A 121,896-nucleotide genomic window follows, 5' to 3' on the forward strand; every position below is an offset into this window, starting at 1 on the left:
AAAAGATACCTGTGTCCCTACTGCCACCTAATGGTTCTTTGAGCATTAAGGTCTCCATTGCGTAGTTCTTTTTTTCCCAACTGCTGACACTATACCAATAAAGTGGCTAAATGTGACCATATCAAACTATGGACCACTAGTCTTACTGTGGCAAAACTCTGGGGCTCATTCTGGCTTCTGCAAAAAGTCATGTTAACTGTCTCCTTTTTCCTCTTTACATTTGGGAATATATATCCCCCTACTCCCCATGGTTGTTTGTTATAATATGTATTCTTCTAAAAAAAGATTGTTTTATTATCTATCCACTGCGCAATAAAAGTGATGTGGAATATACCAGGCTTTTCCTGCTTTTTATGCAATAAGCTTTTTCTAAGATAAATAAACAGGCAACATGAATATGGGAGGTGGGAAACACAGATAAGGAGGGTACTTTCAGGGGCTATGATGCAGATGAATTCAATTAACTCTGGGTGTAAAAGACCATCTTAAGACTACTGATGGAGGCTGTTATACAAGAAAGCCAAACAGAACCAAAAAATGAAAAATGCTCCTGTCACCACATCAGAGGGCAAGGCCCACTGCACTCTCTCTTGCATGTGGGGAAGTCAAAGTAATTTTTTCTCATGCTTTCCTTCCTGGCCTTCAAAGAGCTCCTGTGACTACTTCAACCTCCACTGCCCACATCTTCCTGCTAAGCCTTGACCCATCTGGCTTTCTGTGGCTTTTTGTTTCTGACAATCACATAAGTTTTATAATCTCCTATATTACTTTGAGCTTGTTAAACTACTGCTAGCTCCTAGATTTCTCCTCAACTATCTGCTGCCTTTCCTCACCATTCCCCGCCAACGTGCACAACACCAGCCAAAACTATTCTAACTAGTCTATGAACACTTTTCTCCATCTTTTTCCTTTGAAAATTCCGAGACATAATTTTTCAACAAAAAGTTGAAAGATTAGTACAATGAGCAAACACATGCATCCTCCACAATGACTGTTAAATATTTTGCCACGTTTTAATTCTTTCTCTCTCCATATGTGTGTGTGTGTGTACATACACACAACGAATTTAGCAAAATTTTATATAATTTTTTGGCAGAACTATTTGAAGGTTAAGTCATAGATGTAATGGCACTTCATCCCTAAATACCTGAATAGGACATTCTCCCAAGTAAGTTAAGAAAGTTTCACACCTAATAAAACTAACCATGATTCAGTATCATCAGATATCCAGTCCATATTGATATTTCCCAAAGTGTCCTCAAATTTTCTTTTATAGCTTTATTTTTCCAAACCAAAACCCAATTAAGATTTTCCCATTGCATTCAATTGTTATATCTTTTACCCCACTCTTTTTAATGACACTGACCTTCTGAAGAATTTAGGCCAGTTTTCTTATGTCCCACATTAAGGGCTGGATCTGATTCTACCCTCAGGGTCATTTTACTTGTTCCTCTACCCCTGTATTTCCTATAAACTGGAAGTTGGGTCAAAAGGCTTGATTATATTTAAGTTAAGCATCTTTGGCAAGGTTCCTTCATAGATAATGTTGTTACTTCACGTTGCATCAAATCAAGAGGCCTCTAAAGTCAGGTTATTCTACCATTAGTGGTGCTAAGTATGAGCACTAGGCTAAGTTGGTGACTGCTGAATTTCTTCATTGTAAGGTATATTTTCCCCTTTATAATTATTAATATATGGAGTGATACTCTGACACTGTGCGAACATCCTCCTTTTCGCTACCTCCTTTTCCAAGATGGATTTTAGCTTCTCTTGATGACCTTTGCCTGAATTATTGGGGACTGCACAAGGTGATTTTTCCAATTCCATAATTCCATCTATGTTTATCGGCTGGCATTCATCTATAAAGAAAAAAAATCCCTTCCCCAACCCTTGATTTTGAGTATCACTCTGGACTTATGGATTTTTAAAATGTATTTAATGATTTGACAATCTATCACAGTCATTATTCTTTTTGGTGCCGTGATTGACTCATATTTAGCCAGTGGAGTCCCCTCAAGCTGGGTTATGTGAACTTTTGACTTGATCCTGTTAGTTTTGGGGCACTTCCTTGTTTTCTGGCAAGATGTTCCAGGCTCACCTTTGTACTATTGTACTTTCTGGGCCTAAGACCCAAAAGCAACCATTTCCCTCAAGAAATACTGTTTCTTTTGTGGAGAATTATATTTAAATATCAAGATATGGGCACCCTCCACTGGGTAACATTACTTCTAAGATATATGTGTATATATAGATTTCTTTTCCAAAATTCAAATTTAACATCAGAGAGCTTTTCCCCAAAACCTTCTTTTCTAAATTTTTTCTTTCCTCTTATTAGAGTTTTAACTAACAAAATTTATTAATAATTCACTTTATCTAGAGTAAACATAAAATTTTAAAATTACATTACTAATAGTACTATTAGAAATAAATCTGTGATGTTTGAGATTTTTTGTTTTTGTTCTTTCTGCCCTCAGAATACATCTCACTAAGAATGTAGGAGTACTATTAAACACCACTTTCAAACAGATCTAAAGAACTTTGATGACTCTGTCATTTCTGATCCTTGTAGAGCCTAGATTATCATTTTTTCAAACTAATCCTTTTTTCTTTTTTTAGTGGTACACGTGAAACATACAATAGCTGAAAATGTGCATCCTAAGACTAGAAAGGCAATGCAGATTTCAGTGAACAAATCAGGATTGCTATGACTGGTGAGCACCTGCATCGGTCAGCATTCATTCAAGGTTGTTTTTCCATCAAACTTAAGTGGATGATATAACCTAAGAGTCATCTCAGGATATATTTTCAAGGTACTGTACCCCAAAACACTCAATAGGCAGAAAAAGCCAGTAGCTTGCCCTGCACCAAATCTCCATGCAGACATTCAGAACACCTATTATGACTAAAAAGGTCAAAAGGCATAGATAGTTATTTTGACTATGTACACATCTCTAATTCATTGCCTTAGGCATTTGTACAGATAGCCAAAAAGGTAGGCAAATCTGGGGCTACTTTTAGTCAAGAAGGAATACAGTAAAAGCTAAGCTAAAGAATGCAATCTCCCATTTAACCAACATGTACTAGTTTATTCTATACTTTTATGCTCTGCAGTGAGTTGGTACATTTCCAAAGGCAGTGGCTATACTTTAATTATCTTTAGTAGTGAAAGGAAATAGCTGCATATATGACAATGTGGAGTCTTTAAATTTTATGTACTTACTGAGTTCAATAAAATAAATACCAGCTTTAAAGAACTAGAGGTTTTAGATACTGTTCTTTTTGAACATAAACTCGATTAAATTTGAGTGAGAATATTTTAAGATTTTGACACTTCAAAGGAAGTGGTAAGTCAGAACGCCTATTTGAAGGAACACTCTTAGTCAAAGCTTGTACTTGCTCCAGCTTTGTCTTTAAAAGCACACAGAATCACAGTGAAAAATAAATGAATACATGTAGTGTTTATAATGGTGTCTGGTACACACAACTGTTATCTCTTTGTGAGAACTAATAATATTCAGTATAACTTTTCTTTCCAAATATAATCTATGTTGCACACAGGGAGAGATTAAAAGCAATCCTGAAAACAAAAGCTATCAGAAAACTATACTGAAGCTTAAAAATATTTTCCTATTTTCTGATCTTGGGGGTTCATTAAGAGTTCTTATTTGAGAAATTTTTAAACAGCTGTAAAGTTTACTTTATATTCATGGAAGATCCTCCTGGCATTAGTTCTTAAAATACACAATTGAAATAAGAGTTGTCAAATACTACATTGTGTTTTTAATAGATTTCTACTATATTAAAGAAAAGTACATCCTCTCTGGTTTGTCTTCCCTCTTAATTCTAGCTACACACTGCTGCCCTCTGCAGCATTTTCCATTCTTGCAAGCTGACTGCCACTCTTAATCATCACAAACCCACCTTAGAGGAGGGCTTTCTTAAGGGTCCAGCTACAGACCCCAATCCTCCAGGGAACGTTCTTTCCTGGCATTCACATAGCCTCTTCGTGTCTCAGGCCTTTATCTTTTTTTTAAACTAGTTTTTTTTAATTGGAAAAAATATATACGTATGGTTAAAAGGATAAAAAGGATTATTAGTGAAAACATGTGGCTTCCACTCCAAATCTCTACATAGATTTGTGCATCCGTCCATAAATGATATATATTATTACAAACATACACACAACACGCATTTCTTTTTAAACGTAAGTGGATGTATTCACACCACTGTTTATCATTCACGATTGTAACTTGGAGATTGTCCCCTTTCAGGCGGTATTAACCTATATAACTTAATTAAAACCAGTAAGTGCTAACAAAATAGGTTTTTCTTTTCTTTTTCACGGTACGCATGGCCTTTATTGGTTGCTACAGGAAGTGGAAGAGGCGGGGATGCGACAGCTCCGGCTCCTGGGGCGACTCCACAGATTGGGTCATCGCCCTCGAAAAGTCCAATTAATCTACTCTCGAATAGGTTCTGCCACAATCTAATCAGCTTTTTGTTGCCACTAAGACTTTTATTATTCTGTGAATCGGTGGTTCTCAAACTTGACCAGACATTGGTATCACCTACAAGCCTTGTTGAAACAGGTTGCTGAGGCCATCCTCAGAGTTTCTGACTCAAAGGTGTGAGGTGGGTGTTGAGAAACCGTATTTATAGTAAATTATTTTTGCAATAAATTACAAATTACTGTAAAAAAAATAAATACCACGCAAGGCTGATGCTACCGGGACCACACTCAGAGAACCAACCGGTAGTATGAATGCTGTATTAAACCCCGTTCCTCCCACCACCCAGCACCCTGGGAACCTCAATAAGTGCCCAACGGCACCGAGCCCTGAAGTAACTACCCAACTGACCCCCACTCCGAGGCGGAACTAAGATAAAACGAACCTACATCCGGCGCCTGGCGCATACCAGTACGTCATTTCCTTCCTACGAAACCCCGCCCACTTTACTTCCCTAACGTGATTAAGGGCCGGCGGCCTAGAGGGAGGTGGGAATCACGTGAGTCGAGCGACGTCTTGCGAGGATTTTTAACCTCTCGCGAGACTTCACCCGCCTCCTCTATTCCTCCTTCCAGTGCCCGGCTTTAGTCCTCTCCCGCTCGCCGCTGAGCGAGATATTCTTTCCCAGACCAAGTCGCCTAGTTGTCGCCGCGGAGCTTTTGCTTGCTGCTGCCGCTGTCGCAACCACCACTGGGCTGCTTTGCCGCGACCCCGTCCCGCCGGCACGCCCCCAGCCCCACACAAGGTAACAAACGCGATGAGGGAGAGAGTAAGGCCTCGCCGGGCTTCGGCCTCCCCCTAGTTGAAGCGGAGGCCTGAGGCCGAGGAGCGGGCCGCGCTGGAGAGGCCCGGGCGCCGGCCGGAGTGTCAGGAGCGCCGGCCTCCTCTTCCACCCAGAGTTGAGCCCTGAGCGGCCTCGGACGGGGTTGGGCTAGCCGCGGGAACCCAGCGGGTGGGGTTGGCATTTTAAGGACGCTCCGGGCCCTTCCGAGCCTGTTTGCGGGTGGGGCTCCGGCTCCGGGGGCCTCCGCTGGGTTCGTGTTTTCGGTTTCCCTGGAAGCTGTTTGAATTTCGAGGTCTGAAATGGTCGAGCAAGTTGTGGCGGACTTTGAGGTGTTGAGTGACCGAGGGGGAGCAGCCTGGCTTGCTCTAACCCTTTGGAGTCCTTCCAGGCTGTGGTTGGACGGGGATTGTAAAACAGACGGGTCCTCGGAAAATCCGTATGTTTGCTAATAAAGCGAGAAAGAATTCTCTCTTATCTTACTTTCGGGAGAAGAATGAGCCAGATTTGGTGAAAGCCACGTTCCTTAGATTGCCTAAATAGGAGAGTATCAGTGCTGTTTCTTTCATTGCAGAAAATGCATCGTCAGTATTTAAGTGACTGGGTTTTTGCTCTGGATAAGAGTTTCTAAACGCATTCATACTAATTGAATAGCTCTTGTGGAGAGCTATTTGTGTAGTTAATCCAAAATCAGTTGGAATTGGTTTTGGAAGTATTTTTTAGTGCTTAAAAATCAGAAGCCTCAACACTTTCAACAGTTTAGTGCCCTTTTTTTTTTTTTTTGTGACAATATAACGATCCTATTAATTGAGCCTAACACAGTGCCTTCCCTGTTACAGGACTTTAAAGAAAATTAGAAGTTCTTCTTTTTCCTCTTACCTCTTGCTTTCTGTTCCTATATGGAATTTGTCGGACATGTTTATAATCATCAGAATACTTGAAGTTTGTGTTTGGCTCACAGCTTTTTTCTGAATTGAAAGTAAAGGTAGTAGTGATAAATTACGCTGCAGCGAATTATAATAATGAGTTGGGAGCAAAATTGGTTAGGGTTGATTCAGGCAGACAGGGAAAATTATTTTTTATGGTTTGTTTTTTTTTTGTTCCGTTTTCATGACCTTACTCTTTTTATTTTCTTCAGATGTCAGAGGATCTAGCAAAGCAACTGGCAAGCTACAAAGCTCAACTCCAGCAAGTTGAAGCTGCGCTGTCTGGAAATGGAGAAAACGAAGATTTGCTAAAATTAAAGAAAGATTTGCAAGTAAGTATGAGGGGACACTTACAGTTACATTGCTTGAAAAGAATATTTTTGTGTTTTACAAATGATCTATTGTTAAGAATCTGTGGGTATCCAGAACACCATTTGGAGGGAGTGTTTCACCCCTTGTGCGTACAAGTGTGTACGTACATAGGTATACATGGCTTCTAGGAGTAGGGTTGCTTCCTCAGTTTGTGTACATCAAAATGATTGAAGCATTGTTCTTTGTTAACGTCAACCTTGTATGCTCATATAATTTTAAAAAATAAGAGTTAACGTTAGAAGTCATTGTCAAACTTTCTAGAGAAAGAGGTACATACAATTTTACAAGGAATAGCACTTCTGTTTTTAAAGACCTGGAAAAGGAATTTTAGTTCAAAGGGTAACTAAAGGGAGGAAAATATAACCTGATTAAGATTCTTTTTAATGCCAAAAGATTCTTTGAAAATGAAATAGAGCACGCATGCCGGAGATCCTGTGTGTGTGTAACAGAGCTAGCTCTAGTGCCTTGTGTTGAAAACACATTATAAAAATACCTAAAGAGATGCTTGTTTTCTGCATAAATGTTATATAATGTTTGAACTTAAGGCTAGGTTTTACATCTAGTTTTTGACACTTGTTAGCAACTTAAAATTAAACCAAATCTATGTGAGAAGGAGATCTTAATTTGTTCTTTTTGTTGTGGAGGGGCAGTAAGTATGAAACCTGCTTTTTAAAACTTGCTCTGGGGTTTCGAGACAAACATAAAGCCATGATAGTAAATATCTGTTATTTCTCAGAACAATAGGTTGATTAATAAAAATACCATATATAATACTTGTAAATATGTATGAGTTTTCATCTTAACAAATTTGTGAACTTAAAATTCTGAACCTGAGTTTTTGGAAAGTTTTAAAAGATGATTAGATGATCTATGTTCACTGATTCAAAACAAAACTTGAATCATCTTCATCCTATCTAAGTAATCCTTTCCCTCCCTTTATATCATCCTCTTGCCCATTAAAATTATTAAATTTTAGGGATATTAGAACTGCAAACAAATGAAACTTACGTGAAATGGGGTCCAGATTCAGGATTCTGAAAGCGCTTACCTGGGCATAATTAAGATGAGTTAAATATTTTTGGGTTCAAATTCTGGATTTAGGATAGACTTTCATGAAGTTGCAATAGTATGTTATTTTTCTAAAAACACAGAAACCAGGGCCTCTCTTCAATACGTAGAAATCAGGCCAGTGGATTTCAAGGAGCCAGTCAATAAGAAAAAGATGTTTTGGGAGCAGTTTCTCCCACTCTCAGGCCAACTTTCTTCTTGCCTCAAGGAGAGAGCCTGGTATGCCCCCATCTCTCTGTCTCTCTCTATCTTTTTTTTTTTTAAATCCAACTTAAAAGCAGTGCTTTTTTCTTTGAAGAAAAAACGTCATGTGCTAGTGTTGTATATATTGCTTCCTGGGCAGTAGGAGGGAGGGGTATATGTGGAACTGGTGGAGGGGGGAGTTGGGAGTGAAGACTGAGAACGTTATTATGAGGTAATAATGTTACAGAGTAAATTGTCAGAGCCTGGGCAGAATTGTCTTATTAGGACATGATCCATAGTGGAAATACTATTGGGAGACAGACCATTGTAGTAGGCATTGTAGTAACCAGATAAATGGCTTACTTAGGGTTCAGTTAATAATGACCTGGGGGCCATTTTTCTGTAAAATGTCCTGTTTTCTGTAACCATTTTGAAAAGCATTGTCCAATAGAAGTTTCTGTGGTGATGGAGATGTTCTGTATCTGCTGTGTAATATTATAGCCACTACCCACATGTGGCTGTCGAATATTTGGAATAAGACTAGGATGGCCGAAGAGCTGAATTTTTAATTTTATTTAAGTAGCCATATGTGGCTACCATATCAGATGGCACAGATTTAGAAGCATAAGTTCTAACACTTCAGTTAGAAATAATAGAGAATGTTTTTCCTGACCAGTCTTGACTTTGGATTCTTTTCCTCTTATTCTGTCATGGAAAAAAAAATCATTTTGGTTACTAGAAATAGGTCTGTTTTGAATTGAAAACTTCTCAAAGGTGGAAGGCATCATTTAGGATTACATAAAATTCTGGAAAGTTTTGTGCTGTCTGCTTCCATCTAGTAATTGTTATCTCCATTGACTACAGCTACAGCTTCTATTTTGTCATAGGTTTTTTGTTTTTGTTTTTGCGGTACGCGGGCCTCTCACTGTTGTGGCCTCTCCCGTTGCGGAGCACAGGCTCCGGACGCGCAGGCTCAGCGGCCATGGCTCACGGGCCCAGCCGCTCCGCGGCATGTGGGATCTTCCTGGACCAGGGCACGAACCTGCGTCCCCTGCATCGGCAGGCGGACTCTCAACCACTGCGCCACCAGGGAAGCCCAGGTTTTTTGTGTGTCTGTTTGTTTTTTTTTTAAATCCTTTTCCTTCTCTGCATTCTGGGATATACCTTGTGCCATTGATATTTAATCCTGCCTTTTCTATTTGCTGAAGAATCTGTTCAGACTGATGACTTGAGTTTGTGGCCTCCTTTATTTTCTTGTGTTCCTTTTATGGAATATCCTTAACTCTGGTTAAAAATTTGTTTGCCCTTTCATTTATGCAAAATGTTCTTTCTGCATTTTTTTCAGTGACCCTCATTTGCCAGTAAGGCTTCTATGTTTATTTCTTTATGTACTATCTTTCATATAAAGTTACTCAACAGGCAGCAGATTAATTTACTAAAGTCCTAATTGCCTTTCTTTTTTCACTTAAAAGAAGTGGGTTTAGTAAAATCCAGGCTAGCTAGTTGGCTAGCTCCCCAGGCAGTCTCTGATAATCACAAAAAATAGTCAGTTTATTAGGCTGTTTGCTGAATACACTGGTTCTAAAGGAGGCAGGGGTCAAGTCACTTGTCTCATATGTTACAGTGGCTCTGCATCCCCGAAACGCCTTCCTTCAGTAAGCAGAGTGCTTGAGTGCACCCCCTTTGACCTGCTGATATGTAGATCACAACATCTGATGCGTCCTGGGATTGCCGATTACTGTAACTGCTGCCCATCTGTCAATGAAGGAGCAGTTTCAGAACTCAGACTTGGGGGAGGAAAAGTAATTAATGGTATGTACCTTTAAGAACTCCCTCATACATAAAATAGTTTCTCTAATACTTTGGTCCATATACACATGTGAAGAAAAAAAAACCATTTAGAAGGGTCTTTATAGTTGTTGGGAGGGGTATGTAAAACACGGCAAAGTAAAAAGAGAACTAGAGATAAATGCTCCAGATTTTTTAAAGTGTCATTTCAGTGCAGGGCTCTGGAAATTATAACATGCACAGCTTTTCAGGACCCTTTTCTTTGGTGAAAATGTATTTCCTTATGAAAATATAGTGGGGAGATGTTTTATCCCAAGACACGTAGAGTTCTAAATCTTGAGACCTACAAACACAGACTTTATGTTTGTGCTTTAGTAGTTAAATGATCCCTAGTTAAATGGAATTATTTAATGATAGGGATTGTATGGGCTCTTGAGTCAGGCTTATTGGATTACATTCTTGGCCCTAAAAGTGGTTAATTAAAAACAAGACTGGATGATTTACTCTCCTTCTTTGTGTAGTACATGATCTGTTTATTTGGAAGTTCTTTGCTTATTTGCAAAAGTTATTTGCAAAAGATTGTCTTATTAAAAAGTATTTGAATGGATATTTGGCACCTAATAAAACTTTCATTAAAGATGTTAATCTACTGAATTTTTAACTTAAATCTGAGTCTTCTAGTTTTTTCATTCATAAAATTTTTTAATTACTAAAACTGATCTTTCTCCAAGGGCTTTAATAATCCTTTTTTTTAAGGCTCAAATATAAGTTTTTAAGAAATAGCCAGGAAGATTTAAAATCTTTAGGAGAGAAGTAACATTAAACTTTCTTGTCTATTGAACCAGAGCTACTATTATAAAACCTCAGTGGGAACCAGAAGAAACTCAATACAGAGTGCAACTTTGCTAATTTTTCTCCCAGAACAAAATAATGTGATGTTTAAGATATTTTATTTGCAACAGCAGAGGAACAGGTATGCAAGTTCTTAAAATAAATCAGATAAGGTGATGCATAATATGAGTCTTCATCAGAGTAAAAATATAGCAGATTGGTAGCAGAATCTATCAATTTGTTCTATTTCTTAAGTTTTTTAACCAGCCCTACTAAACACCTTTAAAGTCAGTAAGTGTAAGCCTGAGTTAGAAAATATATTTGCCACACAGAAAGGTTTTGCCTACCTGTGTGTGTTACATTTATTTTATTTTTTTTCTTTTAAACGAAGCTGTGCTAATGTGCTTAACATTAAGGTATTGGGATATTTTAAATCTGACTTGGTAATTTGCTTACCCAAATGGGATAGGTTTTATAATAAATGAATAGAGACACTCCTGTTTTTAAAATATATCTACAGTACTTTGGTAGAAATATGTATGAGCAGGAACATTTTTATTACTAATAAGTCTGCTTCAAGTGTTTGGGGGTTTTTGAGGGGGAGCTCACCTGTTGGCAGGCAGTTAATACGACTGCCAAGCAGTGCCCTGTAAAAAGTGCAGTTGCGCGACGTACACCTGACAGTGATGTGAGAGAAAAGTGATCTTGAATCTAGGTCAGTGCCTTACAGTTGACTGTTTCTCATCTTTAGGGAGGTCTATTCAGCTAAAATAGGTGCTTAAAAATAATGTACAGTGTAAATTCAAGTCTACCCTATTTCTGTTAGTATTTGAGGTTAATTAAATTGAAAGGCAACTGCCTGGGTTTAAATCCCAGCACCAGTGTATAAAATACTGTATCTCAGTTTCTACATGGGGATAATCACAATATCTACATCATAGTATTGTTATGAACTGCAAATAAATATGTGTAGAGTACTTAATGAGTGCTATGTGGTATGAGAGCTGTTATCAAAAACTGAAAGAACTTGCTTGTTGAAAGTAGTTGACAATGTGAATTATAAAAATAATGTTAATGGTTTTTGTTTTTTCTTTTTAGGAAGTTATAGAACTAACCAAAGACCTTCTGTCAACTCAACCTTCTGAAACGCTGGCAAGTTCAGACAATTTTGCTTCTACTCAGCCCACTCATTCATGGAAAGTAGGAGACAAGTGTATGGCAATCTGGAGTGAAGATGGACAGTAAGTGTAGAAAAAAACTGTAACTATAACATGAAATAGTAAAGTACAATGGTAAGGTGATTTTAATCAGCTTGAACTACCCTATTTTAATCTTTCTATAATAGCCAGTATGACTTATAGAACGAATTTGATTCTTGGGTGGTTACCATTAATACAGTTTAATTTTTAGCTTTAGGTTAAGTTTTAGGGCAGAAGAATGGCTTGGATCCTAGAGGAAATAAACATGAAAGTAGAGGAAAATGAATGGATATTAAAAAAAAAATAGTCTAAATTCTTTTTTCCTTGAATTGAAAATTGAGTAATGGTTGGTTATCTTAGACTTTTGTGAAGCACATATACTGAAATTATTCCTATAAGAAGTATCTTTTCTCAAAAGAGATTGACTAAAGCACATATAGTAGACATGTAAGAGACTTCCTTGGCAATATTTTGGTTAGGACTTCCTTTTTAAAAAGCAGATGGCTAACTCCAGCCACTATTATCTTTGCCAAAGGGACATTTGATTATAGGAGTTTCATTTTAGACACATTGAATAGTTGAATCACTGCAGTATAAGTCTTGTAGGCTGAGTGCTAAACCTTTACTCACCTGCTTACAGCCATGATATCTTTACAGGTGTTATGAAGCGGAGATTGAGGAGATAGATGAAGAAAACGGCACTGCTGCAATCACTTTTGCTGGCTATGGCAATGCTGAAGTGACTCCACTGTTGAACCTCAAGCCTGTAGAAGAAGGAAGGAAGGCAAAGGAGGACAGTGGCAACAAACCCATGTCAAAGTAAGTGACTTTGACTTAAGCATTTTAAATGTAATCTTCCCCATTTGGGTACTTGAGATGTCTGCAGAATCTATACAGGCTAGACTAGAGTAAGAAACTTGTAATACTGTTTACCATTATTTTGAAGATTAGCAGTGTATGGTCAACATTGTCTTTATATGTATGCCTAGGTAAAGTGAAGACATTTTGGTTCCCACTTAGGCATTTAATGAATAATTATTAAGAGGATTCTATATATTGATACTTCTCACTAAACCAGGTTCTGGGTTCCATCACAGCAAAGAAGACCAAATTAGGCCTTGTCCTGAGTTTATAGTCTAAAGAACAAACACATAATTAAAGAAGAACTTTAATAATAAAGTGTAAAAGTAATGGAGGGAACATAATGGGTGCTTTTAGGGAACAAAGAAAAGGTACCTAAACTGCATTTTAGTCATCAGGGCAAATTTCTTTGAGGAAATGATGTGTAAACTGAGATTTGAAAAGAAGAGGTGTTAGCCAGTTAATGAACTAGAAGGTATGATCTTGGGCAAGCTGCTTAACTTCTATTTCCTCATCTGTGAAACAGGGACAATAGTATATGCGTTATGGGGTTGTAAGGATTAAATGACAGCATGAGTAAAACATGTAGCACAGTTCTTGACATGTAGTAAGATCTCACTCAGTAAATGTTTACATTTAAAGAAGAAAACCAGGGGCTTCCCTGGTGGCGCAGTGGTTGAGGGTCTGCCTGCCGATGCAGGGGACATGGGTTCGTGCCCCGGTTAGGGAAGATCCCACATGCCGCGGAGCGGGCTCGCTGAGCCTATGCTCTGCAATGGGAGAGGCCACAACAGTGAGAGGCCCACGTACTGCAAAAAAAAAAAAAAAAAAACAAAAAAAAAGAGAAGAAAACCAGGTGGGAACATAGAGGTAACAGAAAGAAATTCCTTTGATAAAAACTTGGGGCTCGAGGGTGGGTGGTTTGACAAGAGAAGAGATTAGAGAGTCAGAGGCCAGATCATAAAAAGCTTGAAAGCCACGGATGCATTTCAAGTAGAGAGGATCTGATGTGTTCAGATTGGAGCTTTCGAATGATTACTGGCAGCAGAGAGAAGGCAGCTACTGCTGTCATCCAGGTGTAAGATGATCGTGGACCTGAGCCCAGGGAGTAGCAGTTAAGGATGGACCCGTGTATAGTTTGAGAGGTGTTTAAGAGATAGAATGAACAATTTTCAGTTCTGCATATTTGCCACAATTGGCTATCTTTTGGATTTGTTAGGAGTTTTCAAAACTTAAGTTGCTATATAAATATATTTGAATTTGGGAAAATTGTATCATCTATTAAAATAAATTTGGTTTAAGCATCCCAATAAGAAAGATTGTAGAATAACATGACATTTCTATTTCTAGTCTTTGATATTTATTTAAAAACCACACTTCATAGTAGTGATTCTATGATACAGAGGAGTCTAGATCATATAGCCTTGTTTTTAAAGACCTCTTTCTTCGTCCTTCTTTTGGTGAGAAGTCAGTGTTAACAGACTGAGCAGAAATTGAGAGGGCTTTAGGCTCTGATTGGAAAACCCTAGTTGTTTTTGTTGTAAGAATTGTTAGCTATGATTTCCCTTTGTACTGCTGTGCTCTTCCAATCTACATGAAATAGTTTTATCTGCATTGAATCTCTTCATACAGTTTTTCCAAATGTGCAGCATATCACACTTGCTAACTGCCCATTTAACAATTGATACAGGTTTAGATAGCTTTTAATGTTGAAACTCCTCCTATTCCGAAAACACAACTGGCAAAAGCCATGTAAATGGCAAATTAAAAGTCATAGTTGCAATGTTTGATTAAATGGGTAATAGATTACTACACTTGCGTTCAAAAGCTTCCAAGGATACTGTATATTTCAAATAACATTTATTTCTTAGTAGTCCTGAGTGATCGGCATCGATGTTAGCTTTTATTTGTGGGGTGAAGAATGTGTAAGTTCATTAGGTTTTGGGGTTTTTTGGGGGGGGGGCAGTGGTTGCACTGCTAAATATCTCTAAGGAAGTCATCTTCTAAATTTTAAGAGTTGACATTTACCTGTTCTGTCCACACAGAAAAGAAATGATTGCCCAGCAGCGTGAATATAAAAAGAAGAAAGCTTTGAAAAAAGCACAGAGAATAAAAGAACTTGAACAAGAAAGAGAGGACCAGAAGGTGAAATGGCAGCAGTTCAACAACAGAGCCTATTCTAAAAACAAAAAAGGCCAGGTTAGTAAATCCTTTCATCATACTTTGTAAATTTGCAAAGTGCAACTGTCTTTAAAATAAAGCGAGCACAAAATAACTTTAAAATGAAAAAGGAGGTTCATAGATTTAACGAAATAGTAACTGGATCTTGAATTCAGAATCCTCTTTAATCTTTATTTTTGACTTACTGAAAAATATCTCCATTAGCCACTGTCTCTGCAGTGGAAGCACTATGAATGAGTTTATGCCAGGAATTACAAAAGATATAGGTTATTTCCTTTTATTTTATTTTAATTTTTTTTAAATTAATTTAATTTATTTATTTTTGGATGTGTTGGTTCTTCATCGCTGCACACGGGCTTTCTCTAGTTGCAGTGAATGGGGGCAGGCTTCTCGCTGCAGTGAATGGGGCAGGCTTCTCACTGCAGTGGCTTCTCTTGTTGCAGAGCATGGGCTCTAGGCGCGCGAGCTTCAGTAGTTGTGGCACGTGGGCTCAGTAGTTGTGGCTTGCAGGCTCTAGAGCGTGGGCTCAGTAGTTGTGGTGCATGGGCTTAGTTGCTTCGCGGCATGTAGGATCCTCCCGGACCAGGGCATGAACCTGTGTCCCCTGCATTGGCAGGCGGATTCCCAGCCACTGCCCCACCAGGGAAATCCCTGGCAGGGAAATTTCCGTTTATAAACTAAAATTTGAAAAATTATTTGTTATCTTACATACTGCTTAGAGTGTATTGAACCCTACCTGATTTGTTAACATGCCTTATTTTGGGTGTCACTAGTGGGTTTTATGAGCACTCAGGTTCCCTTGAGGTACTTTTCCTTATAGGTGTATTTTGGAATTTTATTTTTTTCCAAAACTAATCAAGAATTGTTTGTTTCATTTCTCCTAGGTAAAGAGGAGTATTTTTGCTTCACCTGAGAGTGTAACTGGCAAAGTTGGAGTAGGAACTTGTGGAATTGCTGATAAACCTATGACACAGTATCAAGATACCTCTAAATACAATGTTAGGCATTTGATGCCTCAATAATCAGAAAAACTGTTGGATTTCATCTCTGCAGGGCTTTACATTTACCTTTTTATCCTTATATTTTTCTAAAGGTAAATTATTTGTTAGACAAGTAAGGAAGATACCATTGTCGTCATTGTTTGACTTCAGTAGAATGAAACTTGAAGAAATTGTATTTGATAACTGCTATTCATTTAAACTTTTTTCATTACTACTACCAGTTTCCTCAAAGTTTGTTGGGTAAAGCAACTTTTCTAGATAGATGCTGAGTAAATACAGCACTTAGATTAATTATTGATCTTCCTAGTATCAGGCCCCCACTTAATGGATGGCATATACGTTTTGTAAGGTTCTAACTGGGAAGTTTCAGATGCTTTGAACTTGCCACATATTCTAGCAATTCACTGGAACATCAAGGCAAAATACCAACCTGCTAAAGAGAACTTCTCTTCATTTTTTTTTTTGTCTTCAGCTTAAACCTAGCTGTTGCCCAGTTAACCTAAAGGTAGGTTAATTTGTAAATGGCAGAGTTTTTTTTGAGGTTTTTCTCAACTCGTTTCCTAAGCCTATTAGGCCATCTCTAAAATTGATCCAGCTCTGTATTCTTTTCATTGAATTTTAGTTTTATGTAAGAAACCATGTTTAGGACCAGCTACCTTTTCTAATGTTTTTTTTTTGTTTTTTGTACGTTTGCTTTCCTCCTGTGTTGATTTTCACTTATGGTAGTGGTACCATTTTTTGGATGTGTAATGTTTATATGAGAAAACAAAAAGCTGATGTATAGCCCTGTATACAATGTAGATACTATTTTTGTAAAAAACCGAGGCTAAATTAATGAACAAGAGTACCGAATGTTTCATCGTTAAAAATTTACTGTATTTCTTGTGCATTAATCTGACCATAATTTCCCTGTATAATGTTCACGTAGCTGAGTTTGTAATTTTTGTTAACTAGATCAAGTTGTCAGCATTTGTTGGTAAGTGAGCATCACAATTATCCTGAGTTGAGTTTAAGCCAAATGTATGCGTAGAAAAGGGTCTTCCTATTAATGGAAGATGGTGATTTTTAAGATGTGTGTTAATTTCAGTTTTTGTATGTTTAACTTTTATTAAATAAAGTGTTTTTAAAATCTCCAGGGTGTGTTAACAGAAAGGTGAAGTTAGCTGCTAGCATTGATATAATGATTAAGCATACATCATTTCCACAGGAAAGAATATTGAGTGTGTAATAAATGTTTCGGTAAATCCTTATGTGCGCCTTATATTGGACATAAGAAATTGGAAAGGACAGACTAGTTTTATTTTAAGGGTTGTGCTTGCATAGGGGTGTTTGTAAATTTTTGGTAGAAGGGGAAAATAAAAATTTTTATTTCATTAAGAAAAAAAAATTTTTATTTCATGATTTTAATTTTTTTGGTAAATTGAAGCTTTTTAAAAAATCTTTTTGGCCACGCAGCACGGCATGTGGGATCTTAGTTCCTGGACCAGGGATCAAACCCGTCCCGCCTGCAGTGGAAGCTCAGAGTCTTAACCACTGGACCGCCAGGGAAGTCTGGTAAATTGAAACTTTCAGGAGGACAGTGATGAGAGAGAATTCCTCGTGTCTCCATCTCCCTCCCAACTCAGGAGATCACTGTTGTTTTGTTTTTTTGTTTCTCTCCCTGTAATTTACGGCCAAAGGGTAGAGCACATAGGACAGAATGAAAGGTGAAGTAGTTTTTCAATACAAGGCACAAATTACAGTAGAAAAGGAGCTACTTAGCCCGAAAAACTTTAAATATACTAATGTTCTTGTTACCAGTATAACAAACTTTAAATCAGTGGTATCCTTAAAGGATTGCAAGGGAACCCTAGTAATTAAAAAGCACTGGAAGGAAATTTGGTATAACTCTGTGGCCATACAAAGTGGTTTTTGGTGAGATTATCTTGGTATGTTTGCTGGAGTAATAGTTCACCTGGTGTTTGTGTAGGCAAGACTTGTGTTGAGACTCGTGCCTCCTTTGACTCTGGGCCTTCCTTTCTGCACATTAATTTTCCTGGAGGGCTTTGCAGTAGGAGAGAGAAGGGGGAAAAAAAAGTGACCGTGTTGTAGAAAACATTTTTTAACAAATAGGCATATAGCATGAAGTCAAGAGCCTGTGTGTCGAAGACCTAGATGTGGTCCTTTGTAAAGTCCTGTTGTCAGGATGATGATAGTGTCTCTGGACTAAACTTAAAAATTAGGAATCCTGGGGGGACCTGTCTCATAGTGGATGCTGAAGTTGAGAAAATCTTAATGAGGAGCATGATACCAATGGTATTTTACAAATGCAGGTGGTTAAGCTCTCAATATTCTAAAATCAAATATGATGCTTGGTCTATGAAGGTTTGTTATAAAATTTAATGTAGAGGTTACCCTCTTGTCAAGAAAGGAGACATGAAGCTCTGAAATGGACAGACTGAACCATACTTGATGGCCCCCACGTGGCTGTGGTTGCATTTGTCTTTTCTCAAAACTTGACATTTGACTTTGTTATTGGCTCTTTCAAGGAAAGTACAGTCCTAACACCCCCAAAACAATTTAAAATTTTAATATTAATCACAGATAACAGTGTTTTAATTAACATGTAGAAAAGTCATATTGGAAGAGCAAGGACTCTGGAGCCAGACTGCTGTGTTTGAATCCTGGCTCCCTCATTTATTATTTGTATGCATAATTCTCTGCCTCAGTTTTCTCAGCTGTAGAATTAAATTAATACGTTTCATTAGGTTGTAAGGATGAGTGAGTTAATATGTGTGAAGTGTTTAGTAGAGTACCTGGTATGTTGTAAGCACTATAGATAGAAGTGTTTGCTACTACTGTGCAGAGCTAATGATGACTATCTGATCTTTTTTCCTTAACTTGAATAACAATTCACATTATAATGGAAATAATACTATTGCTTATAAATGTGTTACTGAAATGTTACCAAATTACCAAAGTTCTAAGACATTAAGTAATCCTGGTAGAGGTTTAAATTTTTGTATTTAGGGTTTGTTTCTTAGTGGGAAGGGGGTTACACTCCTAATAAAATCACTTTTTTTTTTTTAATTTAATTTTTATTTTTGGCTGCGTTGGGTCTTGGTTGCTGCGTGGGGGCTACTCTTCGTTGTGGTGCACGGGCTTATTGCGGTGGCTTCTCTTGTTGTGGAGCATGGCCTCTAGGCGCGTGGGCTTCAGTAGTTGTGGCACATGGGCTCAGTAGTTGTGGCTCGCGGGCTCTAGAGCGCAGGCTCGGTAGTTGTGGTGCATGGGCTTAGCTGCTCCGCGGCACGTGGGATCTGCCCGGACCAGGGATCGAACCCGTGTCCCCTGCACTGGCAGGTGGATTCTCAACCACTGTGCCACCAGGGAAGCCCCACTCGTAATTCTTGATTAAGATTAATGAGGGATTCTTGGATCTGGGTCCTACCCCAGGCCTATCCAGGCCAAGGTATATCTTGTTTTTTTGACAGACACCACACAGGTGATTCTGATGTGCATCCCTGGCTGAGCACCATGTTTTAGGTTAAATGTGAAAACGGTTGGATTTTTGAAATGAAGGCAAAAATTTATAAGTGGCAATTTTCTGAGCCCAATTATGAAGACTTAGGCATCAAACCAAAGTGAAAATGCATCCATTTAACGTAACAACTCATTTTTTTAAATACTTGTTTTTTCACAACAAAGGATGTGCATGTGCATGCACGTGTGTTTCCATTACAATGCAGTTTTAATGCTCTGTATGCCTTTAAAATAGCAAGGGAAAACCATGAAGTGACAAAGGAAACTCAGTTTTGTAAGTTGTGTGGTGTCTGTAGATTGTGATTATATAAGGTGAAAAATACCACTTGCAAATTAAGCGAAGTATTAGAGTTTTGATTTGGCTTTTTGCCTCAACTGGGTATTAACTGAGATATAAAAGAAGGAAGAAAATGTATTAAACCCAACAAGGTTTTGTATTTGTTAAAATATTTAGAGAGTTCAATAAACATGTGCTGAATTGTATTAAGTATTTGTATTAAACTATGAAACAACCAGTTAGTATAAATGGTAATTTACAAGTTCAACAGTAAACGTAAACATTCTTTGTATCTAGGATTTTTGAGTTGCAAGTTAAACTGAATTTTTACTGCAGTGGAGAGGAAAAGCATAGCAGGTAAAATAACAGGTAATGCCATAGTTTAAACAAAACCAAAGCTATTGATTCCCCTTATACTATGATTTTTTTAAAAAAGCGTACCTGTATAGATGGGTATAGACGTATTCTTAAGAAACATCTCAAGAGGTTCAGAAACCCGTAATATTGACATTCTAAGAATTTGTTTTGGCCTAGCCAAAAGTAGTAAAACAAACAAACAAAAACAGATGAAGGTGTTATTCTGTGAGGGTCCTCGCTTGCCTTTTCTGCCATTCAGCTTAAGTATGTAAAGGTTCTTTTGTGGCCTTGAGTGGCGAAAAGCAGATCTGAGAATAATGCTGGGCTTGGGTTAGCTGACAGCTGAACTAACTAAAAATATCAAATTATGGCTACTTGTCATCTTTTAGTTCCCAGAAATAAAAACTGGCAATTTACTTCCACCAAGCACCTTACCAGTTCATTTTTACAAAACCAGTATGGACTTGTTACTGGAATTATTAAAATTGTAACTTGTTTCCCCAGTTAGTTTTTTTTAAGAGCACAGCTAAAGAAGCTATGGTTATTCTCATTGGGAGAAAAGGTTTGTTTTTTGTGTGAAGAGCTACTTCACACAAAAATCATGGTTATTATTTTGCTGGCTCATGATTTTCCTTTTTTGGTGAAACTGATGTGCTTTTGTTTTTTCTCCTTTCAAGTCCTGTACTCACTTTAGCAAGATGCAGTGAATTTCTGACCAGAGAAACAAAGAATTCAGGCTTGGAGGAAACACTTGACTCTACATCCTGGGAAAACTAGAGTTGAAGCCTGAGATCCGTAGCGAGGCTAGTCTTTAATAGATGGTAATTGTCCCAATTGTTAATTGCTCAGAAGTATGCAGGAAGGAGGAGTAAGTATCCCTTTGGTTCTTTTGCTCAGAATTTTTCCCTCCAAAAGCCCTGTCAGGTTTAGTTGACCTAGCTTTCAGAGTGAGTGTGATGAAGCTGCTAATTTAGAAACAACTGACTTCTTAAATTTTTATTTCTTACATACATTTTAGAGATATTTTATGGCTTTTATGTTTTTACAATGCTATTCTGTACCCTGGTGTGAAAATCTAAAATATCCCAGTTATTGTCCTACTAGTAAAGAGTAAAAGCATTTTTCCATAGCTAAGAGCTTGAAAAAATAGAAAATATTCCAAAATTATAGGAAGTTGGCAGTACTTTATAAGAGCTTCATTTAAGCCATTTCCCCTAATAATTACTATATAGAAAGGTAAAACAAACAACTGAAGCTGTCAGCCAGTACATCTATTTTGAACTACGCTTATTATTTCCAAGAATCAGATGTATTCCAAAAGAAAACTAGTTTCCTGTTGGATCTGGTACCTAGGCCAATAAGATTTTTCTTCATGGTGAGGCCAGCACTAAAATATTAACTAGGACACTCAATTTATTATGCAATGGTTACTATCAGTGTATAACATACTCAAGCTCAGGCCCTTTCCTTTTTTTAGGAAGACCAGGTAATCACTAAAACCAATGATACATAAATCTTATAAAGGCTTTATTTAAAAATTTCTATAGGATGTCAAAATTTACTTCTTACAATGTATAACCTGCCACAGAATTTTGTGAAAATGAACCATTTTATTAATAGTTTTATTCTGCAAGACCCAGAGTCAGAATAACTAAAATTCAAGATTAAGGATGAAGAGATTAGAAGGCTGCATTCATCGGAGGAAGTAGAGAAGTATAACACCTGTTAATTTCCTTCTGGCACTACATGCTCCTGGGCTGTGGTGGTGGCATGGATCCACATGTGTCCGCTTTTGTAAGTCTTTTTTTTTTCTTTTTTTATTCAAACAGAAAGTCAAAAATTATTATCATCCTCATCAGTTCACTCAGTCTATATATATCAGTTTTAATCCTTAACAGTCTTTCAAAATAGAGGTAGTATTTCTATCAACTTTCCAGGAGGAAACAAGTCTCCATGAAGAAATTTAGTATGTTGCCCAGGGTCCTTAGCGAATGTTAGAACTGCTATTTAAATGTAATCAAAATGCTTGTTCTTCCCCTATTATGCTCTTTTTGGAAGGGAGTGTGGAATTTTTGAGGTGGAAGGATAATAAAAGAAAAAGGGCAGCTAGTTGCTTCTTCAAGTGGAAGAAAACAAACCCTCAAAAAAACCCTTCCCCGAAAGGGTAGACCATTTCCTTGTGAGAAATGACCGGGGATGCAGTGTGGCTTTAGGTTAGAAGCCTTGCCTGAACAATCCTCATTGCCTTTTAAAATCGCTTCATAATGCTAAAAACTGTCATTGTTACGGCCCTAGAAAAGGCATTTCTGCTGGAGTTTCTCATACCTATTCTAATCAGAAACTAGAGTCGCAATGACTTCATCACAATCTTCTTTGGTAATAATATGCACAGAAATAGGATTTACCTGTACCTATTAATTTATCACTCAGACATTTTACATAGGGGGCAGTGTTAACTCAGGTTAGTAAGGACTAAATGGGAACTTCCAGATTGGTTTTCAATTTGAATAATAGTAGAGTCAAAGGGATTCCCTAAAAAGTTATTTGGAGAACAGATAATTAGAATGACAAATGGCTTTGTGTCCTACCTGAAGAAATTAAGATTATTGGGTACATTAAACCATCTGCAGTTAGGTTATGTGGAATTATCAGTCAAGAAGGCACCTGTTGTAAATTACTGAACAGGAAATGGCAATGATTAAACTGCCATTAATTCAGACCACTGAAGTGGTATAAACATAGACATTTAAGGAGCTAGTTGCCTCAAGATATGCTCATTCATATTTTTTCCTTCGTAGAGAAGGGCGGTACAAAAAGCACTCGTGTGTTCTTCATTCACAGTTTTTATTTCTTGCAGTTAACTTTTTGTATCTTCAAAGTCCATTTGTCTTTAAAAAAAATTAATACTTATTCATCATACAATCCATCCCCCTCCCCCAAGGAAAACAAATTCAGGGAAGGAGTAATTTAGGGGGCAGTTGAAATAGGTACTATAGGTTCGTGACAAAGGCTTCCCAGCCCACCATCCTGTATATATACAACAAAATTGCAGCACCTCAAGTTCACCTAAATGAAGTCCCAAATTCCAGCCCTCGGCAAGTGATGCAAGTGAATGCCATGGGAATTACAAAATGGAAGCTCTGTCACTGGCTTCCATTTATTTTCCATGGTAGTTAGCAGAGTCTTCAAACTGTCTCCTTTGGGAAAGTCAAAAATAAGCAAACATATAGAGCAACATTTTGACCTGGCCAGGAGTAATTATAAATGAAACCAGAAATAATTTACCTGGGCCACAGAAATGAATTTCTTTTATCATGTTTTTCATTAAGTCCCCAGCACCTGAAGTAGCAAGTTCTAATAATGGGCTTCTAAAGGCATGCAGTTTTTCACACATCTACTTCAAAGAACTTCTTCCACTCAAACATACCACAGTCAAGGACAAAATATTTTTGGAGGCACGGGAAGAGCACAAGAACAAGTAAGTATATGATGAGGCCTTGTGTATGACCAAGATGGTTAACTTCATATATAGAAGCAGTGAGAGCTGTTAAAAGTGCTACTTACAAAGGATGGTCTAACATTACACACACAACTGCACTGCTAAATATGGTTGTCTTTATTTTCTTTTTCCTTGCCCAGCCCTATCTAAACAAAATAAAACTACAGGACTGAAATTAACCCATTAAAATCAGCAATAAGTTATGAAAATCATAAAGCTTTTTTTTTTCTTTTTTAAGTAATTAAGGGTAGTTAAATTATTTAAAGTATACAAAGTCCAAAGAGCCAGGGTAAGGTCTCCAAGGCTTCCTGGGGTAAGGGAGAGGGCCAGGGGAGAACCTGGGAGTTTGAAAGACAAAAAGGGAACACGTGACATCAAAGTGCAGGCTAGAATTTCACTTAAAATAACATTTCTGAAAATATTGACAAGAGCAACAATAGCACCTGCACAATGGGATTGTGAGGGAGAGAGACTGCCTGTAGGAAAACAGAAGCAAATCTTTACATTAAAATGAGACAAGTGCCGAACTTAACTATGTTAACTATGATAGTATGTCTACTATAGATATCAGATGGTTAAAAGATGGTAAAAGGTAATGATTCTAAAAGAAAACAAAAACAGCATTGACCTTTTTTCTACTTAGCCCAGACCTCATTCATTTTGTGCACTATAAAGAGTGAGGTGTGAGGTGTTTGTTTTATCATTATCAAATGCTGCATCAAAATAGATGATTTTTTCCCATGTGTTTTTCACTATAAAAGACGTCTATGTTTTTTATGGACAAGCTTTAAAAAGATGTCATTTTGGTTTTCAACACATACAAACAGTTATCAAAATCTGAAATAAAAATGCTGCCATGGCTCAGACCTTGGCCTGCTAATCTGTGTGCACAACTCTTCTGGCCACGCAGACACAGAGGCACATGGAGCTTTTTCCTTCTGGCCCCTCTATCCGAACTCAGGCCCTGTGTGGTAGAAGGTGTCATGCACACAGACCCAAGGGCCTAAGGGCAGCTGACTGTAGAGCTGGCGGTTGGGTGCCCTAGTGCTAACAATGCTGGATAAGGTTAGTTTGCTTAGCATGGAATCCAACAGAAAGCTGAGCTGCATGATGATCCCTTTCAAAAGGCTTCATGGGAGTCTCTCCTTTTGCAGAGCATGAAATGAGCTTTTTTTTTTTTTTAAAGAACTGATCATCCACAGGCTTCATGAGAAGCTGTCCCAGGCTTGAGTTTTAATAGTTCTTTAGCTATCCAAGATTAATGCCTGATTATCTTGTCTTGTCATTACTATAGGTTTGATTTTTGTTTTTAGGACCAAAAAAGCTCAGTAAGTGTTCATAATCCCATCCTTAAATGTGTCTACTCAATCAATGTAGTATGAGCAAACTTGAAAAGAAAAAGAGGATGGAATCTCCAATGTCCTCTTTCAAGTCAACTAAATCAAATCGAGAAAATTTCACACGTTTTCTGCTGCCATTAGAAACTGATTTTCAGATATGAATATTAGAATATTTGTTCTGCTGAGGGAGCCTCTGCTCCACTTTTTGCTAAGTATTTGCTTAAACAGAGGTCTCTTGACCCTTCCATTCAAGTATAGTTTTGTTTAGCTTTAAAGAGGAGACTGCATCATGAACCCAATTTAAGAGATTGTTTGGATTGAACTGGCCCAGTGAATATTTTGCCCTGCACTGTTATGCCATGCTGGGTTCTAGGAAGTGAATGAAAGTTTGACACTGGCACTGGAGTAACCCTCGTCACTCCCAATACTCTGCAGGCTGCTGTGGTCATCAATGTCACTGATGCTGGTGGTACTGATATTGTCCACTTCTCCATGGGAGAACTCTGTGCTTTCAACATCCACTTCAATCTCCTCTGCCAAAGGGAAAAAAGGAAGAATGTTAGTAATCTAGTATACGTGTGCCTTCAAGAACGGGGGGCATGAGGAAAAGAAACTACTTTTTGTAGTATAAACTGTTATACAAACTATTATCAGTGATCTCTGAAGAACAGAAGGACCCAAAGATTAAGAGACACAGGGATATATTTTACAAGGGAAATGTCTGGTATACAGTGGTGGTCTCAATTTAAGCAGCAAGTTTACTAAAGCCTTTGACACCAGTCTGTCTAGACCTTCCACCAAAAGCACTTGACCTATTTGGGAATTAGTGCTTAATATTAAAAGATCCCAACCCCAAGTGGTTTAACAACATTTGTTTTGCATTAAACTAGAAACTAATTCTCAGTGATCTTTATTAAGCAGAGTTGCCTTAAAGGGGGAAAAAAGCATAAACTGAATACAGGTGAACTAGAAAAATGTATCCATCCGGGCCTTTGGTGGTATTATTTTACAGATAGTTCTAGGTATTATTTTACAGATAGACTTCTAGGATTCATCATAAAGATCTCTGACTATTCAGTAACCAAAATTAGCCAGTCATTATAAAGTGGACTCTGAGAGATTTGTCTTCAATTAAATTCTCTTGCATCAAATATAGCTTGAAATGAGGGCATGAGTCTTAAAAGTCTCTGGATTATAGTGAGATCTATAGTAAAGATTACAGTAAAGGCATTTTATTTAATACTGGTGGTATTTAACTTTACTTCAAAAGCCAAACATGATTAAAAAAAATCTAAATACATATATGACCCAGCTATGTATAGATATTTTAATTGTTAAATACTACATATACAATCACCAATAATATATAAAAAGCAATACACATTTTTTTTTTTAAAGGCAGTTGAAAGACCACTTCCTCCCATAACAGACAGGATGAACTCAATATTCTTCAATTCTCTTGAAACAAACTCAAAGCCTGATGTTTCACATTTGGCACTGATTTCAGCTATTCACACTGATCACACAATCACTTTAGGAAACACAGATTCTAGCTGAGCGCAAGAAGACAGAGTAAGTTATTTTAAAGAGCATAATTTTCAAAAGGGCTTGTTGCTTCTAAAAGTTTTAGCAATCTTTTTTTTTGTTTTTTTGGTTTTTTTTTTTTGCGGTACGCAGGCCTCTCACTGTTGTGGCCGCTCCGGACGCGCAGGCTCTGCGGCCATGGCTCACGGGCCCAGCCGCTCCGCAGCAAGTGGGATCTTCCCGGACCAGGGCACGAACCTGTGTCCCCTGCATCGGCAGGCGGACTCTCAACCACTGCGCCACCAGGGAAGCCCTAGCAATCTGTTTTTACAATGCAGGCAGTTGTCCAAACAGGCTGTACAAATAATCCTATGAATTCGTAACTATTTGTTTCATATCCATAATGCTTCGCAGGCTATTTAGTGTTTCCCAGGATCACAGAACACTCATCCAACCTACATTTGGGAAACAAAATCAAGACACCCTATCCAACAGAGCATGCTGAACTCAAAACAAAATAAAATGAGAGACTGTTCTGGCCAAATGGACTAGAGATGTTACTAAAAAAGTTCCTGTAACTCTGGGAAAGAGAGCTGCCAAAGAAGAACAAGAATGGTATTTGGTAAGGTACTTGCACTTTCGGAATACTAAAAAAATGAGAACATTTATAATGATGAAAACATACCCTCTCTCTGCAATTTGGAGGTGGGGTGGGTACAAGGAGGTACCCACTTTTTGGTTATTTGAGGGTAACCAAAAGAGTTGATGAGGAAATATTCTTCTTTAAAGAAGAAAAAGTTAATAAACACAAGAAGAATGATAGAATTAGAAAATCACTATTTTGTAACACCTAATGAAATATTGATTGAGCAACAATCATCAATGACCGTTAAAACTATTAAGTGAAAGGTTGATAAATCTGCATAAAACATGACATCACCTGAACCCACTGACCAATGTTATCACTATCATGGGACAATCAAAAATAACACTGATGCAACAGGAAGTACACAGCGCCATGAAGTATTCTTGCCTCAAAAAAGAACATGAATTTAATCAGGCCTCTAGATCTACCAACCAGTTTACAAGAAATATGAGGGACAGAACATGTTAAATGCCACCATGAGGATTCATTCAGCCAAATCTAGAATGTGGGAAACTCTATAAGAAAAATGGCCCAGTTTCCCAGGTTCTACAAGAAATAATTGGCACTGAAAAAAAAAGTGGGAAAGGGAAAACTATTATAGATTAGAAGTACAGTTGACCCTTGAACAACTCAGGGGGTTAGGGATGCCAACTCTCCACACAGTCAAAAATCTGAGTCTAGCCTTACAGTCAGCCCTCCCTATCTGCAGATTCAACCAATCATGGATCATGTAGGTGCTGTAGCACATATTTATTGAAATATATCGACACATAAGTGCACCTGTGCAGTTCAAACTTGTGTTGTTCAAGGGCCAACCGTACCTTAAAAAGTACAAACAAATGTAATGTAGACTTTGTTTGGGTTCTAATTCAAACATACCAGGGCTTGCCTGGTGGCACAGTGGTTGAGAGTCCGCCTGCCGATGCAGGGGACACGGGTTCGTGCCCCGGTATGGGGAGATCCCACATGCCGCGGAGCGGCTAGGCCCGTGAGCCATGGCTGCTGATCCTGCGCGTCCGGAGCCTGTGCTCCGCAACGGGAGAGGCCACACAGTGAGAGGCCCGCGTGCAAAAAAAAAAAAAAAAAATTAACATCACCAGTAATAAAACATATCAACATAATGTATCTTCCTGATACTATGAATTGAGAAGGGCACAACATCACTTCTGTGATATTTCTTCCCCCAAATGTATAATACCTCAATCATCAGACAAACCCAAATTGAGGAACGCTGCATAAAATAACTGACCAATATTCTTCAAATGTGTCATGGTCATGAAAGAAAGACTGAAGAAATATCTCATGCAATGTAGGATACTGCACTGGATCCTGGATCAGACAAAGGACATTATTGGGGAAAGTGGTGAAATTTGAATAAGGTTTATAGATTAATTAATAGTATTGCATGAATGTTAATTTCCTGGTTTCAGTAACTATTATGGTTACATGAGATATTAACATTAGGGGAACCTGGGTGAAGGGTATATGAGAACTCAATTTTCTACAGAAAACTTATAACTTTTAAGTCTAAAATTGTTTCAAAGTGGAAAATTTTCAATATACATATAATCAAGAAAAAAAATTCTATAATTCATACAGGCATTGCTAGACAATGTTGTGACTACATAAAATCTAGAATGCTACATTCAATGTTGGCAAAAAAGGAAGCAAATACAATGCCACCCAACCTCCCCTCTCTAAATTCAGTTACAGGGATGCTAGTGTTTCATTAGCAAAGAAGCTCACTGCCTACCTCGCTCTGAATCAGAACGATCTGAAGAAATAGTTGATCCAATGCTGTCCATTCGTATTCGTTCCATCTCTTGAGGACCCTGCAGCTGTTCCAGTCGCCGCTTTAAAAATCTCTGTTCTCGTTCCAAATTCTCTAGCTGGTGCTGGCTCTTCCTTTCAGCTTCTTCAAGTTTCTAAAATGATAAAGTGATATTTAAGTTTGTGTGAGGTACAGTACAAACAATAAAACTGATTCCTACCTAACATCTCAAAAGATTTCTTCTTTGACAGAGAAAACATGAATGACTATACATGTGTGTGTATACATAAAAACATACATAAGTATATATTTTTTAAACATGAAAAATAGTTATTTCTTCACTTTGTGTGTGTGTGTGTGTGTGTGTGTGTAATGAATGCTACATTACTAGAACAGTATAGAATTCTCAAAGTCTGTCAAGTTACCACCACAAAAGAGAAACTTGCTCTGCCATATAGTTTGATGGAAAATTACTGAGAGACACAGCCAAATGAAGTCATCTCCACCAGAGGGCACAACTGCCTTCCTTCAGGGTATCAGCAGAGTAATTGTTATTTTCCTAGTATTCTCAGCTCTTCAAATGACCACGCTGTCAAAACAATTTAATGTAATCAGGTTATGTTGCTCCCATCAGATTAGCTGATAAGTTTTCAGAAAATTTCTCTTGAGGTCAGTTATTAAAGGAGGTCACTGTGCTAGCTGATATATATGAATAGGAATCATTGCTAAAAAGAGAGCAGGACTGAGAATCATGTGAAAATATGACAAAAAATTCCTACCTTGATGTGTGCTTTGGCTTTGTTGAGCAAACCAAGTGTTGTGTGCCTGGTGCAATCTGGTCCTAGTGGAATCAGAACTTTTAAGCGTTCTAAACACAGGCGAAGATGAGCTCGTCTAAGAAAGACAAAAAAGTCCAATCAGTACAGCCTGAATATTCCACTAAAAACATCCTAAAGCCTATTTTAAGACAAATAAGAATTTGTACATTATTCAGTCTATAACCATGTTACGCCCCTAATTCTTCAGTTTCAACAAAGTATCTGCATGCAAGTGAAGGTGTGCCTACAGGTTTTCAGTTTCTGACATTTCTGTTGTACTCTGAAAACATCGGTCACTTCAGATTATTATCCCCAATGGTTATCTCTGTCAGAGGTGATTTAATTTTAACCTGCCCCATAAACTGTCTCAACTGTATTAATGTGGAAGTAGGAAAACATATTTGGGCAACTGTATTTGATTTTGAATGTGTAAAACCACAGGCTAGAATAGAGGTTTTCAGCTTCAGAGCACCCCAAAATGCTCACAAATTTCCATTTCTTCCCTTCCACCTTTCATTCACACACACACACCCCTCTCCACAACTGTAGCCATCCTACAGTGTTTATGTTATTATGTATTAGGCTGAACCATACAAAATTTCTGATATTCAACCATTTCTCACTTATAAAAATGGCAACTTCATATGATCCAACACAATAGAAACAGCAAAATTCTGTGGCCAGTGAGGATAGGGTTAGGCAAAATGTATGGCCCTGAGGTCAATTCTAGCCACTGAAACAACAACCCATAAAATAGTCCCCTGCTTCCTAATATCTAAGTGTACCAGCTATCATTAGCTTTTCATTTTTATTTCTGTCTCCCTCTTCCCTCTTACTACCCCTTACCCACCACCTCCAATTTTCTACACATGGAAAAAAGCCATGACAGAATTCTTCACTAAAAGTCACTGTATTCTTTAATACACCCATCCTATGGGCAAGTTAGGGAAATTTTCTCTGTAAATGCTAGTAGAGAGCCTCATGAATTTATATTCCCTATACCCTACAGGAACTATGATTACCATGATGAGAGTTCTGGGTACATAATTTCACCCTGAAACAATACTAGTTCGTATATCTGGTCCTGTGCTTCATAAAGTATAACATAATTAATCACTTAATAATATATCTGAAAAGAAAATCCACAGATGTGCTCATAGATTAGCTCTATTCTGTAAAGAGCCATAATTGAACATTTAGCAACTGTTTCAACTGTCCCACAAACAGAACACATCCTCCATTTTTTCCTCAAAGAGGGCCAAAACGGTCTACTAGCTCAACCACCGACCTATGCTTTCTTTGCCTTAATACATAAGAAATAATGTCAAGAGACATTCTCAAATGCTAGCAATTTCAAAGAGGGATATGATAAGGCAGCCAATTATGTCATTGACAAGTAAGGATGATTAAGGGTAGTGAGGTCAGAGATCTGGCAGATGAATTGTCAAGATTCTTCCAGTATCCACTAGCCCAGCTAGTTAAAGGTCTGCTAGCATTTCCATTCCAAATCTCTTATTGAGTTCAACAACTAAAATCTAGTAATTGGCTCCAGGCTGAAACGTGACATACCTAATGTGGATAAGGAAAAAATTTTTTTAAACTTGCCCTAAATTAAAGGATTATCAATGGATTCCCCTTAATGAGATTTAACAATTTTAAAGTCACTCTCCTCCCCTGCTATGCTTCCCAAAATCATAGAACCTTTAGTAGAATTTTCCTTTTTAATTGGAAAATCTCTTAGGTGAGGACTCTCACATGATCATAGAGTGCTCTTGCTGAACAGACTAAAACTAAACAAAATAAAGTCCACATTAAAAAGTGCCTTTGAGATTGGTTCAAGATGGCAGAGCAGAAGGACGTGCTGTCACTCCCTCTTGGGAGAGCACCGGAATCACAACTAACTGCTGAACAATCATCGACAGGAAGACACTAGAACTCACCAAAAAAGATACCCCACATCCAAAGATTAAGGAGAAGCCACAATGAGATGGTAGGAGGGGCACAATCACAATAAAATCAAATCCCATGACTGCTGGATGGGTGACTCCAAACTGGAGAACACTTATACCACAGAAGTCCACCCACTGGAGTGAAGGTTCTGAGCCCCACGTCAGGCTTCCCAGCCTGGGGGTCCAGCAATGGGAGGAGGAATTCCTAGAGAATCAGACTTTGAAGGCTAGCGGGATTTGATTGCAGGACTTTGACAGGACTGGGGGAAACAGAGACTCCACTCTTGGAGGGCACACACAAAGTAGTATGCACATTGGGACCCAGGGGAAGGAGCAGGGACCCCATAGGAGACTGAACCAGACCTACCTGCTAGTGTTGGAGGGTCTCCTGTAGAGGCAGGGGGTGGCTGTGTCTCACCATGAGGACAAGGACACTGGCAGAAGTTCTGGGAAGTACTCCTTGGCATGAGCCCTCCCAGAGTCCACCATTAGCCCCACCTAAGAGCCCAGGGAGGCTCCAGTGTTGGGTCACCTCAGGCCAAAGAACCAACAGGAAGGGAACCCAGCACCACCCACCAGCAGAAAAGTAGATTAAAGTTTTACTGAGCTCTGCCCACCAGATCAACAGCCAGCTCTACCCACCACCAGTCCCTCCCATCAGGAAACTTGCTCAAGCCTCTTAGATAGCCTCATCCACCAGAGGGCAGACAGCAGAAGCAAGAAGAAATACAATCCTGCAGCCTGTGGAACAAAAACCACATTCACAGAAAGACAGACAAGATGAAAAGGCAGAGGATTAGGTACCAGATGAAGGAACAAGATAAAACCCCTGAAAAACAACTAAATGAAGTGGAGCTAGGCAATCTTGCGGAAAAAGAATTCAGAATAATGATAGTGAAGATGATCCAGGACCTCAGAAAAAGAATGGAGGCAAAGATTGAGAAGATGCAAGAAATGTTTAACAAAGACCTAGAAGAATTAAAGAACAAACAAACAGAGATGAACAATACAATAACTGAAATGAAAAATACACTAAAAGGAATCAATAGCAGAATAACTGAGGCAGAAGAACGGATAAATGACCTGGAAGACAGAATGGTGGAATTCACTGCTGCGGAACAGAATAAAGAAAAAAGAATGAAAAGACATGAAGACAGCCTAAGAGACCTCTGGGACAACATGAAACATAACAACATTCGCATTATCGGGGTCCCAGAAGGAGAACAGAGAGAGAAAGGACCAGAGAAAATATCTGAAGAGATTATAGTCGAAAACTTCCCTAATATGGGAAAGGAAATAGCCACCCAAGTCCAGGAAGTGCAGAGAGTCCCATACAGGATAAACCCAAGGAGAAACACACTGAGACACACAGTAATCAAACTGGCAAAAATTTAAAGACAAAGAAAAATTATTGAAAGCAGCAAGGGAAAAACGACAAATAACATACAAGGGAACTCCCATAAGGTTAACAGCTGATTTCTCAGCAGAAACTCTACGAGCCAGAAGGGAGTAGCATGACATATTTAAAGTGATGAAAGGGAAGAACCTACAACCAAGATTACTCTACCCTGCAAGGATCTCATTCACATTTGATGGAGAAATCAAAAGCTTTACAGACAAGCAAAAGCTAAGAGAATTCAGCAACACCAAAATCAGCTTTACAACAAATGCTAAAGGAACTTCTCTAAGTGGGACACACAAGAGAAGAAAAGGACCTACAAAAATAAACCCAAAACAATTAATAAAATGGTAACAGGAACATACATATCGATAATTACCTTAAATGTGAATGGATTACATGCTCCAACCAAAAGACACAGGCTCGCTGAATGGATACAAAAATAAGACCCGTATATATGCTGTCTACAAGAGACCCACTTCAGACCTAGGGACACATACAGACTGAAAGTGAGGGGATGGAAAAAGATATTCCATGCAAATGGAAATCAAAATAAAGCCAGAGTAGCACTACTCATATCAGATAAAATAGACTAAAATAAAGAATGTTACAAGAGACAAGGTAGGACACTCAAGGGTTCAATTCAAGAAGAAGGTATAACAATTATAAATATATATGCTCCCAACATAGGAGCACCTCAATACATAAGGCAATTGCTAACAGCTATAAAAGAGGAAATCGACAGTAACACAATAATAGTGGGGGACTTTAACACCTCACTTACACCAATGGACAGATCATCCAAACAGAAAATTACTAAGGAAACACAAGCTTTAAATGACACAATAGACCAGACAGATTTAATTGATATTTATAGGACATTCCATCCAAAAAGAGCAGATTACACTTTCTTCTCAAGTGCACACACAACATTCTCCAGGATAGATCACATCTTGAATCACAAATCAAGGCTCAGTAAATTTAAGAAAATTGAAATCATATCAAGCATCTTTTCTGACCACAACGCTATGAGATTAGAAATCAATTACAGGGAAAAAAATGTAAAAAACACAAACACCTGGAGGCTAAACAATACATTACTAAATAACCGAGAGATCACTGAAGAAATCAAAGAGGAAATCAAAAAATACCTAGAGACAAATGACAATGAAAACATGATGATCCAAAACTGATGGGATGCAGAAAAAGCTGTTCTAAGAGGGAAGTTTATAGCAATACAAGCCTACCTCAAGAAACAAGAAAGATCTCAAATAAACAATCTAACGTTACACCTAAAGGAACTAGAGAAAGAAGAACAAACAAAACCCAAAGTTAGTACAAGGAAAGAAATCATAAAGAGCAGAAATAAATGAAATGGAAACAGAGGAAATAACAGCAAAGATCAATACAACTAAAAGCTGGTTCTTTGAGAAGATAAACAAAATTGATAAACCATTAGCCAGAATCATCAAGAAAAAGAGGGAGAGGACTCAAATCAATAAAATTAGAAATGAAAAAGGAGAAGTCGCCACTGACACCACAGAAATACAAAGCATCCTAAGAGACTACTACAAGCAACTCTATGGCAATAAAACCTGGAAGAGGGGGCTTCCCTGGTGGCGCAGTGGTTGGGAGTCTGCCTGCCGATGCAGGGCACATGGGTTCATGCCCTGGTCCAGGAAGATCCCACATGCCGCGGAGCGGCTGGCCCGTGAGCCATGGCCGCTGAGCCTGCGTGTCCGGAGCCTGTGCTCTGCAATGGCAGAGGCCACGACAGTGAGAGGCCCGTGTAATGCAAAAACAAACCAACAACAAAAAAAAAAACCTGGAAGACGTGAACAAATTCTTAGAAAGGTATAAGCTTCCAAGACTGAACCGGGAAGAAATAGAAGATATGAACAGACCAATAACAAGTAATGAAATTGAAACTGTGATTAAAAATCTTCCAACAAACAAAAGTCCAGGAACAGATGGCTTCACAGGTGAATTCTATCAAACATTTAGAGAATCGCTAACACCCATCCTTCTCAAACTCTTCCAGAAAATTACAGAGGAAGGAACACTCCCAAACTCATTCTATGAGGCCACCATCACCCTGATACCAAAACCAGACAAAGATACGACAAACACAGAAAATTATAGACCAATATAACTGATGAATACAGATGCAAAAATCCTCAATAAAATACTGGCAAGCAGAATCCAACAACATATTAAAAGGATCATACACCATGATCAAGTGGGATTTATCCCAGGGATGCAAGAATTCTTCAATATATGCAAATCAATCAATGTGATACACCATATTAACAAACTGAAGAAGAAAAACCCTATGATCATCTCAATAGATTCAGAAAAAGCTTTTGTCAAAATTCAACACCATTTATGACAAAAACTCTCCAGAAAGGGGGCACAGAGGGAACCTACCTCAACATAATAAAGGCCATATATGACAAACCCACAGCAAACATCATTCTCAATGGAGAAAAACTGAAAGCATTTCCTCTAAGATCAGGAACAAGACAAGGATGTCCACTCTCACCACTATTATTCAACATAGTTTTGGAAGTCCTAGCCACGGCAATCAGAGAAGAAAAAGAAATAGAAGGAATCCAAATCGGAAAAGAAGAAGTAAAACTGTCATTGTTCGCAGATGACATGATACTATATAGAGAATTCTAAAGATGCTACCAGAAAACTACTAGAGCTAATCAATGACTTTTGTAAAGTTGCAGGATACAAAATTAATGCACAGAAATCTCTGGCATTCTTATACACTAATGATGAAAAATCTGAAAGAGAAATTAAAGAAACACTCTCATTTACCACTGCAACAAAAAGAATAAAATACCTAGGAATAAACCTACCTATGGAGACAAAAGACCTGTATGCAGAAAATGCTAAGACACTGATGAAAGAAATTAAAGATGATACAAATAGATGGACAGATATATCATGTTCTTGGATTGGAAGAATCAATATTGTGAAAATGACTATATTACCCAAAGCAATCCACAGATTCAATGCAATCCCTATCAAATTACCAATGGCATTTTTTACAGAACTAGAACAAAAAATTTTAAAATTTATATGGAGACACAAAAGACCCCGAACAGCCAAAGCAGTCTTGAGGGAAAAAAACGGAGCTGGAGGAATCAGACTTCCTGACTTCGGACTATACTACAAAACTACAGTAATCAAGACAACATGGTACTGGCACAAAAACAGAGATATAGATCAATGGAACAGGCTAGAAAGCCCAAAGATAAACCCACGCACCTATGGTCAACCAATCTATGACAAAGGAGGCAAGGATATACAATGGAGAAAAAGCAGTCTCTTCAATAAGTGGTGCTGGGAAAACTGGACAGCTACATTAAAGAATGAAATTAGAACACTCCCTAACACCATATACAAAAATAAACTCAAAATGGATTAGAGACCTAAATGTAAGACCGGACACTATAAAACTCTTAGAGGAAAACACAGGAAGAACACTCTTTGACATAAATCACAGCCAGATCTTTTTTGATCCACCTCCTAGAGTAATGGAAATAAAAACAAAAATAAACGGGATCTAATGAAACTTAAAAGCTTTTGCAAAGCAAAGGAAACTACAAGCAAGACAAAAAGGCAACCCTCAGAATGGGAGAAAATATTTGCAAATGAAGCAACTGACAAAGGATTAATCTCCAAAATATATAAACAGCTCATGCAGCTCAATATTAAAAAAACAAACAACGCAATCCAAAAATGGGCAGAAGACCTAAATAGACATTTCTACAAAGAAGACATACAGATGGCCAAGAAGCTCATGAAAACCTGTTCAACATCACTAATTATTAGAGAAATGCAAATCAAAACTACAATGAGGTATCACCTCACAACAGTTACAATGGGCATTATCAGAAAATCTACAAACAACAAATGCTGGACAGGGTGTGGAGAAAAGGGAACCCTCTTGCACTGTTGGTGGGAATGTAAATTGATACAGCCACTATGGACAACAGTATGGAGGTTCCTTAAAAAACTAAAAATAGAGTTACCATATGACCCAGCAATCCCACTACTGGGCATATACCCAGAGAAAACCATAATTCAAAAAAACATGCACCCCAATGTTCACTGCAGCACTATTTACAATAGCCAGGTCATGGAAGCAACCTAAATGCCCACTGACAGACAAATGGATAAAGAAGATGTGGTACATATATACAATGGAATATTACTCAGCCATAAGAAGGAACGAAATCACGTCATTTGTAGAGACGTGGATGAATCTAGGGACTGTCATACAGAGTGAAGTAAGTCAGAAAGAGAAAAACAAACATCGTATATTAACGCATATATGTGGAACCTAGAAAAATGGCACAGATGAACTGGTTTTCAGGGCAGAAATTGAGACACAGATGTAAAGAACAAATGTATGGACACCAAGGGCGGAAAGTGGCGGGGGTGATGGTGGTGTGATGAATTGAGAGATTGGGACTGACATATATACACTAATAGGTATAAAATGGATAACTAATAAGAACCTGCTGTATAAAAAAATAAATAAAATTCAAAAAAAAAATAAAAAGTGCCTTTAAACTCTTCATTAGGATTATTATACCATATACCTAACAACTGAACTCATGTGAGATGACTGGAGGGTGGAGAGAGACTGGTGGTTCTCTTGTAATAATTAGAGGCTCCCAAGGGAGCTCTGAATTCAATCATCTAAAAAAGTTAACAAAGCAACTAACTAGTAAAGTTAACAAGTATTTTGCCACAGGAATAACTTGTCAATTTTGTTTAAATTATTTAACCCCAGAAATTCAGTGCATATATAGGAACTTTTACTTTTAGCTTAAGAAACTTCAAAATGACTCCTTACTATAGTTTCATATCAAGAAAAAAAATGGGTGGGTCATTCTGTTTTGTGAGATCTAAGTTAAAGTCATATTAACATCTAAGCAGAATTTGCAGCAACATGGATGCAACTAGAGATTATCATACTAAGTGAAGTTAAGTCAGACAGAGAAAGACAAATATCATATGATATCACTTATGTGTGGAATCTAAAATATGGCACAAATGAACATATCTACAAAACAGAAACAGACTCACAGACACAGAGGTCAAACTTGTGATTGCCAAAGGGGAGGTGGGAAGGGAGAGGGATGGACTGACAGTTTGGGGTTGGTAGATGCAAACTATTACATTTAGAATGGATAAACAACAAGGTCCTACTGTATAGCACAGGGAACTATATCCAATTTCCTGGGATAAACCATAATGGAAAAGAATATAAAAAAAGGAGTGTGTGTGTGTGTATACACACACATACATATATATATGGATAACTGAGTCACTTTGCTGTACAGCAGAGACTGGCACAACATTGTAAATCAACTATACTTCAATAAAAAAAAAGATGAAAAAATAAAACTATGCTTTAATGTGAAAAAAAAAACATACAATCTAGGCAGAAATCAATTAACAAGGGACTTCCCTGGTGGCACAGTGGTTAAGAGTCTGCCTGCCAATGCAGGGGACACGGGTTTGATCCCTCGTCCAGGAAGATCCCACGTGCCGTGGAGCAACTAGGCCCGAGTGCCACAACTGCTGAGCCTGTGCTCTAGAGCCTGCAAGCCATGACTGCTGAGCCCACCTGCCACAACTACTGAAACCCATGTGCCGCAACTGCTGAGCCTGCGTGCTGCAACTGCTGAGGCCTGTGTGCTGCAACTGCTGAAGCCCACACGCCTAGAGCCCGTGCTCCGCAACAAGAGAAGCCACCGCAATGAGAAGCCACTGCAATGAGAAGTCCATGCACTGCAACGAAGAGTAGTCCCCGCCTGCCTCAACTAGAGAGAGCCCATGCACAGCAATGAAGACCACCCCCCTCCCCAAAAAAAGCAGCCAAAAAAAAAAAGAGAAGAAATCAACTAACAATATTAAAATGTCTGTTTTCTCTGTTTAAAAAATCATTCAGTTGTATATTACATGACTTTGTGTACTCAGCAATGAAGTTCCAGACACTTGTTTGAGTGGGAGAAGTAAAAAAATGTATATTTTAAGAGTTTATAATCTAGACTACAGAACGAAACATTTTGTTTCATTTGGTTCACAATGAAATGAGTCATACAGGTATCAAGGGCAACAGAATCTGAATAAAAGGAGAGATTGTAATTGGAGAAGGCAGCCTTATAAAAGAGGTTGAAACTTGACTTTGAACTTGAGGGATGCTTAATTTGTTTATGAAAAAAGCAAGGATTTTCAAGGTAATTAAAAGAGTAAAGGATTCAAAGTTCAAATATTGGAACCAAGTTTAAACCAAAAATTAAAAATAGTTATTTTTGTTCAAGAGAAAACAACTGAATTGGAATTCTATAAGGAAATATCAGCCAAGTTCAGCAGTCTGGTGATCTACAATAGCACTGTCAAATCAGGAGCTACCCAGGCCAAAGGAGTCAAGGTGTAAGTAATGCCTAAATGAACAGGGAAGGCAGACTGCTCCTCTAAAATATTTTTTTTTATTGGCCACTACTGAACATTTCTTCAGTCAAGTCAATTTTTTTAACCATTTTTAAAAATTGAAGTATAGTTAATTTACAATGTGTTAGTTTCAGGTGTACAACAAAGTGATTTGGTTATACATACATTTTTTTTTTCAGATTCTTTTCCATTATAGGCTATTACAAGATACTGACTATAATTCCCTGTGCTATACCATAGGTCCTTGTTGTTTATTTTATATATAGTAGCATGTATATGTTAATCCCAAACTCCTAATTTATCTCCCCCACCCCTATCCTGCTATTCCCTTTGGTAAGCATAAGTTTGTTTTCTATGTCTGTGAATCTACTTCTGTTTTCTAAATAAGTTCATTTGTATCATTTTTTTAGATCCCACATATAAGTGATATCATATGATAGTTGTCTTTCTCTGTCTGACTTAACTTCACTTAATATGATAATCTCTAGGTCCATCCATGTTGCTGCAAATGGCATTATTTCATTCTTTTTTATGGCTGAGTAATATTCCACTGTATATATATATATATATATATATATATATATATATATATATATATACACACCACATCTTCTTTATACATTCATCTGTTTTTTTTGTAAACATCTTTATTGGAGTATAATTGCTTTACAATGGTGTGTTAGTTTCTGCTTTATAACAAAGTGAATCAGTTATACATATACATATGTTCCCGTATCTCTTCCCTCTTGAGTCTCCCTCCCTCCCACACTCTCTATCCCACCCCTCTAGGTGGTCACAAACCACCTAGCTGATCTCCCTGTGCTATGTGGCTGCTTCCCACTAGCTATCTATTTTACGTTTGGTAGTGTATCTATGCCCATGCCACACTTTGTCACAGCTTACCCTTCCCCCTCCCCATATCCTCAAGTCCATGCTCTAGTAGGTCTGTGTCTTTATTCCCGTCTTACCCCCAGGTTCTTCATGACATTTTTTTTCCTTTAGATTCCATATATATGTATTAGCATACGGTATTTGTTTTTCTCCTTCTGACTTACTTCACTCTGTATGACAGACTCTAGGTCTATCCACCTCGCCACAAATAACTCAATTTCGTTTCTTTTTATGGCTGAGTAATATTCCATTGTATATACGTGCCACATCTTCTTTATCCATTCATCTGTTGATGGACACTTAGGTTACTTCCATGTCCTGGCTATTGTAAATAGAGCTGCAATGAACATTTTGGTACATGACTCTTTTTGAATTATGGTTTTCTCAGGGTATATGCCCAGTAGTGGGATTGCTGGGTCGTATGGTAGTTCTATTTTTAGTTTTTTAAGGAACTTCCATACTGTTGTCCATAGTGGCTGTACCAATTTACATTCCCACCAACAGTGCAAGAGTGTTCCCTTTTCTCCACACCCTCTCCAGCATTTATTGTTCCTAGATTTTTTGATGATGGCCATTCTGACTGGTGTGAGATGATATCTCATTGTAGTTTTGATTTGCATTTCTCTAATGATTAATGATGTTGAGCATTCTTTCACGTGTTTGTTGGAAATCTGTATATCTTCTTTGGAGAAATGTCTATTTAGGTCTTCTGCCCATTTTTGGATTGGGTTGTCTGTTTTTTTGTTATTGAGCTGCATGAGCTGCTTGTAAATTTTGGAGATTAATCCTTTGTCAATTGCTTCATTTGCAAATATTTTCTCCCATTCTGAGGGTTGTCTTTTGGTCTTGTTTATAAGGTTTCCTTTGCTGTGCAAAAGCTTTTAAATCACATTAGGTCCCATTTATTTTTTTTTTATTTCCATTTCTCTAGGAGGTGGGTCAAAAAGGATCTTGCTGTGATTTATGTCATAGAGCGTTCTGCCTATGTTTTCCTCTAAGAGTTTGATAGTGTCTGGCCTTATATTTAGGTCTTTAATCCATTTTGAGTTTATTTTTGTGTATGGTGTTAGGGAGTGTTCTAATTTTATACTTTTACATGTACCTGTCCAGTTTTCCCAGCACCACTTATTGAAGAGGCTGTCTTTTCTCCACTGTATATTTTTGCCTCCTTTATCAAAGATAAGGTGACCATATGTGCGTGGGTTTATCTCTGGGCTTTCTATCTTGTTCCATTGATCTATATTTCTGTTTTTGTGCCAGTGCCATACCGTCTTGATTACTGTAGCTTTGTAGTATAGTCTGAAGCCAGGGAGCCTGATTCTTCCAGCTCCATTTTTCGTTCTCAAGATTGCTTTGGCTATTCGGGGTCTTTTGTGTTTCCATAAAAATTGTGAAATTTTTTGTTCTAGTTCTGTGAAAAATGCCAATGGTAGTTTGATAGGGATTGCATTGAATCTGTAGATTGCTTTGGGTAGTAGAGTCATTTTCCCAATGTTGATTCTTCCAATCTAAGAACATGGTATATCTGTCCATCTATTTGTATCATCTTTAATTTCTTTCATCAGTGTCTTCTAATTTTCTGCATACAGGTCTTTTGTCTCCTTAGGTAGGTTTATTCCTAGATATTTTATTCTTTTTGTTGCCATGCTTTATATGGCATGGGAGTGTTTTCTTAACTTCATTTTCAGATTTTTCATCATTAGTGTATAAGAATGTCAGAGATTTCTGTGCATTAATTTTGTATCCTGCTACTTTACCAAATTCATTGATTAGCTCTAGTAGTTTTCTCTTAGCATCTTTAGGATTCTCTATGTTGATGGACATTTAGGTTGCTTCCAGGTCTTGGCTATTGTAAATAGTGCTGCAATGAACATCGGGGTGCATGTATTTTTTTGAATTTTTATTGAGTTATAATTTACATACCATATAATTCACTTGCTTTACTTGTACAATTCAATGATTTTTGGGTATATTTAGAGAGTTGTGTAACCATCACCACAGGCATGGAGTTTATTTATTTATTTTTTGGCCACACTGCATGTAGGATCTTAGTTCCTCAACCAGGGATCGAACCTGTGCCCCCGGCATTGGAAGTGTGAAGTCTTACCCACTGGACCACCAGGTACATCCCGCCTGTATCTTTTTTTTTTTTTTTTTTTTTTTTTGGCGGTACGCGGGCCTCTCACTGTTGTGGCCTCTCCCGTTGCGGAGCACAGGCTCCGGACATGCAGGCTCAGCGGCCATGGCTCACGGGCCCAGCCGCTCCGTGGCATGTGGGATCCTCCCGGACCGGGGCACGAACCCGTGTCCCTTGCATTGGCAGGCGGACTCTCAACCACTGCGCCACCAGGGAAGCCCCCGCCTGTATCTTTTTGAATTAGAGTTTTCTCTGGATATATGCCAAAGAGTAGGATTGCAGGATCATATGGTACTCTGTTTTTAGTTTATTAAGGAACATCTATACTGTTATCCATAATGCCTGCACCAATTTACATGCACACCAACAGTGTAGGAGGGTTCCACTACTAAGCATTTCTTCAGTCAAGTAATTTTAAATGTGCTCCAAGATGCAATTTATATTAAGAAAACATATCCTGAGATAACATGTCTCACAAAGGCCAGTGATGCCATTTTCCATGTTTTGTAAATAGGGTCCTTCAAAACAGATAATATTATGAAGGATGAGTGGTGAATGATGTCCTCTGCTCTTCTGTGGGGACAAGTGTATGTGTGGGAGCCAAATATCATTTTCTCCAGTTTTTGTACTTGTAAGTGAATCGGGCATTTGGAGAATAGAATAACAAAGGGTTAATGGAAGTTGAACGATAGCAGCTGACCAAGGTGGAGCCACACTTTTCAAAGTTGGCATTCAAATACTGCATATAGTTTTTCACATGTGCTTATACACCACTTTTAAGTAAATGCAATGGACTCTCTGTGACTGTAAACTGGAAAGTTCAATCAGAAAATCCATTCTCTTACATGTGTAAGTATTTTCTCTCCAGCAAATTATGAAACGAACTGTATGGCAAAATTCTTCTTCCCTTACAATGGTGCTGTGCTGCTCTCCACCCTTTCCCCCATAGTCGCCCTGCTGGTAACCAGATTGCAAACTTAACCACCAATGACCTAGAAAGGCATGTCTTTTGATGCCATCTGGTCCTTTCTTTTCTTGCCTTCATTCTCATGTGACTGGTGGCTCAGGAGTCTCCTGTACAGAGCTGCCAAATCATGAACTGTAAGACAATGGGGGAAAAAGAGGACAAGAGACAGAGAAGAAAAAAAGCTTGGTTTGATTTGAAAATCCTTATGTACTGAGAAAAAATTTGCAACTATCATGAGATGATGTTTTTCAAGTCTTCAAGGAGTGGAAGAACTGACATAAAGAAGGATTCATGAAAGGCATGGTTCTGTACCTTTAGTCAAAGTAGGGTAAGAAGGTTGGGGAAAGTTAAGGCTGCTGTTCTGAATATTCTGGTGAACATTAGACTAACAATCAATAGGAAAAAACCTCACATTGTAAAATTAACGTAATCAGACTTGATGGAAAAAACGTAGCACCCTGGTTAGCAGTTACTTAACTTTTCACAACACATCAATAGCTCAATAAAAACTATACAACTAAAATCTTTCCTAATTTAGCGTGAGTGACTATAAAGCAAAGTTAAGATTAGACACTGCAGCAAGAGGTGCCTTGTGAGAAAACTGGAGTCTTGCAGAGAGGGAGGGGGCAAGACAATGGAGAGATGGCAAAGTACTTTTATTTTCAAAGACACTTTGAGGTTTGTTTTAAAATGAGATTTAAAAGTGGGTTTTACCCAGGGGAAGAGGCAATTCCCAGTGACTAACCCTGTTGGAGAGAAGGTCCTATCAGAATTACCCACACCTTCAAAAAGGGCAAGCCCCTTGTGGGAGAAGGAACAATTAGAGTCTGTTTGGCTTTTATTTTGGTAGATTGGGATCATTTTTCCCTGAAAGAACCAGTGCTGCTTTTGATTTCAAACCTTGTAAACTCTACTGCCAAAGTGAAATAACACAGAACATGAGGGGAAATGATTTTGCCATAAAATGGCCCCTGCTAGTAGGTGTGATATTTTAATGCATAGGTATATCAACCAGAAGAAGCACACTGTTGAGGGAGGAGAGAGGAAAGAATTCCCTTTCAGAAAAAAATTGCAAGCCTCTATCACACGATGATGTTTTTCAAGTCCTCTCTTGAAACTCTAATCCCTCTGCCCAACAACAATAAGAAATTTAACGCCTGCCCAGCCTCACAAACCATCCACTGGCTGATGCCCTTGGAGGCACGGTCCTTCACTGGAACTTACTTGTCTTTCATTCCTCCACTACGGGATACCAAGACTTTGCCAAGTAACGAAATAAAAATGGAAAACAAGTCAAGCGATAGGGACAGTACTGTATTTTCCTCTCTGTTGAATGTTACGCAATGGGCTGTGAGTCCTCCCTTGAGCCACTTTCTTCAAAGCTGCAGTGGCTTGTGGCCAGGTTTCCCAACTCCCTACACAACACTTTTGCACATGACAGCAACTAGCTGTTTTTCCTACACATTTTATACTCCAGCATTTCTCTAAATGTAACATGCTGAGAATTTTCTGAAAATCAACAGTTACCAAAAAAACCAACCAAACAAAAACCTGCCTGCCTCCTTTCTTATAAAGAAAAATGACATTAAAGATGGATCCAGATATCAAGCACAATCATGCTACACATGAACTTTATTTACAAAAACAAATATGATCATATTCTGCTGTTCAGCTTACTCTGTTTGTGAAATAAGCTTTAGACAAGCTATTCCCATAAAATGGCACATGATAATTATATGCTTCATTTACAACTTATACATTATCTACTTCATAAAAAATAGACTATTAACTCCCAGTGAGTAACTTAGTAAGTGGCATTTCCCTAGCGTTGGAATTGACTGTGGTGTCATGGGGCTTAAGGACAATAAAATTAAAACTTAGGAGAATAGCTAGGACCCTCTTCTCACTTTTCAGAAAAAAACTGCTTTCATTAATATTCCTCTTAATTCAACTGGTATCTTGTAAAATAACCAGATAGGAATATTAACAAGTGTTATAATGAAGTTGTAAATTATATAAAGTACATAATATTATGATAATATAAATTATTCTATAGTCACATTTATCCACCTCAGCACTTAAAGGGCTCATCTATATACAAGATAAGAAAATCAGTAAGGTTGAGATACATGTTACTCATTCTTTGAAAACTTTTAAAAATCACTTTCTCCCAGTAAAATCAAAGTAGTTCTTAGGGTAGGGAGACAGAGAGGTTTTTTTTAAGTTATTCTATTTTTTAAAAATACATTTATTGATTGATTGATTTAAACACTTTTGGCTGCATCGTGTCTTCGCCGCTGCACACGGGCTTTCTCCAGTTGCGGGGAGCGGGGGCTACTCTTCGTTGTGGTGCGCGGGCTTCTCATAGTGGTGACTTCTCTTGTTGCGGAGCACAATCTCTAGTCGCATGGGCTTCAGCGGCTGTGGCACATGGGCTTCACTAGTTGTGCATCGCAGGCTCTAGAGCACAGGCTCAGTAGCTGTGGTGCACAGGCTTAGTTGCTCCGTGGCATGTGGGATCTTCCCGGACCAGGGCTCAAACCCGTGTCTCCTGCATTGGCAGGCAGATTCTTAACCACTGCGCCACCAGGGAAGTCACCAGAGAGTATTTAAAGCCAGAAAGTTAAATATAGTATGCCTTCCAGAAGTCATAATTTTCCTCAAAGGTTTGGAAAAAGAACACTATTTTACATAAAAACAAGAACTGATAATATAGTGTTTATATAAAATAGTGTTCTTTATATGAAGAAGACTTTAAATAAATCTTAACATTATTTCACAGTACAACCCAGGACCTCCAGGAATCTATGTTAAACTATTAGAGCAAATTACTACAGATCACTATCAGAGCTTGGGACTTCAGAACATCAATTCTGAATTATTGTTAGGATTATGTCTTTCAAAGGTTTAGAGAGAGAGGAAGAGTGGAGTGGGGGAAGTGAGCAGGGGAGAGGTGAGTACTCAATAAATTAATGAGGACAGTGACATATTCTTTCTTAAACTACACAGATGCCATGCAGGCTGAAATTTTAGTCTTTACATCTCAGAGATATGAAGAGGATGAAGTGCCACTCAGTCGATAACAATGACCATCAGTAAACAAAGAGCTACACTCTATTATGCCACTGAATTAGATGCTGTAAAACATTTTTAAAGATGCCAGTAGGGTTTCCCTGGTGGCGCAGTGGTTGAGAGTCCGCCTGCTGATGCAGGGGACGGGGTTCGTGCCCCGGTCCGGGAAGATCCCACATGCCGCGGAGCGGCTGGGCCCATGAGCCATGGCCGCTAAGCCTGCCGTCAGGAGCCTGTTGCTCAGCAACGGGAGAGGCCACAACAGTGAGAGGCCCGCATACTGCAACAAAACAAAACAAAACAAAACAAAACAAAGATGCCAGTAATAATCTTTATCTGTTTGAAGATGCTATAATTTGGCCTACCACCTTTCCAGCTCCACCTACCATTATCCATTCCCTTTTGCAAACCTCTTCCACAAACCAAAGGTTTGTATTTACGGATTTCTCTACCTGGAATACCCTTTCCTCCAGTCCTCTAGTGGGCATCTAACTCATTTGTCAGCCCACAGCCAAACTACTGTTTCTTCCATGAGGCCTTCCTTGCCATATCCCTTCCTCAGATAATTAATACTTGATTTTTACACTAATCACGCTATATTTTAATTATCTTCTGGATAAGAATGAATCCATACTTTTTAGTCATTTCAGTTCTTCCAATACCCAAACAGAATGACTGGCCCACAGTGGGGAGAAGGGGTGTAGCAATTTCTAGTGGATATTTCTGGGACTCTCTAACTCACCAAAGTTGAGGTAAAAATACAGGGGCCTCCAAACAGTATAATCAGATGGCAGGCCAACATTCATGAGAGATTTGCTTATGGATGCCAGAACACTATACTTTGGTGTGCAGCTGTGGTCGCCATCCAAGATGACTACACAAAGAGTAACTGACAATCTCCAACCAACTCTTGTTAAGAGTTGACATGAAGCAGAGGGTTGGGAACTGCATCCATTACAAGAGAGTGACTTATCAAAGTATTTACAGTGATGGGGGACTAGGTCAACAATATCAAATATCAGGTAACTTTTTAAAATCCATTTTTTTGGTCACCAATATCAACTTTCTGACCTTACTGACAGGCCTCCTAGCAAGTACAAAACCTGGCTGATAAGTCTGGCCTCTGTTCCAGCTGTTGTTCAAGAAATGGTGATAATAACAAGTATGATGACAGGAAGGCAATTATTAAGGAGAAAATAGAAAAAAAAAAAAAGCTAAGAAAACCCAGGTATGAGAGGGAAAAGTCTAAAAAGAAACACTCCACAATGCAAGGGGGAAAAAAATTAAATGAACAGTTTTTATCTCATTTGGTAAGATGAGAAACTCATGTCTGCATAGTTTTACAAGTTCCCAGGACTGCTGATCCCTTGAAGCCTACAGTACAGAACACATAAATTATTTCTTTTTTATTGTCCTGCATTCATCTCTAAGGGAGACTTGACTTTTGACAGCCTCATTTGAAAAAAATAATTAAAATCCGGTTCCAGAGGCATATGTTCTCTACTGAAACTCCCACAAGGAACCCAATCTCCAAAGTGATTTAACGGAAATTGCTCACTTGATATCCATTCTGTGCTCAACTTAACTTCCACGCATACGTCTCATTCCCTCTCATATCTGTTTACAAGAATTTTGTTAAAAAAAAAAAAAACTTGATCATTCATTGACCATATTTCTTCTTTGGTCACACAAGAACTTTCTGTATTCCAAGTTTCAAAGTCTGGGAAATAGGGCTACATCACTGGTGAAAACAGTGGCAATTTGTTCTAAATACAAAATAGCTTATTTTCCTTTGGCAACTCTCCAGGGTTTTGGGTGGAGGGAAAGGATACTCCTCTCTGGAGAGATCAGGCTCTGAACCTGGCCTACTGTCAAAACTTAGCCGTGGGTGGGAGATAAATTTTTAAAAATTATTTATCTTTCACGTCAATTTGGAAACTGATTAAAGATTTTTGCATTATTAACAGTTTTTCTACTCTTCAGTCTTTTGTTGGTGTTCATCCCTATTCTGGCAGCCCCCATTGGCTGATTTAATGGTACCAAGGGGCTGAGAAGTGTTGCTGTCCAAAAGAAAAAGCATTCTCTCACAGGGACTGGGAAGGCAATCTGCAATCACAACAGTAGCTACTTGTTAATTTTCTATTTGAAACACAGTGATGTCAATAGTATTGTACCCTGCCAGCCACCATGGGGTAAAGTACATTTTGAAACCAAAACAAACTTCCTACGTGCTGGCAAGTCAGATTTGAGACACAGTGATAACTTTCTGTAAGACACTGCCCTAGTTTTATATACAAAATGCACACAACAAGCATCAGTCTATTATTCTATAAGAGTTTAAGTCTACCTCTCACAGCTCCATTCCTACCCACAGCCCAGTACAGTTTATCAAATCACAGTCCAGGGTGGAAGAGGGAAAAAGGAAGAACTATTGTTACTGACCTCTAATAAAATGGCGATCCTGCTTAGCACAAACAGCACACTCCAAGAATGCTTTGTAATGTAGATGTTCATTTAGAAGCATAAAATGAAAATAGCTTGATACCTTTAAAATTAGCCCCACTATTAAGATGTGATTAGTGTAATAGTTCACTTTAAGGAGGTGTATGCACTTAGGAGGAAAGGCACCTTTCTTACATGAAACAGAAACACTCTGGCCTAAGAATTAATGCATCCCTGGAAGATGAATATTCACAATTTGTACTGAATATAAGTAACCTGAAATAGAGAGCTAAATGACTAAAACTGGTGACCATGCTTACTACTGGGAGACGGCAAATGGTTTGGCATCGCTGGACATCTACCAATTTAGTCAATCCAAGCCAGGGATTATTTTTAAAGCCCCATTTTAGCAAAATTTCCCCAAAATCAAAACGTGGGGTTTTCTGGTTTTGTTTTTGTTTTGGGGAGGTAAAATTTGGGGCAGGAAAAAGGGTGACAAAGAGCAATTGTTGGCCAGGTGTAATTTTAAAAAAATTAATCCTGAGGTATCTGTAGGGCATTTCGAACCTTTTAAAAACTAAGATTCACAGAATTTTAAAGTAAGATTCACAGAATTCACAATCCTGACAATGACAGAGAATTAATGTTCTTATTTCAAAGTTACTTAACTCCTCTGATCTTTCTCTTTCATTATATACTGTATCACATTTTTTTCTGACCACAAAGGGCCCAACTGAAGAGTAGTTTTTGAGAGTTACTTTTGGAGGCAGCCTCGCATAACAGCTGGCACCAATCCTAGGCATGCTCTCCTCTGATAAAGCAGAAATTTTTTCAGTGTTGTATTAGGGCACTGACAGAAGAGCATTTTTAGGCAGGTAGAAAGTGAACATGCCTTAAGAACTACTTTACTTCTAAAAACTCTTCTGAAAAGGAAAGGTATTCAAAGGATTAAGAACGATTACAATAGTCTCCTAAAAGGTAAACTTTTATCAGTAAAAGACTGAGTTCAGATTAAGACTGTGTTGCAACACTACACTTTGTGGCTTGTTTCTATTTATATTTGTCTAAATCTTAGTTTGACTCTCCTCTGGATAAGCACAGAAAAAAATTAAATGAGAAAAGAATCAGAGATATAGTATTTATTTTGTATGATTCCAGCCTCAAGGCAATACCATTATAGTTTTCTGTTCAAGGACTGCTACAAAAGTGCCATTACACTTTGATTCCAGGAGAACAGCCTTGAAAAATCTATATTGTTCTGTGGATTTGAGAAGAAGGAAAAGCCATGCTGAGGGAACATGTTCCATTTTGTTACCACTCAATCAAAATCCTGGCTGTTCATGGGGGAGGTTGTGTGGCTCTCTCAAGTATATTCCAACAACAACAGCATAAAAACTGTTGCTTCAGCCAAAGAAGGGGGTAGAGTTAGGAGGTTAAGTTTGCCCAACTTGGCCACAGTTCCTTTCAGTTATTAGAAATACTACAGTGTGAAAGTCTTGAAACATCTTCCAGGATCACCAACATCTCTAATCTCAGGGTACAAAAGATACATGAAGGATCCTTTGAAATAAAGGAAAATAAGACCCAAAATTTATTCAGTATTCTTCTAGACACACCAATATTTCCTGAATATTGCAAGCCAACAAATACATGTTTCTTCCTTCATCTGACCCAATACACGCAGCAGTAAACTCCAACTGCTTTCAAGGGAGTTCTAAGAGCCCAATATCACCAAAGTGCTCTTTAGGAAAAGCCTCCTCCATTTCAAAAATAGCAGTCTTGCAAAGTCGTTCAGCTCTATCTAAACTGTGTTATGTTTACAAATGTTTTAACTGTGAAGACGGAATTTCCAATTGAAAAAGAACCTTATTTAGAAGACACTGAATTTTTTTTACATCTATGCCAAATACAAGCTGTTCTGTAAAGGAATAATTGTGAATCCAGCTGGATTAAAATGAATCAAGATAGAAAAACCATACAGACGTTACAGCCCTAGAGAAAAATGCAATAATTGGTCACACCAATGATTCAGATACCAAAGAGTAAGTTTTGTCAGTGACACCAGCAGGCTCAGGGAAACTACGATGATTATCCTACATGACAATACATGTATATTACAGAGACATACTCCTAACATCTTCTTACTAAAGTGCAATAGCAATGTTTTTTCAAAGAACTGATCTAAATTGGTTTGACTTTATTTTCATTTTTTATTAGGGTAGTAAGTCCCTATGTAGCTAGCACTCACTGTGTACAGCAGAACTGTCCTATTTTTAATCCGAAAATTCCTCCTTCAAGCTTTCCAAGCTTCAAAGGAGTACACTTCCTAATTCTAGTCCGTTATAATTTTGGTGAAAAAATCTTAGTTGTATCCTTTATTAATTTCCAGATTTCTCGCTTGTTCTAATTTAGCTATTGCATTTCCAGATTAGAAAGATATTTTTTCTCATTTAATTTTAGATTATTTTAAAGGCTCAGCATTGCTCTAATACTTTGGGATAAAAGTACTGGAAAATAAAGGATTCTATTAAAAAATAGATTTTTTGGTAATGGCATAAAATCCTATATCAACCTCCCACATCAGGCAAACTTAAAAGTGGCAGGTTGTACGTTGAAATTTTTAAAAGTCAACAATCTAAGGTTGATGTACTAGAGCAGGCACAGAGTTTACAAAGGCACAGGATTTCTCACAGATATATCTTGTTCAGGGTTCTCTATTAAAGGATAAATTGAGACACACTCAGATGAAATATAAGTTACAAGGGGAAACACATGATAGCAAAAGTTACTTGGCTCTTCATCATAAAGGGCTTACTGGAGTACAGTGAACACCTTCAAGAGTACTCCAAAACAAAATGACATCCAAGAGATTCTGGACAGCTAAGAAAACTGGCCTTTGGTGTTATCCTTATTTACCTGAAGCTATAGCAGATGTACCTGTCCCAGCTGAAGCTTTTGGCTGTTTTCACAAGACACTTGGGCATTCATCTACACTGCCAGTACAAAAGAGGGAGAACCCTAGTAGACACCCCTTCATAGGGAAAACACAGCCATTACAAATGACACTGTATTTTAGCTGTCATTAAAGAAATACCAGGAAAGCAACTATAGATTAAGAGAATAAAAAGGCTTTATCACATTCTCTAAATGTAGTCCCAGGCCCATATCTATCTTATCCATGCTGAATAGCTGAAAGTCCACTTTCACCCCAGAACAAGTGACAAATTATCCTTTAATGACTGAAAGAACAAAATAGTTTCAGATGCAGCATTTCTCCTGAAAACCCTTTCAAACACACTGACAATGTTTTAAAACCAACTTTGGCAAACTCCTACAGAGAATCATGCAAGTCACAGGAATAATCACTCGTAACTTAGTTGTTCATACAAGCCTCAGCCCATGATAACCACCCTGCTTTGAGTTTACCACAATTCCCATCTGGAACATACACAACTTAGCAGTTAATTACATACTGTTTTCAGGGGCTTTATAATTTTGTCTTCTACCTAGTTAGACTAAATCCTCAAAAGCAGGGCCTGGGATTTCTCCTCCTTTTATCCTATCCCCTGTACCTAGCACACAGTCAATGCCTAATAAATGCTTGTCAGTTGATTTATAATCATCTATAGGAGTCCTTTGTCAGTGCCAGGAATTAAGCCACTTCAAATGAACTCCCATTTCCAAACAAAGATTTTAAATCAGAAAACATGATCTTGGGGTTAACGGTATGTAAGGCTGTTAAGAGACATTAGCATAGACATCTGACCATTACCAATAACTTATAAGTCATCCTAGATTGATATTCAAAGGAAGTTCAAAACAAATTCTAAATTTTCAACATCAAGGAAACTTGAAACAAATCCTAAACCTAAATTTTCAACATATTTCTGAGTTAAAATAAAAGTGCAAAAGGTGGATGAGGGGAGAGAGTTACAGAGAGGTCAAATAGTACCTTAGCTGAAACAGTAAAACTGCTGCTAAAAGACAAAAATTGTTTATTCCTAACCACTGTCTTTTGGACCTGTACTAGCATCCAACCAACCCTTCAAAGTACTCAAAGCTCTACCAAAAATGTTGAGAAACCTCCAATAAACCTTCACCTGCCGAACAAAGGTAAGGAAGGCCATTTTGCAAAGTGAAGCTAAGCTCAAACATATGTTTGAGCTCCAGCTTTGCTAGGTCTAAACCAAGAAATCCTGGACAGAAGTAAAATACAGTTCTTTACATCATTTCCAAAAAAGCTTCTCTGTAGAGGATTACCATCTGAAAAAAAATTATTTTTAAATTAAAGCACTAACCAGAAAATACCCTGAAGCTCATTTTAAAAATCCATTTTTTCCTACTCCATTCAAATGTTACTAAACTAAGCATGTTGACTACAATTTTAAACTAAAATGAATTTTATTGTAGCAAATTGTAAGGCCAATTAAAAGTTTAGAAAAATGACAGCAAATATCTATTAACTTTATCACAAGTAAATTAATCTACGTATCTTTGTCAGTATGAAAATAAAAAATCTAGGATCTCAAGAATAGGGGAAAACTAACCACTAGTATCTTTCCTTCTAAGCAGAGCAGATCAAAGAGTGCTAAACATGATTATTTTTAAAATTTCTAATAAAATGCTCAACAGAGCAAGAACAAGTTTTAATACACCATATCTGAAATTCACTGAAGTAGTTACGGATCACTTTCTATTTACTAAACTTGTTAACTTTACTTTAATTACTTCACAGCTTTCAAGTGAGCCAAACTCATAGCTACTTTTTAAACAAATACACACACACACACACACACACACACACACACACACATTTAAATTCAGGCATAAAAGAAACGGCTCTAGATGAATACCTATGAGCACCAACTGGCCATTTCAATAACAATCTATTTGGCTAGAAGCATTTATGGAAATTCTCAGCATTCTATGATGTTTTCCTAAAGCTATTAATTCTAAACTAAGAGAGACATTAGCCTTCCAAAAGAGAATGTCTTTGGAAGCAACCTAAATGTCCATCAACAGAGGAATGGATAAAGAAGATATGGTACATATATACAATGAAATATTACTCAGCCATAAAAAAGAATGAAAGAATGTCATTTGCAGCAACATAGATGGACCTAAAGATTATCATACTAAGTAAATAAGTCAGAGAAAGACAAATATCATATGATATCACTCATATGTGGTATCTAATTTTTAAAAATGATACAAATTAACTTATTTACAAAACAGAAACAGGCTTACAGATATTGAAAACTTATGGTTACCAAAGGGGAAATGTGGGTGGGGAGGGAGGGATAAATCAGGAGAATCAGGAGCTTGGAATGAATATACCATACTACTATATATAAGACAGACAACCAACAAGGACCTACTGTATAGCACAAGGAACTCTACTCAATATTCTGTGATAACCTGTAAGAGAAAAGTATCTAAAACAGAATGAATATATGTATATGTATAACTGAACCACTTTGCTGTACACCTGAAACTAACACAACACTGTAAATCAACTATACTCTAATAAAATTTAAAAGAAAATAATGTCTTCCCAAGGTGCCACCCAAGAACAATGTTCTAAGTGATCATGGAAACTTCCATGTAATAATCTATTTAGATAATTCTACAGGTTTTTAATGATGTCAAAATCAACAGCTATCAGAATAAATCAAGTTACCAAAAAATCAGAAGCAAAACAGGATTAACACAACTGCAGATAAAAATTACAGGGGAAAAAAAATTACAGGGAAGAGTCTATATCTCAAAAAGCAAGCTAATATGTAATAAGATGTTAACATCTTATACCTATGTAGACAGAACAAGGTAACAACACATCAAGGGGAAGACACCTGTATAAATTCTAAACATTCTGAGGAAATGTCTTTATAACGACAACAAAAAGATCTGTCACCACTTCTTGCTATTTATAGCAAAACTTTAAGTCACAATTGAGTTTCTCAGTCTGCCGTACCGAATTCAGATACAGAGAGACATGTACTTGCATCTGTAAAACCATCACACTCAAGAGGCATTTTCCCATCATACAACTTTAGGAGAGGTCCCATTATGAAGCACTATCATCACATACTTCCTAAGTGGGTCATATTACCTAGAATACCCTATGAGGACAAACTGTTCTCTATGAAGCAGGAGTGGAGAACAAAAGTATTTTCCTTGGAAACGGAAGGTATCTTCAGGGTAGCAAGTATCTCACTATGTGCCTTCCTAAAATATTTTCTATCTTGAAGTGGCAGGTTTCAAAAAAACCCAAAAAACAAAAAAAAAAACCCAGCTACTTATTTGACTTGGCATTTAACTTTTTTCTCTTAATCTAACACAATGTGCATAGCCAGCTATAAAAATCAAATAAAAATGTAAATTACTAATTCACTGACCACCTGTTACATGCAAGACACTGGTCAGATATAAAGATGAGCAAGTTGCAGTCCCCTTCCACATGATCCAGAAAGGAAAGACATTACAGTATGAGGTAATATGGGTTAAAGTTCATATAAATGACACAAACAGTGAACAGATAGGAATTTAGAAGAGATATCGTTTTGGATAAACAGAAAAGACTTCGTGAAAAACATATTTTAGCTACACCTTGAAGGCAGTGTGAAAAAGTTCTTCTTTGGGAATCAGAAAATCTAGATTCTCATCCTGACTTTGTCATTAGCTTGGCGGAGTATAAAACTTGGAGGAACTTAGTTTTCCTTATCCATTAAATGAGAATACTAGACTAGATGATTTTCTAAGAATCCTTCTAGCTTTATTATCTATGGAAATGTATAGGTAGAATTACATTTATTGCCTTTCAAAAAAATCTTTAAGTTCACAAGTAATACACTCGTACTACAGAAATTCTAACAAAATCAACATGATAGTTTCTCCTTGATTCTCACTCCCCTCCCCAGAGGCAACAAGTGTTTCAGTTTGACATGTGTCTTTCCAAAACTTTTCCAATGTATTTACACATTTGACTGTGTTATTTTTAACATAAATGAGATCATACTGGTAATACCATTTTTCAATTTGCTTTTTTTCACTTAGTATGTCTTTGAATCTTTCCACATATACACATAGAAATCTATATCATTCTTTTCACCCGATACAAGGCACAGATGTATTATTATTTACTTAGCCATACCCCTTTTGATAGGAATTCATGTTATTTCCTCTTTCTTTTTTTTTAACATGGAAATAATTTATTGGATATACTTGGGCATTTATTTTTCCATATGACTCTTAGGAACATTTCATTCAAATCTTTTTAAAAAGCTGGCAGTTTAGCAAAAAATATTATACGACATCTATCAATATATATTAATTTTAGGAGAATTTATGCTATTACATTAATCAACTGTTTAAATTTTTTAAACATCTTTATTGGAGTATAATTGCTTTACAATGGTGTGTTAGTTTCTGCTTTATAACAAAGTGAATTAGCTATACATATACATATATCCCCATATCCCCTTCCTCTTGAGTCTCCCTCCCACCCTCCCTATCCCACCCCTCTAGGTGGTCACAAAGCAGTGAGCTGATCTCCCTGTGTTATGCAGTTGCTTCCCACTAGCTATCTATTTTACATTTGGTAGTGTATATATGTCCATGCCACTCTCTCACTTCTTCCCAGCTTACCCTTCCCCCTCCCCGTGTCCTCAAGTCCATTCTCTACCTCTGCGTCATTATTCCTGTCCTGTCCCTAGGTTCTTCATAACCATTTTTTTTTTAGATTCCATATATATGTGTTAGCATATGGTATTTGTTTTTCTCTTTCTGACTTACTTCACTCTGTATGACAGACTCTAGGTCCATCCACCTCACTACAAATAACTCAATTTCATTTCTTTTTATGGCTGAGTAATATTCCATTGTATGCATGTGCCACATCTTCTTTATCCATTCATCTGTTGATGGACACTTAGGTTGCTTCCATGTCCTGGCTATTCATTGCGGCTCTATTTAGTTCATTGCAGCTCTATTTACAATAGCCATGTTACTTCTAATTTGAGGTTATTATAAACATTTTTGTTATTCTTATTCATCCCTCTCTGTGCATTAGAAGTTTAAAAGGGGAGTGTGGGGGTGGGGGTGGAAGGAAGGAATCTGAGCCAAAAGCATGAAGGTAGAAAATAAAGAGGAAGATGAAGTTCAAACCAGGAGTTCTTATTTTCAGCAAAGGAGGAAATGGGAGTCATAATAATATACCGCAAGTAGCTTTAAGACTAGGAATTGGGAGATATGAGTCCTAGCCCTTGGTTCACAAACTAGATCTGACAGTAAAAAGTGGAATTGGGTGTTTCAAATCTCATAATTTTTTTCAGACTAGACGGGATCTTAAAGATCATCACTTATACTTCCAGATTTTAGAGAAACTAAGGTCTTATCTGTAATCTAGAATGTGATTTTGATGACCCCTAGCTTTGAGTTTTTACCCCACACTCTGCTGAAAGGATTTTTTTAGAAGGGTTTGAATAGTCACTGTGATAAATGCTATAGAGACACAATAAGAAGTGAGAATAACCGACCCATAATGTTACATTTGAAGACAGCATAAGTTTCTAGTGGACCCTGTCAGCACAGCTCTGATTTCCAGCAAACTTTACCAACTCTGAAGAGGAAAAAAAATAAACAGTGGAGATGTCCTAAAATTAGGGACGGATTTGGCAGACTATCAAAGCAGTGAGGACATTATTGAAAAGCTACTTCGTCCAAATGGTAAGGCAGAAAGATCCCAATATACCTACCTACTTCCTCTTCGGATGTTTATAGACAAATGTTTTAAATAAGCTAAGCTGCCCTTCCCTGGAGTTTTGTGTAACAGCAGTGTGCTTTTTCCTCCTGGTATGACACCCCTCATCTAATGATCAGTGGGGCCTATTAAAATGACTGATTAGATATAGCAATACAATACAGTTACAACCACAAAACCAGATTTCTGGAGCCTGAGCAAATGTAAACTTAAATTTGTCAGAGAATACAAAATAAAAAAATAAGTGACCAGGATTTAGCACAATAATATTTACAGATTAACTCATTACATTTCCTTAGTGAGTCAATGGTAAGTATTTTTCCAAAAGGGACAAGGTCCTAATATTCATTAGTATTTAACTCTCAGAACTCATATCTATATTTATGTGTATATTCAGCTTTGAGGAATGTGTTTATATTAGTTATAAATGACACATATGCTTCTTAAGGCAAGTGCTAGTTTTACAGAAATATATACTATTTATCATTATAAAATAAGTACTTGTTACAAAATAAGCTTTTATTGTAGCTATAGCACCATGTGTTAAAATAATCTATAGATATTTTATAGAGCTCAAGTTTGAATGAGATGAGGTTCTAAGCTCATTTTTCCAGCTGCTCTTTAATCTTGTGTGTGTGGGGGGTATTTACATACATACATACATACATATATGTTTTGGAGATAGCAGAATAATATTTAAGTTTTTAATATGCCTATAATTATTGAACTTAAAAAATTCACAAACTATAAAACTTTTCACGTAGGAAGGCAATCAGAGATCATCTAGGTCCCCTCATTTTTACAGCTAAGGAAAGCAAGACCCCAAGAATTTAGTTAACTTATAATATCCACAACTTAACACTAATAGAGATGAAAAGAAAAATTATTATCTTCTAACTTCTGGTACAATTCTCACATCAATGCATTACATACCCCCAAAGAAGTCATCTGTGTTGGATTACAGGTATCCTTTTTGACAATTTAGCTCCTAAATCACATTTAGTATTAAAATCTACCTTTCTCTATTAGCTTTCCCCAAAATAACAACAAAAAAAGGAAGTCATTCATACTTATTAGTTCACAAAGTTTCAACTTTTCTTGATTTAGAAGATATGAATATAAGCAATATGTCATGTGGTTGTCCTAGGGCTGAATCAATTATTTTCCAAGCAAATTTGCCTTCAAAAGCTGGTTAAAAAAAAAAAAAAAAAAAAAAAAAAAAAAAGCTGGTTAGTGGGCTTCCCTGATGGTTCAGTGGTTAAGAACCCTCGCTTCTACTGCAGGAGGCATGGGTTCAATCCCTGGTCAGGGAACTAAGATCCCGCATGCTGCACAGTGTGGCAAAAAAAAAAAAAAAAAAAAAAAAGGTTAGCAAGTAACCATATTAGAAAATTCTATTCTTATTACTGAATTCTCCTTTAGAACTGTGGTTTTTCACTCAACACCCATGGGACTTGCAACTGGCATTATTCACTAGAATGCACAGAAAAAGATAAGCATGTACAAAATAACTATCCTCTTCTCTGCAACAGCTAAAACGTATCAAATGGTCTCAATCTCTTCATTTTTAAAAGTAAATAAATTGAAGATACTAAAAAAGTGTCTAATGTAATAAAAAGATGTCTCACTGATGTACCTCTTGGCACGCTTTTTTTTTTGGCGGTACGTGGGCCTCTCACTGCTGTGGCCTCTCCCGTTGCGGAGCACAGGCTCCGGAGGCGCAGGCTTAGTGGCCATGGCTCACGGGCCCAGCCACTCCGCGGCACGTGGGCTTTCCAGACCGGGGCACGAACCCGTGTCCCCTGCATCGGCAGGCGGATTCTCAACCACTGCGCCACCAGGGAAGCCCTTGGCATGCTTTAACTGCCAAAATTTGTACCAAAATAGATATTTCTTTACATGAAGAAGATGACAGTTTAAGAAAAACTATTTGAATTGCAGTTATTATTATTAAACCAATATTTATCAGAGCATTTACACTGCATTAATTACTGTATGCAACAAAAGAATTTAGCAAAACAGCACACTGCCTTAAAATCTAGTGAAATTCTGCTGCTGTATAATTATTATGAACATCGGTGTAAAAGGTATACCCAGTTTTATGGATCAAACACATTCCTTAAAGCTGCCATAAAATAAATTCTTGTACACTGCATCATCTAAAATATGTCAGGAAAATCTATTACTATTCCTCTTTAAATTACAAATTCATAGTTTGAGAGGAAGTGTTTCCCTAAACAAGTTACAGTTGCCCTGAGATACACACTCTGCAATCACTTGGATAAAAAGCTACTACACCTTCACTATAATACTCACCATGTCAATTATTTAAAGTCTAACTTATTTATTTATAGACATAATTTTAGAATCTGAGTTTCAAGTTATAATATTTCTTGGTTATTTTTAAAACCTAATGATCTCATCTCTTCCCAGGTATCATCTGTAGAATTGATTTAAACTTTAGGAATTGGATAACTGAGGTTCTGAGAACACTTAGTTTCTAGAATGCAGTCCTTGTCTGAGTCAGTCTCTGTCACCTTGCAGCCTGAGTCAGGGAATAGAAAGCTTAGCCTTAATGAGCTATTTCTAACAAAGGTCAATATAGAAACTGTGAATCTGTCTAGACATTGCTGCAATGACTTCACTGTATAGGCTGCATTTTAGATGTGTAATTTTATCCTGGCTATGCTTCCTCTATTAACCATAAATTTTACCTCTAAAACCCACCCATTACTTCATCTCTATCTCATATAACATTCAACTATAATTGAATTGAACTCTAACAGGTGCCTATCTCTGCACTTGGACAGCTATTTTTAGTTTGTCTACAGTTTTCAGCATTCCTATCCCTATAAAACTACAGTTAAAATATTCATTTACTTGCATACAGCAATAAATGCATCAATTACATGTCTCTGACAAATGATGATGTTACTCTGCATACTGTTTGATAATGTTAACATCTCTATATACCTGGTTCTATAGTTTCATAAGTCGCCAAATTCTATTAAATATGTGTCCCCTACTTTACAGTGCATAGCTACTTTTTTAGGGTTCTATAGTTACCCTCGATAACTCAGTACTGTAACTGGACTCCTACTGTATAAAAAAGTACAAAGAATAAAATTAACTTCTTCAGGGACTTTTACATGAATTTAAAAAATAAGGGCCAGTTTTCCATCTTCAGAATAAAAAGAGGAAACAGCCATCATTTTTACTTGCCTAATCAGAAAACTAGATCCGTAGCTATTTCCTGCTATCTGGACAATGACGTTTCTCCTTCCCTCCACAGCTATACTTTTTCTTCAAAAAATCCTCCAAAGAACTGTGCTTTAAAAATATATATATATATATTTATTTATTTACTTATTTATGTTTGGCTGCATTGGGTCTTTGTTACTGTGCGCGGGCTTTCTCTAGTTGCGGTGAGCAAGGGCTACTCTTCGTTGCGGTATGTGGGCTTCTCATTGTGGTGGCTTCTCCTTGTTGTGGAGCACCGGCTCTAGGCACATAGGTTTCAGCAGCTGTGGCACTTGGGCTCAGTAGTTGTGGCTTGCGAGCTCTAGAGCGCAGGCTCAGTAGCTGTGGCGCACAGGCTTAGCTGCTGTGTGGCATGTGGGATCTTTCCGGACCAGGGCTTGAACCCGTGTCCCCCGCATTGGCAGGCAGATTCTTAACCACTGCGCCACCAGGGAAGCCCCCCAACAGCTATACTTTTAAAATTTTGTTGTTCAAGGTCTGACAAATACAATCAAGTTATATTTTAGTATACCTTAAGAGAAACTGATACAATTACTATATTCTTTCAATATATGGTCTTAATTTTGTTAAATTTCATTGTTAATTAGAGGCTCTGAAAAATCTTTAAATATTCTCTTTTTATATGTTACAGAACTCAATCTTTCCTCATTATCAAGTACTTGAACCACATTAGGTAGTAACACCATATAATATATTGGAAATTTATCTGTGGTTAATTACACATCTTAAGCAGTTGTAAAGTGTTGAGTCATTTGTGCAATGCCATCAGACAATGATGAAATCAGCACTTTTTAAGTGCCAAACTGTGAGGTCAGTAGACTTTTTCAGACCTTTTCCCCAGCCAATGGTGACTGGTATGATGAAAGGATGATCACAAAGTTGGTAAGCAATTAGCCATTTTAGTGAGTGGTGAAGTGGTATCTCAATAGTTTTGATTTGCATTTCCCCAATGATTATGATGTTGAGCATCTTTTCATGTGCTTATTGACCCTTTGTATATCTGTTCAAATCCTTTGCCCATTTTTATATTGGGTTGTCTTTTTATTGTTTAGTTGTAAGAGTTTTTCATATATTCTGGATACAAGTCTCTTAACAGATATATGTTTTGCAAGTATTTTCTCCCATTCTGTAATTTGTCTTTACTTTCTTGATGGTGTCTTTTGAAGCACAAATGTTTTAAATTTCGATAAAGTCCTATGTATCTATTTTTTCTTGTGTTGCTTGTGCTGCTGGTGTCTTATGTAAGAAACCGTTGCCTAGGCCAAAGTCACAAATATTTACTCTCAGGTTTTCTTCTAAGAATTTTATAACAGTTTTATACCTTAAATTCAGGTCTGTGATTCATTTTGAGTTCATCTGTGTATATGGTGTGAGATAGGGATCTAACTTCATTATTTTGCATATAGATATCCAGTTGTATCAGCGCCATTTGTTGAAAAGACATTGAATTGTCTTGGCATCCCTGTCGAAAACTAATTTACCATAAATATGAGGGATTGTTTCTGGAATCTATTCCATCAATCTATAAGTCTGTAAGTATAAGAATACTTAGATCAATACCACACTGTCTTGGTTACATAGCTTTGTGGTAAGTTTTGAAATTGGGAAGTATGAATCTTCCAACTTCGTTCTTTTCAAGATTGCTTTGGCCACTCTGGGTATTATGCATTTCCATATGAACTTTAGGATTAGTTGTAAATCCCTGCTAAAAAAAGAAGCTGGGATTTTGACAGTGCTTGCATTGAATCTGCAGATCAATATGCTGAGTACTACAGTATTAAGTCTTCCAATCCGTAAACACAGGATCTCTCTCCAGCTAAGGTCTTCTTTAATTTCTTTAAACAGTGTTTTGTACTTTTCAGTGTACAAATCTTTCACCTCCCTTGTTAAGTTTATTCCTAAGTATTTGATTTTTTTAGATGCTATTGTTAATAGAATTGTTTTCTTAAACTCATTTTCAGATTGTTCACTGCTTATCTATAGAAACAGAACTGGTTTCTGTGTGTCAATCCTCAACCCTGCAACTTTGCTAAATTTTTTAATGAACTCTAGTTTTTTTATGTGTATTCCTTAGGATTTTCTATACATAAGACAAGACTATGATATCTGCAAGTAGAAATGGTTTTACTTCTTCCTTCCCAATCTGAATGCCTTTTATTTCTTTCTCTCACCTAAATGTCTTGGCTAGAACCTCCAGTACAATGTTGAGTAGAAGGCATGAGAGCAGACATATTTGTCTTACTCCTGATCTTAGCGGAAAGAATTTAGTCTTTTACCATTAAGTACAATGTTAGCTGTGGGTTTTTCATAAATGACCTTTTTATCAGTCTAAGGAAGTTACTATAAGGTATTTTCATAATGAAATTTATATCTTAGTAATAAACCAAGGCTAAGAAAAACTTTCAACTGAACTTTCCAGAATTACTGGACCCAATCGAAAACTACAGACTTTTGATCCAGCTGCAGTTATATATTTCAAACCTACAATAAAGGTATAGTTTCCTTAACTACATAACTTTTTTTTTAAATTAATTAATGTATTTATTTTTGGCTGCATTGAGCCTTCATTGCTGTGCATGGGCTTTCTCTAGTTGTGGTGAGTGGGGACTACTCTTTGTTGCGGTGCGTGGGCTTCTCACTGCAGTGGCTTCTCTTGTGTTGTGGAGCATGGACTCTAGGCACGTGGTCTTCAGTAGTTGTGGCACGCAAGCTCAGTAGTTGTGGCTCGCGAGCTCTAGAGTTCAGGCTCAGTAGTTGTGGCACACGGGCTTAGTTGCTCCACGGCATGTGGGATCTTTCCGGACCAGGGCTCGAACCCGTGTCCTGCGTGCATTGGCAGGCAGATTCTTAACCACTGCGCCACCAGGGAAGTCCCACATAACCTGTTTTTAATGCAAGCAAATATCCTTCAATATTAGTTGAGATAAGAGTTTTAATGAAAGTTCTACCAAACCAATCTTGCAAGTTGTTTTTCCTCCTAACAAATGTATTTTTTCTAGAATGTGTACACTGTACATAAAAGCATATGTTCTTTTTAAACAAGTGTCATTAAAGCACCCAAAATACGCAGCTAAAACCATTTAAGATATGCTCTTCCTGCCAAGGAACCCTAAATAGTCAGGTGATACACTAAGAAACAACTGCCTAACCCACGGTCAAAGATTTACTCTTATGTCTTGTTCTAAGATAATGTAGACCAAAACAATCACTCTGTCAAAATGTCCATGTCAGGGCTTCCCTGGTGGCGCAGTGGTTGAGAGTCCGCCTGTCGATGCAGAGGACGCGGGTTCGTGCCCCGGTCTGGAAAGATCCCACATGCCGCGGAGCGGCTGGGCCCGTGAGCCATGGCCGCTGAGCCAGCACATCCGGAGCCTGTGCTCCGCAACGGGAGAGGCCACAACAGTGAGAGGCCCGCGTACTGCCAAAAAAAAAAAAAAAAAAAAAAAGTCCATGTCAAATGAGGACATGTATATAGTCTAAAAAAAAACTGTATTCATTATCATGTCCAAACCACTGAGATAAACATAATACACCAAAAATTCTAACACAAAAAAGTTGAAATTATTTATGATATTCTAGTCTCCAACTATACATAAATCTTTACCTCAAAAAATGCTTAACCATTTTCAAGTCATGGAATGAGAAAAGAGTAAAGACCTCACAAGTGCAGCATAAACTCTGTCAGGTAAACTGCTCCCCTTTAAAAAATTACCTGTCTTTTTTTTAGTGTGCTATGTGATATCTTAATGAACTGAAAGAATCAATTAGCTTCTAAAAAAAAGTTACCGATTCTCTTCTTATGAGCAGGATAAAGTTCTGCATCGTAAAAATCCTTTAGTATGTTGCCAGTTATCAAGTTTTTTCCATATAATTTATTAACATTTTGAGAATTCACTAAGTTTTCCATTTACCTCCTATGAAATTGTTTTATTATAATAATATGTCTTCTGAGCTCTCAAGAGTATTTTATATATTTGTCATTTTTCACTTAAGTCATTATAATTCAATAAATAACATATTGATAATAGATATGCTCAATAGTACATTTAATCATTTTTTCATTCAGTGAACATTTAATGAATGACTGCTACCTGCTAAGGGTAAATAAGACAAAGTCTCTGCCTTCCTGAAACTTATATTCTAGTAAAAGAAGTCAAATAACTCAAACAAATAAATAATTCATACAGAGATAAATGTTAAGGTGACAGAAAAGGCAATGGGATAGAAAGTGACTGGGGGGCAAATACTGTTCTCTAAGGAGATGACCTGAAAACTGAGAACGAAATAATGATGAAAGACTAGAGCAAGGGCTTTCCAAGCAGAAGAAACAGCATGTACAAAAGCCCTAAGATGGAAATAAACATGGTGTGTTTGAGAAAAAGAAAGAAAACAGTGCCAGCTGGACCATAGGAGATGAGGGATAGAGTGGTAGGACTTTGTTGGCCATAGATTTTATCTAGTTGCACTAGGAAGCCAGTGGAGGACTGTAAACAGAAATGGCAAGACGTGATATATCCTTTAAGAAGATTACTCTTGCTGCTATGTAAAGAATGAAACGTAAGAAGGAATGAATAGTAGCAGTTAACGGAAAATAATATTCTTTCTTTACACTGTTTCTTAGTCTGCTCTGTCCCTTTCTATTCCTAATTCCATCAACTGAATGCTGGTTCTTATATCCTTCTCCTACCTGGGCTACTTCAGTATATCCAAACCAGTCGCCCTGATTTCACAGCTAGAGTATGTGTGCGTATGGGCGCATGTCTGTGCGTGCGTGTGTGCGTTTGTATGTGTATGTTTTGATCAACAGTCTCAAAAACTCACTACTACCAACAAAATAAAATCCAACTTCCTTGACATTCAATAACACTGCAGTCTAATATCAAACCACCTTTCTGGCCTCATTTCCCAACACCAATTTGATAAGACTCTACTCTTCCACTATATATGGGCTACTCACTCTTTCCTGGACAGAGCTTATGATGCCACCTTCCTGCTTCCATGGCTCTGACCCCTTTCCTTATTCTTTCCTTAGATTCAAAGTCTCTCGCTTCCTCATGGCTCAGGATACATTCTCCTTGACTATCCAGGCATTAGCTGTTTGACTATGACCACAGCATTTTTACATCACGAGCCAGTATATACAAGTTTCACAATTCTACATTTAACTTTACTTCAAGCAACGCACTTTGGTATCTTCTATTCTATTTTACTTCTTTTTCAAATGACTCACTAAAATGACTGCATAGACTACTTAATGGGTTTCAACCTTCAGGTTGAAAAACAATTTTAATGCATCCTTCTAGACATTAATTGTTAACATATCATACATATCCTGGTATTGAAAGAGGCAACTTATAACTACCAAACTACAATGGCCTTAACCTTAAGGATAGGACAGGGTATCTTATACTTCATTTTATGTACCATGATGCCAAACACAGTATTTATTAATCCTTACTGAAGAGAAAGACTGATATTACACATAGCTATCATATTTATGATCAGATACGATGATTGACTGTTTTGTGTTCCCATCAACTTGTTTCAAACTGTAGTTATGATGGTCAAAATGGCTAGTTTTGTTTTTTTTTTTTGCGGTACGCGGGCCTCTCACTGTTGTGGCCGCTCCCGTTGCGGAGCACAGGCTCCAGACGCGCAGGCTCAGCAGCCATGGCTCACGGGCCCAGCCGCTCCGCGGCATGTGGGATCTTCCCGGCCCGGGGCACGAACCCGCGTCCCCTGCATCGGCAGGCGGCCTCTCAACCACTGCGCCACCAGGGAAGCCCAAAATGACTAGTTTTTAATAACACTTTGATCTATACTTTCTGCCTTCCTACCTTACAGGATTAAACAATGGTTTTGCATAGTGGGAGGACACAGTAAGTACTCAATAAATGCTCATTTTCACCATTCCTTCAGAGGTATAAGAAAATCTCTATATGGAGGACACCGATTACCATTCACTGGGCATGTTCTCTTTTATCACAAATACTCGGGGTACTTCTGCTCTGCCTAGGAAGGCATTGTAAGTCCAGTGTCCTCATATGGTCCTTTTAGCTTTGCCAAAGTGGGGATAAGAGTAAGCCTTTTGTTTCAATGGAATGACAACTATTAAGGTTAAAGGGCCTCTCCTGCTGTCAGCACTAAGGTTCTTGATCATTAAAGTCCTATTAAAGTTGTTGACTCTTTCAAAAACATCTTCAGTAATCTGAATTAAGAAAATGAAAAAGCAATGAAGTGATCTAAAATCTGTACTGAATGGTTTCTTCTCTGGCAAAGGACCCAACTTATAAGATAAGCCAATGGGGCAATGTAAATTCTTGATTTTCAAATCTCAAAGACTCAGAAATAAAATTAATTTTACCATGAGATGATTCACATAGGCTCCTGAGGAATGCAGAACAGCTAAAGGTATTCTACTTCCCTTTACTTCTACCTCCTGAGCCTGTTACGACCTATTGTAGGTCTAGAGGGACAGGGTGAATACACAGGTAACAAATGTTCTGTACCACCTAGACCAGGCTCAGTGTAACCATCAAGGTTTTAGGCAGAAAAAGAAACCCAGAACCTATCCAAGAAAGAATCTGAATTTCCTTATCAGGTCTGAAACTACCTAAAAGCTCCCTAATGGGCTATAGGCATCTTGGGGTAATTGTGGGCCAGAGCAAACTACTCTGTGCTCGCCAGACCCTCTGAAATCTGGGAGTACGAACCTCAACATTTGTTGGCTATTGTCTCCTCAAGGCCAGACCCAGGGCTTCAACAATCTTAGGGCTCTGTTTAAGATAGCCATCTGGGGACTTCTCTGGTGGCACAGTGGTTAAGAATCTGCCTGCCAATGCAGGGGACACGGGTTCGAGCCCTGGTCCAGGAAGATTTCACATGCCACAAGCAACTGGGCCTGTGTGCCACAACTACTGAGCCTGCGCTCTAGAGCCCACGAGCCACAACTACTGAGCCAGAGAGTCACAACTACTGAAGTACCACTACTGAAGCCACAACTACTGAAGTACCACAACTACCGTGTGCCTAGAGGCCGTGCTCCGCAACAAAGAGAAGCCACCACAATGAAAAGCCCGCGCACCGCAATGAACAGTAGCCCCCGCTCGCTGCAACTAGAGAAAGCCCGCAAGCAGCAACAAAGACCCACCTCAGCCAAAAGTAAATAAATAAATAGATAAATTTAAAAAAAATGATAGCCATCTGGAATTACTCTGTCTTTCACTAACAATTTAAAATCATCTACTCTAATTCTCACTGCATTGCCCCAGTAAAAAAACCCCACTAACTTGGAGTAGCTTTATATGCAAGATTTTAGAACTAACCTTTTTAAAAAAACTTTTGATATGAACATATTGTATGTAGAGCAGCAAAATTTCAAAAATATGACTTGCTTCAGGGATATGTTTTCAGAATGAAAACAAAATCAAATCACTCTTTTGACAGTGAATTACTTTCCTCATATAAGCTCACACTCAAAAGCAAATGAAAGGTAAAGCCAAAATTCTATTTATTTTAAAGGATGCCAAATCTACGTTAACTTTTTATTTAATATGTCAAATAAAAACAGTGCCTTAGAAAAAAGGATCATTAAATAGAACTGGGTGGGGGCCTAAAAAGTGTAATAGCAATACAGGCTTAAATATTAAAAATATTCTTGTGCTGCTTTCCTGCTCTTTGGCTAAAACATCCCCCCACCCCTCCCTTTAAATCATCCTGTGTCTACCAATATTTGTTTTCTTGTTAGATCCACTTTTCAGAAGTGGAGTATAGGTTATTCAATTGTATTCTTCCTTTAACACTCATCCTCTGACACATTCCACTAAATTAGAAATTTATTTATATTGATAAATATCCCTTTTAAAAACAAATATATCTTGGAAAGGTTAATTCTATATTACCTTTCAACCTCAAAGAAGAGAGGGAGGGAGGACGAAAGAACAGGAGGGAAGACGGGAGAGAGGAGAAGACATAATTTGAGAAATAAAGACATCTAGGACTATTAGAAGAGGACAGAAAAGGATAACTGAACCATGCCTTAAGAGAGGTAGGGTAGGAAACCAGCCAGAAAGTCTTAGACGTAAGTAAATAAAATGGGAACAAAAAGCCTTCACTGGAGAGAGCAGAGATCAGGTACAGTCCAGGTGATAAAAGCCACACATGCTACTCCAGTGCTATAGACAAATATGAGATTAAACAAGTTACAGGGCATATCAAAGTAATACTATGGGTGATAAGGTTATCAATAAGTCAGAACTGATATACAGAATGCATTGAATGAAGTTTACTCAAAGGTTTTAAAAGCTCAATTCCAAATACTTTACTAAACAGTCTCTTTACTCTCGTGTTAAACAAAGGTTTTTGCTAGATTTCCAATGAGGGTCTCTCAAGGGCCACATTCATGTGGGTGAAATAATTATAAAAGCCACATGTTTACCAGTATTTAAAACATATGGCCCAAAAATACACTCTGTGCTCTAAAGGTCAAGAGAAGGTTTTATTTTTAGTATCTTCAAAGCTGTTATTTCTTAGTCCTTTTGCCATGTTTAAACTAGCCGGATACTTCCTTTAATATACTAGAAATATAAGACAGAAAAGACTCTTTAAAACATTTCCTGCCAAACTGCTTTGCCTCAAACTAGCAAAACATTTTTGACTAGACCACTGAACTTTGCTCCAGTTTTATCCTTCATTCAGTATTAAAGCTACCATCTACTATACATGCATCAAATGCTAGACACCAAGAATACAAAACTGAACAAAACAGAATCCCTACCTTTGAGGTAGTCATAGTCATTTGGCAGAAAGAGGCATATAAACAGATAATTATAAGACTACCTGATTAAGTTTTACAGTAGGAGATGTGAACAGAGCATTGTGCAAATAAAGTGGTAAAAGCCACTAAGTCAGCCTGGAGGAAAATGCTAAGCCTCTTCAAGAGGATTTGACATTTAAATTCATCTGCAGTGAGGCAGTTAGGTTAGTCAATATGTAAGGGCCCTGCTATTTAAAAAAGGGCAGGACAAAAAGTTGAAGGTCATAGAGATCTTGTATGTCAAAAATGGGTGGTACATCCAGCTACTCTACTTCTGGGTATTTATCCAAAGAACAGGAAAACAGTGATTTGAAAAGATATATGCACCCCTATGTTCATTGCAGCATTATCTACAGTAGTAAAGATATGGAAATAACCTAAGTGTCTATCAATGGATTAATGGATGATGTGGCATGTGTGTGTGTATACACACGCACGCACACACACACACACACACACACACACACACACACATGCACACAAGGGAATCCTACTCAGCCATAAAAAAGAATGAAATTCTGCCATTGGTGACAACATGAATGGACCTTGAAGGTATATGCTAAGTGAAATAAGCCACACAGAGAAAGACAAATACCTATGATTTCACTTGTCCGTGGAATCTAAAAAAACAAAACAAAACAAAAAAAACAAACCTATAGATACAGAGAACAGATTACTGGTTACCAGAGGGGAAGGAGGTTGTGGGGCAGGGTGCAATGGATGAAGGTGGTCAACTGTATGGTGGTCACTTTTTAGTGCATACAGATGTCGAATTACAGTGCTGTACATCTGAAACTTATATAATTTAAAAAACGGCTAATATAAACAATTCCAGTTTGTTGCTTATTACTTTAACCTCCGTACCAAAAAGAGAATATTTAGTCATTCAATCCTCATCTTCTCCCCCAAACTTGTCCTCTTCCTACATTCCTTTTTTTAGTAAATGATAATACAATCTAAAACTTAACCTTCCATAGCCAACTAATCACCAATTTCTATTGATTATATTCCATACTATTTCTTTATTCTGTCTACTTCTATCTCCAATGGCTACCATCATCTCTTACCTTGGAGGCTTCCAATGGCCTCCAAAGAGTTTTCTTGTCTCTGAGATCCCTTCTGCCAATCAGCCAATTCTTTATACTGTAGCCAAAGTGATCTTTCCAAAACCCAAATATGATCATATGACAACCCACTTTAAAATCATTCAACTGCTTACTGCTCTCAGAAAAAGTCCAAACTCTTCAGCATAATTGTCAACATCTGGCCTGGCTTGCCTCATGCTACCATCTTTTATACTCATACTGAACCTCTTGCAGTCTCCTCAACAAACAGTGCTCACTATCCTCTGGAAAGTCTTCTAAGACTCCCTCAAGAGAGAATCAGGTGACCTTCAAAAATGATCTTTCAGCATCCTCTGCTTCTCCATCATCATACTTACCACACTATACGGTATCATCATACTTACCACACTATACAGTATTTTAATTACTTATCTTTCTCTCCCAGGAAGCTATAAATCCCTTAAGGTCAGAAACTGCCTTACACATTCTTGTATTTACTATGTAAAGCATTACGCCTGCCTGGCACTGACATATAGATGGTGCAAGATAAAGATTTGTTGAATGCATGAATGAATGAATGAATGAACTGCAAAGAAAGAGAAATTCAATATCCTACAATTTCCCATAATAGTTATTAGCTCCATTACAGAAACCTAATCCTTTAGCAAGACCATATTTAAGCCATGAACCTATCAAAATTAACCCGTTGAGACAGAAATAAAGAACGTTCAACATAAACTCAAAATTCAAATAAACTTAAGAGTATATTTATGTCTTCCAGTTTAGATAGCGTAAGCGGACTACTTTTTGGAGAGAATACACATATATCAGAACCATGATATGTTACACATGTAAAAAAGTTATAACTACATATGCAATATATTTTCACAGGTCAAATATTGAGTTTGCTTTTTAACATATATGAAAGCTGCACCTCATCACTGACTCACCGATTCTTTTCCAGCTCATTGTGTGTAGACCTAAAAGGGAGGAAAAAAGGGGGAAAAAAAGAGTATTAGGCATGTTTTGTTGCTGAGGCTATAGAAAGGGGGATTAGCTTAGGTACTGCTAAATAAATTCACCCAGTTAATTTATTTAACAATGCAATACATGGTCAGACTTCTATCTATCTCACTCATCAAGAAGAAATAGTCTATGTTCATTAAGACTGTTCATTCAGGTATACTGTTTTCAGTTAACAACTCTAAATATTTTGAAATTAGGATCTCATTGTCATTTTTGATAAAATTGATACTAGCAAGTATTCTCTTGCCTACTTCTAGGGTCCTACGTTTTACTGATTTGTAGACATCATATTAGAAATTTTAATTCAAACATAATCCCATTTTTTTTGTTTAAAAAAAAGGTATATGTACTTCCGTGTCCTCTTCTATCTCCACTTACCTACTCCTAAACATAGGGAGAGAAAAAGTTTTGGCCACCACAGAAGCTGAAACAGGCTTGTCTTATTGCTAAGTGATACAGACAAATTCAAGCCTTCTTTCCTTGAATGTGAAACATAAACCAAAAAAAGTTATACAAGGGAAAAAAATAACATGAACAGAAGAAAATATATTAATAAAATAAAAAACACATGTTTAAAAGACTGGGAGGATACACCTCAAAATGCTAACAAAGTCTTCCGTTTGTGACTTTTTTCATTTTACTTATTAGTATTTGTTACAATAATACTTACCATCTATTGAACAAGCTGAGTGTCTGCTAAACAGTTAACATACATTACCTCATTTTATCCTCCAAACAACCCTCATTTTATAAACAAGAATACTGAGGCTCAGAGAGGTAAAGAGACATGCTCTTGTCCCAAGAATATAAGTTGCAGCCATGATTTAAGCCCACGTCTTTGTTACTCCAAACCCCAAGTTCTTAACCACTCAGTGACAAGCAATACTGAAGAGAGGTTAAGGGCACAGACTCTAAGGCCTGACTGACTGGGTTCAAGTATTGTGTGGCCTTTTAAAAGTCCCTTCATTTCTCTGTGCTCAGTTTTCTCATCTACGAAATAGGAAAAATAACAGTACTTGCCTCATATGATTGTTATGAGGAATAAACAAATTTATGTTGAACATCAAAATATAACAAACTCTACCTAAAGTTAGCTACTATTAGAATTATGTTATACTCAGTTCTCTTGAATAAACGTATTATTTTTACAATAGTTTGGCATTAACAATAATGGAATTTTATAAAGGAAAATTTAAGTTCCTGTCATCAGAACTGAAACTTTAAGCATTTAATATATTCTGGTTAATGTCAAAAGCCTTCAGATTATTATATTACTGATTACTTTAATCTGATTTATTATTTTAATGGATATTTAATAATCAAATTTCTTAATTTTAACAATATTTTTGTCAGTCTCATAATTTGTGGAAATTTTACCCACTGTCTTAGTTCAAGAGCCAAAAGCCTTCTTTGAATTACTGTCTACTGTCCACCTTTTGCTTTCTTAGCAGTTTCATAAGGTCCAAGTGACACAGGATGAAAAAGACTGATGTTCATTTTTTCTTAAACATCTTTAATGGAGTATAATTGCTTTACAATGGTGTGTTAGTTTCCGCTTTATAAAAAAGCGTATCAGCTCTACATATACATATATCCCCATATCTCCTCCCTCTTGCGTCTCCCTCCCACCCTCCCTATCCCACCCCTCTAGGTGGTCACAAAGCACCGAGCTGATCTCCCTGAGCTATGTGGCTGCTTCCCACTAGCTATCTATTTTACATTTGGTAGTGTATATATGTCCACGCCACTCTCTCACTTTGTCCCAGCTTCCCCTTCCCCCTCCGCATGTCCTCAAGTCCATTCTCTACGTCTGCATCTTCATTCCTGTCCTGCGCCTAGGTTCTTCAGAACCATTTTTTTTTTGATTCCTAATATATGTGTTAGCATACGGTATTTGTTTTCCTCTTTCTGACTTACTTCACTCTATATGACAGACTCTATTTCCATCTACTTCACTACAAATAACTCAATTTCGTTTCCTTTTATGGCTGAGTAATATTCCATTGTATATATATATACCACATATTCTTTATCCATTCACCTGTCGATGGACACTTAGTTTGCTTCCATGTCCTGGCTATTGTAAATAGAGCTGCAATGAACACTGTGGTATATGACTCTTTTTGAATTGTGGTTTTCTCAGGGTATATGCCCAGTAGTGGGATTACTGGGTTGTATGGTAGTTCTATTTTTAGTTTTTTAAGAAACCTCCATACTGTTCTCCATAGTGGTTGTACCAATTTACATTCCCACCAACAGTGCAAGAGGGTTCCCTTTTCTCCACACCCTCTCCAGCATTTACTGTTTGTAAATTTTTTTCTTTTTTTGCGGTACGCGGGCCTCTCACCGTTGTGGCCTCTCCCATTGTGGAGCACAGGCTCCGGATGCACAGGCCCAGCAGCCACAGCTCACGGGCCCAGCCGCTCCGCAGCATGTGGGATCCTCCCGGACCGGGGCACGAACCCGTGTCCCCTGCATCGGCAGGCGGACCCTCAACCACTGCGCCACCAGGGAAGCCCCTGTTTGTAGATATTTTGATGATGGCCATCCTGACTGGTGTGAGGTGATACCTCATTGTAGTTTGATGTTCATTTTCAAGAGATTATCTTAATAAGAGAACATCTCTCTCTCTCTCTCTCGAGATGTAAAAAAAAATCTCAGGATGCTTTAAGAGTTCAGACAAATTAATGGCAAGGATATATATGACTCAGATGGGAGAAACAATAAAAACACAGCACTTTCAGTATAACACAGACTCAGACTTCAAAACTCAATAAATTACAACCAAATCTCTACCACATATAAGTATTTATTAAAAGGTTTAAGTTCTTTGTTGTTCGAATGAAATGTCAAAGTAAATCAATAAGTTAGAAGAGGGAAAAGGTGTATTTGAAAGAGATTTAAAGCAAAAAAATATTGTCCAAAATTTGAACGTGTGATCAATAATAAAATATCCCACCCACCCCCTCTTAGTAAGTTTTGGTTTAATTGCCTTAATCTGAGAAGAAAACTCAGAACAAGTAAAACAAAAACAATGAAATACTATAGTAAGGGGACTTCCCTGGTGGCACACTGGTTAAGAATCCGCCTACCAATGCAGGGGACATGGGTTCGAGCCCTGGTCCGGGAAGATCCCACATGCCTTGGAGTAACTAAGCCCATGTGCCACAACTACTGAGCCTGTGCTCTAGAGCCCATGAGCCACAACTACTGAAGCCCGTGTGCCTAGAGCTCATGCTCCACAAGAGGAGCCACTGCAATGAGAAGCCCGCACACCGCAACGAAGAGTAGCCCCCACCTTTGCCGCAACTAGAGAAAGCCCAACGAAGACCCAACGCAGCCAAAAAATTTAAAAAATAATTAATTAATTTAAAAGAGAGAGAGAAGCAGAGAAAAAAAAAAGAAATACTACAGTAAGTAATAAATGGAAATAATCTATTTAGAGAGACGAAGACTATGCACCGTATACTTATTTCAAACAGTTTGGTATTCCACATATGGCCCTAAATGCAAAAGATATATATCCGGGCTTCCCTGGTGGCACAGTGGTTGGCAGTCCGCCTGCCGATGCAGAGGACGCGGGTTCGTGCCCCAGTTCAGGAGGATCCCACGCGTGGCGGAGTGGCTGGGCCCGTGAGCCATGGCCGCTGAGCCTGTGCGTCCAGAGCCTGTGTTCCGCAACGGGAGAGGCCACAGCAGTGAGAGGCCCGCGTACCGCAAAAAAAAGATATATAACCAATTGCTGAATTCCAGCATTATATTGAGCCTACTATCAAAGCTTACACCAAAAGAACATAATCTGAACCACTGCTGTGAACAAAATTAAAACAGCAGGTTCTTCCCAACTCTCTCAGATTTTTCTTTATTATCTTCTTAAAAAATATAAAATGATAGCTAAGTATATGAACTTTTCCACCAAACCAGAAAATGTATGCCATATCTAGTTATACCACTAGTAAAATTTAACAAGATTTCCAAATACCAAGAAGCAAAAATGATCACATATGTACTAATCTTTATCATATTGCCGTATTCTTCCAATTTTTAAAAAATGCATCAGTAGCATTTACTCCTATTTTGATGACTTTTTTGCCTCTAATATCAAGTCAACAAATACTGCATATCTTCAATGTTCAAAATTGTCTTAAGCTGCAAGGAATCAGAGACAGTCTCTAGCTGGTAGATTAAGACATTTACAGGAATAATTATAACTCAAGGCAAAACAAATATATTAAGAAAGGTACAAAGTGTTGTGAGAGTTTAAAGGATGCAGAGTTTACTTACAAATGGGGCTATCAGAAAATGGGGCTTTAGAAAAGGGGACATTTGGTCTGCGGCTTACATGATGAGTACATTTGCTACTACTAGAAACCAGACCTAGTAGGGAGAAGACATTCCAAGTGGAAAGGATATAGCACAAGCAAACAAGCAGAGTTGTGAAGTCCAAAGCAAAACCAGAGAACAAAAATGGAAAAAAGCCCTGAGTTTAAATATTAGCCCTATCACTCACATTAGCTGTGGAACTTTGAACAAATTATTTAACCTCTCTAATTAACAGTTTTCTCGTTTGTAAAACTGGAATAATACCACATGCCTTGGCTGGGTTACTGTGAGAATCAGAGAATAATGTAAAAGCATCAGCACCTAGTAAGTATTCAGTAAATGTTAGCCACTGTAAATATTCTTATTATTTTTAACAAGACTGAAAATATACTACCTAAAACAATGTTAAACATATTGCATGGGGCAACAAATTGAGAGGTTCTTAGTAACACTTGGAATTAGCCTGGAAACAACCAACCAACCATAATGATTAAAAAAGAAACTGAAGGAAAAGACAGGTCTTTTGATCATTTAGTCGGCTGTGAGGACAGTATAAGATTTAAGGTATGACGTCTAATTATACGTACACGCAGAAAATAACGATCCAAACAGTGCTGGCAAACAGAGAAGTTGAACGCATCACATCCTAGCACACTCAGAAACAACCTCTTTGCTTCCCTGAGCCTATGTGCCTGACCAAACCCTTCCAATAATATGCCATTAAAATAACCCATTATGATAAATTCCCTATAAAGCTGAGATGTTCTGAATAATCCATCTGGTTAGCACACTTTTCTTCTCCAAACAAAAATACACCTCTGAGAACAAACACTATGAACTGTCTTCCTTTCAGACACTCTTACTCTGAATGCTTAACTTCCAAGGACAGGGATAAAGACATTTCTATCATTTTATCATCAAATCACAGTAATCTTTTTCGCAAATACTATCCCTTTAAGAGACATGCTAACGTATTCTCTGCTTGAGTGGGAGTCATTATCTCAACCAAATCTGTGATTTTTCACTGACTACAACACTGCTTTAATATGTAAACTTTTAATTCTTTAGGGTGCAGTTTGGTGGCAGTCAATGAAATGAAGCGTAGAATTGAAACTGCACAAAATTGTACCATTTGGCTCAAGAGTAGTACCACCATGGAAGGAAAATAAAAGCCCCCATTCCCAGAATTAATATTCTCTTCCAACAAAAGAAAAGACTTCTATCTTTGTTGGATTAATGAGCCAACCCCTAATCTGTTAACATTTTCATTTCACTTATTTTCTAATCCTAAAGTGCCTAGTGGATGTTGTCCTCCACACAATGAAAAGAACACATTCTATGATGCTAAATGAATATTTTCTAACTGTATCCTAAAGCTTAAACTTCAGCTTTATTAGAGCAGGGGGTCTCTAAAGTATATACCTAAAGGGGTTGAAAAAGAATTGGTTGAATAGTGAAACTTCTATTTATGTTTATTCTTCTTCTTAAACTTTATTCTATATTTATAAAATATTAGTACAGTGATACATGTATACAATTATCAACACATACAAATATATTAGGTATACAGTAGTTTTTTGCTGCTAGTGGTATATAATAAAGTGGTCAATAAAGTTTGAAGAACACTGTAATAAAAGAAAATCATGCTTATTGCCAATAAAGTAATTCTTTCAAAGAAGTAGTTTTGTACATTTATTTCTATCACAAGTACATATTTTAAAAAAAACATTAAAGACAGTGAAACTTGAATACTGCACTTTTAGGAAAAATGCCTCATAAGAAACGTACTACTTCTTCCATAACAATAACAAAAAAACCCACCACAATAACTAAGACCACAAAAAAGCAAGTGTCTAAACAGGATGCATAACAATAACTACAATTAATAAGTTTTTCTTAAAACTTACTATCAAAGCTGAATATATGCATACCTTATGATTCAGCATTTTCCCTCAGAGGCATACACCAAACTAATATACATAAATATGCTCACCAAAGGACATACAAGAGAATACACATTCTTTTCATACTAGCCCAAAACTGGAAATTCAAATGTCCATCAATAGTAGGATGGATGAATAAATTGTGGAACATTCATATTGATATAATGTAATACTATAGAGCCCTGAGAATGAACTATTATGCAATAACATGGATGAATTTTCAAAATTTCAACATAGTGCTGAATGAAAAATGGCAGATACAAAAATACACACTGCATAACCCCATTCGTATAAAGTTAAAAACTGGCAAAACTAATGGTATCGAAAGAAGACTGTAGTTACCTCAGGTAGGGTTGACAGTAAGTCTATAATATTTTATTTCTTCACCTTTGTGAAAATTCATCGAGCTATACACTTAGGATTTATACACTTTTCTGTATGTACATTTTCAATAAACAAGAAAAAATGAAAAAATTACACATGAATCAAATTCAGTAAAAATCAATTCTTATTTCAAATACAGCAAACACTCTAATTTGTCTCTGGTAAATCTTTTGATATATTACATAAACGTCCCTAAGTTATGCACTTTGTAAAGCATAATTTTCAATAAATTTAAGTACTAAAATCATACAGAGGGCTTCCCTGGTGGCGCAGTGGTTGAGAATCTGCCTGCTAATGCAGGGGACACGGGTTCGAGCCCTGGTCTGGGAAGATCCAACATGCCGCGGAGCAACTAGGCCCGTGAGCCACAACTGCTGAGCCTGCGCGTCTGGAGCCTGTGCTCCGCAACAAGAGAGGCCGCGATAGTGAGAGGCCCGCGCACCACGATGAAGAGTGGCCACCACTTGCCACAACTAGAGAAAGCTCTCGCACAGAAACGAAGACCCGACACAGCCAAAAAAAAAAAAAAATCATACAGAGTAAGTTCTCTAAGCACAATGGAATTAGAAATCAGTAACAATAAGATAACTAGGAAAATAGCAATATTTGGAAAATAAGCGACAAATCAAAGAAAAATGACAAAGAAATCAGAAAATATTCTGAACTGAATGATAATGAAAACACAACATGTCAAAATTTGTTGGATGTATCTAAAGCAGTACTTAGAAATGTTTAGCTTTAAATTCTTCTATTAGTATAAAAAACAAAGTTAAAAATCTATGGTCTAACTTTCACCTTGAGAAGCTACAAAAAGAAGAGCAAATTAAGCCCAATGAAATAGAAAAGGAAATAAGAAGTCACAGGTTAAAGAACAAATCACAAAGAAAACAAAGTATCTTCAGCTGGATGATAAAAATTTGTGGCATGCAGCTAAAGCAGTGTTTAGAGAAAAATATTTCTAGCTTTAAATCCTTATGTTGGGGTAGGGGGCAGTGATGGAGTCCAAAATCAATGCCTTCCACCTTTAGAAGGTAGAAAAAAAGCAAAGTAAACCAAAAGAAGGTGGGCAATGGATCTCAACTGTGTGGGCTATTTTTCCCACCAGAAGATATTTGGCCACATCTGGAGACATTTTTGGTTATCACACCAGGGAGACACTACTGGTGTTTTGTGAGGAGAGGCCAGGGATGCTGCGAAACATCCAATGATGCTCAAAACAGAATTATCTGGCCCAAAATGTCAATAGTGCTGGGGTTGACAAACTCTGAAGTAGAGGAAGAAATAATAAAGCCAAGAACAGGAATAAACAAAATAGAAGACAGGAAACAACAGAGAGTATCAATAAAACCAAAAGTTGACTTTAAAAAAAAAAACGCAGTAAAATGGATAAACTTTTCTAAAACTGATGCAGAAAAAAGGCAAAAATTACCAACACAAAAAAAATAACTAATATCAGGAACAAAAGAGAGCACATCACTACAGATACTACACACATTAAAAGGATGATAAGAGAATATTATGAACAGCTTTATGCCAATAAATTCAACATGTAGATGAAATGGACAAATTTCTTGAAAGATACAAATTATCAAAACTAACTCAAGAAGAAATAGAGAGTTAGTGTCAGCCTTGCATCTATTACAGAAATTGCATTCATAATCAAAAACCTGCCCACAAACAGAAGACCTAAATAGACGTTTCTCCAAAGAAGATATACAGATTGCCAACAAACACATGAAAGAATGCTCAACATCATTAATCATTAGAGAAATGCAAATCAAAACTACAATGAGATATCATCTCACACCGGTCAGAATGGCCATCATCAAAAAATCTAGAAACAATAAATGCTGGAAAGGGTGTGGAGAAAAGGGAACACTCTTGCACTGTTGGTGGGAATGTAAATTGATACAGCCACTATGGAGAACAGTATGGAGGTTCCTTAAAAAACTACAAATAGAACTACCATACGACCCAGCAATCCCACTACTGGGCATATATCCTGAGAAAACCATAATTCAAAAAGAGTCATGTACCAAAATGTTCATTGCAGCTCTATTTACAATAGCCAGGACGTGGAAGTAACCTAAGTGTCCATCAACAGATGAATGGATAAAGAAGATGTGGCACATATATACAATGGAATATTACTCAGCCATAAAAAGAAACGAAATTGAGTTATTTGTGGTGAGGTGGATGGACCTAGAGTCTGTCATATAGAGTGAGGTAAGTCAGAAGGAGAAAAACAAATACCATATGCTAACACATATATATGGAATCTAAGGAAAAAAAAAAAAAGGTCATGAAGAACCTAGGGGTAAGACAGGAATAAAGACACAGACCTACTAGAGCATGGACTTGAGGATATGGGGAGGGGGACGGGGAGGCTGTGACGAGGTGAGAGAGTGGCATGGACATATATACACTACCAAGAGTAAAGTGGATAGCTAGTGGGAAGCAGCCGCGTAGCACAAGGAGATCAGCTAGGTGGTGTGTGACCCCCTAGAGGGGTGGGATAGGAAGGGTGGAAGGGAGGGAGACGCAGGAGGGAAGAGATATGGGAACATGTGTATATGTATAACTGATTCACTTTGTTATAAAGCAGAAACTAACACACCATTGTAAAGCAATTATACTCCAATAAAAATGTTAAAAAAAAAAAGTCACGGTGCCATAAGAGCAAGGAAAAAATTAGCGAGAACAACAACAACAACAACAAACAACCTGCCCACAAAAAAACTCCAGGCCCAGAAGTATTCATTGGCAAATTTTACCAAGCATTTAGGGAATAAATAATACTAATTCTACAGAACATATTTCAAAATATAAAGGAAATGGAAATATTTCCCAATTCATTTTGAGGCCAGTATTACCCTGATACCAAAACCTGACAAAGAACTTACATTGAAAAACAAAACAAAACAAAACCACAGACTACTATTCCCTCAAGAACACAGACACAAAAATTCTTGAGAAAATATTAGCAAATTTATAGAAACTATCAGTTTTACAATAAAAAACTTGTCTGGTCTTTGTCCCAATTTCCTGGGACAGAGCTTCGGACACCTTGGAATTTCCTCAGTTATAGGAGTGTCTTCTGTTATTCATGGTGGGCTCTTGGACCACTCTTGAGTTTATGCTAGGGAGATGACTTAAATTGGACTGGTCATGCCAGAAAGACCAGCCATGTAATTAGAGGATTCAGGCTTTGAGCAACTGATACCAGCCAACCTCTGGGGAGAGGAGGGTCACTAGAGAGTTCAATCACATGGTGAATGATTCAATCAACTGTGACTACATAATGATATGGAAATAAAAACTCTAGAATCCAAGGTTCAGGTGAGCTTCCTGGTTGGTGAACACATCAATCTGCCAGCAGGGTAATGTATCCTGATAGTACACGGACAGGACACAGAAGCTCCATGCCCAGGATTCTCCAGGACCTCACCCTATGCATCCCTTCATTTGGCTGGTCGTGATTTGTATTATTTATAATAAAACCTGTAATCGTAAGTATAGCACTTTCCTGAGTTTCATGAGTTCTATTGAACTACTGAACCTGAGGGGATTGTGGGAACACCTAAATTTGTAGTCAGTTGGTCATAAACGTGGGTGGCCTGGGGACTCTTAAACTTGCATCTGGCAACTGTAGTGAGGGCAGTCATGTTGGGGACTGCACCCTTAAACTTGTGGAGTCTGTACTAACTAGAGATGTTAGCGTGAGTATTGTAAAATACACCATGACCAAGTAGGGTTTATTCCAGGAATGCAAGATTAGTTTAAGGTTCAAAAAAATGAAATCAGTGTAATTAACCATATTAACAGAATAAAAAAGAAAAACCACAGTATAATCTCAATAGATGTAGAAAAAGCATTTGACAAAATTCATCCATTCATTCATGATAAAAACTTTCAGCAAATTAGGAAATAAAGGAATTTCCTCAACTTGTTAAAAGGCATCTACAAAAAAATCTATAGTTGTCATATCAATGGTGAAAGAATATATGTTTTCCCAATATCAGAAGCAAGGCAAGGATGTTCACTCTCATCAGCTTCTATTCAGCCACTGTACTAGAGGTCCTAGCCAATGAAACAAGGCAAGAAAAATAAATATCATACAGAAAGGTAAGGAAAAAGTAAAAATATCTTTAACGTAAACATCATTTAGTGTCTATTTAGAAAATCCTAATATACAAATTACTAGAACTAATAAGTGAGTTTAGCAAAGTAGGTTTACAAGGTCAATATACCAAATTCAATTGCTATTTACAATAGCATCAAAGAATATTAACTACTTTAACAAATATTAACTAATTTATTGAAGTATGTGCATTACCCACACTCTGAAAAACTACAAAATATTGCTGAATTTTAAAAACATCTAAATAATTGAATGAATGGGGAGATATACCATGTTCATGCATCAAAAGATTAAATGTTGTTCAGATGTGTCAAGTCTCCCCCAAATTAATCTACAGATTCAATGCAATCCCAATCAAAACTCTAGTAGGCTTTGTTGTAGAAAGTGACAAGCAGCTTCAATAATATATGTGAAAATGAAAAAGACCTAGAATACTCAAAGGAACTTTTGAAAAAGATGAACCAATTTGGAAGGCTTACGCTACCTAACTTCATGACTTACTAGAAAACCTGCAGTAATTAAGACAGTGTGGTATTTTAGTAAAGATAAATATTTAGATCAATGGAAAAGAATAGAGTCCACAAATAGATTCACACATACATGGTCCTTTCATTTTTTACAAAGATCCCAAGGCAATTCAATGTAGAAATGTCTTTTCAGTAAATGATAGTGAAACAACTGGAGGTCCATTTGCCAAAAAGTGAACTTCAACTGTTACCTCACACCTTCTAAAAAAATTACTCTAAATGAATCTCAGATCTAAATGGATTACCTATAGAAAACTTAAGAGAAAATTTTGTGATCTTGGATTTTGCAAATATTTCTTAGGACGTAAGAAGCATGAACCAGAGAGATTGGTTCAAGATGGCGGAGTAGAAGGACGTGTGCTTACTCTCTCTTGCGAGAGCACCGGAATCACAAGTAACTGCTGAACAATCATCAACAGGAAGACACTGAAACTCACCAAAAAACATACCTCACATCCAAATACAAAGGAGAAGCCACAATGAGATGGTAGGAGGGGCACAATCACAATAAAATCAAATCCCATAACTGCTGGGTGGGTGACTCACAAATTGGAGAACACTTATACCACAGAAGGCCACCCACTGGAGTGAAGGTTCTGGGCCCCATGTCAGGCTTCCCAGCCTGGGGGTCCGGCAACGGGAGCAGGAATTCCTAGAGAATCAGACTTTGAAGGCTAGAGGGATTTGACTGCAGGACTTTGACAGGACTGGGAGAAACAGAGACTCCACTCTTGGAGGGCACACACAAAGTAGTGTGTGCATCAGGACCCAGGGGAAGGAGCAGTGACCCTGTAGGAGACTGAACCAGACCTACCTGCTAGTGTTGGAGGGTCTCCTATAGAGGCACGGGGTGGCTGTGTCTCACCATGAGGACAAGGACACTGGCAGCAGAAGTTCTGGGAAGTACTCCTGGAGCTCTCCCAGAGTTCACCATTAGCCCCACCAAAGTGCCCGGTAGGCTTCAATGTTGGGTAGCCTCAGGCCAAACAACCAACAGAAAGGGAACCCAGCGCCACCCATCAGCAGAAAAGTGGATTAAAGTTTTATTGAGCTCTACCCACCACCAGTCCCTCCCATCAGGAAACTTGCTCAAGCCTCTTAGATAGCCTCATCCACCAGAGGGCAGACAGCAGAAGCAAGAAGAAATACAATCCTGCAGCCTGTGGAACAAAAACCACATTCACAGAAAGACAGACAAGATGAAAAGGCAGAGGATTAGGTACCAGATGAAGGAACAAGATAAAACCCCTGAAAAACAACTAAATGAAGTGGAGATAGGCAACCTTCCAGAAAAAGAATTCAGAATAATGATAGTGAAGATGATCCAGGACCTCAGAAAAAGAATGGAGGCAAAGATCAAGTAGATGCAAGAAATGTTTAACAAAGTCCTAGAAGAATTAAAGAACAAACAAACAGAGATGAACAATACAATAACTGAAATGAAAAATACACTAGAAGGAATCGATAGCAGAATAACTGAGGCAGAAGAACGGATAAATGACCTGGAAGACAGAATGGTGGAATTCACTGCTGCGGAACAGAATAAAGAAAAAAGAATGAAAAGACATGAAGACAGCCTAAGAGACCTCTGGGACAACATGAAACATAACAACATTCGCATTATCAGGGTCCCAGAAGGAGAACAGAGAGAGAAAGGACCAGAGAAAATATCTGAAGAGATTATAGTCGAAAACTTCCCTAATATGGGAAAGGAAATAGCCACCCAAGTCCAGGAAGTGCAGAGAGTCCCATACAGGATAAACCCAAGGAGAAACACACTGAGACACACAGTAATCAAACTGGCAAAAATTTAAAGACAAAGAAAAATTATTGAAAGCAGCAAGGGAAAAACAACAAATAACATACAAGGGAACTCCCATAAGGTTAACAGCTGATTTCTCAGCAGAAACTCTATGAGCCAGAAGGGAGTGGCATGATATACTTAAAGTGATGAAAGGGAAGACCCTACAACCAAGATTACTCTACCCTGCAAGGATCTCATTCACATTTGATGGAGAAATCAAAAGCTTTACAGACAAGCAAAAGCTAAGAGAATTCAGCACCACCAAAATCAGCTTTACAACAAATGCTAAAGGAACTTCTCTAAGTGGGACACACAAGAGAAGAAAAGGACCTACAAAAATAAACCCAAAACAATTAATAAAATGGTAACAGGAACATACATATCGATAATTACCTTCAACATGAATGGATTACATGCTCCAACCAAAAGACACAGGCTTGCTGAATGGATACAAAAACAAGACCCGTATATATGCTGTCTACAAGAGACCCACTTCAGACCTAGGGACACATACAGACTGAAAGGCAGGGGATGGAAAAAGATATTCCATGCAAATGGAAATCAAAAGAAAGCTGGTGTAGCAGTACTCATATCAGATAAAATAGATTTTAAAACAAAGAAAGTTACAAGAGACAAGGAAGGACACTACATAATGATCAAGGGATCATTCCAAGAGGAAGATATAACAATTATAAATATATATGCTCCCAACATAGGAGCACCTCAATACATAAGGCAACTGCTAACAGCTATAAAAGAGGAAATCGACAGTAACACAATAATAGTGGGGGACTTTAACACCTCACTTTACACCAATGGACAGATCATCCAAACAGAAAATTACTAAGGAAACACAAGCTTTAAATGATACAACAGACCAGACAGATTTAATTGATATTTATAGGACATTCCATCCAAAAACAGATAACACTTTCTTCTCAAATGCACATGGAACATTCTCCAGGATAGATCACATCGTGGGTCACAAATCAAGCCTCAGTAAATTTATGAAAACTGAAATCATATCAAGCATCTTTTCTGACCATAATGCTATGAGATTAGAAATCAAAATCAATTACAGGGAAAAAAATGGAAAAAACACACAAAAAATACATGGAGGTTAAACAATACGTTACTAAATAACCAAGAGATCACTGAAGAAATCAAAGAGGAAATCAAACAACACCTAGAAACAAATTAACAACGAAAACACGATGATCCAAAACCGATGGGATGCAGCAAAAGCAGTTCTAATAGGGAAGTTTACAGCAATACAAGCCCATGTCAAGAAACAAGAAAGATCTCAAATAAACAATCTAATCTTACACTTAAAGAACCTAGAGAAAGAAGAACAAACAAAATCCAAAGTTAGTAGAAGGAAAGAAATCATAAAGATCAGAGCAGAAATAAATGAAATAGAAACAAAGAAAACAATAGCAAAGATCAATAAAATTAAAAGCTGGTTCTTTGAGAAGATAACAAAATTGATAAACCATTAGCCAGACTCATCAAGAAAAGGAGGGAGAGGACTCAAATCAATAAAATTAGAAATGAAAAAGGACAAGTTGCCAGACACCGCAAAAATACAAAGCATCCTAAGAGACTACTACAAGCAACCCTATGCCAATAAAATGGACATCCTGGAAGAAATGGACAAATTCTTAGGAAGGTATAACCTTCCAAGACTGAACCAGCAAGAAACAGAAAATATGAACAGACCAATCACAAGTAATGAAATTGAAACTGTGATTAAAAATCTTCCAACAAACAAGGTCCTGGACCAGATAGCTTCACAGGTGAATTCTATCAAACATTCAGAGAAGAGCTAACGCCCATGCTTCTCAAACTCTTCCAAAAAATTGCAGAGGAAGGAACACTCCCAACTCATTCTATGAGGCCACCATCACCCTGATACCATAACCAGACAAAAATACTACAAAAAATGAAAATTACAGACCAATATCTCTGATGAATATGGATGGAAAAATCCTCAACAAAATACTAGCAAACAGAATCCAACAACACATTAAAAGGATCATACACCATGATCAAGGGGGATTTATCCCAGGGATGCAAGGATTCTTCAATATACGCCGATCAATCAATGTGATACACCATATTAACAAATTGAAGAAGAAAAACCATATGATCACCTCAATAGATGCAGAAAAAGTTTTTGACAAAATTCAACACCCATTCATGATAAAAAAAACTCTCCAGAAAGTGGGCACAGAGGGAACCCACCTCAACATAATAAAGGCCGTATATGACAAACTCACAGCAAACATCATTCTCAATGGTGAAAAACTGAAAGCATTTCCTCTAAGATCAGGAACAAGACAAGGATGTCCACTCTCACCACTATTATTCAACATAGTTTTAGAAGTCCTAGCCATGGCAATCAGAGAAGAAAAATAAATAAAAGGAATACAAATTGGAAAAGAAGTAAAGCTGTCACTGTTTGCAGATGACATGATGCTATACATAGAGAATCCTAAAGATGCCACCAGAAAACTACTAGAGCTAATCAATGACTTTGGTAAAGTTGCAGGATACAAAATTAATGCACAGAAATCTCTTGCATTCCTATACACTAATGATGAAAAATCTGAAAGAGAAATTAAGGAAACACTCCCATTTACCACTGCAACAAAAAGAATAAAATACCTAGGAATATGGGCTTCCCTGGTGACGCAGTGGTTGAGAGTCCGCCTGACGATGCAGGAGACACAGGTTCATGCTCCGGTCTGGGAAGATCCCACATGCCACAGAGCGGATAGGCCCGTGAGCCACGGCCACTGAGCCTGTGCGTCCGGAGCCTGTGCTCCACAACGGGAGAGGCCATAACATTGAGAGGCCCGCGTACCGAAAAAAAAACCACCTAGGAATAAACCTACCTATGGAGACAAAACACCTGTATGCAGAAAACGCTAAGACACTGATGAAAGAAATTAAAGATGATACAAACAGATGGAGAGATATACCATGTTCTTGGATTGGAAGAATCAATATTGTGAAAATGACTATACTACCCAAAGCAATCCACAGATTCAATGCAATCCCTATGAAATTACCAATGGCATTTTTTACAGAACTATAACAAAAAATCTTAAAATTTGTATGGAGACATAAAAGACCCCGAATAGCCAAAGCAGTCTTGAGGGAAGAAAACGGAGCTGGAGGAATCAGATTCCCTGACGTCAGACTATACTACAAAGCTACGGTTATCAAGACAATACGGTACTTGAACAACAACAGAAATAAAGATCAATGGAACAGGACAGAAAGCCCAGAGATAAACCCACGTACCTATGGTCAACTAATCTATGACAAAGGAGGCAAGGATATACAGTGGAGAAAAAGCAGTATCTTCAATAAGTGGTGCTGGGAAAACTGGACAGCTACATGTAAAAGAATGAAATTAGAACACTCTCTAACACCATACACAAAAATAAAGTCAAAATGGATTAGACACCTACATGTAAGACTGGACACTATAAAACTCTTAGAGGAAAACATAGGAAGAACACTCTTTGACATAAATCACAGCAAGACCTTTTTTGATCCACCTCCTAGAGTAATGGAAATAAAAACAAAAATAAACAAATTGGACCTAGTGAAACTTAAAAGCTTTTGCAAAGCAAAGGAAACTATAAACAAGATGAAAAGACAACTCTCAGAATGGGAGAAAATAGTTGCAAATGAATCAATGGACAAAGGATTAATCTCCAAAATATACAAATGGCTCATGCAGCTCAATATTAAAAAAACAAACAACGCAATCCAAAAATAGGCAGAAGACCTAAATAGACATTTCTACAAAGAAGACATACAGATGGCCAAGAAGCACATGAAAACCTGCTCAACATCACTAATCATTAGAGAAATGCAAATCAAAACTACAATGAGGTATCACCTCACACCAGTTACAATGGGCATCATCAGAAAATCTACAAACAACAAATGCTGGACAGGGTGTGGAGAAAAGGGAACCCTCTTGCACTGTTGGTGGGAATGTAAATTGATAGTCACTATGGAGAACAGTATGGAGGTTCCTTAAAAAACTAAAAATATAACTACCATATGACCCAGCAATCCCACTACTGGGCATATACTTAGAGAAAACCATAATTCAAAAAGACACATGCACCCCAATGTTCACAGCAGCAGTACTTACAATAGCCAGGTCATGGAAGCAACCTAAATGCCCACTGACAGATGAATGGATAAAGAAGATGTGGTATATATATACAATGGAATATTACTCAGCCATAAGAAGGAACGAAATTGGGTCATTTGTAGAGACGTGGATGGATCTAAGACTGTCATACAGAGTGAAGTAAGTCAGAAGAAGAAAAACAAATATCATATATTAATGCATATATGTGGAACCTAGAAAAATGGTACAGATGAACCGGTTTTCAGGGCAGAAATAGAGACACAGATGTAGAGAACAAACATATGCACACAAAGTGGGGAAAGTGGCATGGGGGATGGTGGTGGTGGGATGAATTGGGAGATTGAGATTGACATGTATACACTAATAGGTATAAAATGGATAACTGATAAGAACCTGCTGTATAAAAAAATAAATAAAATTCAAAAAATAAAAAAAAAGAAGCATGAACCATGAAAGATAAACATGTAAACTGGACTTCATCAAAATTTAAAAGTTTTGTTTTTCAAAAGACACTGTTAAGAAGATGACAAAGGCAAACCACTGAGGAGAAAACATTTGTAAACCACATATGTAACAAAGAATTTGTATCCAGAATTTACAAAGAACTCTTACAACTCAATAAGAAAACAACTAAATAAAATAAAAAGCAAAAGACACAGACCCTTCACCAAAGAAGATATATCAATGGCAAACAAACACACAATAAGATATTCAAAATCACTAGGAACATGCAAAATAAAACACGGTGAGATACTACGACACACCCACTAGAATGGCTAAAATTTAAAAGACTGACAATACCAAGTGCTATCCAGGATCTGGAGCTACTGGAAGTGCCCTACACTGCTAGTCAGGATGTAAAATGGTACAGCCACTTTGGAGAATGGTTTCGTAGTTTCTTTATAAAGTTATATACACACTTACTATGTGACCCAGAATTCTACTCCTACGTAGGTAAGAAAAATGAAAACATATATCTACAGAAAGACCTGTTCATAAAAGTATGTAGCATCTTTACTTATAATAGCTAGAAACTACACACAACCTAATGTCTATCAACTGGTAAATGAATAAACAAACTGTGGCATATTCATACAATGGACTCAGCAATATAAAGGACTTAGCTACTGATTCATAGGACAACATGAATGAATTTCAAACAACATTATGCTAAGTGAAAGAAGTCAGACACAGAATAGTATATACATGATTCCATTTATATGAAATTCCAGAAATGGCAAAACTGTAGTGACAAAACAGATCAGAAGGTGGAGATAAGAAACTGACTATAGAGGCATGAGGTAATAATATTTTGAGATAAAAAGAAGTTCTGTATCATAATTGTGTTGGGGGTTGCATGACTGTATACACGTCTAGTCACTGACTCATACACTAAAAATTGAGGAATTTTATTGTATAGAAATTACACTGCATCAAAACTTTTTTTTTAAGTTATAAACCTCATCCTACAATTGAGGCAATACTCTAATGTACCATAAAGTACTCAGGAATGAGACTAAAACATCAAATCCTTATTCTAGAAGACTAATAATACAAATTACTAGAAAGTGCATAATTTTAAAACATAAGCGCTTTGGGGAATATCTGTTCTTTTATCTACTTAAATTTTTTTTTCATTTCTGGCATATGATTAATCTGCTGTCAGTCAAGAGTATAGACAGTCAAATCTTCATCTTCATAACAGGAAGTCAACAGATAACAAGCAGGGTAAGTTCCTAATTTAGAAATATGAAAGCAAACAGTAGAAGAAACTGTTAAATTACTGCAAGTGGTAGCCTCTAGGAAGCAGAAATTGGATGGGGATAGATGAGGCAGAGGAATGTTATTTTAATTTGTAAGCCATTTAGTATTAACTAACTTTTATCTTAGTGCCAGAAATTAAGATGCATCTAAATACATACTAAAGTTATACAGTATTTGTGAAATAATCACTTCTTAGGTAAAAGCAATATTGGGAACTACAGAGAATTTTCAAGATTAAAATGACTGCTCTTAAACAAATTTTCAAAAGTTAAAACAAGGCATTTAAAAAGACAAACCACTAATTACCTAGACTGCTTCATTATTTGATTCTATTACAGAGCAACATTCTAAAAATCTTTAAAAATGGAAAAAAATTCAGTGATTTCCTAAATCACTGGACTTCCAAATTGTAATTCAGTATTTCAGGAAGGAGTCAGGCATGAAATAAACATTCAGTAGATATTTGTTGAAGGGAAGAAAAACCCAAATGGTACCATAATTAATAGCACTACTCATAATAGAAAGCCCATAGATCCCAATTTTCATTGTTACTATACTCCATTCCTCACTATAGTACTAGAAGCAGACACAGATGTTATACATATATCTATTTCAAAGAATCCTCCTGTCTAAGGGAAATATATCACATAGAAAAGTGATTCTCAAAGGGAGTAAGGGAGGAGAGGTTGGCAGGATAGCTGAATTTTCCTTGTTCTGGTTGCTGCAGGAGAGTGGAGGTGCCTTCTTCCAACTGACTACACTCCCTACTCCTTATTGGTTTATTTAAAGTTTTAAAGGAATCACTGCTGTGGTGATCATTTTGTAATGAATAGAAATAACAAATCACTATGTTGTACACTGGGAACTAACATAGTGTTGTTGGTCAGTTATACTTCAAAAACAATCAAACTCATAGAAAAAGAGATCAGATTTGTGGTTATCAGAGGCCGGGGGTGACGGGAGGGGTAATTGGATGAAAGCAGTCAAAGTGTTTAAATTTCCAGTTATCAGATAAATAAGCACCAGGGATGTAATGTACAACATGATTAATATATTAACACTGCTGTTTGTAATACATGAAAGTTGTTAAGACAGTAAATACTAAGAATTCTCATCACAAGGAAAAAAATTTTTTCTTTTTCTTTTATTTTGTATCTGTATGAGATGATAGATGTTCCCTAAACTTATTGTGATAATAACTTCATGATGTATGTAAGTCATTATGCTATACACCTTAAATTTATATAGCGCTGTATGTCAATTATATCTCAAAAAAACTGGAAGAAAAAAATAAAGGAAACATTGCTTAATATTCATTCATTCATTCTACCTTTAGTTTGTTTTAGCATTTGTCATATGTTCATTATCTTACTGCAATAAATAAGACAGGCAATCTTTTTTTAAGCTTTATTGATACATACTATAAAATTCACCCATTTTAAGTGTACAATCCAATGAGCTTTTGTAAATTTACGTATTTGTGTAAGCATTACCACATTCCACTTTTAGAACACTTCTATCACCCCAAAAGTCCCCTCATGTCCATTTTCAGTCAATCTGCACTCCGACTCCTCACCCACCGCTCATCTGCTTTCTATCTCTATAGTTTTGCCTTATAAATATAAATTTCATATAATGGAATTATGCAATATGTACTCTTATGTATCTGACTTTGTTTACATAAGTTTTTTGTGGTTCATCCATTTTGTCATATGTATGAGTATTTTTCTTTTTCATTGCTGGGTAGTATTCCATTGTACAATATACTATATTTTGTTTATCCATTCACTAGCTGATGGACATTTCAATTGCTTCCAGCTTTTGGTGATTACGAATAATGCCATGACCATGCATGTTCAAGTCTTCCTGTGGACTCCTGTAGAATAAGAGACCTTCATCTTACAGGACAGTGCCTCACACTTGTTACACTTTACCACTAAAATGATTTTTCACATTTGTGGCCAACAGTATGAAGCACATACTGATACTTAATAAATTAATATTAAATTCCTACTGATACTTAGAATGTTTGTTAAAAGAATAAAAGAAACACGTTACTCAGCTATTTCTGATAATATGGGTCTTAACTTCAAATGTTAAAACAAAACAAAACAAAAACAACTTTGTCTCCAATGAGTTTACCTGCTACAAATAACCTGATGATGAGAATAAAGATATTAAACATCCCTAGATCAGTTTTGTACAAAACAATCAATTAAGCCTAAGTTTCTCTAAAAGTCTTCTCAAAACTATACCAACATTTCATTAAAAAGTACCTTCAGGGCTTCCCTGGTGGCACAGTGGTTGAGAATCTGCCTGCTAATGCAGGGGACACGGGTTTGAGCCCTGGTCTGGGAGGATCGCACATGCCGCGGAGCAACTAGGCCTGTGAGCCACAACTACTGAGCCTGTGCGTCTGGAGCCTGTGCTCCGCAAAAAGAGAGGCCGCGATAGTGAGAGGCCCGCGCACCGCGATGAAGAGTGGCCCCCGCTTGCCACAACTAGAGGAAGCCCTCGCACAGAAACGAAGACCCAACAGAACAAAAATAAATAAATTAATTAATAAACTCCTACCCTCAACATCTTCTTTAAAAAAAAAAAAGTACCTTCAGGTCTACATAATCATGCTCAAAGTATTCAGCCATTCATTTACTTAGTAAGGATTTATTGAGTGCCTACACTGAGAATATAAGTACTCTAAAATGTCGAAGTCTCTTCCCTCATGTGGCTCACATTCCATCATCCAATTTTTGAAAAAAGTAAAAATAACAAAAATAGCAAAAAATAACGCAGGACTTACTAAGAAAATTGCAACTATATACCATACACTATGGCACTATATTCTTACAATGTTAGATAACCACCATGTAATTCTTTTAAACTAATTTCTACATAAGCATGTTTAAATTTTATACAAATAAATCGTGTTGTTTCTTTAAACAGTCAGTGGATTAAATATGGTGTTTGTGATAAATTCCATTAAAATATTAGACTCTGAGCTTTTGGTAACCTGCCCCCACCCAGCAATAAACAATGATTCTATACAAAAATGAGATTCAAATACTTCTTTTTGACTAATAGTGCTATTTCCAGGAACGTAACCTGCCTTCCAAAGGACAACTGATTGGGTAACATGTTAAAATGATAAAAGTAAGTACACCAAACCTTAAGAGCCAGGCCTAGAAATCTAAATTTTAAATTGTAACTCATGTGCATTTACTGTTACCAACAAAGACTACAAAAAACCATCCAACAGACTAAGTATTAATGACAATACATAATCCAGAGTTTTTGTGGAGACTAAAGATCACTTTTGTTCTGTTGTTCCTATAGAGGATATATACTATCACACAAGACTATGGTGATCGAAATTAAAAACCTGAAAATTTACTTCTAATACCAAGGCAAACTTAACCACATTTTACTCTCAAGTCTCTTTTATTACATGAGAGGAAAGGTTCTTTATAGTTCCTCAAAAAGAATCCTAAATTGCCCTGTCTAATTAATCAAAATAAGAGTAAAGGAAAATCAGTTGCTTTATCAAAATACATGACTGACTAAAGACTAAAATTATATTCTTCTATAATTTAAAAATGCTTGTTTCAAATGGCTTCAAAGCTCTTGTCATGTGGCCTCCACAAATGGTATTTACATAGTGTTCTCAAAAGACTAGCAAAAATATTTCCCATGATAAACAAAGACAAGGAAATAAATACCACATGGAAACCCTTTTATCCAATGTCATAAAACTAAATAAAAATAAAATCCATAACACTTTCCCCTGAAATGTATGCAGTAACATTAATAACAAAATTATCTACTAAACCAAATATTTTCTCTTATAAGAAATTCATTACTTAAAACATAAGGAATTTCTCTCTAATACTATGTTGTGGAATCCCTATGTCTCCTTGAATGCACATTAAATTTAATCAATGAACAAGTATATATTGTGAATCTATAGCATTTCCATAATAACCTTTTTCTATAAATTTAAGCTATTTACTCTCTGTACCATCATCCAACATAAATAAAAATGGCCCTGTCTATAACATCTTGCTGATTTGTATTATTTATCATTTTTACTATATACACTATCTTTCCAAATATACCACAAGCTCCTCTATGGTAGGGAAGCATGTACAGCAATAGTTCTATATATATAGTGTAAGTTCAATAAATTTGATTACAAATTATTTTAAGAGTGCAGTTTCAATAGCTAGCAAATAAGGAAGCAAATTGCAAAGGGTAAAAAAGAACTCTGGTGATAAGGCATTAAAACAGCAGGTGCAGACCACACGTTTCAGGCATTTCCCAGAGCAGAAAAGGAGAACAGTAAAACACATAAATTTCAGGTTATAGTCACTGAGTCTTAGTTTTTAAGTAGATTATTACTAGGACTGTTTGCTGATTCCAGAGAAACAAATTGCAGGGATTTCTCTCATCTTCTAGTTGTACTGTGCATACCAGTCCAGTTTCCTTATCAAAAAAATAAATAAATTCCACTTCACCTCACAGAAATGTTCTGAAATTCAAAAGAAATAATAATGTATGTTAAAGGGCTTTGCACACAAGTAGCAAATTAAATGCAAGGTGTTACTGAAGATGGATTCTACCCTTTGATCCAACAATTCTAATTCTTCATGTTTATCCTAAGGATCTAAGTGGACAAATGCACAAAAGTATTTGTACAAAGATGTTCATAGTAGCCCTGCATGGCATGAAAAAGTAATGTAAAATTAACATTTTAAATGTCATTAACAGGGACTTCCCTGATGGTCCAGTGGTTAAGAATCTGCCCTCCAATGCAGGAAACAGGGATTCGATCCCTAGTCGGGGAACTAAGATCCCACATGCCACAGGGCAACCAAGCCTGCGTGCCACAACTACTGAGCCTGCACGCTCTGGAGCCCACAGGCCACAACCAGAGAGAAGCCTGTGTGCCGCAACAAAGAGTGCGCCCACCACAACAAAAGAGCCCGCGTGCCACAACTAAGACCCAATGCAGCCAGATAAATAAATAATTTTAAAAACGTCATTAACAGATGGTTGGCTTAACAAATTCTGGTGCTCACATGAAGTAGAATATCATGCTGTAATTAAAAATGACTTAACAGACGTGTATGAACTTGAAAAAATATTCAGGATAAGTGAAAGCAGGATTGCAAAGGTTCACAACCCTGAGATGCCTTCTTTCATCTTTCAAATTTGATCAGGTCCTCTATTATGGCCTTCACAGGATCCTCTATTTTTCTCTATTAAGCTCATCATAGTTTGAAATAATGTATTTATATGTTTACTTGAGAACATGTGTTAGATGATAACGAAGACTGTATACATATGTATACACACACACACACACACACACACACACACACACACAGGGAAGAAAAATCTGCCAGTCTTTTAAAATGTCAGAAGCCAAAATGAAAATGAAAACAATCTAAAAAAAATATGCATACTTAAATTACATTAGCACTATTGAACAGAAATGAGATCTGGATATATATTTTGTCAAACCACACCACAAAACCTCTTTGATTAGATTAGTATTGGGGAAACTGTCTTCACTTAAGAAATGACAAAGAATCATGCTACAATATATCCAAAAGGAGGCAATGCTGTTTAATTTGTAAGGAACAAAATAGAAGAGAAAGCTTTCTTCAGGTTAACATTCCTGCCTGGTTAGAATTATGCATATACTGCTTAAAATCTGGCCTGATATTAAACTTAACCATCACTTATAGCTATAAGGCTTGGACAAAAATCCTTTAAGCGTCTCTAGGCCACATGAGCTTTAACCATAAAATATATGATAATATCTTACCTTCATAAAGCAGAGAGCTGTACCAGATGAAATCCTGAATTCCCTTTCTATGATTTGTGACCTATATTACAGTATCACATAAATATTCTGGCGAAAGGCCTCTCATCAAATAGGAACAGAAGGAGTTGTCCTACCAACTTACAAGCCATGATCATGCAAGTCTCCTTCAAATGATACTTCCACAGGGGGATATATTCTTAAGAAATCCAACAACAGCAAACTTATGCTTCAATGAAGCATTTAATGGAAAATCTGAGTTTGTTGAGGTATATAAATAATTCTTGAGAATTTTTCATTTAAACTTGGTTTTAGTGAAAGACAGAATATCACAGAACACATCAGATCACATCACTCAACATTTGGAAAGTACTTGAAGAACAACACTAATATCATTAAGAGTTTAACTGCTACTAATTTCCACTTTTGTCCTGAAACTTTGGGAGTTCTCTACTGGACAAAGACTCAGCAACTAGTTATTTAATATAGAAAAATTGAAAAATACAGACTAATAAGAAATTTCACAAAAATAAAAATAAGGCTTCATTCTATTATTCTGTGAACAAATAAGTACATGTTTAAGAATAAAAACCGAAGATATGTCTCAAATTACTTCCACTAGGGGGGGAAAAAACCTCTACAACTATACTAGAAAAAGAATTCACCCCGCTCCTGCAAAACAAAACAAAAACCCCCCTAATAATCCATGAAGAAGACCGACAAAAAGGATATAAAGCTGAAAATATAACATCATTCCCTCTAAAATAAGACTAAAACATTTCATCATTCTGTAGTTTAAGAAAAGTTAAACTAAAGCCTAACAAGCAAAAGGAAAGTTGTTTTGTTTTGTTTTTTATGTCGTCAATCTTAGCACATAGTACTGAAATACTGCAGCTGAAAAAAGTAAGACATTTTTCATCAACTTTAAATTCAACCGTAAATTGGTATAGGTATACCTCGGAGACATCATGGGTTTGGTTCCAGACCACTGCAATAAAGCGAATATCTCAATAAAGTGAGTCATACAAATTTTTTGGTTTCTCAGTGCACATAAAAGTTATGTTTACATTATACTACAGTCTTTTTTTTTTTTTTTTGGCTGCATTGGGTCTTAGTTGCCGCACACCAGATCTTTGTTGAGGTATGCGAGATCTATGGTTTCAGCACGCAGTCTTCTCTCTAGTTGTGACGTGCTGTTTCTTTTTTTTCTCTCTCTCTAGTTGTGGCGCTCGGGCTCCAGGGTGCGTGGGCTCTGTAGTTTGCAGCATGCAGGCTCTCTAGTGGAAGCGCGTGAGCTCAGTAGTTGTGGAACGCGGGCTTAGTTGCCCCACGGCATGTGGGATCTTAGTTCCCCAACCAGAGATCGAACCCGTGTCCCCTGCATTGGAAGGCGGATTCTTTACCACTGGACCACCAGGGAAGTCCCTAATATAGTCTATTAAATGTGCAATAGTATTATGTCTAAAAAAAAAAAAGTACATACCTCAATTCAAAAACATTTTATTGTTAAGAAATGCTTACCATCACTTGACAATGCAGGGTTGCCACAAACCTTCAATTGTAAAAAACACAATGTCTGTGACGCACAATAGAGGGAAGTGCAAGAAAATGAGGTATGCCTGTACTTACTACTTTGTACATCACCTTAAAATAATACAATTACTATATGCATGTTACAAGCTCATATGAATATTTACTGCCAATGTTTGACAGACTTATGGTTCTTTGCATATATGAGTTCTGATATCACTGAATTCTCATGACACAGGATGACAATAGTAGTCTTTAAAATTAATTGTAGCATTCTGTAGTCTACTATAACATACTTGTTTAAAAGAACTGGCAATCTGAAGATTTTTATTCTTCAAATACTATATATTGTTTTCCTTTCCAGATGTATTATCATTAATATTCTTCAGAACACAAAGTAATCAGAGTTTGCCAAAGCAGGAGTTGCACATTCTTCCATTATTTCTACTTACAGAGTCTAATATAATACTTGGCACAAAAGAAAAACTCAGTTCCAATTTAGGACAGTCTACTTGGAGTTTGAAAACCTTCCATTCTTCAAAAACATCTACTGTGTACAGAGCACTGTGATGGGTACTGGGGATAAATCTTTAAGCAGAAGAGATTCAATCCTTGCCTTCATGGAGTTTTTAGTCCAATAAATGAGACATGAATTTATCAATCAGATAACTGTATTTCTACAGACTGTGATAAACAGTGAAGGAAAAGTAGGGATGCCATGAGGTATGTGAATACCTGTTCCAGTTTGGCAGATGCAGAAAAGGCTTCCCTGAAGAAGTTATTATTGAGCTGAAGTAAGAGTGTAATTAGATAGAGATAACATGGGGAAGAAAAATGATTCTCAGAAGAGAACAGAGTATGTGCAAAGACCCTGAGGTAGGAGGAAACATGGTATGTTGAAGCAATTGAAGGAAGGCTAGCCAATATAATTCATCAGAATTGTATTTGGGACAAGAGTGGTTGCAGGGATACCAGTTAGGAGGTCGCGACAGCTGTCCAGGTGAGGAGTGATAGTATCTTGGATTAGGAGCGTAGCAACGAAGCTAAGAGAAAAGGCAGGTTCAAGAGATATTTAGGAGGAAATCAATGTTACGCTAAAGCCATGTAGAGTAGTGTCAGTAGAGTTTTAAAGATGACAGATCTTACTATTTTTCAGTTGTGAGACCAAACAGTAAAGAAGCTGGGAATTTGAACTTATCTTATACTACTCAATAAGCCAGATAGCAATTGCAGCCAGTTCTCTAATAGCAGTAACATCTCAGCAAGGGTGATTTTTGGAAGTGTGCCAGAAGGCCATGAACCAAGACTAAAGTCAACCATGAATTTAAAAAATAATTATGTATTACAGATCCCACCTCCTAATTGATAAAGGATTCCAAATGATAAAATTACTGGGATTTTCAAGGTACATGCTTTTAAACTCACATTACATCACGCATTTTCTCTCCTTTTTACTTCTATGAAAGTACGGTTTCAAGGCTTGGGAGAAAGGAGGAATAGGAATTTATAATATTATGAGCCAACTCTCAGCATAAATTTATAAAGTAACATTTTATATCAGGAATATCATATTATATCTGAGAATATTAGGGGGGAAAAGTCAACCAACATTATATCTTAAGGATGCTACAATGTCAGGGAACAAATGTCACTTTATGACATACAAGAGATCAATGTTCAAGACGCATAAGAACAGCAACCTCCATATAGGTAGCTTTTTGATCAGGAAAATAAGACGCATATACTCATCAACTCTATTCCTTTCCTTGTTTCAGATGACTAATAAATGAAAATTTTTACAAGTTTTCTTTCTTTCTGCTTTATGCAACCAGTATAATAAAATCTTTATTAAATCCAGTAATAGACTTAAAGTTAACAGGGAGTCTACAGTGCTCCCTTACAAATGAAACAACAACACTATCTCCCAAGTACCCCAGTATTAGAATTTGATCCCTGGTTCCCTACTCCATGAAGCAGAAATCTTAAATGGTAAGGAGAAATAATTTCTAGTGTTCCACTTTAACATACTAGTTCTCATCTAAAGGCCCCACCCTAAATCCCACACATGGGTGGACCTTGAGATAACATATCCTAAAATCTCTTTTTCTTTCTCTCTCTCTTCTTCTTTCTTTCTTACTATTTATATTCCCATGAAAAATTACTTTACTTAGTCTTAGGTGGTCCAACTGTACATGTAATTATTTTCCCTTGGGTACTAAGAACAACATGGCATACTTGTAGTGTTACAAATTTTCTGACATGCTGTGCTAAAATACACAGTAATTAGCAATGTGGTCCCACACACAATAGTAGAATCCTGACAAGAACACTAGCATGAAAGAGAAACATCACTTAGTCAAAACCCCAAGCTAAGCAAAGTATAAGTCAACAGATGACAAAGACATTAATGACCTGTAACATAACTGGTAAAATCTAGAAATACACATCTTATTCATACCTCTATAATCCTTGAGTTGTTAGTAAAAATGTCACATTTGCAATGATGGGGTGGTGTACTGAATAACCAATATAGTAACTGATCTCTAAAACTATCAATAAATCAGTGTCACAGAACTTCAGGGGAAGGTGGGACCTTGGTGAGTATGTAGTTCATCCCTCAACTTACTATGACGACAGTAAAGGACAGAGAAAAAATGTAATGAGATCATATACTTGATTTCTAGAAAGTAGGAAACAATAAATACTTGCAGCATGGCAGAATCCACGTTTGGTTTCCTACCTGGTATTTCTCCCATGTCTCGAAGTTAAAAAAATTTTTTTTTTAATCTACACATGGATTGGAAAACTTATAAATTCCTGAATACAGGTTTTAATTGATGATCCCTTAACCAGAGAAACTGTGAGGGGCAAGAAAATTTATGTGTGCTTTTTGTTTAATGCTGCATATCACACTACGTATTTTCATCCCAAACCTACCATACCACAACAAACCCTCTAGATCCACACATAAACATAAATACAGCATATTACACTTATGGCTAATTATTGTTATAATTTTAAAAATTGTTTAAAATACACAGAATAGTCTTAATGAAGAAAAGAAGCCATAAAGGAAACACAGCTTTAAAGATAAGTCAAAGAAAGAAGAGTGAATCCTAGTGATGTGCCTCAGTAATCCAGAGTGGGACGATCCAACATTTTGAGCTCTGTTATATACAGGAACCTCAGGTTTTCTGCATCAATGAGTTAGAGCCCCTACTCCTGCTCCCTCCCCAATCCACCTCCCCAAGTGTTACTCAATTTCCTGTCTGGAGCTCTCCAAAGTCTTCAGGCAAACTTAGTTACCCAGAGATTGTTCTGTGTCCCTCCAAAATGAATGCTTACATTCTCTAGACCAAACTTTGGGAAAAAAGATCTCATTTAATTCCTTTTATCAATGGAAAAGGCAAGCATCTGTTGATTTTGACTTTCTTTTAAGACTGGACTTTTGAAAACTTCATATGAGATGAATCTTTAGAATTCACTGACCCTCTAGAACAAACACACTGAAGAGACAGCCAGACACTACCAAAAATTTTCAAAAAAATATAAGTCAACTATGTCTGAGTACAGCCAAGTAAGCATTTTCTAAGTTTCTGTTTTGATTGAAGAATAAGCACCTTCTTTTTTTTTTTTTTTTTTTTTTTTTTTGCTTTAAAAGTTCCCAATTCAATCTTATCATCCTTAAACAAAAAAAAAATAGACTGTGCCCACTAACTTCCTACTCTACCTAAATATTTTTATTCCTTTGACAAAACCCTTGATTCTGTTTTATATCCTGCCTGAGCTATTTCTGATTTTTAAAAATTTTTGGATCGTCCAAGTTTAAAGCTGGACCGAGATTGCATTTAGCATGGGGCTGCATGCATGGACACATGCTGCCAGGTCTCTGAACTTACTATCGCTCTCAGTCACAGACATCTCCACTTAATAATCCCCAGCAAGAACGTCTTTCGTTGTCTTTCCAGATTCTATTTCTTCCCTTCTACACAAAGGTAGGTTATGATTCCAAGACTTTATTATTTTAAAAGGGCCAAATCCCGAGGGATGGTGGGAAAGGCTGTTTCCATTTGGCTGTTCAGTGTTGCTCTAGACTTGGTATTAGAGAACTGAGGTCAGTTGGGCCAGCACTTCTGCCTGAGTATGTGCTCCCTCCCTCCAACTGCCCTTTTTAAACCTCCCCAGCTTGCTACCTGTTGGCAGTGCTGGTGTTGCTGCTCCCGCTGCTGTGTTTCTGTGCCCGGCTCAACCTCCGTGGGGGCTTTGAATGCTGCAGCCGGGGGCTCGGCATGGAGGGGAACGCTGAGGCGTAGCCATGTTCACACTCTAAAGAAACGGCAAGAAAAAAAGATATGATGAGAGGAATATACCCAAATTCATGGATCTACAGATCTCAAGTCCTTGCAGTAACAGGTTGCTGAAAACAAGAGAAGAAAAAGAGATAAATTTTTTCCACTCTTTCTGGTTGGAAGATAAAATTCCCAGTCCTTGCCTGGTCATCAATCCTGTGACATATACAGACCCAACTCACCCCAGGAAGGTGTACCAACACCTCCTCTAAACCAAGGAACTTCTCCCTCCTCTCCAAAATCCTCTTCTCCAAGAATTCTTGACTCAAACACCCTCATTTCTGAGACCAATTACCATTCACCTAAATTATTTCACTTGCCTCAAAATCCCTTTTCCTTTAACTATCCCCCTTCTAGAAGGTGTCTCTCTAAGCCCCACGTTTTTGTGTACTTCAAATAATTCAATCACCTAGTCTTAGGAGGACACTTTCTCTCAACACAATTTCCAGGGGCTGTACTCTTCATACCCCAATCTCTCTACATCTCCCTTAGTCTCCATTCCTAAGGGGATTCCATCGCATCGCACTTCAGATTCGAAGAGGTCCCTTGGCCACGAGTGTCTGTCCTCCGCCGTGCTCTTCAGCAGGCGTTCCCTTTCTTTGCTCTCAGCCTTGTCTCCTCCACCCCTACCTGCACTGCTCCCAGCCCTTTCCTCCAGTTCTTTGCATCCTCTTTCCTCCCAGGTCCTCAGATCACCTCCATTCTCAACACCCTCCTTCCCTCTCCTCTGGTCCACCTCCACTCAGGGCAGCTCCCAGGTCCAGCCTGACCCCTCTCTCCATCTCCCCCAGGTGACAGTCTCCTCCCCTTCATTAACATACACACACCCACATGTGCCCCCTCACGCAGGCACCAGTGGTACTCCTCCCCTCACATACCTGCTGCCTCATGCACCTCTCCACTCACATGCCCACCCTCTCTCACACGCACACCCTCACACACTCACCCCTCCTCACACACTCACCCCTCCCCACACACGCACCCCTCCTCACACACGCACCCCCTCACACACGCAGCCCCCTCACACACGCAGCCCCCTCCTCACGCACCCCCTCACACACGCAGCCCCCTCACACACGCAGCCCCCTCCTCACACACGCACCCCCTCACACACGCAGCCCCCTCCTCACACACGCACCCCCTCACACACGCAGGCCCTCCTCACACACGCACCCCCTCACACACGCACCCCCCTCACACATGCAACCCCCTCACACACGCACCCCCTCACACACGCACCCCCTCACACACGCACCCCTCCTCACACACGCACCCCCTCACACACGCAGCTCCCTCACACACGCAGCCCCCTCCTCACACACGCACCCCCCTCACACACGCAGCCCCCTCCTCACACACGCACCCCCCTCACACACGCAACCCCCTCCTCAGACACGCACCCCCTCACACACGCAGCCCCCTCCTCACACACGCACCCCCCTCACACACGCAGCCCCCTCCTCACACACGCACTCCCTCACACACGCAGCCCCTCCTCACACACGCACCCCCTCACACACGCACCCCCCTCACACACGCACCCCCCTCACACACGCAACCCCCTCCTCACACACGCAACCCCCTCACACATGCACCCCCTCACACACGCACCCCCTCCTCACACACACACCCTCACACACGCAACCCCCTCACACACGCACCCCCCTCCTTACACTCGCACCCCTCCTCACACACGCAACCCCCACACACGCACACACGCAGCCCCCTCCTCACACACGCACCCCCCTCACACACACAACCCCCTCTTCACACACGCACCCCCTTCACACACGCACCCCCTTCACACACGCACCCCCTGCTCACAAGCACCCCCTCCTCACACACGCACCCCCTCACACACGCAACCCCCTCCTTACACTCGCACCCCTCCTCACACACGCACCCCCCTCACACACGGACCCCCCTCCTCACACACGCACCCCCTCCTCACACACGCACCCCCCCGCCTCACACACGCACCCCCTCTTCACACACTCAACCTCCTCACACATGCACCCCTCACCCGCCGCACCGCACTCCCTGAGCGGAGCTGGAGTGCGCGGGCTCAGGCGGTGGACGAGGCGACGGCGTCCAGCCGTTACCTCGGTCGCGGCGCTCCAAAAACTCGGCCGCCTCCAGCAGGCGCTGCACGTTGATCATCCGCACCTGCTCCATGGGCACCGCGGGCGGCGACAGGGGCCTCTCCGCGCTCCCTTCCCCGGCCGACAGGAGGCGCCTCAGGCGGCTACAATCCGGCACCGCCCCGGGACATGTGCGGCGGCGGGCGGGCTAGCCCCGCCGCGGCTCCGCGCGCTCCCAGCCGCCCCGCCGCCCCCGCGGCTCAGCAGACAGCCGGCGCGGAGTTTGTTTACCTCTCCGCGCGAGCACGGGGGAGGGGCGGGAGCAGCGCCGCGGCCCGCCCCCTCCCGCCCCTTCCTCTGCCTCCTGGGAAATGTAGTCCCGCCCCGCCCACTGCACGCCGGGAGTCGTAGTACGCACGCCGCTTCAGTGCGCCTGCGCCTTGCCAAATTCCGCAATGGCCGCCGGGAGATGTAGTCCCGCTCGACTTGTACCTCCTAGACGCAAAGACTAAGAAGCTCTCTGGGCTTTGCTTCGCGGAGGGAAGGATTTGAGCGAACTGTGAGTCTGCTCTCTGGGAGCCCTTTTCTCAATGACTCCCGGCGGGCGCCTAGGAGCTGAAGCATGCTTGATCCACAGTGCCACGCTCCAGTTTTCTATCTACTACTACTGTCTCCTGTAACTTGTGTGCCTTGGTTGCCCCATGTGCAGAATAAATACTTGAAAAGCCAAAAATCCCTGTTCAGGAGCAAGGGGTGATCCTATCAGAGCCAGAGAGGGCTCCCATAAGGCCCTTCTTCCACCTCAGTTTTCACAGAGAGGTAGTGTTTTGGGTTTTTTTTTATCTTATTTTTTAAAACTCCTTTCCCCTCCCTCAGGAGGAGAAAAGGCTAGAAAACCTCGAGATTTTAGAAGGTAGAAAACCTCTTTGGTGCTGCAAGTGAGGGATACAATTCAGTGGTTTGGTGCTGGAGTCACATGAGGCTCAGTTCAAATTCTGACTCTGCTACTTAACACTAGTTGTGTGGACTCTTCAGGCCTCATTTTCCTCACATCTATATCAGATATAATTACTCTATTTATCCAAGCATTGAGGGCCTGCCATGTGTCAGGCACTGTACTAGACATAATGTGTACGGTAATGAGATAAACAGAGATGGACCTTGCTCTCAAGGAGTGTGTAGTCAGTAGGGCTAATTGTGAAGATTAAATAATTCCAGCACTTAGTACATGTCACTCAATAAATGGAAGCTATGATGATCATTTCCTCTCACGCTCTCCTCCATAGAGCAGGAACTGAAAGCAGAGGCTAAAGAGAGCAGGACCACATTAAAAAACTGCCAATGGCTTCCCTCACCACCACCGTCTTTCCAGGTCCTCAAAGTCTAGACCAGAGTTTCTCAACCTCAGCATTATTGATATTTTGAGAGAATAATTCCTAACTGGGGGTGGGGTTGGAGACCTGTGCATTGTAGGATATTCAGCAGCATCCCTGGCCTCTACCCACTAGATGCCAGTAGCACACCACCAACTCAGGTGTGACTACCAAAAATGTCTCCAGACATTGCCAGATGTCTCTTGGGGCAGAAAATCACCCCTGAATGAGAAGCTGTGGTCTAGGGCAAAGAAAGGCAAGAGGGTCATAACTGTTGAAAGCTCTAGGAGCAGGCTGGGAACTGCATAAACATCCATAACTTTTCCCCACCCTGATTATTTTAACCTGCTGGTGGACATCCAGAATAACAGGAAGCTCTTGGTGAGGGGAGAACTTCCTGTGGTAATTCCAGTGGCTACTGCAGAAAATAACCATCTCAGAATGAAAACGTTACTCTCAAAAATGTCATGGGCTTAATGCTGCATTTTAATATGCTTCCCTCCTTTTTTTTCCCAAAGTGAACAAGATTTCCAATGAGGTCAAAATCTGCAAAATTCTACCAGCCTTATTAAATATTACACTTGGCACCACATTTAAGAACCAAATAGATGTTCTATCAAATGCAGGGAGACCCAAAATGAGAGATGTTCACAAGCCACAGGAGATTTTTTTTTTTGTAAAAGCTTTGAAACAGGAACTGTGCTTTTTCAGCTGTTGGCTAGGTCACTTCAGATCTGGGCTTTCCCATTGGGTGTTGGTAACAACCACCCTCCGCATTCAACAAGGGACACGTTGGATAGGGGAAGAATGGAATTATTTAAAAGAAAATACCTGTTCACTCAGAACATCTGTAAGTTGAGGGTAGAAATAAAAATAAGGTTGAAAGTTTCTAATAAAGTTGAAAGTTTCTACCACTTCAGATCACAAATTGCCAAGGGCTACCCCAGGAACTTAAAAGAGGTAGCTTTATAACAAAAGTCTACCCAATGGGAGGTAAACCATGTGACACGCAGTCAAGGAAAAAAGTACAAACTGAAAATACACATGTGTTCAAGATGGGTTTAAATCCATACATCATAAGCCCTAGCAGGCTATTAAGAGAAAGCAGGATGCTTGCAGCACATGCCTGCCCTTTCACAGTTGACCTCCAGATGAATTTACCAACCCTTCTTTTAAAGCCATGGCCAAGAGGGAGATGAGGAGATGCAAAGTAGTGCGAGAATCACCAAAAGGCCACCTGCATATGTTGAAGAAGAGAAAAGGTGATAGTGATGGTGGGCAGTGTTAAGAATTGGTTTCCGTACGGAAATATCCAGCCTCTTCTAACAGCAAATGACCTGCTCCGGCTGACTCCCAGAGTTCTTGCATGGACATTGGCCACAAGGGCCTCCTAGAGCACAAAGCCTGGGGCTCTAGCCTTGGGAGAGTGATGCTACCCACAAACCATCCCTCCGCGCCAGCCCAGCCTGGGGAAGCCCAGAGGCAGACATGGCCTTTCTTTTGCAGATGAATCCAATCTGCACTACAAATAGGGAAACTGAGGAAAAGCAAGGCTTCCAAAGTCTACTGACAAAAGAACCTGGAATCTTACCCATAGTTTCTGATTCTTCTGTCCTCCCCCTAAAGTATCTCACTCAGGGGAGTCTCTTTTGAAGATGGAAAAAGTCCTCCAGAGTCCCCCAGCCCTGTAACGAACAGCCTGGATGGGGACAGTCTGCCTTCTGGAAGAACACGGCAAAGCTCTCCGTTCCGAGGGGTCCTCTCCCTGCACTGTTTACTCAATGTAAATTTTCAAATGATTTACTGCAGATCCATGAACAATGCAGGAGGCTGGTCTGTGTTATATCGTTTCTGCAGACAGGAAAGATGAATAGAGGGGAAGGGGCCACGAGGTTAAGGTGCAAGTCCGAAGTCACTGTCTTAGTGACACCTGGTGCTTAAGAGAACTTCCCTGAAACTGCAAAGTGTATACTGTGCAGGGCACTGTTTTCCGCAATTATCTTTAAGGGTGGGAACAGGGGAGGGTAAGTCCTGAGGTCCTAAGTAAGAACTGTTAACAGTTGTACATCTTTCCATCCCCCACCCCAAAATGACAACCGCAGCCTCCTTCTCGCCTCTCCCCTCGGAGCCCAGAAACGTGAAGAGCAGCAGAAAACCTTTTCTTCTGCCCAGTGAGTCAGCCTTGCCTAACTTCATGCGTAAGCTCTCCTCGAGTCAGCAGCAGCTCAGAGCTGCGGGTCTGTGTGCAGCCGAGATAAATTTGGGTCTAGAAGGGATGACGTAATGCTAAACCCGAGAGGTAGCTGCCGCCTCCCAGAGCTCTAGTCGCCAGGGCTGCCGGCTGACATCCCAACCACACGGAAAAGCACCACGACCCAGGTGCCTGAGCTGGGGATAAAGGGAAAGAAAGGACGTGAGGGTGGAGGAAACAGCAGGGGGAGGCAGTGTTAATCTGAGATCGCTGAATCTGGAAGTTTGTTGTTTTTTAACTTTGGTTTTCTGGTGAGATCAGGCCACTGGCAGAGGCTCAAACAGCTGCACTTGACTTCCATCCTGGCCTATCTCTTCCCTCTTAGAAAAGGACTTCTTACATTTTATTAAATGGCCCTTATAACAGCAGCCTATTTCGGTGATTATAAGGGATGTGTTAATCTCTCGAATGTCCTCTTCCTTCTTTTTTGCATTAACTTGGATCCGAGAAGAAATCTGCATTGCAGGACTCAATTAATATGCACGTGTAAGACTCTTGCTTACCCCGGAGCACCCCACGTGGGGGTGCAACTGATAAAGTATGCAGGAGGATCTTGCTAGGGCCATGCCAAGTGAATGTTCCCCCAAATAACATTTCATGGTTTGTTTCATAGAAGTTTGTATCATTAAGCTTATTCCTCAATCCAGCCTCCATTTTTCAGATGAAAATACTGAGGCTCAGAGAGGTATGGTAACTTACCAAGGTCACACAGTTATCTATCAAACTGATGGAGCAAGGGTTAGGACTCAGTCTTACAGACTCTCATCCTGTGCTCTCTACCCACCTCCATAGTTCTTTTTCTAGTTGATTTGTGGTTTTAAAAATAAATAGGTAAATATGGGGTTTCCCTGGTGGTGCAGTGGTTAAGAATCCACCTGCCAATGCAGGGAACATGGGTTCGATCCCTGGCCTGGGAAGATCCCACATGCCATAGAGCAACTAAGCCCATGTGCCACAACTACTGAGCCCACGTGCCACAACTACTGAAGCCTGCGCGCCTACAGCCCATGCTCTGCAACAGGAGAAGCCACGACAATGAGAATCCCGCACACTGCAACAAAGAGTATCCCGGCTAGCCGCAACTAGGGAAAGCCTGCGCACAGCAACGAAGACCCAACACAGCCAAAAAACAAAAAACAAAAACAAACAAATAAATAAAATTTAAAAAAATAAAATAAAATAAATAAAAAATAAATAGATAAGTAAAGTGGAATACATTTTCTGGTCTTTTAAATTTATGGAGACCTTCTCCTTTAAATATCTAGATCAAGTTACATTCCAAAGGGATCCAAAGCCTGTTCTGTTTCATCTTCTGTTCAAGGTTCATTCTTCCCTAAGGAAAGGGAAGAATCAACTCCTCTGCCGGTGATGACCCCAAGCCACGGGCCCAACCTCGCTACATCACTTTAGTTAAAAGACCAGCACAGGTGAATGATCTTTGTTGTATGGAAGTAGCTTCCTTCATTAGGAATGCCTCCCGAATACTTTTTTTCAAATGACATTTCATCATGTGTTGCTGTAGTCATGTATTATTCTCCTTTAATTTGTGGTTATAATCATTTATACTGATAGACTTTGTGACTTTCAGCCATCTCTGGCATATATCCTGGTCAGCCATTGTATGTTTTTCTATTAAATTGCTCATTCCACGGGTTAATATTTTGTTTAGAATGTTTGCCATCTATATTCAAAAGCAAGAATGTACTGTAATTTTTTGTTGCACTTATCAGGTTTTGGATGCAATGACCTATTCTTTCAAAGTTAAATGCAACTTGATTTTAAAGCCTTAAAAAAATATATTACCAGAGGCCTTCCCCTGCTACTAAGAGGATGCCCCACATTCTTGACACAGCCCTGGGTAACCCTCCCTCCCCTGCCAGAGCCTGCCTACAGTTACCCTGCCTCACTACCCCTTGGCATCATCACTCCCTTCCAGGTGGCAGAAACTTGTGGAGGTCACTCTTAGGGCCAGCCAAGCCCTGGACACTAAATCACACACCCAGTCCTGCTGCCTCGTGGCTGAGTTCTCAGCTTCAGGTGTACTATTTAGAATAAAACACCAGGACTTTGCCTGGCCAAAGATGTCTGTGATCTCACCATCACTTCTATTTCCAGCATTCTGATTCTAATCCTAGAACAACATGCCTCCACTTGCCTACTAGCTGCTACATAATGAGAGCCAACTATGTGCATGGTGCCACTTGTATAGTCAGTTCATTTAATCCTCTACACACCTCTGAGATTCCTGTTTCCCAGATGAGGCCCCAAAAGGTTAAGTGATTTGCCCAAGGCCACATAGGTAGCAAATGGATTCAAACCTAGATTTCCCAACTCTTGGACCCCACGGCGTACGTCAGGGTATGTTCCGTCAGACAAGGTCAGACAAAATTGGTTAGGGCAATGGTCTCACCCAGGCATAATACCATCCGCCTAGAAGACTTCAGAAATGTGTAGGAGTGTCTTTCTTGAGTGTCACCACGACTGGGGAGTTCTACTGGCATTTAGTGAGGATGAACCAAGGATGTTAAATCCTGCAGTATTCCAGGCGAACCTGCTCAAGAAGAACTGTCTCATCAATAGCTCCCTTGTTGATAAACACTAGGTCAGAAGGTTAAAGGCAGAGAACTCATCATTCGTTCAACGAAGATTCCTTAATCCTCCATTACATGCTGGGCACTAACCTAGATGCTAAAGAGAACAATGAACAAAACTGCTTGTGGTCTTTGTCCTCAAGGTGCTTGTATTCTAGCCTGATAGACAGATGATAAGCAAGTAAAATCATTGTAAACCGTGATAAGTAGGATAAGGCATGAATAATAAATGAGATGGGGGGTAGCTTTAGGTGGGTAGAGGGATTAGGGCAATCACAAGGGCTGTCTAGGCCAGCTTCTCAAACTTTAACGAGCGCACAGATCACCTGGGAATCGTGCTAAAATGGAGATTTGGATTCAGCAGCTCTGGGGTGGGACCTGGGAGTCCCATTTCTGACAAGGTCCCAGGAGACACCAGGGCTACCCATCTTCAGACCACACTCAGGTTAAACAGTAAGGGTGACAGCCATGCAGGGAATATGGATTTTATTCTAAGTGAGATAGGAAGGAAACTATTGAAGGGCTTTAACCAAATAAATGACATGAACCCAGTTATATTTAAGATCACTCTTGTTTCCTAGATCTCGATGGAGGAGAGGAAGAGGTTGGACCTACGCCGTTTGACCAGAACCAGCTGGCCCACACTGGCAAGGTGGCAGCCAGGGCCTAAAGCTCATCTGTGCGGCTCACACTTGCCAAGCACGGGCCAGACCAGTTGCCCTACAAGCTCAAGTGCCTTCTGGAAACCTAGTAGAGCCTGACAGGGTGTGGATTCACACCCTTGACATTGTAGCATCCAGAGTCTCAGGAGCCCTACTGGTTGGGTGAGTTCCCCAGGGGGTGCTGGGCCAGGTGGCACTGCAAGGGCAAGTGGCAACACCCTAGACCATTGCCTTCCAGAAGAAAGGGGCCTATCTGGCTTCAGTGTCCATGCCTAAAGAGTCCCAGAAGGTTTTGGCTGCCCTCTCTCTGCCCTAGGATGAATGGGAAGTAAAGGAAGTCGCTCCAGGGAGGCATTCCCAAGGGAACCGTCAGCCTGAACCTCAAACATTCCAGATTCCATTTCTTGCCTCTTGCTCTCTGACACTTCTCTCAGAGTCCTGAAGTCTCCTAGGAAGAAAGAAAAACCTGGTTTTGAGTCTCAGCGCCACTCTTTGTTAGCAGGTGGCCTTGGGAAAGTTAGTTAGCCTTGCTAAGGCTAAGGCTTTCCTCATCTATAAAATGAGGATAATGACAGCACCCTCCCGTTGGATGATTGTTAGGATTTAATATAAAGCACTTAGCATTGTGCTGGCACATAGTAACTGCTCAGTAAAAGGGCACCATTATCACTATTCCTTTGGAAAACAGAGACAACATTGTATCTGTCAGCAGCCTCCTTGGGGACAGGCTATCAGACTCACAGGAGACAGGCAAGTATTATTTACTGTTCTCCATTTGTCTGTCACTTGCACTGGAATATAGAACTGGAACTGGAGACCATACATACTGCACTTTGGAAGCAACAAGCACGGTGCTTGGCTCCTCACAGGTGTTAGAAATTTTACAGCTGGTGGAAAAAAGGAAAGAAAGTTGCATGCAAGGTACTCAGAGTCTTGGGAGTCAAGAAATATGGTAGAGATGGTCAGGTGTGGTGGAGGTAAGAGGGAGATAACACAGGGACATCATTAGGAAGTTCTGGGCCCCTGTAGAAATAAAAACAGAGGCCACATGCACTTACACTTGCCACCCATGGCCAAAAACAGAGCAGCCCTGGGCACGCCCTCCATTTTAATACAACAGTATTAAAATAGTCCCAGATCATCTTTATTCAAGTATCCTTGCTAATGGCAATAAAGACACGGAGTAAAATATCTCAAATAGCAGGTAATCCAAATCCCCTTTTATTAGCTTTAAACTTCCCAATCTTTCTCTCCCTCAGGACACTGTGTTTATCTTTCTAATTTTGCTGTGTTTAAATTTCCTTGGCAGACACTGGAGTTGGATATTAGAGGTATGAGGCCAAGGGCATGTTGTATGGGAGAGCAGGCTTGGTAGGAGCACTGCTAGGGACAATCCTCCAAGTGCAGAGTGCCCCCGTCTGTAAAGAACTAGGAGTGGAATGTGTTCATTTACAAGGTTGCTTACACAGTACTTGATTTCCTAAGCTCAGGCAGCTTTAAAAAAAACAAAAAAAGAGTCAGATCTGTAAATATTACAAGGATAAACACAAAGGGTTTTAAACACCAGGCTGGGGGGTGGCAGGGTGCATGCAGGGAGGGGAGGGACTATTCCTTTTTTTGGAAGCCCGGCATAAATTTTTGTTCTATCTGTAATGATGGCTAGAACCAAAGACACAAAGCCCAAGTCAGATGCAGTCCCACATGGCTGGGGTTTACTTTAAGACAACTGAATTTCTAAATCTGGCACTGCAATAGAGTATAACTCCATGATGGCAGGAAACTGTACTTCCAGGTCCTAGCACAGAGCCTGACATAAAGCAGTGTGGACCCCTGAAATACCAGTTTGATGGATGGATGAATGAACAAACTCACAGAACACATTTAAGGAGAATTCCTGGCATGCAATATAATTCCACATTTTATAAAATTATTTGCCACAGGGGCCTTTTAAAGAAAGGTTCTCTAACCTAAATTTTTAAAAAAAGAGATCCTATTTACATATATTTCCTGGAGATGTATTGCTCAAAACAAGGGTCACCTGAACTTTCAAAATATTTCACAAGCAAGGGGCCCTGTACAGCATTCTGCCAAGATGAGGAAGCAAAGAAGGAACCTCCAGCCGGGGAGGATGGTGGCAAACGCCCATTCGTTTTGGCCGGAGAGGAGAGATCAAGTCAGCTGCTGACAGCTTTGACACCTCCAGCCAGGCCACTCAGGGACAACAGTATCGAGAAAATTACTTCCCTTTAGTTTAGCAGAAGAGCCAGAGAGCAGGTGTCTCTCCCTGCGGAATTGAAGCTTCTCTCCAGTGTGAGCCAGAGCTCCACCCTCCACCCCCAGAAGGAGGCCCCTCCAGGAAGACTTGAATTCCTCCTCCTCAGTTAAGGCTGGGTAGCCATCCTGTCACTGTCATCGCCTTCAGGCTCCACCCACTCCCCCCCCCCACTAAATGTAAAAGAAAATATTTCTTCTAAATGGTGAATTCAAATTAGCTCAATTTTGAGAGACTATTGAGAATGTCGCAATGACCTTTGCAATAACCGGACACACCCTGGGATCAGTAAACCAGGGTTGAGAATTGCTGACTTTATGAGCACCTGACTTGTAAAACAAAAGCCCGGTTTGGGGCTCTGCCTGGGACCCATTCTCACGTCAGGCGGGAGGCAACACAGCCCAGAAGGACCTGGTTCTGCCTCTCCTGCGTCATCTTGGGTAAGCCACTGTCCCTCTCTGGGCCTCGGCCTCCCCGTCTGTATAGTGAGGATGATGGCTGCTCTGTGACCTCTGGGGCTCCTACTGGCCCTGATGCTCCGTCTTACCACCTGCCTCCTTTAAAACAAAACCCAAAAGGGAGTGGAAGGCAGAATGGGAAAGGGAAGAGAACTGGTTCAGAAGACCAGGTTACCATAAACCTTCCCCCATTTCTTCCTGCTGAAAATGCCTTTATTCATTCTGCAGGAAGATTCCCATTTTTTGCTGGGTTATTGCTTTTTATACTTCGTTTTCTTTCTCTCTCTTTTTTAAACTCAAAAGCCACAAAACCACAAGTCACCTCCCCCAAACGGGTCATTTGGAAGCCAGCGCTATCAGGGGTTAGGTGTGTCAGGCCTGGCATACTGGTGGTATCTAAGTGAAGACCAGGCCAGGGCAACCATGGGCTTCTCCTCCAGAAACCCAGTTTAAATCAATATTTATCCAACTGTATTTATAGAAAGTGGTGGTGGTAGGGAAGAGGGGGTGGGGTAGGGAGGCAGGGGGATCTAAAACAGAACAAGCCACAATGACTGATGCAAATCTTTGTGGCCAATTCATTTCTGCAGGGCCAGGCTTTTTTTTAAAAGGCAAAAGACCCAGCTTTTGGTGAACCTGCTGTTGGCCCTAGTACCATAGCAACAGCCCCAAGTCCTCTAATATGTGCAGAAGACAGACTTGGGAAAGGCAGTAGGAGGGGGGTAGTGTTTCCTAGGAGCCTAAACTTGAGTTAGGGCCAGCAGAGTTGAACAACTCCGAAAAACAAAAACAAAATCTCTCTGGTTGGCTCTCCTGTCTCCAGCTTCACTTCTAAACCTTTTCTAAGCAGAGTGTGTGCAGAAAGACCCTGGACAATCAACAGGGTGTTACAAACACCCACTCTGCTTCAGATTATTGGGTGACCTTGAGCAAGTCATTTCACCTCTCTGGACTTCATTCCTTGGCTGGAAAATGCATACACCTATATATGGTTAAAACTGTAGGCTCAGTCGAATCAGAGGCCTAGGTTCAAAACTCAGCTCTGCCATTATTAACCCTGTGACCTTTGGGCAAGTTACTCAGCTCCCTGTTCCTCGGTTACCCCCTCTGTAAAATGGGGGTAATAGAAGTGCATATGCCATGGGGCTGTTGTGAAGATTGGAGGAGATAACGCATGTTTAGCCCCATTCTTTACCAAGTATAGTCAGTACTCCATAAATAGTTGCCAGTGTTGACATTACACAATGCAATTAGTTGCTGCTGCCGCCGCATGCCGGCACCCTCTTCATTTCTTTCAGTTCTACCCCCAGACTTCTGCCAGCCATCCTCAGATGAAAACCCCCATTTCTAGGTGCATCAGTGGGACATTGTTTTGGTCAGAGAGGGCAGGTAGGTGAGCAGCTGTTGTTTTGCCTTGGATCTGATAGAGCTTCCCCCCGCCCCCACCTCCCAATCCAGGAATGGCTCAATTCAGCTTCTCTAACTTCCCAAGGTCCGGATGCTTTTCCTGGGTTCCCTCCACAGGTTACCCAGTCCCTGGGAGCTCTGGGACTCTGAAAGCCACAACAGTATCCTCAAAAGTCTATTTCTGGCATTTACCTATGGGCAGAGATAATATTTAAAACTGGAAAAAAAGTTGAATCTGAGGAACATAATTTAGGATGCAGAGGAAACGGAAGCCTGATTTAATAATGCTCTTTACATAACTCCACCAAAAACAAGTACATTACTCCAGTCCCATCATAAATCAACCCATGGAGTTTTCAGAAAAAAAAGCAATTGCACATAGTACATGATCAATACATATTTGTGGAGTGAATGAATGAATGAATCATAAGATGCCTGCTGTACAGAAATGTGACCTAGGTGAACGTTAGTTGCCACCAAAGCCCTCAATTTTAGCATAAATTGCACTGGTTTCTTGCTCTCTAAACCAATAACTGATCCGTCTATAGGGTCACAGCTGATGTAGTTTCAGCTCTCTAGGCCTGACCTACCATCTCCTTATAAGCCCTGGTCTTTACAGCCCAAGGGCATTCTGCATTGATAATGGGAGACATCCTCCCTCCTTGGAAGAGATCAGTATTTCCAGTTCTTCTCCAAGTCTTCAGAAAGTCTGTCATGTGTCCCCTGGCCTTCAGACCTGATCACTGTGCCATAGCCAGTAAATGACAAATCCAACCAATCAAAGGATGTATATTGTCTACCATATGCCCAGTGTTATGCAACAGTGACATATACTGAAATACTGTAAGTGATCTTTTCCCTCAAGATGCTCATCTTCTCCCTGTGAGGATAAAGCTAATGCACAGCCAACAAGTAGAGAATTGCTGATTATCAAGGCTCAAAGAAGTGACTATTTATTGAGCACCTACTACATTCCAGGTACTTTAAATGGAGAACCTCAGTTAGTTGTTCAGCAATGGCAGGAGGCCGATGCTATTGTTATCCTTGTTTTACAAAAAAGAAATGAAACCTCAGAAAGGTTAGGTAACTTGTGCCCAAGGTCACACAGCCAGTAAGCAGTGAAGGGGGGATTTGGGCCCTGCTCTGGGTGACTGTAAAGCTTTCATTCTCTCAACTACCCTGACTTAAGAAATATCCAGGGGAGGTTTCCTGGAGGAGGTGGGAACTGACCTAGGACTTGAAGAGTAGGTAAGACACAGATAACCCCAGGGGAGTAAGAGAATGAGGGCATTTTAGACAGAGGGAAGAGTCTAAGTCAAGCATAGACGCATGACTGTAAAGCCTGCTTGCTGGTGGACCTGCTGGATGGGAGCAGAGGAGATTAAGTCAGGAAGGCAGGGTAGGGCCAAATGACACCACACAGCAGCAGCTTCCTCTGTCTGGAGGAAGAGGCTGCTCTTTGGCCTGTCCATGCCCTTAGGAAAGCGCCTCACCCTCAAACCCAGGTAATGCACTCCAGAGACCCACCCATGGCTTCTACTCCCATTTAATCATTCTTTTCTATCTTAAGCATTGCCCCAAAGCCACCTTCCCTACAGACTGGGAAGCCCTTTTCTGTCCTGTAGACCTCACTGGTTATAGTAACTTCCACTTGCCTGCTGAACAACTTCTACGCACAGAACACCCTTTTGTGAATTTCTTTCTTATTCCCTTTCATTTTTAACCTTTTCCAAAACAGGAAGTACATATTTTCTCTACTAATCAGTCAGTCCTAAATTACTATCCCTCCACTGGACCCCAAATGGATATGGGTGATATGTCAGAGGTTATTTATGTATAATTTCTGAATTTGTGAAAACAGGGTCACAGTATCCATGATTAATATTTCTGGAGGCCTTTAGTTTGAGATTCTCAGGGATTCACATCAGTTGGAACTTTGGGAGAATGTACCAGCATATCCTAAGCAATCCTTGCCTTGCACAGAGCAGTCAATACTGAGTGACTTAATTTGAACACCCCAAGAAAACTCATTATATATACTGAGAATAATTCAGTACTGTGTACACTCAGTGAGCTCTCCTAGTACGGAAACCTCAAAGAAGCCATGAAAAGCAGTTCTGGTGACAATGGAAAATAAGGCAAGCTCCTGCCAAGTAAATACTTTGCAAACGGTAAAAGCGGAACGTGTAAACTCGTGACCAGGGCCTTATCGGTGCATTTCGCGAATGTCTCACAGAACCCGAAATGGAGAATTGAGGCTCAACTCCCGGGTGAAGAGCGTCCCTTTAAGAAGGGACTGTACCAGCTGGCCAAACTAGAGCTCCCCGTGATTTTCTGGCTTGCCTCCTGGCTCCACCCCCCAGTCTCTGGCCTCAGCAACGCGTGACGTTAGAGGAAGCTGAAGCTGCCGATTGGCTGAGCGACGCTGCTAGGTCAAGTCTAGTCAGAGGAAAGAAGTTTGTCTCCATGTGGAAACCATGTGTCTCTAGCTGGGAGGGGGAAGAGGAGAAGGCGGAGAAACTGAGATCAAGTGATTACAGGAGAACTGGCTGAAATGAAAGCGGGGAGATTGTGCACCTGAGCCGGCCAGTAATGCCCTTTGCAGTAGTGACCTAAGGAAACAAACAAAAAAACCTTGCCCAACTAACAAAACTTGAGCCCCCCCGGCCCAATCATAAAAATAATTAAAAAGCTAGGGTCCTTGCTTCCTTCCAAAAACCAGGGACCTGAGAAACGCTGTAATCCTATCGGAACGCCTAGATTCCCCTCCCTCCTCCAACGACTGAATGATGTAAGCGTTTCGGAAAGCGGGGCTCTGAAGCAAAACAAGTCCTGCGCGCGCGGAGGGACCCTCAGTGCCCGAAACCGACGCACGCACGACCCGCCCCCCGACTCGCATTATTGCTGTGCACACGCGGAGCGCCGTGACGCGCGGGCATTGTGTGCAGCGAGCAGAAAACAACGGCGAGCGCTGCCAGCGCGAAGAAGCACCCCTAATAAAATGAGGCAGATGTAGGGCCCGCTGTTTTCCGTACTAGGAGACCGAGATGGGCGGGAGGCGGGGCGAGAGTGGGGAAAATAAAGTGGCCTCCGTGGGCCGCTCCAATTTTAAGGGGAGATAATAGAGGGCCCTGCGGATGGTCGCCCCATAGTTTGCTGGAGGTCACCCTCGCCTGCGTGAGCTGTTGGGGAGGGGGCAAGGGCCTCGAGCGGAGTTCCCGCTCTCGGGGAAATCTGGGGGCCGCTGGCATCACGTCATGCTGAGCCAAACAGCGGCTGCGAAAAAAGGCAAGAGAGCTAAAAATACTCCCGCGGGGAGCCGGCCGAAGGAGGGGGGCAGCGGGGCCGAGGGGCTGATTACGCACATGAAGTTGACTTCGATTGGGGCGCCCAGGTTCCCGAGCCCCTCTCGGGGTCTTGCAGCGCGGACACCTCGGGAAAGGGACCAGGAGGAAGCCCCTTGGCTTCCACGGTCTCGGGAGCCTGGCTCCGCTGCCGCTGGCCCGCCCGGTGCGGGGCAGCCCGGCCCAGCGCGCCCGGCCCTCTGCTTACGTGACTGGTGGCCACGCCAGAGCCCGGGCACCGGTAAACAAGGAGGTGGCGGCGGCCGAGGCGGCCGGGGGAGCGAGGGTGGGGGCGGCGAGGTGGGGAGCAGAGGTCTCCGATTGTCTGCGAGTGCGAGGGGCGGGGGGCGAGGGATGCGGTGGAAGCTCCAGCAGCCTGTTTAGTACACCCTTCTGTAGAGGGGGTCGGAGGGGGCCAACCAGGTTTGCCACACACTGCCAAGGTGCCCTCTTTGGGTGCACCCCCGGCCAGAGCCGGCGCCACGGGACAGACTCAGGGGAACAGGGCACCCGGGCGGGGGATAGCGTAAGAAATCACGCCCCTCCCCCTTCCAACAAAAGCGAACACACCAAACAAAACCACGTCTTCCCCCACCTCCCCACCAGCTCTGCCTTTTCAGAAACTACCCTATTGACGAATGCACACTGCCCCCCCCAAAATCCCATGAATAATCGCAAACATTCAGCTACACAGCCGACGATGCGCCTTTCTCGCAACCCAGGCACTCCGAGAAAACAGGAGAGAAGAAAAGAACGCACCGCCGACCACGCTACACAAATCCTTGTTTTTGCCTTAAGCTACTGCACGATTTCGCTGCCATCACACGGTTACTTTAACCCCGAAGGCCTGGGTTGTCGGTCAGCTAAGGTGTTTTTGTGTTTGAGGGTTGTTGTTGTGTTTGGGGGAGGGGGAGTAGGTTGCAAGATCTGACACGTTGCAATCGGACCCTTTCTTTCTTTTCTTTCTTTCTTCCTTTCTTTCTCTCTCTCTCTCCTCCTCTCTCTCTCATCTCATTGATCTTCCTACTTGTTCGGACAGATTAAACAGCCTGCTTTTCTCTACTCTGTCAGTCTATATTCCTCGGCCCCTTCGCCCTTCTCGCAGCTATTATTTGTGAGGACCGTGCTGGAAACGCCGCACACGCGTGCCCCCGTTAACGGCGCTGAGCGACTGCCTGGGGAGGATGGGGGAACCCAGTTGGCAGAGGCAAAAATGAAACAAACAAATACAAAAAGGAGGCCAGGCCGGGGTGGGGCTCCCAGCACCACCACCCCCAAGCATCGCTCTCCACCTGAATCTGGGGTGGGGGGGAACAGTAGAAATCCACGAGGAAGGCATTTGCCTTCCTCGCCCAGCGCGCTCACTCGGGAGCCGTATCCCGGAAAATAAAAAAAACCGAACATAACAGCCTACACCTTCTTCCATAACTATTGTTTCCTGCGAGATCCCAAAGTTTCCTTCTGGCTGCGTCCCCCTCGCCAAGTTTCCCGGGCGCAGGGCGGCGGGTCCGGGGCGAGCTGCTGGCGGTGCTTGGCTTTGCCGGCCTGTTTCTTTCGGGGGGGGGGGGGGGGAGGCGGTGAGGAAACCACAGGGCACCAGAGGCGCAGGAGGACTGTATCCGTGGACGCGATGGCCTGAGCCCAGCCTTGCTGCGAGAGGAGAGGAAAAAGCAAAGTAGACAGGAGGGAGAAGAAGACCCGAGCCAGCCCGAGCCCACGCCGTGGAGGGCTGTTTGGTTGTTGGTGTTATCGTTGTCGTGTGTGTCTGTGTGTTTTCTTTCTGGAACCGCTAAGCTCTGCCTACAGTTTCCAACTTTCGGCTTCTAATCCCCACCCCACCCAGGAACGAGCGACAGAAAAACAACACTTGTCTGCCCGAGAAGGCTCCGGAAAAAAAAAAAAAAAGGAAGAAAGGCGACCTCGAAGAGATGAGCTCTCGGCTCAGTTGTCAGCAAACAACAACACTCCCCCGCTCCTCGGCCCAGCGGTCCTGCCAGCCTCTGGGAGACGGACAGACGGACGCACCGACAGGCCCCCCCCTTCCCCCCGCTCGTCTTTGTTACATCTTTAGCAGCTTTGTGCGTGCGTGTCCTTTCTCCGGTGTCATCGGCTTTACTGCCGAGGGCTGGATGTGTGTGTGTTGGGGGAGGGGGGTCAAGCAGGCGACAGGGGTCGCCCAAATGGGCGAGGAAGAAAGAGCCGGGCGCCGAGGAGGAGCCAGCGCCCCCAAACTTACTTTTGTTTTCTTTCTCGATCTGCTCCAGGTAGCTGGCGGCCTCGAGCAGAATCTGCACGTTCTGCAGAAAAGTGTTGATGTGCTTCTCCATCGAGTTCTCGCTGGTGTTGAAAATGTCCGAGAAGGGGCACCTGAGCTTGGCTCCCGCGAGCTCCTCTGGCTGGGCCGGGGGCTCGGGCGCGGTCACGGCCGGGGGCGCGGCGGGGGCCAGCCCCGCACCCTCGCAGCGCGCCTCCTTGCGCGGCCGCCCGCGTTTGCCCATGGAGGAACCGGGGTCCGCCGAGCTCGTCCTGTTTTGGGGCGGCGCGGCCCGGCCAAGCTCCGGGCCCCAGGGGAGAACCGGCTGGCTGGAGCGAAGAAGGCGCCGAGGCGAGGAGGCGACCTGACTTCCCGAGCCTCGCTCCGTGCAGTTGTGTGTCTGAGTGTGAGTGTGTGTCCGTCTCGCAGTGGGTCTGTGTGTATGGGAGATTGAATGAACCTACAGGACAGACGGAGGCGCTCTGGCGCCTGGGTCCTAGTGCGAGCCGGTCGCCATCAGACCGGTCAAAATAAAAGGTGGAGACAAGCGAGGCAGGGACCGCCCCCTGCCCGTCTCCGCACACTCCCCGACTCTATCCAAATCTTACCACATTGCAGAGCGTAGGATTTAAACACGAATGGAAAAAAATACTCGAAGGCTGTGAGCGCACCGGCATAAAAACAAACTACTTAGCTATCTTTTTCTTCACATAAGAG

The 121,896-nt window shown here is 39.4% G+C and overlaps 2 protein-coding genes across 5 annotated transcripts; one reads left to right on the forward strand and one right to left on the reverse strand.

Moving 5' to 3' along the window:
* Window positions 1-5,050: 5,050 nt before the first annotated feature.
* Window positions 5,051-16,832, forward strand: SMNDC1 (survival motor neuron domain containing 1). 2 transcript variants are annotated; one of them, XM_067709445.1, is made up of 6 exons: window positions 5,051-5,253; window positions 6,428-6,547; window positions 11,556-11,698; window positions 12,314-12,475; window positions 14,563-14,716; window positions 15,583-16,832. In XM_067709445.1, the coding sequence occupies exons 2-6, from the start codon at window positions 6,428-6,430 to the stop codon at window positions 15,718-15,720; spliced, it is 717 nt and encodes a 238-aa protein (XP_067565546.1). In that variant the 5' UTR covers window positions 5,051-5,253; the 3' UTR covers window positions 15,721-16,832. The 2 variants fall into 2 exon arrangements, with proteins under 2 accessions (XP_067565546.1, XP_067565545.1); XM_067709444.1 differs by lacking the exon at window positions 5,051-5,253 and adding an exon at window positions 9,463-9,650.
* Window positions 16,833-22,682: 5,850 nt separating this feature from the next.
* Window positions 22,683-121,689, reverse strand: MXI1 (MAX interactor 1, dimerization protein). 3 transcript variants are annotated; one of them, XM_067709440.1, is made up of 6 exons: window positions 121,162-121,658; window positions 102,331-102,463; window positions 71,642-71,671; window positions 29,415-29,529; window positions 28,618-28,789; window positions 22,683-25,227 (listed from the first exon to the last, which is right to left on the reverse strand). In XM_067709440.1, the coding sequence occupies exons 1-6, from the start codon at window positions 121,421-121,423 to the stop codon at window positions 25,064-25,066; spliced, it is 876 nt and encodes a 291-aa protein (XP_067565541.1). In that variant the 5' UTR covers window positions 121,424-121,658; the 3' UTR covers window positions 22,683-25,063. The 3 variants fall into 3 exon arrangements, with proteins under 3 accessions (XP_067565541.1, XP_067565544.1, XP_067565543.1); XM_067709443.1 differs by lacking the exon at window positions 121,162-121,658 and adding an exon at window positions 104,589-104,849; XM_067709442.1 differs by lacking the exons at window positions 22,683-25,227; window positions 28,618-28,789; window positions 29,415-29,529; window positions 71,642-71,671; window positions 102,331-102,463 and adding an exon at window positions 118,949-120,575 and having other exon boundaries at window positions 121,162-121,689.
* Between the last annotated feature and the right edge of the window lie 207 nt (window positions 121,690-121,896).

Source organism: Pseudorca crassidens, chromosome 16, assembly GCF_039906515.1.
Source record: "Pseudorca crassidens isolate mPseCra1 chromosome 16, mPseCra1.hap1, whole genome shotgun sequence".
Taxonomy (NCBI): domain Eukaryota; kingdom Metazoa; phylum Chordata; class Mammalia; order Artiodactyla; family Delphinidae; genus Pseudorca; species Pseudorca crassidens.

Coding starts and splice junctions, on each gene's coding strand:
- SMNDC1 (XM_067709445.1), top strand. CDS start 6,428: ATGTCAGAGGATCTAGCAAAGCAACTGGCAAGCTACAAAGCTCAACTC. Junction 6,548..11,555: donor AATTAAAGAAAGATTTGCAA/GTAAGTATGAGG, acceptor TTTTCTTTTTAG/GAAGTTATAGAACTAACCAA. Junction 11,699..12,313: donor ATCTGGAGTGAAGATGGACA/GTAAGTGTAGAA, acceptor ATATCTTTACAG/GTGTTATGAAGCGGAGATTG.
- MXI1 (XM_067709440.1), bottom strand. CDS start 121,423: ATGGGCAAACGCGGGCGGCCGCGCAAGGAGGCGCGCTGCGAGGGTGCG. Junction 71,672..102,330: donor AACACCAGCACTGCCAACAG/GTAGCAAGCTGG, acceptor CCTCCCTTTTAG/GTCTACACACAATGAGCTGG. Junction 28,790..29,414: donor AAGCCAAAGCACACATCAAG/GTAGGAATTTTT, acceptor TTATCATTTTAG/AAACTTGAAGAAGCTGAAAG.